General features: G+C 46.2%; 1 protein-coding gene across 2 annotated transcripts; it reads right to left on the bottom strand.

Annotated features, from left to right (window-relative positions):
• Positions 1 to 12,171: 12,171 nt before the first annotated feature.
• LOC129811282 (thyroid receptor-interacting protein 11-like) lies at positions 12,172 to 111,027 on the bottom strand. 2 transcript variants are annotated; one of them, XM_055862457.1, is made up of 32 exons: positions 110,393 to 111,027; positions 103,203 to 103,258; positions 101,885 to 101,995; positions 91,356 to 91,592; positions 91,155 to 91,223; positions 89,678 to 89,846; positions 85,691 to 86,044; positions 85,545 to 85,582; positions 85,323 to 85,421; positions 83,833 to 84,048; positions 80,840 to 81,553; positions 80,504 to 80,665; positions 79,604 to 80,239; positions 79,375 to 79,459; positions 78,903 to 79,267; positions 78,553 to 78,795; positions 78,138 to 78,340; positions 76,924 to 77,062; positions 75,161 to 75,265; positions 69,373 to 69,906; positions 63,961 to 64,071; positions 63,604 to 63,774; positions 63,070 to 63,219; positions 59,514 to 59,707; positions 58,724 to 58,887; positions 53,404 to 53,507; positions 53,105 to 53,204; positions 47,544 to 47,625; positions 45,762 to 45,876; positions 39,754 to 39,873; positions 17,984 to 18,131; positions 12,172 to 15,016 (listed from the first exon to the last, which is right to left on the bottom strand). In XM_055862457.1, the coding sequence occupies exons 1-32, from the start codon at positions 110,517 to 110,519 to the stop codon at positions 14,787 to 14,789; spliced, it is 6,351 nt and encodes a 2,116-aa protein (XP_055718432.1). In that variant the 5' UTR covers positions 110,520 to 111,027; the 3' UTR covers positions 12,172 to 14,786. The 2 variants fall into 2 exon arrangements, with proteins under 2 accessions (XP_055718432.1, XP_055718433.1); XM_055862458.1 differs by lacking the exon at positions 91,356 to 91,592.
• Between the last annotated feature and the right edge of the window lie 10,478 nt (positions 111,028 to 121,505).

The following is a 121,505-nucleotide window of genomic DNA, read 5'->3' on the forward strand; positions in this document are numbered from 1 at the left end:
CTGATTCTGTAGGAAGGTGAGAGTCAACTTCTACTACCTATAATTAACCTAGGCTTATTGCATTGTACATGTAAAGGCTTGCCTCTGTCTGGGCCTGAGCCGCTGGGCTTTCACCAGAGGCTTACATGGCAGTGGGTGTTCAGTAAACACAGGTGAGTCTCACCCATCAACACAACACCATTCACTGTTACTCAGTCACAACACCATTCAGTGTCACAACACCATTCACTGTTACTCAGTCACAACACCATTCACTGTTACTCAGTCACAACACCATTCACTGTTACTCAGTCACAACACCATTCACTGTTACTCAGTCACAACACCATTCACTGTTACACAGTCACAACACCATTCACTGTTACTCAGTCACAACACCATTCACTGTCACAACACCATTCACTGTTACTCAGTCACAACACCATTCACAGTCACAACACCATTCACTGTTACTCAGTCACAACACCATTCAATGTTACTCAGTCACAACACCATTCACTGTTACACAGTCACAACACAATTCACTGTCACAACACAATTCACTGTCACAACACCATTCACTGTTACTCAGTCACAACACCATTCACTGTCACAACACCATTCACTGTTACTCAGTCACAACACAATTCACTGTCACAACACCATTCACTGTTACTCAGTCACAACACCATTCACTGTCACAACACCATTCACTGTTACTCAGTCACAACACCATTCACAGTCACAACACCATTCACAGTCACAACACCATTCACAGTCACAACACCATTCACAGTCACAACACCATTCACTGTCACAACACCATTCACTGGTACTCAGTCACAACACCATTCACTGTTACTCAGTCACAACACCATTCACTGTCACAACACCATTCACTGTCACAACACCATTCACAACACCATTCACTGGTACTCAGTCACAACACCATTCACAGTCACAACACCATTCACAGTCACAACACCATTCACAGTCACAACACCATTCACAGTCACAACACCATTCACTGTCACAACACCATTCACTGGTACTCAGTCACAACACCATTCACTGTTACTCAGTCACAACACCATTCACTGTCACAACACCATTCACAGTCACAACACCATTCACTGTCACAACACCATTCACTGTCACAACACCATTCACAGTCACAACACCATTCACAGTCACAACACCATTCACAGTCACAACACCATTCACTGTCACAACACCATTCACTGGTACTCAGTCACAACACCATTCACTGTTACTCAGTCACAACACCATTCACTGTCACAACACCATTCACTGTCACAACACCATTCACTGTCACAACACCATTCACAGTCACAACACCATTCACTGGTACTCAGTCACAACACCATTCACAGTCACAACACCATTCACAGTCACAACACCATTCACTGTCACAACACCATTCACTGGTACTCAGTCACAACACCATTCACTGTTACTCAGTCACAACACCATTCACTGTCACAACACCATTCACAGTCACAACACCATTCACTGTCACAACACCATTCACTGTTACTCGGTCACAACACCATTCACTGTTACTCAGTCACAACACCATTCACTGTCACAACACCATTCACTGTTACTCAGTCACAACACCATTCACTGTCACAACACCATTCACTGTTACACAGTCACAACACCATTCACTGTCACAACACCATTCACTGTTACTCAGTCACAACACCAGTCACAACACCATTCACTGTTACTCAGTCACAACACCATTCACTGTTACTCAGTCACAACACCAGTCACAACACCATTCACTGTTACTCAGTCACAACACCATTCACTGTTACTCAGTCACAACACCAGTCACAACACCATTCACTGTTACTCAGTCACAACACCATTCACTGTTACTCAGTCACAACACCATTCACTGGTACTCAGTCACAACACCAGTCACAACACCATTCACTGTTACTCAGTCACAACACCAGTCACAACACCATTCACTGTTACTCAGTCACAACACCATTCACAGTCACAACACCATTCACTGGTACTCAGTCACAACACCATTCACTGTTACTCAGTCACAACACCATTCACTGTTACTCAGTCACAACACCAGTCACAACACCATTCACTGTTACTCAGTCACAACACCATTCACAGTCACAACACCATTCACTGGTACACAGTCACAACACCATTCACTGTTACTCAGTCACAACACCAGTCACAACACCATTCACTGTTACTCAGTCACAACACCATTCACTGTTACTCAGTCACAACACCAGTCACAACACCATTCACTGTTACTCAGTCACAACACCATTCACAGTCACAACACCATTCACTGTTACTCAGTCACAACACCATTCACTGGTACACAGTCACAACACCAGTCACTGTTACTCAGTCACAACACCAGTCACAACACCATTCACTGTCACAACACCATTCACTGTTACTCAGTCACAACACCATTCACTGTTACTCAGTCACAACACCATTCACTGGTACTCAGTCATTCATTCCATCACTCCACAAGGCATGTTTAAAACCTAGCTGGAGGGTGTATTGTGTTTAAGACACTAATCATTGCATAAGCAAGACTATATAAGGCTGCTAAACTGTTTGTCTCAATCATATCATACTAATTCCATTATTATATTGTCATGACTGTCCTGTAAGGATAAAAATAGGTCAGATTAGCTTTGCAATAAATCACTTCATTCAGACCACCTCTGAGAGGGAAGGTGGGAAGGTGTCTCACCCTGATCTGTTTCACCATCAAGAACAGAACATTCTGCTATCTCCCTCCAAATTCACTTAAGGAATGTGCCTTTGTTTCAACAGAACTTTTCCAGCCGAAACTCTAACGCGAACACTGGAACAATCTTTCTAACAAAGAACGTGGAGAACGGGCAGAGGCGATCTGGAGACGTTTCACTTCTTACTTTGTGACGTCATTAAAAAAATGTTATAAAGGACATACTGTAACTTGGAAACCGAACTATATGTGTGAAGTGTCCATCCGATGCGTTGTGCATGAAATATTTAAAAAATGATGAAAGTGTTTTTGTTAAGATGTGATCTTAGAACCTATAAGAGGGAATTGTAAGTCACCGCCCCCTTGAGTGAGGTCAGAGAGCGTGTCAGCCTGACGGAACTGCCCCTTTTGAACCAACGGTATAAAATGATGGGTTAAGAATTAACATATCAGACCAGAAAGACAGTGAGCTGCAGCTCACATTTAAAGTGGTTTAAACGTTGAATCTCAACACGAGGTGGAGATGATAAAGTTACCTCCCAGACAATCACTGGTACAGCTAGTATCTCGAAAAGTGAATTTAAGTGGGATCTTTCTACTTCAAACCATTGGGAACCATCGATGCGGCTGGCTAGTCTATCTTCAAAGGAGCATCTTCTAGAGCGAATGGAAGGAAAATAAACTCTGTAGTTGTGTTCAGGACGACACGACAGGTCACCGGATACCGGACAACAGTAGAGGAGAACAACAATAGGAGACGGGTGGGGTTCCCTTTGGGACAATCGGAGCCTTACAAGTGTGCTGCAAAAAGGCCCAACACCCTTTTCCAAGAAGGCCTGGTCTCGATAGAAATACATTAAGAAGCAAGACACTTACACGTAAATACATTCATGATTTCTTACTCCAAATGGGCAAAGTATATGATTACTGTGAGAGTAGTTTCTAAATGTACCAAATTATGTCTCTGTCGCTCCCTCCCATCTCTTTCGTAACAAGCCGCCATATTGTGTCAGTCCGCTAGGGACCTGTTTCTAATGTATTAAGTGTGTATGTTTATCCTGTTTTACCATTTAGTTAGCTAGTAAATAATTAATTAAACCAATTTGTGTAGTACTGAATCATAAGTAAGGCTGGGGTTTTTACGACTGGTCAGAATGATATCATACAAGGTTCTGATTAATACGTTGACTGTTAATAGACGTGATTGGTTAAGACCTTTAGAGTTTAATTAGGGAGATGATAACTCTTTAAAGAACCGCTCTCGTGGTGCCCCAAATCCTAATGAGTTAATTGTTACATGATAAATTTAAATCAGGTCACAATTAAACATAGTTAATTGATTAGATAAATAACAATCATAAGAATAATGAAAGTAAAATCACAGCGCCATTTAGCAGCTTTTATCCAAAACGACTTACATTCATGTGTGTACATTTTACGTATGGGTGGCCCTAGCGGGAATAGAACCCACAATCCTTAGCATTGCAAGCACCATACTCTACAGACAACCACACGGGCCATGAATATCATACGATCATTTGATCGTTTATTAGTTCATAATCCAGGTGGGGGGGGTCAATGACAACACTAATGACAACTTATTCACACTAGATAGTATTTTATTGAAAAAAATCTAATTAATGATGGTTTACATTCTGCACATGTTCTGTGAACAAACCTAAACCGCTAACTACTCCATTTAAAGCACAACGCACAGAATCCATTATGGTTCTATGAAGGCAGTGATCTGCTAAATCAAGTCATCATAGTTGATGACCATCCCGTTGCTAACCCAATACCAGAACAATACCAGGTCACACAAGCATTGCATCCTATTCTGCCTCCATAGGGGTGCGTTCATCAGGACACAATGTTTGGGAACATTCAGATAGAAATATGCCATGTAGAACAAACATGCCTCTGACAAGTAGAATAAGGTTATTTTGGGTAACAGACATACGCAACAAAATGTACACTGTGGAACCAGAGGATATCACTTGAAAGTATTAATTAAGACGCTTGTTTCTGAAGTGGATCTCCAAACAATAAACACATATAATGATTAAAAAGGCATTACATTTTTTTACAAAAACAACCATAAATACATTAATTTATATTGAAATCCGAAAAAGTGTCACTATTCACTGCACTTCTCGCTAACCTTAAAAATCAACCGTATTAATTTCACATTAAAACAATCTATTAATTACACATCATACCGATCCTTCGGATAAATACACCTGACCAGCAGTAGGGGGCACAAGGAGCAGTGGAGTGGTTTCTCCCACTTAGACAACCTTGTCCAAATTAAAACCTTTGCTGGCTTTTTTTAAAAGCTATTTCTACTTTTTCTTTGCTTGATCTCTAAGGGAAGGCTATTCCATAGACAAATGCCTGTTCGGAAAAAAACGTGCTCCTCGCAGTCCTGTTTACTCTTGGGATTTTACAAGACATAAAATGATCTCTGGTATTGTAACTGACTTGGTTATAGACCATATCAATGTGGTTTTTCATATAACCTGGGGCACAATCATTTAAAATGTCAAATATATGATTACATTTAAGTTGACTCCACTCTGGACTCCAAAGGCAACAAGCCCACCTCCCAGACCCACCTCCCGGACCCACCTCCCGGACAAACCTCCCGGACAAACCTCCCGGACCCACCTCCCGGACAAACCTCCCGGACCCACCTCCCGGACAAACCTCCCGGACCCACCTCCCGGACCCACCTCCCGGACCCACCTCCCGGACAAACCTCCCGGACAAACCTCCCAGACCCAACTCCCGGACAAACCTCCCAGACCCAACTCCCGGACAAACCTCCCGGACAAACCTCCCAGACCCAACTCCCGGACAAACCTCCCAGACCCAACTCCCGGACAAACCTCCCGGACAAACCTCCCAGACCCAACTCCCGGACAAACCTCCCAGACCCAACTCCCGGACAAACCTCCCGGACAAACCTCCCAGACCCAACTCCCGGACAAACCTCCCGGACAAACCTCCCGGACCCACCTCCCGGACCAACCTCCCGGACAAACCTCCCGGATTTACCTCCCAGACCCACCTCCCGGACCCACCTCCCGGACCCACCTCCCGGACCCACCTCCCGGACCCACCTTCCGGACCCACCTCCCGGACCAACCTCCCGGACCCACCTCCCGGACCCACCTCCCGGACCCACCTCCCGGACCCACCTCCCGGACCAACCTCCCGGACCAACCTCCCGGACCAACCTCCCGGACCCACCTCCCGGACCAACCTCCCGGACCAACCTCCCGGACCAACCTCCCGGACCAACCTCCCGGACCAACCTTCCGGACCAACCTCCCGGACCAACCTCCCGGAGACACCTCCCGGACCTACCTCCCGGAGACACCTCCCGGACCTACCTCCCGGACCCTACGTGGGTCCTAGAGGGATATTCAGCATATACCTGATAACATTATTTTGCATGACCTGCGTTCATTTTTTCAGCGAGCAACGCTATACCAAGCAGATCAGGCATAATCAAAATGACACTGAGTTGAGAAAAGCAGTTTTCTTAATTTTGATGTTAAAATATCAAGTGTTACGATATAAACATTTCAATTTGTTCACCATTTTACAAATAATTTTACCGGCAATTTTGGTTGTCAGTCAACCAATCTCGAACAAAATAAAATTCCTTACTCAGGGTCTCCTCTATGTAAACTGTATCCTTCCCTGATACCAGTATGTGTGAGTCATCAGCATAAAGCAGGAGTTTGCACTTTACTGTATCTGGCATATCATTAACGTATATTAGAAATTAGAAAGGCCCTAAAATGGATCCCTGTGGTACTCCACGGGATATTTATTTGGCCTCTGACATCACCAACATTACATACTTGTGTTCTATTGGTCAGATAAGATCGAAACCAATTCACTGCTACATCATTTAGAAACATGCATTTCAGTTTTATTCTGAGAATATCATTGGTCGACAGTGTCAAAATCTTTCTGGAAGTCTAACATAACCATTCCTGTTTAGTTCCCCCTTCTGACTTTCCTGCTTGATGTGGTCAAAAAGGCAGATAAGGCAAGTATTAGTGGAATGAGCTGTTCTAAAGCCACACTGGAGTACATAAAAGAAGATTGTTCTCGAAAAGGTATCCCTCATGTTGATTAAAATAAACAAATCTCTCAACAACTTTGGATAAGGTGCTGAGGATTGACAGGCCTGTAGTTTCCTACATTTGTTTTACTGCTCTTCTTGTAGAGAGGAACCGCCACGGGCTGTTTCGAGATCATTGGGAAATGTACAACTACTAAGAGTTACGACATCGGCTCAATCCATGGCATTTCTACCTGCGACTTTCCACAACGTCTGCTGGCTGAATGTGGCCCAGCAGAGCATTAGAAGATACATGAGTTACATATGTCCAAGTGCAGAATATTCAGACACTTTGTAATGGAAGTTAAGTAACTTTTATGATATGCATAGGAGTTGCAGCGTATACAGATGCTAGTGGTTCTGAGTTGTAGTCTATACAGATGCTAGTGGTTCTGAGTTGTAGTCTATACAGATGCTAGTTGTTCTGAGTTGCAGTCTATACAGATGCTAGTGGTTCTGAGTTGTAGTCTATACAGATGCTAGTGGTTCTGAGTTGTAGTCTATACAGAGGCTAGTTGTTCTGAGTTGTAGTCTATACAGAGGCTAGTTGTTCTGAGTTGCAGTCTATACAGATGCTAGTGGTTCTGAGTTGTAGCGTATACAGAGGCTAGTTGTTCTGAGTTGTAGTCTATACAGATGCTAGTGGTTCTGAGTTGTAGTCTATACAGAGGCTAGTGGTTCTGAGTTGCAGTCTATACAGATGCTAGTGGTTCTGAGTTGTAGTCTATACAGATGCTAGTGGTTCTGAGTTGTAGTCTATACAGATGCTAGTGGTTCTGAGTTGTAGCGTATACAGATGCTAGTGGTTCTGAGTTGCAGTCTATACAGATGCTAGTGGTTCTGAGTTGTAGTCTATACAGATGCTAGTGGTTCTGAGTTGTAGCGTTTACAGAGGCTAGTGGTTCTGAGTTGCAGTGTATACAGATTTTTTATTTTTATTTTTTATTTTACCGTTATTTTACCAGGTAAGTTGACTGAGAACACGTTCTCATTTACAGCAACGACCTGGGGAATAGTTACAGGGGAGAGGAGGGGGATGAATGAGCCAATTGTAAACTGGGGATTATTAGGTGACCATGATGGTTTGAGGGCCAGATTGGGAATTTAGCCAGGACACCGGGGTTAACACCCCTACTCTTACGATAAGTGCCATGGGATCTTTAATGACCTCAGAGAGTCAGGACACCCGTTTAACGTCCCATCCGAAAGACGGCACCCTACACAGGGCAGTGTCCCCAATCACTGCCCTGGGGCATTGGGATATTTTTTAGACCAGAGGAAAGAGTGCCTCCTACTGGCCCACCAACACCACTTCCAGCAGCATCTGGTCTCCCATCCAGGGACTGACCAGGACCAACCCTGCTTAGCTTCAGAAGCAAGCCAGCAGTGGTATGCAGGGTGGTATGCTGCTGGCCAGATGCTAGTGGTTCTGAGTTGCAGCGTATACAGATGCTAGTGGTTCTGAGTTGCAGCGTATACAGATGCTAGTGGTTCTGAGTTGTAGTCTATACAGATGCTAGTGGTTCTGAGTTGTAGTCTATACAGAGGTTAGTGGTTCTGAGTTGTAGCGTATACAGATGCTAGTGGTTCTGAGTTGCAGTCTATACAGATGCTAGTGGTTCTGAGTTGTAGTCTATACAGATGCTAGTGGTTCTGAGTTGTAGTCTATACAGATGCTAGTGGTTCTGAGTTGCAGTCTATACAGATGCTAGTGGTTCTGAGTTGCAGTCTATACAGATGCTAGTGGTTCTGAGTTGTAGCCTATACAGATGCTAGTGGTTCTGAGTTGTAGTCTATACAGATGCTAGTGGTTCTGAGTTGTAGTCTATACAGAGGCTAGTTGATCTTTGCTGAACATTGTAACTACTGCATTCTATTGGTCAAGGTGGAAAATGGTGCAAATTCAAAATACCTGGAGATACGTGTAGAGATCATGAAGAATATCAAAATAATAAATCACTGAGTCTCTTAGGTATACGCTCTTGGGGCGGCAGGTAGCCTAGTGGTTAGAGGTAGGTAGCCGAGTGGTTAGAGGTAGGTAGCCGAGTGGTTAGAGGAGGCAGGTAGCCTAGTGGTTAGAGGAAGCAGGTAGCCTAGTGATTAGAGGAGGCAGGTAGCCTAGTGGTTAGAGGAGGCAGGTAGCCTAGTGGTTAGAGGCGGGTAGTCTAGTGGTTAGAGGAGGCAGGTAGTCTAGTGGTTAGAGGAGGCAGGTAGCCTAGTGGTTAGAGGCAGATAGATAAGTGGTTAGAAGGTCAGGTAGCCTAGTGGTTAGAGAGGCAGGTAGTCTAGTGGTGAGAGGCAGGTAACCTAGTGGTGAGAGGCAGGTAACCTAGTGGTGAGAGGCAGGTAACCTAGTGGTGAGAGGCAGGTAGCCTAGTGGTTAGAGGCAGGTAGCCTAGTGGTTAGAGGCAGGTAGTCTAGTGGTTAGAGGCATGTAGCCTAGTGGTGAGAGGCAGGTAGCCTAGTGGTGAGAGGCAGGTAGCCTAGTGGTGAGAGAGGCAGGTAGCCTAGTGGTGAGAGGCAGGTAGTCTAGTGATTAGAGGAGGCAGGTAGCTTAGTGGTTAGAGGAAGCAGGTAGCCTAGTGGTTAGAGGAAGCAGGTAGCCTAGTGGTTAGAGCGGCAGGTAGCCTAGTGGTTAGAGGAAGCAGGTAGCCTAGTGGTTAGAGGAGGCAGGTAGCCTAGTGGTTAGAGGAAGCAGGTAGCCTAGTGGTTAGAGGAGGCAGGTAGCCTAGTGGTTAGAGGAGGCAGGTAGCCTAGTGGTTAGAGGAGGCAGGTAGCCTAGTGGTTAGAGGAGGCAGGTAGCCTAGTGGTTAGAGGAGGCAGGTAGCCTAGTGGTTAGAGGAGGCAGGTAGCCTAGTGGTTAGAGGAGGCAGGTAGCCTAGTGGTTAGAGGAGGCAGGTAGCCTAGTGGTTAGAGGAGGCAGGTAGCCTAGTGGTTAGAGGAGGCAGGTAGCCTAGTGGTTAGAGGAGGCAGGTAGCCTAGTGGTTAGAGGAGGCAGGTAGCCTAGTGGTTAGAGGAGGCAGGTAGTCTAGTGGTTAGAGGAAGCAAGTAGCCTAGTGGTTAGAGGAGGCATGTAGTCTAGTGGTTAGAGGAGGCAGGTAGCCTAGTGGTTAGAGGAGGCAGGTAGCCTAGTGGTTAGAGGAGGCAGGTAGCCTAGTGGTTAGAGGAAGCAGGTAGCCTAGTGGTTAGAGGAGGCAGGTAGCCTAGTGGTTAGAGGAGGCAGGTAGCTTAGTGGTTAGAGGAAGCAGGTAGCCTAGTGGTTAGAGGAGGCAGGTAGTCTAGTGGTTAGAGGAGGCAGGTAGTCTAGTGGTTAGAGGAGGCAGGTAGCCTAGTGGTTAGAGGCAGGTAGCCTAGTGGTTAGAGGCAGGTAGCCTAGTGGTTAGAGGAGGCAGGTAGCCTAGTGGTTAGAGGAGGCAGGTAGCCTAGTGGTTAGAGGAGGCAGGTAGCCTAGTGGTTAGAGGAGGCAGGTAGCCTAGTGGTTAGAGGAGGCAGGTAGCCTAGTGGTTAGAGGAGGCAGGTAGCCTAGTGGTTAGAGGAGGCAGGTAGCCTAGTGGTTAGAGGAGGCAGGTAGCCTAGTGGTTAGAGGAGGCAGGTAGTCTAGTGGTGAGAGGCAGGTAGCCTAGTGGTGAGAGGCAGGTAGCCTAGTGGTTAGAGCGGTAGGTAGCCTAGTGGTTAGAGCGGCAGGTAGCCTAGTGGTTAGAGCGGCAGGTAGCCTAGTGGTTAGAGGAGGCAGGTAGCCTAGTGGTTAGAGCGGCAGGTAGCTTAGTGGTTAGAGGAGGCAGGTAGCCTAGTGGTTAGAGCGGCAGGTAGCCTAGTGGTTAGAGCGGCAGGTAGCCTAGTGGTTAGAGCGGCAGGTAGCCTAGTGGTTAGAGCGGCAGGTAGCCTAGTGGTTAGAGCGGCAGGTAGCCTAGTGATTAGAGCGGCAGGTAGCCTAGTGGTTAGAGCGGCAGGTAGCCTAGTGGTTAGGGGAGGCAGGTAGCCTAGTGGTTAGAGCGGCAGGTAGCCTAGCGGTTAGAGCGGCAGGTAGCCTAGCGGTTAGAGCGGCAGGTAGCCTAGTGGTTAGAGCGGCAGGTAGCCTAGTGGTTAGAGCGGCAGGTAGCCTAGTGGTTAGAGGAGGCAGGTAGCCTAGTGGTTAGAGCGGCAGGTAGCCTAGTGGTTAGAGCGGCAGGTAGCCTAGTGGTTAGAGCGGCAGGTAGCCTAGTGGTTAGAGGAGGCAGGTAGCCTAGTGGTTAGAGCGGCAGGTAGCCTAGTGGTTAGAGCATTGGGCCAGTAACCGAAAAAACATGCTAGATCGAATCCCCGAGCTGACGAGGTAAAACAAATCTGTCGTTCTGCCCCTGAACAAGGTAGTTAACCCACTGTTCCCCGGTAGGCCGTCATTGTAAAATAAGAATTTGTTATTTTATCTGACTTGGCCTAGTTAAATAAAAAATATGCGTCCCAAAAGACTCCCGATTCCCTTTTATAGTTCACTACTTTTGACCGGAACCCTATGGGCCCTGATCAAAAGTAGGGCACTATTGTGAGGGGAAAATGTTATGTTTGTGGTTTTCTAATAACCAAATTGGATTGATTGATTGCGCCTGGGATGGAATCCTCACTATCAGCATAAGCAATTGAGCAGTACACCCCGAACATTGCTTTGAGAACTGAAAGGGGGGTATCTCAGTTTCAAGGTCTCAGCTTGGAGAGAAGAAGCCTCGTGAGGTATTGGTCAGTCACATGCAGGAACCAAATGTTAACGATGAATTCATAATAACGTAAATCGTGCGAATTTAACACTGAGAGAACTAACGGGACTTTCCCTGGCAGAGCTCCTGACCGACATGCACTATGGTGCATTAAGTTTGTTGTAACCTCTCCAGCTCCCTGGTAATAATGATTCATTCAATATTGACTTCAGGTGTCCCTGGTGGTAATATCCACGACACTATGTACAGAGAACAGGTTGTAATTTGAGACATAGCCAATAGCTTCAACTCAAAAGGAGCAGACAACCCTAGTAATAATTTTATTTTATCATAACAACCAACATAGGAAGTCACTGGTCCCGATCACGAGTCTCAGTTTTAAGAGTTTTCTAATCATCCATTAAGAATTTGAATGTTGAACTTCAGTCTGAGCATCTTTAACACACGTTAAGGAGTACATGAATATATGTTAATATATATTTTTAGTCTATTTACCTTCGAGAAGCATCTGTGACATTCATTTGGCAGTAGTCGATTGTGGAGGACATTCGTACAGAAAATGTAGAGCTAACTTTACGGAGTGGACAAAGACATCACGTAAACCTTTTTAATGTGCAGTTTATGTTTTTTACAACTTTGTAAATATATATTTCTTAATTTACAAACCAAAATCATACAGTATACCTATCTGAACAGAAACATTGGTAGGCACTTAAGGTATGTCTGAAAGTACCGTCTTATATTTCATATTTATAGACACTTATCACCCATGTACGTACACATATACAGTACCAGTCAGAAGTTTGGACACACCTACTCATTAAAGAGTTCTTCTTTATTTTTACTATTTTCTACATTGTAGAATAATAGTGAAGACATCAAAAGTATGAAATAACACTTATGGAATCATTTAGTAAACAAAAAAAAGTGTTAAACAAATCAAAATATATTTTATATTTGAGATTCTTCTAAGTAGCCACCCTTTGCCTTGATGACAGCTTTGCACACTCTTGGCATTCTCTCAACCACCTTCATGAGGTAGTCCCCTGGAATCCATTTAAATTACCATGTGTGCCTTGTTAATTTGTGGAATTTATTTTCTTCTTAATGTGTTTGAGCCAATCAGTTGGGTTTTTACAAGGTAGGTGTGGTATACAGAAGATAGCCCTATTTGGTAAAAGACCAAGTCCATATTATGGCAAGAACAGCTAAAATAAGCAAAGACAAATGACAGTCCATCATTACTTTAAGACATGACGGTCAGTCAATCTGGAAAATAACTTTGAAAGTGTCTTCAAGTGCTATGATGAAACTGGCTCTCATGAGGACCGCCACAGGAAAGGAAGACCCAGAGTTACCTCTGCTGCAGAGGATAAATTCATTAGAGTTAACCACACCTCAGATTGCAGCCCAAATAAATCCTTCACAGAGTTCAAGTAACAGACACATCTCAACATCAACTGTTCAGAGGAGACTGCGTGAATCAGGCTTTCATGGTCAAATTGCTGCCAAGGAAGCACTACTAAAGGACACCAATAAGAAGAAGAGACTTGCTTGGGCCAAGAAACATAAGCAAAGGACATTAGACCGGCGTAAATCTGTCCTTTGGTCTGATGAGTCCAAATGTTTGATTTTTGGTTCTTTGTGAGACGCAGAGTAGGTGAACGGATGATCTCTACATGTGTAGTTCCCATCGTGAAGCATGGAGGAGGTGGTGTGGGGGTGCTTTGCTGGTGACATTGTCAGTGATTTTCTTTTTTATTCAAGGCCCATTTAACCAGCATGGCTACCACAGCATTCTGCAGCGATACGCCATCCCATCTGGTTTGCGCTTAGTGGGAATATAATTTGTTTTTCAACAGGACAATGACTCAACACACCTCCAGGCTGTTTAAGAGCTATTTTACCAAGGAGAGTGATGAGTGCTGCATCAGATGGCCTCCACAATCACCCGACCTCAATCCAATCGAGATGGTTTAGGATGAGTTGGACCGCAGAGTCAAGGAAAAGCAGCCAACAATTGCTCATCATATGTGGGAACTCCTTCAAGACGGTTGGAAAAGCATTCCAGGTGAAGTTGGTTGACAGAACGCCAAGAGTGTGCCAAGCTGTCATCAAGGCAAAGGGTGGCTACTTTGAAGAATCTAAAATGTAACATATATTTTGATTTGTTTAACACTTTTTTTGGTTACTACATGATTCCATAAGTGTTATTTCATCGTTTTCATGTCTTTCACTTTCATTCTACAATGTAGAAAAAAAGTAAAAATAAAGAAGAACCCTTGAATGAGTAGGTGTTCTAAAACTTTTGACTGGCACTGTACACACTCACACATATAATTGCACTGTATGTTTATAAGCAATAAGGTTGCTATTTGGAACGGAACCATAGTCAAAGCGATCTGATCAATCCACAGCCTGTTATTACCTGTGTTTTACCACAGTAACGCCGTGTGGCTGATCACCATTTCTCTGTCTGGAAAACAGAAGATTAAGCACAAACGTCTGGATGGTTTCACCAGATGCATAGAGCCAGGTCTCACATTAGAATCTCCACAGCATTGCTGTTGCCAGGAAGCATCAGGCAAGCCTTGCATCAGATCAGACAGTCCAAATGGTACCCTGTTCCCTACATAGTCCACTACCTTTGACCAGGCACCGTAAGGCTCAGGTCAAAGGTAAGGATTAGAGTGCTAGTTTAGGCCTACGGCTAAAATTCAATTAAAATAAAAACAAAACTTCTCTTCAAATTGTCCAAACAGTGATGATGTTGTAGTACAGCCGAGATGTTCTCCATCACGTTAATATTGTACAGCTAGAAAACAGGAAGTGTACACAAACACTTCCCTCTTTGTTCAATGCATCAACTCTCTGTCTGTCTAACAATGCCCTGGCAGAACAGGTTACACACACACTGAGTGAATGGGACACTCAGGGCATTGAGTCCTGATAGTTTTCCTTAATATAGCGAACGGAATGGATCCATCTTTAGTAAAATAAAATAAAAAATACTATTTCAACCCCTTTCAAAAATAAAGGACAACAAACTGCCCGTGAATCAGAGAGGGTGACATGTCCTGCTGTGTAGAAGTTAGTGACATCACTGAGTGACAGTTGGACGAAAGGAGCACAGTAATAACGGTCTATTGTAGTGTCTACGTTCCTCCTGATTGGACGAGGAGCTCTGATTGACAGGCCGTGGCTCCAATCACTGCTTGAGTAAGTCTTTGAGCACCTGCCCTCCGCTCTCGGGAGAGACAGGCACAGGCGTGAAGGTGGGAAGGCTGTCTGAGATAGGTTTCATCAGGAGGTGGTGTCCTCCCGACCCACTGGAACTACCACTCCCATGATGCATCAGTGGCACGACCGTAGAGCGGGGAGCTAGGAAAGGGTTGGACTCCCCTGCTGCCCTCTGTCCCCTGCCGGCTGCCGCCCCTCCTAGGAGAAAACAGAGGTCAGAGGTTAGAGGTCGGATGAAGCTGGAGGTGACAGGTTGAGGTGGCAGTAGAGCTCTGCTACCCGACCCAAGCCTGACGGGCTGGCCCAGGGCCTGTTTTCTCATCAATAACTAGGGTACAGGTAGGGCTCGGGTATCACTAAATTGATCAGTAACATTTTGAAGCTGAGCCATTTGCTCATGCTCTGCAGTACAGTCATATCTGACTAAGATCATAACATGAAGTCATAAGTACTTCAACCTCGTCCAATAGAAGACAGGAGAGATTATTTCACAGAAAATAATAACGTTCCTTGAGTTGTCGGAGTTTAGAGTGACGAAAAGTAGCCAACAACTAACTGCTCTCTCATGTCTCTTCCTTGAGCAGAGCAGGCCAAACGAAGACGTTGCTATGCGTACTCACAGACTCAGAGAACCATGAGCAGAGCAGCTCAAAGAGGAGCCGTCGCTATGGATACTCCCAGATTCAGAGAACCACGAGTAGAGCAGGCCAAAGAGGAGCCGTCGCTATGGATACTCACAGACTCAGAGAACCATGAGCAGAGCAGCTCAAAGAGGAGCCGTCGCTATGGATACTCACAGACCGAGCCGCCATGAATAGAGTGCATGCAGAGTGAGCTGCACTCAGGGACCGAGTGACAGACAGAGAGGAACAGCTAATGGATTTACTAATGGTTTCAAGCAGGGTCGGGCCTTACGTTTGGCAGAAGCAATCGGGCCTGGCTAGGGTAGGGCCTGAACGTATGCCGTGTGCAGGGCTGTAGATCGCAAGACCTTATGCTCAATGTTTGCTTGTTTACTTAAGAATTAAACAAAATAAGTCTCTACGGAGGTGCTGGCTGAGGGTGAAACTGAGGGTTGGTATTCCAACAGCAGAAGATAAAGAACGATCCTTCTGGGAGGTGTCTGCCACTGGAAATCACCCCATACACGGGTGATGTTGCTCTGTCTCAACCCTAGCCAGAACCACTGCTACACAGCCCTCCAAACTACTGCCCTCAGACTCAGCCAGAACCTAAACTTCACCCCAGAACAATATAACCATGACAGCATTACCTCACCCCAGAACAATATAACCATGACAGCATTACCTCACCCCAGAACAATATAACCATGACAGCATTACCTCACCCCAGAACAATATAACCATGACAGCATTACCTCACCCCAGAACAATATAACCATGACAGCATTACCTCACCCCAGAACAATATAACCATGACAGCATTACCTCACCCCAGAACAATATAACCATGACAGCATTACCTCACCCCAGAACAATATAACCATGACATCATTACCTCGCCCCAGAACAATATAACCATGACAGCATTACCTCACTCCAGAACAATATAACCATGACAGCATTACCTCACCCCGGAACAATATAACCATGACAGCATTACCTCACCCCAGAACAATATTACCATGACAGCATTACCTCACCCCAGAACAATATAACCATGACAGCATTACCTCACCCCAGAACAATATTACCATGACAGCATTACCTCACCCCAGAACAATATAACCATGACAGCATTACCTCACCCCAGAACAATATACCCATGACAGCATTACCTCACCCCAGAACAATATTACCATGACAGCATTACCTCACCCCAGAACAATATAACCATGACAGCATTACCTCACCCCAGAACAATATACCCATGACAGCATTACCTCACCCCAGAACAATATTACCATGACAGCATTACCTCACCCCAGAACAATATTACCATGACAGCATTACCTCACCCCAGAACAATATAACCATGACAGCATTACCTCACCCCAGAACAATATAACCATGACAGCATTACCTCACCCCAGAACAATATTACCATGACAGCATTACCTCACCCCGGAACAATATTACCATGACAGCAATACTTCACCCCGGAACAATATAACCATGACAGCATTACCTCACCCCGGAACAATATTACCATGACAGCATTACCTCACCCCAGAACAATATTACCATGACAGCATTACCTCACCCCAGAACAATATTACCATGACAACATTACCTCACCCCAGAACAATATAACCATGACAACATTACCTCACCCCAGAACAATATTACCATGACAGCATTACCTCACCCCAGAACAATATTACCATGACAACATTACCTCACCCCAGAACAATATTACCATGACAGCATTACCTCACCCCAGAACAATATAACCATGACAGCATTACCTCACCCCAGAACAATATTACCATGACAACATTACCTCACCCCAGAACAATATAACCATGACATCATTACCTCACTCCAGAACAATATTACCATGACAGCATTACCTCACCCCAGAACAATATTACCATGACAGCATTACCTCACCCCAGAACAATATTACCATGACAGCATTACCTCAACCCCAGAACAATATTACCATGACAGCATTACCTCAACCCCAGAACAATATAACCATGACAGCATTACCTCACCCCGGAACAATATTACCATGACAGCAATACTTCACCCCGGAACAATATAACCATGACAGCATTACCTCACCCCGGAACAATATAACCATGACAGCATTACTTCACCCCGGAACAATATTACCATGACAACATTACTTCACCCCGGAACAATATAACCATGACAGCATTACCTCACCCCGGAACAATATTACCATGACAGCATTACCTCACCCCAGAACAATATAACCATGACAGCATTACCTCACCCCAGAACAATATAACCATGACAGCATTACCTCACCCCAGAACAATATTACCATGACAACATTACCTCACCCCAGAACAATATAACCATGACAGCATTACCTCACCCCAGAACAATATTACCATGACAACATTACCTCACCCCAGAACAATATTACCATGACAGCATTACCTCACCCCAGAACAATATTACCATGACAACATTACTTCACCCCGGAACAAATTTACCATGACAACATTACCTTCTGATTGTTGAGCCCAGGCTGAGCTGGTAGTCCTCCCAGGGGGCGGGGCACTAAGGGGGTTGATGTCATAGACAGGAAGTCTGGGGGCAGGAACCACCGGGCTAGACTCCACCTCCAGGAACTTCACAAACATCTCAGAGAAAGACTGGAGAAGAAATTAAGTCAAATTGTATTTGTCACATGCTTCGTAAACAACAGGTGTAGACTAACATGCTGACTTGAAAGGGAAAGGGGGATACCTAGTCAGTTGGAAAGGGAAAGGGGGATACCTAGTCAGTTGGAAAGGGAAAGGGGGATATCTAGTCAGTTGGAAAGGGGGATACCTAGTCAGTTGGAAAGGGTGATACCTAGTCAGTTGGAAAGGGTGATACCTAGTCAGTTGGAAAGGGAAAGGGGGATACCTAGTCAGTTGGAAAGGGAAAGGGGGATACCTAGTCAGTTGGAAAGGGGGATACCTAGTCAGTTGGAAAGGGGGATACCTAGTCAGTTGGAAAGGGAAAGGGGGATACCTAGTCAGTTGGAAAGGGTGATACCTAGTCAGTTGGAAAGGGGGATACCTAGTCAGTTGGAAAGGGAAAGGGGGATATCTAGTCAGTTGGAAAGGGGGATATCTAGTCAGTTGGAAAGGGAAAGGGGGATATCTAGTCAGTTGGAAAGGGAAAGGGGGATATCTAGTCAGTTGGAAAGGGTGATACCTAGTCAGTTGGAAAGGGAAAGGGGGATACCTAGTCAGTTGGAAAGGGTGATACCTAGTCAGTTGGAAAGGGTGATACCTAGTCAGTTGGAAAGGGAAAGGGGGATACCTAGTCAGTTGGAAAGGGAAAGGGGGATATCTAGTCAGTTGGAAAGGGGGATACCTAGTCAGTTGGAAAGGGGGATACCTAGTCAGTTGGAAAGGGAAAGGGGGATACCTAGTCAGTTGGAAAGGGAAAGGGGGATACCTAGTCAGTTGTAAAGGGGGATACCTAGTCAGTTGGAAAGGGTGATACCTAGTCAGTTGGAAAGGGTGATACCTAGTCAGTTGGAAAGGGAAAGGGGGATACCTAGTCAGTTGGAAAGGGAAAGGGGGATACCTAGTCAGTTGGAAAGGGGGATACCTAGTCAGTTGGAAAGGGGGATACCTAGTCAGTTGGAAAGGGAAAGGGGGATACCTAGTCAGTTGGAAAGGGTGATACCTAGTCAGTTGGAAAGGGGGATACCTAGTCAGTTGGAAAGGGGGATACCTAGTCAGTTGGAAAGGGGGATACCTAGTCAGTTGGAAAGGGGGATACCTAGTCAGTTGGAAAGGGGGATACCTAGTCAGTTGGAAAGGGGGATACCTAGTCAGTTGGAAAGGGGGATACCTAGTCAGTTGGAAAGGGGGATACCTAGTCAGTTGGAAAGGGGGATACCTAGTCAGTTGGAAAGGGGGATACCTAGTCAGTTGGAAAGGGGGATACCTAGTCAGTTGGAAAGGGGGGATACCTAGTCAGTTGGAAAGGGGGGATACCTAGTCAGTTGGAAAGGGGGGATACCTAGTCAGTTGGAAAGGGGGGATACCTAGTCAGTTGGAAAGGGAAAGGGGTATACCTAGTCAGTTGGAAAGGGGGGATACCTAGTCAGTTGTAAAGGGAAAGGGGGATACCTAGTCAGTTGTAAAGGGAAAGAGGGATACCTAGTCAGTTGGAAAGGGAAAGGGGGATACCTAGTCAGTTGTAAAGGGGGATATCTAGTCAGTTGGAAAGGGGGGATACCTAGTCAGTTGTAAAGGGAAAGGGGGATACCTAGTCAGTTGTAAAGGGAAAGAGGGATACCTAGTCAGTTGGAAAGGGAAAGGGGGATATCTAGTCAGTTGTAAAGGGAAAGGGGGATACCTAGTCAGTTGGAAAGGGAAAGGGGGATACCTAGTCAGTTGTATAGGGAAAGGGGGATATCTAGTCAGTTGCATAGGGAAAGGGGGATATCTAGTCAGTTGTAAAGGGAAAGGGGGATACCTAGTCAGTTGTATAGGGAAAGGGGGGATACCTAGTCAGTTGGAAAGGGAAAGGGGGATACCTAGTCAGTTGGAAAGGGTGATACCTAGTCAGTTGTAAAGGGGGATACCTAGTCAGTTGGAAAGGGGGATACCTAGTCAGTTGGAAAGGGGGATACCTAGTCAGTTGGAAAGGGGGATACCTAGTCAGTTGGAAAGGGGGATACCTAGTCAGTTGGAAAGGGAAAGGGGGATACCTAGTCAGTTGGAAAGGGTGATACCTAGTCAGTTGGAAAGGGGGATACTTAGTCAGTTGGAAAGGGGGATACCTAGTCAGTTGGAAAGGGGGATACCTAGTCAGTTGGAAAGGGGGATACCTAGTCAGTTGGAAAGGGAAAGGGGGATACCTAGTCAGTTGTATAGGGAAAGGGGGATACCTAGTCAGTTGTAAAGGGGGATACCTAGTCAGTTGGAAAGGGTGATACCTAGTCAGTTGGAAAGGGGGATACTTAGTCAGTTGGAAAGGGGGATACCTAGTCAGTTGGAAAGGGGGATACCTAGTCAGTTGGAAAGGGGGATACCTAGTCAGTTGTAAAGGGAAAGGGGGATACCTAGTCAGTTGGAAAGGGAAAGGGGGATATCTAGTCAGTTGGAAAGGGGGATACCTAGTCAGTTGTAAAGGGAAAGGGGGATACCTAGTCAGTTGTAAAGGGAAAGGGGGATACCTAGTCAGTTGAAAAGGGAAAGGGGGATACCTAGTCAGTTGGAAAGGGAAAGGGGGATATCTAGTCAGTTGTAAAGGGAAAGGGGGATACCTAGTCAGTTGGAAAGGGAAAGGGGGATACCTAGTCAGTTGGAAAGGGAAAGGGGGATACCTAGTCAGTTGGAAAGGGAAAGGGGGATACCTAGTCAGTTGGAAAGGGAAAGGGGGATACCTAGTCAGTTGGAAAGGGAAAGGGGGATACCTAGTCAGTTGGAAAGGGAAAGGGGGATATCTAGTCAGTTGTAAAGGGAAAGGGGGATACCTAGTCAGTTGGAAAGGGAAAGGGGGATACCTAGTCAGTTGGAAAGGGAAAGGGGGATACCTAGTCAGTTGGAAAGGGGGATACCTAGTCAGTTGGAAAGGGAAAGGGGGATACCTAGTCAGTTGGAAAGGGGGATACCTAGTCAGTTGGAAAGGGGGATACCTAGTCAGTTGGAAAGGGAAAGGGGGATACCTAGTCAGTTGGAAAGGGAAAGGGGGATATCTAGTCAGTTGGAAAGGGAAAGGGGGATACCTAGTCAGTTGGAAAGGGGGATACCTAGTCAGTTGGAAAGGGGGATACCTAGTCAGTTGGAAAGGGAAAGGGGGATACCTAGTCAGTTGGAAAGGGAAAGGGGGATACCTAGTCAGTTGTAAAGGGAAAGGGGGATACCTAGTCAGTTGTAAAGGGAAAGGGGGATACCTAGTCAGTTGGGAAGGGGGATACCTAGTCAGTTGTAAAGGGAAAGGGGGATATCTAGTCAGTTGTAAAGGGAAGGGGGATACCTAGTCAGTTGGGAAGGGGGATACCTAGTCAGTTGTAAAGGGAAAGGGGGATACCTAGTCAGTTGGGAAGGGGGATACCTAGTCAGTTGTAAAGGGAAAGGGGGATATCTAGTCAGTTGGAAAGGGAAAGGGTGATACCTAGTCAGTTGTAAAGGGAAAGGGGGATACCTAGTCAGTTGTAAAGGGAAAGGGGGATATCTAGTCAGTTGGAAAGGGAAAGGGTGATACCTAGTCAGTTGGAAAGGGAAGGGGGATACCTAGTCAGTTGGAAAGGGAAAGGGGTATATCTAGTCAGTTGGAAAGGGAAAGGGGGATATCTAGTCAGTTGTATAGGGAAAGGGGGATATCTAGTCAGTTGGAAAGGGAAGGGGGATACCTAGTCAGTTGGAAAGGGAAAGGGGGATACCTAGTCAGTTGTAAAGGGAAAGGGGGATACCTAGTCAGTTGGAAAGGGAAAGGGGGATATCTAGTCAGTTGTAAAGGGAAAGGGGGATACCTAGTCAGTTGTAAAGGGAAAGGGGGATACCTAGTCAGTTGGAAAGGGAAAGGGGTATATCTAGTCAGTTGGAAAGGGGGATACCTAGTCAGTTGGAAAGGGAAAGGGGGATATCTAGTCAGTTGGAAAGGGAAAGGGGGATATCTAGTCAGTTGGAAAGGGAAAGGGGGATACCTAGTCAGTTGTAAAGGGAAAGGGGGATACCTAGTCAGTTGGAAAGGGAAAGGGGGATACCTAGTCAGTTGGAAAGGGAAAGGGGGATACCTAGTCAGTTGGAAAGGGAAAGGGGGATACCTAGTCAGTTGTAAAGGGGGATACCTAGTCAGTTGGAAAGGGAAAGGGGGATACCTAGTCAGTTGGAAAGGGAAAGGGGGATACCTAGTCAGTTGGAAAGGGAAAGGGTGATACCTAGTCAGTTGTATAGGGAAAGGGTGATATCTAGTCAGTTGGAAAGGGAAAGGGGGATACCTAGTCAGTTGTAAAGGGGGATACCTAGTCAGTTGGAAAGGGAAAGGGGGATACCTAGTCAGTTGGAAAGGGAAAGGGGGATACCTAGTCAGTTGGAAAGGGAAAGGGTGATACCTAGTCAGTTGTATAGGGAAAGGGGGATACCTAGTCAGTTGGAAAGGGAAAGGGGGATACCTAGTCAGTTGGAAAGGGAAAGGGGGATATCTAGTCAGTTGGAAAGGGAAAGGGGGATACCTAGTCAGTTGGAAAGGGAAAGGGGGATATCTAGTCAGTTGGAAAGGGAAAGGGGGATACCTAGTCAGTTGGAAAGGGGGATACCTAGTCAGTTGTAAAGGGAAAGGGGGATACCTAGTCAGTTGTATAGGGAAAGGGGGATATCTAGTCAGTTGTAAAGGGGGATACCTAGTCAGTTGTATAGGGAAAGGGGGATATCTAGTCAGTTGGAAAGGGGGGATACCTAGTCAGTTGGAAAGGGAAAGGGGGATATCTAGTCAGTTGGAAAGGGAAAGGGGGATACCTAGTCAGTTGGAAAGGGAAAGGGGTATACCTAGTCAGTTGGAAAGGGGGATACCTAGTCAGTTGGAAAGGGAAAGGGGGATACCTAGTCAGTTGGAAAGGGGGATACCTAGTCAGTTGTAAAGGGAAAGGGGGATACCTAGTCAGTTGTAAAGGGAAAGGGGGATACCTAGTCAGTTGGAAAGGGAAAGGGGGATACCTAGTCAGTTGGAAAGGGAAAGGGGGATACCTAGTCAGTTGGAAAGGGGGATACCTAGTCAGTTGTAAAGGGAAAGGGGGATACCTAGTCAGTTGTAAAGGGAAAGGGGGATACCTAGTCAGTTGGAAAGGGAAAGGGGGATACCTAGTCAGTTGGAAAGGGAAAGGGGTATACCTAGTCAGTTGGAAAGGGGGATATCTAGTCAGTTGGAAAGGGGGATACCTAGTCAGTTGTAAAGGGAAAGGGGGATACCTAGTCAGTTGTAAAGGGAAAGGGGGATACCTAGTCAGTTGTAAAGGGAAAGGGGGATACCTAGTCAGTTGGAAAGGGAAAGGGGGATACCTAGTCAGTTGGAAAGGGGGATATCTAGTCAGTTGGAAAGGGAAAGGGGGATACCTAGTCAGTTGTAAAGGGAAAGGGGGATACCTAGTCAGTTGGAAAGGGAAGGGGGATATCTAGTCAGTTGGAAAGGGAAGGGGGATACCTAGTCAGTTGTAAAGGGAAAGGGGGATACCTAGTCAGTTGGAAAGGGAAAGGGGGATACCTAGTCAGTTGGAAAGGGGAAAGGGGGATACCTAGTCAGTTGTAAAGGGAAAGGGGGATACCTAGTCAGTTGTAAAGGGGGATACCTAGTCAGTTGGAAAGGGAAGGGGGATACCTAGTCAGTTGGAAAGGGAAAGGGGTATATCTAGTCAGTTGGAAAGGGAAAGGGGGATACCTAGTCAGTTGGAAAGGGAAAGGGGGATACCTAGTCAGTTGGAAAGGGAAAGGGGTATATCTAGTCAGTTGGAAAGGGAAAGGGGGATACCTAGTCAGTTGGAAAGGGTGATACCTAGTCAGTTGTATAGGGAAAGGGGGATACCTAGTCAGTTGGAAAGGGAAAGGGGGATACCTAGTCAGTTGGAAAGGGAAAGGGGTATATCTAGTCAGTTGGAAAGGGAAAGGGGGATACCTAGTCAGTTGTATAGGGAAAGGGGGATACCTAGTCAGTTGGAAAGGGAAAGGGGGATACCTAGTCAGTTGTATAGGGAAAGGGGGATACCTAGTCAGTTGGAAAGGGAAAGGGGGATACCTAGTCAGTTGTATAGGGAAAGGGGGATACCTAGTCAGTTGGAAAGGGAAAGGGGGATACCTAGTCAGTTGGAAAGGGGGATACCTAGTCAGTTGGAAAGGGAAAGGGGGATACCTAGTCAGTTGGAAAGGGAAAGGGGGATACCTAGTCAGTTGGAAAGGGAAAGGGGGATACCTAGTCAGTTGTAAAGGGGGATACCTAGTCAGTTGGAAAGGGAAAGGGGGATACCTAGTCAGTTGTAAAGGGGGATACCTAGTCAGTTGGAAAGGGAAAGGGGGATACCTAGTCAGTTGTAAAGGGGGATATCTAGTCAGTTGGAAAGGGAAAGGGGGATACCTAGTCAGTTGTAAAGGGAAAGGGGGATACCTAGTCAGTTGGAAAGGGGGGATACCTAGTCAGTTGTAAAGGGAAAGGGGGATACCTAGTCAGTTGGAAAGGGAAAGGGGGATATCTAGTCAGTTGTAAAGGGAAAGGGGGATACCTAGTCAGTTGTAAAGGGAAAGGGGGATACCTAGTCAGTTGGAAAGGGGGGATACCTAGTCAGTTGTAAAGGGAAAGGGGGATACCTAGTCAGTTGGAAAGGGAAAGGGGGATACCTAGTCAGTTGTAAAGGGAAAGGGGGATACCTAGTCAGTTGGAAAGGGGGATACCTAGTCAGTTGGAAAGGGAAAGGGGGATACCTAGTCAGTTGGAAAGGGAAAGGGGGATACCTAGTCAGTTGGAAAGGGAAAGGGGGATACCTAGTCAGTTGGAAAGGGAAAGGGGGATACCTAGTCAGTTGGAAAGGGAAAGGGGGATACCTAGTCAGTTGGAAAGGGAAGGGGGATACCTAGTCAGTTGGAAGGGGAAAGGGAGATACCTAGTCAGTTGGAAAGGGAAAGGGGGATACCTAGTCAGTTGGAAAGGGAAAGGGGGATACCTAGTCAGTTGGAAAGGGGGATACCTAGTCAGTTGGAAAGGGAAAGGGGGATACCTAGTCAGTTGGAAAGGGAAAGGGGGATACCTAGTCAGTTGGAAAGGGGTATATCTAGTCAGTTGGAAAGGGGGGATACCTAGTCAGTTGTAAAGGGAAAGGGGGATACCTAGTCAGTTGGAAAGGGAAAGGGGGATACCTAGTCAGTTGGAAAGGGAAAGGGGGATACCTAGTCAGTTGGAAAGGGAAAGGGGGATACCTAGTCAGTTGGAAAGGGAAAGGGGGATACCTAGTCAGTTGGAAAGGGGGATACCTAGTCAGTTGGAAAGGGGGATACCTAGTCAGTTGGAAAGGGGGATACCTAGTCAGTTGTATAGGGAAAGGGGGATATCTAGTCAGTTGGAAAGGGGGATACCTAGTCAGTTGGAAAGGGGGATACCTAGTCAGTTGGAAAGGGGGATACCTAGTCAGTTGGAAAGGGGGATACCTAGTCAGTTGTAAAGGGAAAGGGGGATACCTAGTCAGTTGGAAAGGGGGATACCTAGTCAGTTGGAAAGGGGGATACCTAGTCAGTTGGAAAGGGAAGGGGGATACCTAGTCAGTTGGAAAGGGAAGGGGGGATACCTAGTCAGTTGGAAAGGGGGATACCTAGTCAGTTGTAAAGGGAAAGGGGGATACCTAGTCAGTTGGAAAGGGGGATACCTAGTCAGTTGTAAAGGGAAGGGGGATACCTAGTCAGTTGTAAAGGGAAGGGGGATACCTAGTCAGTTGGAAAGGGAAAGGGGGATACCTAGTCAGTTGGAAAGGGAAGGGGGATACCTAGTCAGTTGGAAAGGGAAAGGGGGATACCTAGTCAGTTGGAAAGGGAAAGGGGGATACCTAGTCAGTTGGAAAGGGAAGGGGGATACCTAGTCAGTTGGAAAGGGAAAGGGGGATACCTAGTCAGTTGGAAAGGGAAAGGGGGATACCTAGTCAGTTGGAAAGGGAAGGGGGATACCTAGTCAGTTGGAAAGGGAAGGGGGATACCTAGTCAGTTGGAAAGGGAAAGGGGGATATCTAGTCAGTTGGAAAGGGAAAGGGGGATAGCTAGTCAGTTGGAAAGGGGGATATCTAGTCAGTTGTAAAGGGAAAGGGGGATACCTAGTCAGTTGGAAAGGGAAAGGGGGATACCTAGTCAGTTGGAAAGGGAAAGGGGGATACCTAGTCAGTTGGAAAGGGGGATACCTAGTCAGTTGTAAAGGGAAAGGGGGATACCTAGTCAGTTGTAAAGGGAAGGGGGATACCTAGTCAGTTGGAAAGGGAAAGGGGGATACCTAGTCAGTTGGAAAGGGAAAGGGGGATACCTAGTCAGTTGGAAAGGGAAGGGGGATACCTAGTCAGTTGGAAAGGGAAGGGGGATACCTAGTCAGTTGGAAAGGGAAGGGGGATACCTAGTCAGTTGGGAAGGGGGATGCCTAGTCAGTTGGAAAGGGAAAGGGGGATACCTAGTCAGTTGGAAAGGGAAGGGGGATACCTAGTCAGTTGGAAAGGGAAAGGGGGATACCTAGTCAGTTGGAAAGGGAAAGGGGGATACCTAGTCAGTTGGAAAGGGAAAGGGGGATACCTAGTCAGTTGGAAAGGGAAGGGGGATACCTAGTCAGTTGGAAAGGGAAAGGGGGATACCTAGTCAGTTGGAAAGGGAAAGGGGGATACCTAGTCAGTTGGAAAGGGAAGGGGGATACCTAGTCAGTTGGAAAGGGAAAGGGGGATACCTAGTCAGTTGTAAAGGGAAAGGGGGATACCTAGTCAGTTGTAAAGGGAAGGGGGATACCTAGTCAGTTGGAAAGGGAAAGGGGGATACCTAGTCAGTTGGAAAGGGAAGGGGGATACCTAGTCAGTTGTAAAGGGAAAGGGGGATACCTAGTCAGTTGTAAAGGGAAAGGGGGATATCTAGTCAGTTGGAAAGGGTGATACCTAGTCAGTTGGAAAGGGGAAAGGGGGATACCTAGTCAGTTGTAAAGGGAAAGGGGGATACCTAGTCAGTTGTAAAGGGAAGGGGGATACCTAGTCAGTTGTAAAGGGAAAGGGGGATATCTAGTCAGTTGGAAAGGGTGATACCTAGTCAGTTGTACGGGGAAAGGGGGATACCTAGTCAGTTGGAAAGGGAAAGGGGGATACCTAGTCAGTTGGAAAGGGAAGGGGGATACCTAGTCAGTTGGAAAGGGAAAGGGGGATACCTAGTCAGTTGGAAAGGGAAGGGGGATACCTAGTCAGTTGTACAGGGAAAGGGGGATACCTAGTCAGTTGTATAGGGAAAGGGGGATACCTAGTCAGTTGGAAAGGGAAAGGGGGATACCTAGTCAGTTGGAAAGGGAAAGGGGGATATCTAGTCAGTTGTATAGGGAAAGGGGGATACCTAGTCAGTTGTATAGGGAAAGGGGGATACCTAGTCAGTTGGAAAGGGGGATACCTAGTCAGTTGGAAAGGGAAAGGGGGATACCTAGTCAGTTGGAAAGGGAAAGGGGGATACCTAGTCAGTTGGAAAGGGGGATACCTAGTCAGTTGGAAAGGGGGATACCTAGTCAGTTGTATAGGGAAAGGGGGATACCTAGTCAGTTGGAAAGGGGGATACCTAGTCAGTTGGAAAGGGAAAGGGGGATACCTAGTCAGTTGGAAAGGGAAAGGGGGATACCTAGTCAGTTGGAAAGGGGGATACCTAGTCAGTTGGAAAGGGGGATACCTAGTCAGTTGGAAAGGGGGATACCTAGTCAGTTGGAAAGGGAAAGGGTGATACCTAGTCAGTTGGAAAGGGAAAGGGGGATACCTAGTCAGTTGGAAAGGGAAAGGGGGATACCTAGTCAGTTGGAAAGGGGGATATCTAGTCAGTTGGAAAGGGGGATACCTAGTCAGTTGGAAAGGGAAAGGGGGATACCTAGTCAGTTGGAAAGGGGGATACCTAGTCAGTTGGAAAGGGGGATACCTAGTCAGTTGGAAAGGGGGATACCTAGTCAGTTGTATAGGGAAAGGGGGATATCTAGTCAGTTGGAAAGGGGGATACCTAGTCAGTTGTATAGGGAAAGGGGGATACCTAGTCAGTTGGAAAGGGGGATACCTAGTCAGTTGTATAGGGAAAGGGGGATACCTAGTCAGTTGGAAAGGGGGATACCTAGTCATTTGTATAGGGAAAGGGGGATACCTAGTCAGTTGGAAAGGGGGATACCTAGTCAGTTGTATAGGGAAAGGGTGATACCTAGTCATTTGTATAGGGAAAGGGGGGATACCTAGTCATTTGTATAGGGAAAGGGGGATATCTAGTCAGTTGGAAAGGGGGATACCTAGTCAGTTGTATAGGGAAAGGGGGATACCTAGTCAGTTGGAAAGGGGGATACCTAGTCATTTGTATAGGGAAAGGGTGATAGCTAGTCAGTTGGAAAGGGGGATATCTAGTCAGTTGTATAGGGAAAGGGGGATACCTAGTCAGTTGGAAAGGGGGATACCTAGTCAGTTGTATAGGGAAAGGGGGATACCTAGTCAGTTGGAAAGGGGGATACCTAGTCATTTGTATAGGGAAAGGGTGATACCTAGTCATTTGTATAGGGAAAGGGGGGATACCTAGTCATTTGTATAGGGAAAGGGGGATATCTAGTCAGTTGGAAAGGGGGATACCTAGTCAGTTGTATAGGGAAAGGGGGATACCTAGTCAGTTGGAAAGGGGGATACCTAGTCATTTGTATAGGGAAAGGGTGATACCTAGTCAGTTGGAAAGGGTGATACCTAGTCAGTTGGAAAGGGGGATACCTAGTCAGTTGGAAAGGGAAAGGGGGATACCTAGTCAGTTGGAAAGGGAAAGGGTGATAGCTAGTCAGCTGGAAAGGGAAAGGGGGATACCTAGTCAGTTGGAAAGGGGGATATCTAGTCAGTTGGAAAGGGAAAGGGGGATACCTAGTCAGTTGGAAAGGGAAAGGGTGATAGCTAGTCAGCTGGAAAGGGAAAGGGGGATACCTAGTCAGTTGGAAAGGGAAAGGGGGATATCTAGTCAGTTGGAAAGGGTGATACCTAGTCAGTTGGAAAGGGAAAGGGGGATATCTAGTCAGTTGGAAAGGGTGATACCTAGTCAGTTGGAAAGGGAAAGGGGGATATCTAGTCAGTTGGAAAGGGAAAGGGGGATATCTAGTCAGTTGGAAAGGGGGATACCTAGTCAGTTGGAAAGGGAAAGGGTGATACCTAGTCAGTTGGAAAGGGAAAGGGGGATACCTAGTCAGTTGGAAAGGGTGATACCTAGTCAGTTGGAAAGGGAAAGGGTGATACCTAGTCAGTTGGAAAGGGAAAGGGGGATACCTAGTCAGTTGGAAAGGGAAAGGGGGATATCTAGTCAGTTGGAAAGGGTGATACCTAGTCAGTTGGAAAGGGAAAGGGGGATATCTAGTCAGTTGGAAAGGGGGATACCTAGTCAGTTGGAAAGGGGGATATCTAGTCAGTTGGAAAGGGAAAGGGGGATACCTAGTCAGTTGGAAAGGGAAAGGGGGATACCTAGTCAGTTGTATAGGGAAAGGGGGATACCTAGTCAGTTGTAAAGGGAAAGGGGGATACCTAGTCAGTTGGAAAGGGAAAGGGGGATACCTAGTCAGTTGGAAAGGGAAAGGGGGATACCTAGTCAGTTGTATAGGGAAAGGGGGATACCTAGTCAGTTGTATAGGGAAAGGGGGATACCTAGTCAGTTGGAAAGGGGGATATCTAGTCAGTTGGAAAGGGGGATATCTAGTCAGTTGGAAAGGGAAAGGGGGATATCTAGTCAGTTGGAAAGGGAAAGGGGGATACCTAGTCAGTTGTAAAGGGAAAGGGGGATATCTAGTCAGTTGTAAAGGGAAAGGGGGATATCTAGTCAGTTGTATAGGGAAAGGGGGATACCTAGTCAGTTGTAAAGGGAAAGGGGGATATCTAGTCAGTTGTAAAGGGGGATACCTAGTCAGTTGGAAAGGGAAAGGGGGATACCTAGTCAGTTGTAAAGGGAAAGGGGGATACCTAGTCAGTTGTAAAGGGAAAGGGGGATATCTAGTCAGTTGTATAGGGAAAGGGGGATAGCTAGTCAGTTGGAAAGGGAAAGGGGGATACCTAGTCAGTTGGAAGGGGAAAGGGGGATACCTAGTCAGTTGGAAAGGGAAAGGGGGATACCTAGTCAGTTGGAAAGGGTGATACCTAGTCAGTTGTAAAGGGAAAGGGGGATACCTAGTCAGTTGGAAAGGGAAAGGGGGATACCTAGTCAGTTGGAAAGGGAAAGGGGGATACCTAGTCAGTTGGAAAGGGAAAGGGGGATACCTAGTCAGTTGTAAAGGGGGATACCTAGTCAGTTGGAAAGGGAAAGGGGGATACCTAGTCAGTTGTAAAGGGGGATACCTAGTCAGTTGGAAAGGGAAAGGGGGATACCTAGTCAGTTGTAAAGGGGGATATCTAGTCAGTTGGAAAGGGGGATATCTAGTCAGTTGGAAAGGGGGATACCTAGTCAGTTGGAAAGGGAAAGGGTGATACCTAGTCAGTTGTAAAGGGAAAGGGTGATAGCTAGTCAGTTGTAAAGGGAAAGGGTGATATCTAGTCAGTTGGAAAGGGGGATATCTAGTCAGTTGTAAAGGGGGATACCTAGTCAGTTGGAAAGGGAAGGGGGATACCTAGTCAGTTGGAAAGGGAAGGGGGATATCTAGTCAGTTGAAAAGGGGGGATACCTAGTCAGTTGGAAAGGGAAGGGGGATACCTAGTCAGTTGGAAAGGGAAAGGGGGATACCTAGTCAGTTGTAAAGGGGGATACCTAGTCAGTTGGAAAGGGAAAGGGGGATACCTAGTCAGTTGTAAAGGGGGATACCTAGTCAGTTGGAAAGGGAAAGGGGGATACCTAGTCAGTTGGAAAGGGGGATACCTAGTCATTTGTATAGGGAAAGGGTGATAGCTAGTCAGTTGGAAAGGGGGATATCTAGTCAGTTGTATAGGGAAAGGGGGATACCTAGTCAGTTGGAAAGGGGGATACCTAGTCATTTGTATAGGGAAAGGGTGATACCTAGTCATTTGTATAGGGAAAGGGGGGATACCTAGTCATTTGTATAGGGAAAGGGGGATATCTAGTCAGTTGGAAAGGGGGATACCTAGTCAGTTGGAAAGGGGGATACCTAGTCAGTTGGAAAGGGGGATACCTAGTCAGTTGGAAAGGGAAAGGGTGATACCTAGTCAGTTGGAAAGGGGGATACCTAGTCAGTTGGAAAGGGGGATACCTAGTCAGTTGGAAAGGGGGATACCTAGTCAGTTGGAAAGGGGGATATCTAGTCAGTTGGAAAGGGGGATACCTAGTCAGTTGGAAAGGGAAAGGGTGATACCTAGTCAGTTGTAAAGGGAAAGGGGGATAGCTAGTCAGTTGGAAAGGGAAAGGGTGATATCTAGTCAGTTGTAAAGGGAAAGGGTGATACCTAGTCAGTTGTAAAGGGAAAGGGGGATAGCTAGTCAGTTGTAAAGGGAAAGGGTGATATCTAGTCAGTTGGAAAGGGGGATACCTAGTCAGTTGGAAAGGGGGATATCTAGTCAGTTGGAAAGGGTGATACCTAGTCAGTTGGAAAGGGAAAGGGTGATACCTAGTCAGTTGTAAAGGGAAAGGGTGATAGCTAGTCAGTTGTAAAGGGAAAGGGTGATATCTAGTCAGTTGGAAAGGGGGATACCTAGTCAGTTGGAAAGGGGGATATCTAGTCAGTTGGAAAGGGAAAGGGGGATACCTAGTCAGTTGGAAAGGGAAAGGGGGATACCTAGTCAGTTGGAAAGGGGGATACCTAGTCAGTTGGAAAGGGGGATATCTAGTCAGTTGTAAAGGGAAAGGGGGATACCTAGTCAGTTGGAAAGGGAAAGGGGGATACCTAGTCAGTTGTAAAGGGAAAGGGGGATATCTAGTCAGTTGTATAGGGAAAGGGGGATACCTAGTCAGTTGTATAGGGAAAGGGGGATACCTAGTCAGTTGTAAAGGGAAAGGGGGATATCTAGTCAGTTGTAAAGGGAAAGGGGGATACCTAGTCAGTTGGAAAGGGAAAGGGGGATACCTAGTCAGTTGGAAAGGGAAAGGGGGATATCTAGTCAGTTGGAAAGGGAAAGGGGGATATCTAGTCAGTTGTAAAGGGAAAGGGGGATATCTAGTCAGTTGTAAAGGGAAAGGGGGATATCTAGTCAGTTGTAAAGGGAAAGGGGGATACCTAGTCAGTTGGAAAGGGAAAGGGGGATACCTAGTCAGTTGTAAAGGGAAAGGGGGATACCTAGTCAGTTGTAAAGGGAAAGGGGGATATCTAGTCAGTTGTAAAGGGAAAGGGGGATACCTAGTCAGTTGGAAAGGGAAAGGGGGATACCTAGTCAGTTGTAAAGGGAAAGGGGGATATCTAGTCAGTTGTAAAGGGAAAGGGGGATATCTAGTCAGTTGTATAGGGAAAGGGGGATACCTAGTCAGTTGTAAAGGGAAAGGGGGATATCTAGTCAGTTGTAAAGGGAAAGGGGGATACCTAGTCAGTTGGAAAGGGAAAGGGGGATACCTAGTCAGTTGTAAAGGGAAAGGGGGATACCTAGTCAGTTGGAAAGGGAAAGGGGGATACCTAGTCAGTTGGAAAGGGGGATATCTAGTCAGTTGGAAAGGGAAAGGGGGATATCTAGTCAGTTGGAAAGGGAAAGGGGGATACCTAGTCAGTTGGAAAGGGAAAGGGGGATACCTAGTCAGTTGGAAAGGGTGATACCTAGTCAGTTGTAAAGGGGGATATCTAGTCAGTTGGAAAGGGAAAGGGGGATACCTAGTCAGTTGGAAAGGGAAAGGGGGATACCTAGTCAGTTGTAAAGGGGGATATCTAGTCAGTTGGAAAGGGGGATACCTAGTCAGTTGGAAAGGGAAAGGGGGATACCTAGTCAGTTGTAAAGGGGGATATCTAGTCAGTTGGAAAGGGAAAGGGGGATACCTAGTCAGTTGGAAAGGGAAAGGGGGATACCTAGTCAGTTGGAAAGGGAAAGGGGGATACCTAGTCAGTTGGAAAGGGGGATACCTAGTCAGTTGGAAAGGGGGATACCTAGTCAGTTGGAAAGGGAAAGGGGGATATCTAGTCAGTTGGAAAGGGAAAGGGGGATACCTAGTCAGTTGTATAGGGAAAGGGGGATACCTAGTCAGTTGGAAAGGGAAAGGGGGATACCTAGTCAGTTGGAAAGGGAAAGGGGGATACCTAGTCAGTTGGAAAGGGAAAGGGGGATACCTAGTCAGTTGGAAAGGGAAAGGGGGATACCTAGTCAGTTGTAAAGGGGGATACCTAGTCAGTTGGAAAGGGAAAGGGGGATACCTAGTCAGTTGTAAAGGGGGATATCTAGTCAGTTGGAAAGGGAAAGGGGGATACCTAGTCAGTTGGAAAGGGAAAGGGGGATACCTAGTCAGTTGTAAAGGGAAAGGGGTATACCTAGTCAGTTGGAAAGGGAAAGGGGGATACCTAGTCAGTTGTAAAGGGGGATATCTAGTCAGTTGGAAAGGGAAAGGGTGATACCTAGTCAGTTGTAAAGGGGGATACCTAGTCAGTTGGAAAGGGGGATACCTAGTCAGTTGTAAAGGGGGATACCTAGTCAGTTGGAAAGGGGGATACCTAGTCAGTTGTAAAGGGAAAGGGGGATACCTAGTCAGTTGTAAAGGGAAAGGGGGATACCTAGTCAGTTGTAAAGGGAAAGGGGGATACCTAGTCAGTTGGAAAGGGAAAGGGTGATAGCTAGTCAGTTGGAAAGGGGGATACCTAGTCAGTTGGAAAGGGGGATACCTAGTCAGTTGGAAAGGGGGATACCTAGTCAGTTGGAAAGGGGGATACCTAGTCAGTTGGAAAGGGGGATACCTAGTCAGTTGGAAAGGGGAATGGTGATAGCTAGTCAGTTGTTCAACTGAATGCCTTCAATTGAAATGTGTCTTCCACATTTAACCCAACCCCTCTGAATCAGAGAGGTGGGGGGGCTTTAACCCCTCTGAATCAGAGAGGTGGGGGGGCTTTAACCCCTCTGAATCAGAGAGGTGCGTGGGGCTGCCTTAATCGACATCCGGTCTTCAGACCGGGCGCGCGTGTTGATTTTGTCCATCCACTAGGCGCGATCAGGACACGCAGGTGTAAATATCAAAACGAACTCTGAAACTATATTATTTTGGGGACAGGTCGAAACGCATGAAACATTTATGGAAATGTAATTGAATTTGTCTTGAGATATAAACATTGGGTTGTTATTTTACTTGAAATGCACAAGGTCCTCTACTTGACAATTAATCCACAGATAAAAAGGTAAACCGAGTTAGTTTCTAGTCATCTCTCCTCCTTCAGGCTTCTTCTTCTGTGGTCTTTATATGGCGGTTGGCAACCAACTTTAAGGTGCGTTACCACCACCAACTGGACTGGAGTGTGGACCTCAGTTCATCTTTCAATCAGCCACGTGGGTATATGCTCTTAAAAACCAATGAGATGGAAGAGGCGGGACTTGCAGCGCATCAAGGGTCACAAATAGAACCGAGTTCTATATTAGCGCCTGGCTACGCAGACGCTCGTTTGACGCTCGTGAGCAGTGTGGATGAAATGGTTGAATAACAACTATGTGTACATTTATTTTGCAACGCTCACACACGTAACGCGAGCAGTGTGGTCAGCATGTAACAGTGAAATGCTTACTTTTACAGGCCCTTTCCCACAACGCAGAGAGAAAGAAAATGGAGAAATAATAGAAAAGTTAAAACACGTCATAACAAAAGTAATAATAAATACACAATGAATAACAATAACTTGGCTCTATACAGGGGGTACCAGTACTGAGTCGATGTGCAGGGGTACGAGGTCATAACTTGGCTAGATACAGGGGGTACCAGTACTGAGTCGATGTGCAGGGGTACGAGGTCATAACTTGGCTAGATACAGGGGGTACCAGTACTGAGTCGAAGTGCAGGGGTACGAGATCATAACTTGGCTCTATACAGGGGGTACCAGTACTGAGTCGATGTGCAGGGGTACCAGGTAATAACTTGGCTATATACAGGGGGTACCAGTACTGAGTCGATGTGCAGGGGTACGAGGTAGATATATAAAGTAGCTAGGCAACAATGAGGATATGTACATTGAACTAGGAATAAAATGACAGATAATAAACAGTAGCAGCAGCGTATGTGACGAGTCAAAAAAAAGTTAGTGTAAAAAGGTTCAATGCAGAGAGTTAAATAGTATATATACCAAATACTACCTGTACTAACTATGTAGTAGTCTTACGGCTTAGGTGTAGAAGCTGTTCAGGGCCCTGTTGGTTTCAGACTTGGTATATATATATATATATATAAAATCGGTACTGCTTGCCGTGGGATAGCAGACAGAAGGACACCGCCTGGTATAGAGGTCCTGGATGGCAGGGAGCTCGGGTCCCAGTGTTGTATTGAGTTGTACGTACTACCCTCTGACACCGCCTGGTATAGAGGTCCTGGATGGCAGGGAGCTCGGGTCCCAGTGTTGTATTGAGTTGTACGTACTACCCTCTGACACCGCCTGGTATAGAGGTCCTGGATGGCAGGGAGCTCGGGTCCCAGTGTTGTATTGAGTTGTACGTACTACCCTCTGACACCGCCTGGTATAGAGGTCCTGGATGGCAGGGAGCCGGGTCCCAGTGTTGTATTGAGTTGTACGTACTACCCTCTGACACCGCCTGGTATAGAGGTCCTGGATGGCAGGGAGCTCGGGTCCCAGTGTTGTATTGAGTTGTACGTACTACCCTCGGACACCGCCTGGTATAGAGGTCCTGGATGGCAGGGAGCTCGGGTCCCAGTGTTGTATTGAGTTGTACGTACTACCCTCTGACACCGCCTGGTATAGAGGTCCTGGATGGCAGGGAGCTCGGGTCCCAGTGTTGTATTGAGTTGTATGTACTACCCTCTGACACCGCCTGGTATAGAGGTCCTGGATGGCAGGGAGCTCGGGTCCCAGTGTTGTACTGAGTTGTACGTACTACCCTCTGACACCGCCTGGTATAGAGGTCCTGGATGGCAGGGAGCTCGGGTCCCAGTGTTGTACGTACTACCCTCTGACACCGCCTGGTATAGAGGTCCTGGATGGCAGGGAGCTCGGTTCCCAGTGTTGTACTGAGTTGTACGTACTACCCTCTGTTGTTGCCCCGCAGTTGGATGCCAAGAAGTTGCCATACCAGGCTGTGATGCAACCAGTCAAGATGCTCTCGATGGTGCAGCTGTAGAACTTTTTGAGGATCTTAGTGATGCGCTTGTAGGGCGCAATTGTATTGAACGCTGCGTTGTATGAACAGCATTCTCACATAGGTGTTCCTCTTGTCCAGGTGGGAAAGGGGCCGTGTGGAGCGCAAAAGAGATTGCGTCATCTGTAGATATGCGAATTGGAGTGGGTCCAGGGTTTCTGGGATAATAGCGTTTATGAGAACCATGACCAGCATTTCAAAGCATTTTAATAGCTACAGATGTAAGTGCCACAGGGCGATAGTCATTTAGACAGGTTACCTCGCCGTTCTTGGGCACAAGGGACTACGGTGGTCTGCTTGAAACATGTTGGTATTACAGACTGGGTCAGGGAGAGGTTGAAAATGCCAGTGTAGACACTTGACAGCTGGTCAGCGAATGCTCCAAGTACGTGTCCTGGTAATCTGTCTGGCCCTGCGGCCTTGTGAATGTTAACCTGTTTAAAGGTCTTACTCACATTGGCTACAGAGAGCGTGATCACACAGTTATCCGGAACATCGGGTGCTCTCATACATGGTTCAGTGTTTCTTGCCTCGAAGTGAGCATAGAGGGCCTTTAACTCGTCTGGTAGGATCGCATCACTGGGCAGCTTGTGGCTGGGTTTCCCTTTGTAATCCGTGATAGTTTGTAAACCCTGCCACATCCGACGAGCGTCAGAGCTGGTGTAGTAAGATCTTAATCCTGTATTGGTGCTTTGCCTGTTTAATGGTTTGTCGGAGGGCGTAGCGTGATTCCTTAGAAGCCTCCGCATTAGTGTCCCGCTCCTTGAGAGTGGCAGCTCTAACCTTTAGCTCAGTGCGGATGTTGCCTGTAATCCATGGCTTCTGGTTGGGATATGTACGTACGGTCACTGTTGGGACGACGTCGTCGATGCACTTATTAATGAAGCCGGTGACTGATGTGGTAAACTCCTCAATGCCATTGGATGAATCCCGGGAACATATTCCAGTCTGTGATAGTGAAACAGTCCTGTAGCTTAGCATCCCCTTCATCGGACCACTTCCGTATTGAGCGCGTCACTGGTACTTCCTGTATGAGTTTTTGCTTGTAAGCAGGAATCAGGAAGATAAAGTTAGGGGCGGCAGGTAGCCTAGTGGTTAGAGCGTTGGACTAGTAACCGAAAGGTTGCAAGATCGAATCCCCGAGCTGACGAGGTAAAAATCTGTCGTTCTGCCCCTGAACAAGGCAGTTAACCCACTGTTCCTAGGCCGTCATTGTAAATAAAAAATTGTTCTTAACTGACTTGCCTTGTTAAATAAAGGTAAAAAAAATATTATTTTAAAGTCAGATTTGCCAAATGAAGGGCGAGGGAGAGGTTCGTTTCTGTGCTTTTTTGCCTCTAGTTGTAGACATGACTGGTAGAAATGAGGTAAGACGGATTTCAGTTTTCCTGCATTAAAACCACCGGCCACTAGGAGCGCGGCCTCAGGATGAGCATTTTTTTGTTTGCTTCGGCATCTATACAGCTCGATGAGTATGGTCTTAGTACCTGCATTGGTTTGTGGTGGTAAATAGACAGCTACGAAAAATATAACATCTCTTGGTAAATAGTATGGTCTACAGCATATCATGAGGTATTCAAACGCAGACGAGTAAAACCTTAATACTCGTTGAAGTAGAAATCTTAATCCAAACCAACGTTAGTCATCGCTGTTCTGATGTCCAGAAGCTCTTTTCGCTCTTTTCGGTCGTAGGAAAAGATGGCGGAAACATTATGTACAAAAAACAGATCAGTGCAAAATAGCAGAATTGGTCAGGAGCCCGTAAAACGTCTGTAAAACGTCTGTAAAACGTCTGTAAAACAGCTGCTCTCTACGGCGTGCGTACAGTGCATTCAGAAAGAATACACAACACTTGACTATTTCCACAGCCTTTAAATTTAAAATTAATTAAATTTAGATTTTTTTGGTCACTGGCTACACACAATACCCCATAATGTCAAAGTGGAATTATATTTTACAGAATATTTTTAAAAAATTATAAAAAATTAAAAGCTGAAATGTATGCAATCAATCAAAGTATTCATCCCCTTTGTTATGGCCTAAATAAGGTCAGGAATAAAACATTTTGCTAAAACAAGTCACATAAATTGCATGGACTCTGTGTACAATAATAGTGGTCGACGTGATGGTTGAATGACTACCTCATACAACTATCTGTAAGGTCCCTCAGTCGAGCAGTGAATTTCAAACACAGATTCAACCACAAAGACCAGGGAGGTTTTCCAATGCCTCGCAAAGAAGGGCACCTATTTGGCAGATGGGTAAAAATAAAAAAGCAGACATTGAATATGCCTTTGAGCACGGTGAAGTTATTAATTACACTTAGGATGGTGAATCAATACACCCAGTCACTACAAAGATACAGGCGTCCTTCCTAACTCAGTTGCCGGAGAGGAAGGAAACCGCTCAGGGATTTCACCATGAGGCCAATGGTGACTTTAAAACAGTTACAGAGTCCCCTGTAACTATTCCCCAGGTCGTTGCTGTAAATGAGAATGTGTTCTCAGTCAATTTACCTGGTAAAATATGGGTTAAAAAACTATATTTAAAAAATATAGAATTTTGAAAAGAATAATGTGCAAATATTGCACAATCCAGGTGTGCAAAGCTCTTAGAAACGTACCCAGAAAGACTCACAGCTATAATCTCTACCAAAAGGTGCTTCTACAAAGTATTGACTCAGGGGTATGAATACTTATGGAAGAAAGTAATACGTCTGTCTGTCTGTCTGTCTGTCTGTCTGTCTGTCTGTCTGTCTGTCTGTCTGTCTGTCTGTCTGTCTGTCTGTCTGTCTGTCTGTCTGTCTGTCTGTCTGTGTCTGTGTGTGTGTATGGGTCTGTCTGTGTGTATGTGTATGGGTGCGTGTGTGTGTATGGGTCTGTCTGCGTGTATGTCTGTGTATGTGTATGTGTGCGTGTGCGTGTGCGTGTGCGTGTGTGTGTGTGTGTGTGTGTGTGTGTAGGTCTGTCTGTCTGTTTGTGTATGTGTGTGTGTAAGTCTGTGTGTGTAAGTCTGTGTGTGTGTGTGTGTGTGTGTGTGTGTGTGTGTGTGTGTGTGTGTGTGTGTGTGTGTGTGTGTGTGTGTGTGTGTGTGTGTGTGTGTGTAGGTCTGTGAGTGTGTGTAGGTCTGTGAGTGTGTGTGTAGGTCTGTGTGTGTGTGTAGGTCTGTGAGTGTGTGTGTAGGTCTGTGAGTGTGTGTGTAGGTCTGTGAGTGTGTGTGTAGGTCTGTGAGTGTGTGTGTAGGTCTGTGAGTGTGTGTGTAGGTCTGTGAGTGTGTGTGTAGGTCTGTGAGTGTGTGTGTAGGTCTGTGAGTGTATGTGTAGGTCTGTGAGTGTATGTGTGTGAGTGTGTGTGTGTGAGTGTGTGTAGGTCTGTGAGTGTACTCACGTTGTTGAATCCACCCTGTCCTGCTCCAGGTCTCTGTGGTGTGTTGGGGCCACTCTGTACGGTTCTACCCCCCAACCAGCTGGACACCCAGCCTCCACGACCCCCCTCCTCCTCCAACATCTACAGGGACACAGGTTGAAGGTCAGAGGTGACAATTAGTCAGGGCCAGAGAGAGAGATGCCAACCGCTCTACACCGAGTTAGAATTACATGTTGACACTTGTAAAGTCTTAGGGGTGCTCACTGTTGATATCTTTGTAAGGGCTCACATTGATATTTTAAATTGTATAATTCAAACCCTCACATCTGCAGGGACAGAGAGAGTTGGAGAAGAGCAGTTTGGACAGTTTGGACACGCATTGGACTCTCAGGGGACAGAAACACATTATCATTAGGCCGTGCCTAAAGGGGTCTATTTGTCTGGGAGGTGGATGGGGGGGGGGGAGGTGGGGGCTGGACTCTGACCAGGTCAAAAGGTCACTCATCAATAGGCTCAGTGGTAAATGTAAACCAGGGAAGAATATATATTTTTCTTCAGGGAATCTAAAGACACCTACACAGACATGGGTGTTGAGTCACAGACATCCTGTGTAATACTCACTGAGCGATTGGTCCAAAACACTGTTAACAAACAATGGCAAGAGGCGAGGAAACTAAGAATCCTAGGATTACTCTACACTGACGACCTGAACTACAAAACAAAACAAATGAAGAAATGCTGGGAAGCTGCAATGGAAGGAGGAGAGGGATTGTAGGAGGGAGGGGACTTCCCCACTGAGGCCCATTCTGAAAACAGGGTTGGTTTTGTGGAACATTTAAAGTTGTAAACACAACTCAAGTGGAACATTTCAATCGTATGAAGGAGACATGAGATCCAAGGCCAAAAGAGAGATGAGAGCCAATGGAAAAGGAGAGATGAGAGCCAATGGGAAAAAGGAGAGATGAGAGAGATGAGAGAAGGAGAGATGAGAGCCAATGGGAAAAAGGAGAGATGAGAGCCAAGGGTAAAAGGAGAGATGAGAGCCAATGGGAAAAAGGAGAGATGAGAGCCAATGGGAAAAAGGAGAGATGAGAGCCAATGGGAAAAAGGAGAGATGAGAGCCAATGGGAAAAAGGAGAGATGAGAGCCAATGGGAAAAAGGAGAGATGAGAGCCAATGGGAAAAAGGAGAGATGAGAGCCAATGGGAAAAAGGAGAGATGAGAGCCAATGGGAAAAAGGAGAGATGAGAGCCAATGGGAAAAAGGAGAGATGAGAGCCAATGGGAAAAGGAGAGATGAGAGCCAATGGGAAAAAGGAGAGATGAGAGCGATGAGAGCCAAGGGGAAAAAGGAGAGATGAGAGCCAAGGAGAGAAGGAGATGGAGAGATGAGAGCCAATGGGAAAAAGGAGAGATGAGAGCCAATGGGAAAGGAGAGATGAGAGAGATGAGAGCCAATGGGAAAAAGGAGAGATGAGAGCCAAGGGTAAAAGGAGAGATGAGAGCCAAGGGTAAAAGGAGAGATGAGAGCCAATGGGAAAAAGGAGAGATGAGAGCCAATGGGAAAAAGGAGAGATGAGAGCCAATGGGAAAAAGGAGAGATGAGAGCCAATGGGAAAAAGGAGAGATGAGAGCCAATGGGAAAAAGGAGAGATGAGAGCCAATGGGAAAAAGGAGAGATGAGAGCCAATGGGAAAAAGGAGAGATGAGAGCCAATGGGAAAAAGGAGAGATGAGAGCCAATGGGAAAAAGGAGAGATGAGAGCCAATGGGAAAAAGGAGAGATGAGAGCGATGAGAGCCAAGGGGAAAAAGGAGAGATGAGAGCCAAGGAGAGAAGGAGATGGAGAGATGAGAGCCAATGGGAAAAAGGAGAGATGAGAGCCAATGGGAAAGGAGAGATGAGAGAGATGAGAGCCAATGGGAAAAAGGAGAGATGAGAGCCAAGGGAAAAAGGAGAGATGAGAGCCAAGGGGAAAATGAGAGATGAGAGCCAATGGGAAAAAGGAGAGATGAGAGCCAATGGGAAAAGGAGAGATGAGAGTCAAGGGGGAAAAGGAGAGATGAGAGCCAATGGGAAAAAGGAGAGATGAGAGCCAATGGGAAAAGGAGAGATGAGAGTCAAGGGGACAAGGAGAGATGAGAGCCAAGGAGAGATGGAGAGCCAATGGGAAAAAGGAGAGATGGAGAGCCAATGGGAAAAAGGAGAGATGAGAGCCAATGGGAAAAAGGAGAGATGAGAGCCAATGGGAAAAAGGAGAGATGAGAGCCAATGGGAAAAAGGAGAGATGAGAGAGATGAGAGCCAATGGGACAAGGAGAGATGAGAGCCAAGGGGACAAGGAGAGGTGAGAGCCAATGGGAAAAGGAGAGATGAGAGCCAATGGGAAAAAGGAGAGATGAGAGCCAATGGGGAAAGGAGAGATGAGAGCCAAGGAGAGAAGGAGAGATGGAGAGATGAGAGCCAAGGAGAAAAGTGGGATTTTTTTAATTTAAATAGAGATGAAGGAATCTCAGGAGTAACTAAAGAGAGAGATGAAGGAATCTCAGGAGTTAATACGAGTCTTCAGAGAGGTAGGAATCACATTTACTCCCCATCCTCCTCCTCCTTCAATCTGGTTTCCTTTAAGGCTGCAGCTAGTATTGGGAAATAGACTGTGTCTGTCTGTCTGTCTGTCTGTGTGTGTGTGTGTGTGTATATGTGTGTATATGTGTGTGTATTGGGTAATACAGTTTAAATAGTTGGCTGTGGTCCCACGGGGTCCAGCCAGCGGCAGCTCTCTGGAGGAAGAAATACTTTCTAAGCGGTTGGTTGGACTCTGTGTGTGTGTGTGTGTGTGTGTGTGTGTGTGTGTGTGTGTGTGTGTGTGTGTGTGTGTGTGTGTGTGTGTGTGTGTGTGTGTGTGTGTGTGTGTGGTTGGGTTCAGATCGAATCAGATTAGTCGGGGGGGGGGGGGGATCATCTACTTAGGACAGTATTGTTCATTGACTTGGAAGTTGGAACAACAGAAAATATGTTCTGCTGTACAATCCTGGATAGCATTAAGAGCACAGACGAGCTGTACACCGACGTAACTAAAAAAAAGGGGACACACTTGCATCAGTAGGTGATAGTAGAGCTAAAATAGGAGCATCTTCAATTCCTGAGAGAGCATTTCAATAAATTCCTCTAGTTATTGTAGAGAGCGCTTGATGTCCCAGCAGTAACCTTTGGGATAATGTGTCATAAAACACAATCTTTAATCTCATCACCTCGGGGGAAACTAGACATTTCTCTGTTGTGAATAAGCCGAGCTATCTCTTATAAAAACAGAAATGTCACTCGCATATCTCCATAACACCACTGCCAGAGAATCTCTTTGTTTTCAATAATAAAGGAATGAATATTCTCTCCACAGCATTGGAAGGAGCTGAGTTCATAGTAATGAATATTCTCTCCACAGCATTGGAAGGAGCTGAGTTCATAGTAATGAATATTCTCTCCACAGCATTGGAAGGAGCTGAGTTCATAGTAATGAATATTCTCTCCACAGCATTGGAAGGAGCTAGGTTATAGTAATGAATATGTCTATATCATTAGAGAGAGGACAAGCCAACCAAAACATATGACTTGATAGTTGGCAATCAGAATGTACCATAATAATCAGCCTGAGTCCCAAATGGCACCCTATTCCCTATATAGTGCACTTCTATAGACCAGAGCCCTATTCCCTATATAGTGCACTACTTTAGACCAGGGCCCTATTCCCTATATAGTGCAGTACTTTTGACTTATTTCAAATTTGGACACAGCCTTCGAGAGGTCAGGGGTTAACTAGTCATTTGGACTCAGCCTTCGAGAGGTCAGGGGTTAACTAGTCATTTGGACACAGCCTTCGAGAGGTCAGGGGTTAACTAGTCATTTGGACACAGCCTTCGAGAGGTCAGGGGTTAACTAGTCATTTGGACACAGCATTCGAGAGGTCAGGGGTTAACTAGTCATTTGGACACAGCCTTCGAGAGGTCAGGGGTTAACTAGTCATTTGGACACAGGCTTCGAGAGGTCAGGGGTTAACTAGTCATTTGGACACAGCCTTCGAGAGGTCAGGGGTTAACTAGTCATTTGGACACAGCCTTCGAGAGGTCAGGGGTTAAATAGTAAACGACAACGACCACAAGAGAAAGCACAGACTGATTTGGGACCAGGCTAGAGATTCACAGCAACAGAGAATGAACAGAGAGGAAGTATAGACGAAGAGGAGAAGAAGAGCAGAGAGAGTAAAGAGGAGAAGAAGAGCAGAGAGAGTAAAGAGGAGAAGAAGAGCAGAGAGAGTAAAGAGGAGAAGAAGAACAGAGAGAGTAAAGAGGAGAAGAAGAGCAGAGAGAGTAAAGAGGATAAGAAGAACAGAGAGAGTAAAGAGGAGAAGAAGAGCAGAGAGAGTAAAGAGGAGAAGAAGAGCAGAGAGACTAAAGAGGAGAAGAAGAGCAGAGAGAGTAAAGAGGAGAAGAAGAAAAGAGAGAGTAAAGAGGAGAAGAAGAGCAGAGAGAGTAAAGAGGAGAAGAAGAACAGAGAGAGTAAAGAGGAGAAGAAGAACAGAGAGAGTAAAGAGGAGAAGAAGAACAGAGAGAGTAAAGAGGAGAAGAGCAGAGAGAGTAGAGGAGAAGAGCAGAGAGAGTAGAGGAGAAGAAGAGCAGAGAGAGTAAAGAGGAGAAGAAGAGCAGAGAGAGTAGAGGAGAAGAAGAGCAGAGAGAGTAGAGGAGAAGAAGAACAGAGAGAGTAGAGGAGAAGAAGAACAGAGAGAGTAGAGGAGAAGAAGAGCAGAGAGAGTAAAGAGGAGAAGAAGAACAGAGAGAGTAAAGAGGAGAAGAAGAGCAGAGAGAGTAAAGAGGAGAAGAAGAGCAGAGAGAGTAAAGAGGAGAAGAAGAGCAGAGAGAGTAGAGGAGAAGAAGGACAGAGAGAGTAAAGAGGAGAAGAGCAGAGAGAGTACAGAGGAGAAGAACAGAGAGAGTAAAGAGGAGAAGAAGAACAGAGAGAGTAAAGAGGAGAAGAAGAACAGAGAGACTAAAGAGGAGAAGAAGAGCAGAGAGAGTAAAGAGGAGAAGAAGAACAGAGAGACTAAAGAGGAGAAGAAGAGCAGAGAGAGTAAAGAGGAGAAGAAGAGCAGAGAGAGTAAAGAGGAGAAGAAGAGCAGAGAGAGTAAAGAGGAGAAGAAGAACATAGAGAGTAAAGAGGAGAAGAAGAACAGAGAGAGTAAAGAGGAGAAGAAGAACAGAGGGAGTAAAGAGGAGAAGAAGAACAGAGATAGTAAAGAGGAGAAGAAGAGCAGAGAGAGTAAAGAGGAGAAGAAGAGCAGAGAGAGTAGAGGAGAAGAAGAGCAGAGAGAGTAGAGGAGAAGAAGAACAGAGTAAAGAGGAGAAGAAGAACAGAGCGAGTAAAGAGGAGAAGAAGAGCAGAGAGAGTAAAGAGGAGAAGAAGAGCAGAGAGAGTAAAGAGGAGAAGAAGAACAGAGAGAGTAAAGAGGAGAAGAAGAACAGAGAGAGTAAAGAGGAGAAGAAGAACAGAGAGAGTAAAGAGGAGAAGAAGAACAGAGAGAGTAAAGAGGAGAAGAAGAACAGAGAGAGTAGAGGAGAAGAAGAACAGAGAGAGTAAAGAGGAGAAGAAGAGCAGAGAGAGTAAAGAGGAGAAGAAGAGCAGAGAGAGTAAAGAGGAGAAGAAGAACAGAGAGAGTAAAGAGGAGAAGAACAGAGAGAGTAAAGAGAGGAAGAAGAACAGAGAGAGTAAAGAGAGGAAGAAGAACAGAGAGACTAAAGAGGAGAAGAACAGAGAGAGTAAAGAGGAGAAGAAGAACAGAGAGAGTAAAGAGGAGAAGAGCAGAGAGAGTAGAGGAGAAGAGCAGAGAGAGTAGAGGAGAAGAAGAGCAGAGAGAGTAAAGAGGAGAAGAGCAGAGAGAGTAGAGGAGAAGAACAGAGAGAGTAAAGAGGAGAAGAAGAGCAGAGAGAGTAAAGAGGAGAAGAAGAGCAGAGAGAGTAAAGAGGAGAAGAAGAGTGTTTCACCTGGTTGACCTCATCCTTGTCCAGTCCCAGGACACTACCCATGAGCCTCAGCACCTCGGAGCGTTTGGGTTTCGGGGTGTGGAAGTACCCCGTGAACAGGTTCCGCATCAGAGCCCTGAGCAGACAGAATTAAAAGTAAGTAAGCCTCGTCCGAGCCAGAAACGCTCATAGGGGCAGGAGGATCTCTGTTTCTGTAGCGTGAGGCAGCATGAGGTTCAACCCCCTGGACAGGACGTCTAGGCAGACAAAATAACATAGACTACAAAGAGTCATTACACTGGCAAGATGGGAACATAATACGACCTACCCTCTAGTACATTCAGCTCTATTAATACGACCTACACTCTAGTACATACAGCTCTATTAATACGACCTACACTCTAGTACATACAGCTCTATTAATATGACCTACACTCTAGTACATACAGCTCTATTAATATGACCTACCCTCTAGTACATACAGCTCTATTAATACGACCTACCCTCTAGTACATACAGCTCTATTAATATGACCTACACGCTAGTACATACAGCTCTATTAATACGACCTACGCTCTAGTACATACAGCTCTATTAATACGACCTACACTCTAGTACATACAGCTCTATTAATACGACCTACACTCTAGTACATACAGCTCTATTAATATGACCTACCCTCTAGTACATACAGCTCTATTAATACGACCTACCCTCTAATACGACCTACACTCTAGTACATATAGCTCTATTAATACAACCTACACTCTAGTACATATAGCTCTATTAATACGACCTACCCTCTAGTACATATAGCTCTATTAATACGACCTACACTCTAGTACATACAGCTCTATACGGTGGATGATATCAAATGCCATTTTCTTCAACATGTGGTTCATTTCACATTTATTCCTGTCCAGCCTGTGGCCCTCTATCCACCTCTATGGGCTGGTCTTTCTCTATGCTCTCCTCTCCTGTCCAGCGTGTGGCCCTCTATCCACCTCTATGGGCTGGTCTTTCTCTATGCTCTCCTCTCCTGTCCAGCCTGTGGCCCTCTATCCACCTCTATGGGCTGGTCTTTCTCTATGCTCTCCTCTCCTGTCCAGCCTGTGGCCCTCTATCCACCTCTATGGGCTGGTCTTTCTCTATGCTCTCCTCTCCTGTCCAGCCTGTGGCCCTCTATCCACCTCTATGGGCTGGTCTTTCTCTATGCTCTCCTCACCTGTCCAGCCTGTGGCCCTCTATCCACCTCTATGGGCTGGTCTTTCTCTATGCTCTCCTCTCCTGTTCAACCTGTGGCCCTCTATCCACCTCTATGGGCTGGTCTTTCTCTATGCTCTCCTCTCCTGTCCAGCCTGTGGCCCTCTATCCACCTCTATGGGCTGGTCTTTCTTTCTACTCTCATCACATGCTTTATACTCGTTTTAGAACGCAATTTATGATGTCGTCGACACTAATCACCGGTATGAGTGCTTCCTAATCACGACCTCTGATCAACTTACATGAGAGAAGAAAGAGATTTTTTTTTAAAAGGTTAGTAAAACAACATTATCTGTCCGTTTTCCCTTAACAACTAAGAGCATCGAGGCGCGAGGTTAAACTTCGCCACAGTTTTGTTCCCGTAGCCTCCACGTTGTAGCATGCGTGAAGCAACGCTCTCTCTGTGTGTGTGACGGTGTGAGAAGCCACTGTTTTGCATCTCGCTCATCTCAAAATCTGCGGTGAACGCTTGTGACAACGTGATAACGCTGAATCTACCTTGTTCAAATCTTCTCGAGTCAATGTAGTGTTGGGACTTACTGGTCTACTTTACCCTCGGTGCTATTCAGCACGGTCATCAACTTGTCCTGAGCTTCTTCCAACATCTCCTGCCTCACGTCAACTGTAACACACACACACACACTTCATTTCAATGCTCTGCAGCTTCCCAGAAGTCTGAAGCATGACTAGCGTGGCTACATTAAACAGTTTTAAGTCTGACATATAATTTGTGTAACAGACAGAGCCACGCCAAAAGAAAGATTAAAGTCAGAGGTGCAGATCAGAGTATGTTGGCCTTCCGATGTTTCACAAACCAGATGGCCCCCTTTAAAACCGTTTCACAGCCTTTATCAGTTCAACTAAACGGATAACGCTCACAGCTCACACGTCTGGATTCCTGTAGTGAATGAAAAACAGACAAGAGGTGGTGTATGTGTGTGAGAATGTATTATGACGCAATAACCATGTCTGCAACTGATAGTGAAATCAGTAGACCATTGCAGCTTACTGTGTAGTGTGTAGTGTGTGTGTGTGTGTGTGTGTGTGTGTGTGTGTGTGTGTGTGTGTGTGTGTGTGTGTGTGTGTGTGTGTGTCTGAGAATGCAGACTGACGTGGGAAACTCTATTGCTGGGGGACTGATTCCTGTAGTGTTAGCACACTTACTATAATTACGTGATTGACTCTTTTTGTGTTATTTGAGCGGTTGGCTGATAACAACATGTGAAATGGGCCTGTAGAACATTCTGGGATGGAATGCCAGATGTCTACTGGGTAACGTAGTTGGACTCCAGACCAGGGGTTTTCAGACCTCTCCTCAGGGACCCACAGCCATCCCATGTATTTGAATAATTCAACAGACATGATTCTAGTTGTCAACTAATCATCAAGTCCTTTTCTTCGTTTCGTCAGGAATTGATTCCTTTTTCTCCCAATGTCGCGCTATTCGACGTTGAGGCCTTGTGTCATCGCAGCGACTCCCAGCGAGCTTGGGAGTGTTGAAGATCGAGACATGCTTCCTCTGAAACATGCCCCGCTGCTTCCTCTGAAACATGCCCCGCTGCTTCCTCCGAAACATGAAACACGCTGCTTCCTCCGAAACATGCCCCGCTGCTTCCTCTGAAACATGCCCCGCTGCTTCCTCCGAAACATGAAACACGCTGCTTCCTCCGAAACATGCCCCGCTGCTTCCTCTGAAACATGCCCCGCTGCTTCCTCCGAAACATGCCCCGCTGCTTCCTCTGAAACATGCCCCGCTGCTTCCTCCGAAACATGAAACACGCTGCTTCCTCCGAAACATGCCCCGCTGCTTCCTCTGAAACATGCCCCGCTGCTTCCTCCGAAACATGAAACACGCTGCTTCCTCCGAAACATGAAACACGCTGCTTCCTCCGAAACATGAAACACGCTGCTTCCTCCGAAACATGAAACACGCTGCTTCCTCCGAAACATGAAACACGCTGCTTCCTCCGAAACATGAAACACGCTGCTTCCTCCGAAACATGAAACACGCTGCTTCCTCCGAAACATGCCCCGCTGCTTCCTCCGAAACATGCCCCGCTGCTTCCTCCGAAACATGAAACACGCTGCTTCTTATCGCAGTGTTTGGTTAGCCAGGAAGTCAGTCGAACTGATCGAGTCTTTTGATTGGTGAATCAGGAGAGGAAGTGAGCCGAACCAGGCCAAAACCCGAACAGCGCTGGGCCAATTGTGTACCACCTTATAGGACTCCCGGTCACGGCCGGGTTGTGACACAGCCTGTGCTCAAACCAGGGTCTGTAGTGATGCCTCAAGCACTGAGATGCAGTGCCTTAGGCCGCTGTGCCACTCGGGAGGCCTGCAGGTCCTATTTCACAGACATCTGGAAACATTGGATAGTTACTTTAAGTTCCATCACTGGCTGCATCACAAATGAAATTGCACTCCATTTCCTACACAGGGCACAGTATTTGACTAAACCACACTGGCTAGGCCTTGAGCTTAGACTGGGGAACCTGGCACAAAAGACTTGGGACAGCATGCCAAATGACGCCCTATTCCCTATGGGGACTGGTCAAAAGTAGTGCACTGTATAGGGAATAGGGCCCTGGTCTAAAGTAGTGCACTATATAGGGAATAGGGCCCTGGTCTAAAGTAGTGCACTATATAGGGAATAGGGCTCTGGTCAAAAGTAGTGCACTGTATAGGGAATAGGGCCCTGGTCTAAAGTAGTGCACTATATAGGGAATAGGGCCCTGGTCTATAGTAGTGCACTATATAGGGAATAGGGCTCTGGTCCAAAGTAGTTCACTATATAGGGAATAGGGTGCCATTTGGGACTCAGGAAAGCCTAGTTAGTGTAGAGAGAATGGGAAAGCCTAGTTAGTGTAGAGAGAATGGGAAAGCCTAGTTAGTGTAGAGAGAATGGGAAAGCCTAGTTAGTGTAGAGAGAATGGGAAAGCCTAGTTAGTGTAGAGAGAATGGGAAAGCCTAGTTAGTGTAGAGAGAATGGGAAAGCCTAGTTAGTGTAGAGAGAATGGGAAAGCCTAGTTAGTGTAGAGAGAATGGGAGAGCCTAGTTAGTGTAGAGAGAATGGGAAAGCCTAGTTAGTGTAGAGAGAATGGTAAAGCCTAGTTACTGTAGAGAGAATGGGAAAGCCTAGTTAGTGTAGAGAGAAAGGGAAAGCCTAGTTAGTGTAGAGAGAATGGGAAAGCCTAGTTAGTGTAGAGAGAATGGGAAAGCCTAGTTAGTGTAGAGAGAATGGGAGAGCCTAGTTAGTGTAGAGAGAATGGGAAAGCCTAGTTAGTGTAGAGAGAATGGGAAAGCCTAGTTAGTGTAGAGAGAATGGGAAAGCCTAGTTAGTGTAGAGAGAATGGGAAAGCCTAGTTAGTGTAGAGAGAATGGGAAAGCCTAGTTAGTGTAGAGAGAATGGGAAAGCCTAGTTAGTGTAGAGAGAATGGGAAAGCCTAGTTAGTGTAGAGAGAATGGGAAAGCCTAGTTAGTGTAGAGAGAATGGTAAAGCCTAGTTACTGTAGAGAGAATGGGAAAGCCTAGTTAGTGTAGAGAGAAAGGGAAAGCCTAGTTAGTGTAGAGAGAATGGGAAAGCCTAGTTAGTGTAGAGAGAATGGTAAAGCCTAGTTAGTGTAGAGAGAATGGTAAAGCCTAGTTAGTGTAGAGAGAAAGGTAAAGCCTAGTTAGTGTAGAGAGAATGGGAAAGCCTAGTTAGTGTAGAGAGAATGGGAAAGCCTAGTTAGTGTAGAGAGAATGGGAAAGCCTAGTTAGTGTAGAGAGAATGGGAAAGCCTAGTTAGTGTAGAGAGAATGGGAAAGCCTAGTTAGTGTAGAGAGAATGGGAAAGCCTAGTTAGTGTAGAGAGAATGGGAAAGCCTAGTTAGTGTAGAGAGAATGGGAAAGCCTAGTTAGTGTAGAGAGAATGGGAAAGCCTAGTTAGTGTAGAGAGAATGGGAAAGCCTAGTTAGTGTAGAGAGAATTGGAAAGCCTAGTTAGTGTAGAGAGAAAGGGAAAGCCTAGTTAGTGTAGAGAGAAAGGTAAAGCCTAGTTAGTGTAGAGAGAATGGGAAAGCCTAGTTAGTGTAGAGAGAATGGTAAAGCCTAGTTAGTGTAGAGAGAATGGGAAAGCCTAGTTAGTGTAGAGAGAATGGGAAAGCCTAGTTAGTGTAGAGAGAATGGGAAAGCCTAGTTAGTGTAGAGAGAATGGGAAAGCCTAGTTAGTGTAGAGAGAATGGTAAAGCCTAGTTAGTGTAGAGAGAAAGGTAAAGCCTAGTTAGTGTAGAGAGAATGGGAAAGCCTAGTTAGTGTAGAGAGAATGGGAGAGCCTAGTTAGTGTAGAGAGAATGGGAAAGCCTAGTTAGTGTAGAGAGAATGGGAAAGCCTAGTTAGTGTAGAGAGAATGGGAAAGCCTAGTTAGTGTAGAGAGAATGTAAAGCCTAGTTAGTGTAGAGAGAATGGGAGAGCCTAGTTAGTGTAGAGAGAATGGGAAAGCCTAGTTAGTGTAGAGAGAATGGGAGAGCCTAGTTAGTGTAGAGAGAATGGGAAAGCCTAGTTAGTGTAGAGAGAATGGTAAAGCCTAGTTACTGTAGAGAGAATGGGAAAAAGCAGAGCGTTTTTCAAAGAGGAACTTGGCGATGAAAACAGGTCTGAAATGTACAGACAGGAGACAGCAGGGCATTGACCAGGAATGCATATCACCCAGAACAGCTCTAGGGTTAGGGCTATAGCAGCAGGTGAGGAGGACAGGTGTTTGATCCAGACAGAAATCAGCTGATTACAGACAGGAGACAGCAGGGCATTGAACAGGAATGCATATCACGGAGAACAGCTCTAGCTATAGCAGCAGGTGAGGAGGACAGGTGTTTGATCCAGACAGAAATCAGCTGATTACAGACACATGTAGGGTTGGGAGACAATGACTGTTTCATTATAACATAGTGGAGCTAATGACTGTTTCATTATAACATAGTGGAGTCAATGACTGTTTCATTATAACATAGTGGAGTCAATGACTGTTTCATTATAACATAGTGGAGTCAATGACTGTTTCATTATAACATAGTGGAGTCAATGACTGTTTCATTGTAACATAGTGGAGCCATTTGCAAGCAATGCAGGTGTAGAAGCACGGTGGCTTGGAACCTAGGAACCTAGGAAGACACCCAGAGAGGAACCTAGGAAGAAACCTAGAGAGGATCCTAAGAAGAAACCCAGAGAGGAACCTAGGAAGAAACCTAGAGAGGATCCTAAGAAGAAACCCAGAGAGGAACCTAGGAAGAAACCTAGAGAGGATCCTAAGAAGAAACCCAGAGAGGAATCTAGGAAGAAACCTAGAGAGGATCCTAAGAAGAAACCCAGAGAGGAACCTAGGAAGAAACCCAGAGAGGAACCTAGGAAGAAACCCAGAGAGGAACCTAGGAAGAAACCTAGAGAGGAACCTAGGAAGAAACCTAGAGAGGAACCTAGGAAGACACCCAGAGAGGATCCTAGGAAGAAACCCAGAGAGGAACCTAGGAAGAAACCCAGAGAGGATCCTAGGAAGAAACCCAGAGAGGATCCTAGGAAGAAACCCAGAGAGGAACCTAGGAAGAAACCCAGAGAGGAACCTAGGAAGAAACCCAGAGAGGAACCTAGGAAGAAACCCAGAGAGGAACCTAGGAAGACACCCAGAGAGGATCCTAGGAAGAAATCCAGAGAGGAACCTAGGAAGAAACCCAGAGAGGAACCTAGGAAGAAACCCAGAGAGGAACCTAGGAAGAAACCTAGAGAGGAACCTAGGAAGAAACCCAGAGAGGAACCTAGGAAGAAACCCAGAGAGGAACCTAGGAAGAAACCCAGAGAGGAACCTAGGAAGAAACCTAGAGAGGAACCTAGGAAGAAACCCAGAGAGGAACCTAGGAAGAAACCTAGAGAGGAACCTAGTCAACCTGACTTTTCTATCTAGATAAAGTCAATCTGACTTTGGTACTATTGATATTGAATACTGCATTGTTTGGGAAAGATACTTGCCAGAAAGGCATTTCACTGTACTTGTGAACATGACAATAACACTTAAAATCTCTCTCCAGGACCAGCTGAGTGGATCGGTGAGGCCTTGACCCCCCCCCCCCCTCACCTTGTTTCTTAAGCTCCTCTAACTGCTCCTCCATCAGGTCCAGCTGGTCAGTGAGTCTGGTGGCGGAGTCCAGAGCAGCGTTAGCCTCATCTAGGTTGATCTGAGAGAGATCGAGAGAGAGAGAGTGATTAGAGAGCGAGAGATAGAGCTGGATATGGATATGTGCAACAACAAAAAAATGAAGTATGAAAAATGTATGAACTCACTATAGCTGTAAATCTCTCTGGATAAGAGTGTCTGCTAAATGACTAACATGAGAAATGTAATATAAAGGAATGTGTTGCAAGGAAGTGTCCTACCTGAAGAGCAGAGGCTCTGTCCTCCAGGTTAACTGCTTTTCTTCTCCACTCGTCCTTCTCCCTCTTGTACTTATCAAGCTCTGAGGAATACATGGCTTTCTCCTCTACAAGGATGACAGAGGAGAAGATGGATACATTATTCATATTTGGCATGAAGGTCAGAACTAGCCTGGTGCCAGATCTATTTGAGATGTACAGGGATAGCTATCTCCTGACTACAACATCATAGGGATAGCTATCTCCTGACTACAACATCATAGGGATAGCTATCTCCTGACTACAACAATATAGGGATAGCTATCTCCTGACTACAACAATATAGGGATAGGTATCTCCTGACTACAACATCATAGGGATAGCTATCTCCTGACTACAACATAGGGATAGCTATCTCCTGACTACAACACCATAGGGATAGCTATCTCCTGACTACAACATCATAGGGATAGCTATCTCCTGACTACTACATCATAGGGATAGCTATCTCCTGACTACTACATCATCATAGGGATGGCCATCTCCTGACTACAACATCATAGGGATAGCTATCTCCTGACTACAACATCATAGGGATAGCCATCTCCTGACTACAACATCATAGGGATAGCTATCTCCTGACTACAACCATACAACAGACCTGAGCGGTGCCCCCGCACATTGACATCATAGGGATAGCTATCTCCTGACTACAACATCATAGGGATAGCTATCTCCTGACTACAACAACATCATAGGGATAGCTATCTCCTGACTACAACATCATAGGGATAGCTATCTCCTGACTACTAAAACATAGGGATAGCTATCTCCTGACTACAAGCATACAACAGACCTGAGCGGTGTCCCCGCACATTGACATCATAGGGATAGCTATCTCCTGACTACAACATCACAGGGATAGCTATCTCCTGACTACAACATCACAGGGATAGCTATCTCCTGACTACAACACCATAGGGATAGCTATCTCCCGACTACAACAACACAGGGATAGCTATCTCCTGACTACAACAACATAGGGATAGCTATCTCCTGACTACAACAACATAGGGATAGCTATCTCCCGACTACAACAACACAGGGATAGCTATCTCCTGACTACTACAACATAGGGATAGCTATCTCCTGACTACAACATCATAGGGATAGCTATCTCCCGACTACAACATCATAGGGATAGCTATCTCCTGACTACTACATCATAGGGATAGCTATCTCCTGACTACTACAACACAGGGATAGCTATCTCCTGACTACTACAACATAGGGATAGCTATCTCCTGACTACAACATCATAGGGATAGCTATCTCCTGACTACAACATCATAGGGATAGCTATCTCCTGACTACAACATCATAGGGATAGCTATCTCCTGACTACAACAACATCATAGGGATAGCTATCTCCTGACTACAACATCATAGGGATAGCTATCTCCTGACTACAACATCATAGGGATAGCTATCTCCTGACTACTACATCATAGGGATAGCCATCTCCTGACTACAACATCATAGGCATAGCTATCTCCTGACTACTAAAACATAGGGATAGCTATCTCCTGACTACAACCATACAACAGACCTGAGCGGTGCCCCCGCACATTGACATCATAGGCATAGCTATCTCCGGACTACAACAACATAGGGATAGCTATCTCCGGACTACAACAATTTAGGGATAGCTATCTCCTGACTACAACATCATAGGGATAGCTATCTCCTGACTACAACAACATCATAGGGATAGCTATCTCCTGACTACAACAACATAGGGATAGCTATCTCCTGACTACTACAACATAGGGATAGCTATCTCCTGACTACAACACCATAGGGATAGCTATCTCCTGACTACAACATCATAGGGATAGCTATCTCCTGACTACTACATCATAGGGATAGCTATCTCCTGACTACTACAACACAGGGATAGCTATCTCCTGACTACTACAACATAGGGATAGCTATCTCCTGACTACAACATCATAGGGATAGCTATCTCCTGACTACTACAACATCATAGGGATAGCTATCTCCTGACTACTACAACATCATAGGGATAACTATCTCCTGACTACAACATCATAGGGATAGCCATCTCCTGACTACAACATCATAGGGATAGCTATCTCCTGACTACAACATCATAGGGATAGCCATCTCCTGACTACAACATCATAGGGATAGCTATCTCCTGACTACAACATCATAGGGATAGCTATCTCCTGACTACAACATCATAGGGATAGCTATCTCCTGACTACAACAACATAGGGATAGCTATCTCCTGACTACAACAATATAGGGATAGCTATCTCCTGACTACTACAACATCATAGGGATAGCTATCTCCTGACTACAACATCATAGGGATAGCTATCTCCTGACTACAACAATATAGGGATAGCTATCTCCTGACTACAACAACATCATAGGGATAGCTATCTCCTGACTACAACAACATCATAGGGATAGCTATCTCCTGACTACAACATCATAGGGATAGCTATCTCCTGACTACAACAACATAGGGATAGCTATCTCCTGACTACAACATCATAGGGATAGCTATCTCCTGACTACTACATCATCATAGGGATAACTATCTCCTGACTACAACATCATAGGGATAGCTATCTCCTGACTTCAACACCATAGGGATAGCTATCTCCTGACTACTACAACATCATAGGGATAGCTATCTCCTGACTACAACAATACAGGGATAGGTATCTCCTGACTACAACATCATAGGGATAGCTATCTCCTGACTACTACATCATCATAGGGATAACTATCTCCTGACTACAACATCATAGGGATAGCTATCTCCTGACTTCAACACCATAGGGATAGCTATCTCCTGACTACTACATCATCATAGGGATAACTATCTCCTGACTACAACATCATAGGGATAGCTATCTCCTGACTACAACATCATAGGGATAGCTATCTCCTGACTACAACAACATAGGGATAGCTATCTCCTGACTACAACAATATAGGGATAGCTATCTCCTGACTACTACAACATCATAGGGATAACTATCTCCTGACTACAACATCATAGGGATAGCTATCTCCTGACTACAACATCATAGGGATAGCTATCTCCTGACTACAACATCATAGGGATAGCTATCTCCTGACTACAACATCATAGGGATAGCTATCTCCTGACTACTACATCATCATAGGGATAACTATCTCCTGACTACAACATCATAGGGATAGCTATCTCCTGACTACTACAACATCATAGGGATAGCTATCTCCTGACTTCAACACCATAGGGATAGCTATCTCCTGACTACAACATCCTGGGGATAGCTATCTCCTGACTACTACAACATAGGGATAGCTGTATATATATATACACTGCTCAAAAAAATAAAGGGAACACTAAAATAACACATCCTAGATCTGAATGAATGAAATATTCTTATTAAATACTTTTTTCTTTACATAGTTGAATGTGCCGACAACAAAATCACACAAAAATGATCAACGGAAATCAAATTTATCCACCCATGGAGGTCTGGATTTGGAGTCACACTCAAAATTAAAGTGGAAAACCACACTACAGGCTGATCCAACTTTGATGTAATGTCCTTAAAACAAGTTAAAATGAGGCTCAGTAGTGTGTGTGGCCTCCACGTGCCTGTATGACCTCCCTACAACGCCTGGGCATGCTCCTGATGAGGTGGCGGATGGTCTCCTGAGGGATCTCCTCCCAGACCTGGACTAAAGCATCCGCCAACTCCTGGACAGTCTGTGGTGCAACGTGGCGTTGGTGGATGGCGCGAGACATGATGTCCCAGATGTGCTCAATTGGATTCAGGTCTGGGGAACGGGCGGGCCAGTCCATAGCATCAATGCCTTCCTCTTGCAGGAACTGCTGACACACTCCAGCCACATGAGGTCTAGCATCGTCTTGCATTAGGAGGAACCCAGGGCAAACCGCACCAGCATATGGTCTCACAAGGGGTCTGAGGATCTCATCTCGTTACCTAATGGCAGTCAGGCTACCTCTGGCGAGCACATGGAGGGCTGTGCGGCCCCCCAAAGAAATGCCACCCCACACCATGACTGACCCACCGCCAAACCGGTCATTCTGGAGGATGTTGAAGGCAGCAGAACGTTCTCCACGGCGTCTCCAGACTCTGTCACGTCTGTCACATGTGCTCATGTGCTCAGTGTGAACCTGCTTTCATCTGTGAAGAGCACAGGGCGCCAGTGGCGAATTTGCCAATCTTGGTGTTCTCTGGCAAATGCCAAACGTCCTGCACGGTGTTGGGCTGTAAGCACAACCCCCACCTGTGGACGCCGGGCCCTCATACCACCCTCATGGAGTCTGTTTCTGACCGTTTGAGCAGACACATGCACATTTGTGGCCTGCTGGAGGTCATTTTGCAGGGCTCTGGCAATGCTCCTCCTGCTCCTCCTTGCACAAAGGCGGAGGTAGCGGTCCTGCTGCTGGGTTGTTGCCCTCCTACGGCCTCCTCCACGTCTCCTGATGTACTGGCCTGTCTCCTGGTAGCGCCTGCATGCTCTGGACACTACGCTGACAGACACAGCAAACCTTTTTGCCACAGTTCGCATTGATGTGTCATCCTGGATGAGCTGCACTACCTGAGCCACTTGTGTGGGTTGTAGACTCCGTCTCATGCTACCACTAGAGTGAGAGCACCGCCAGCATTCAAAAGTGACCAAAACATCAGCCAGGAAGCATAGGAACTGAGAAGTGGTCTGTGGTCACCACCTGCAGAACCACTCCTTTATTGGGGGTGTCTTGCTAATTGCCTATAATTTCCACCTTTTGTCTATTCCATTTGCACAACAGCATGTGAAATTTATTGTCAATCAGTGTTGCTTCCTAAGTGGACAGTTTGATTTCACAGAAGTGTGATTGACTTGGAGTTACATTGTGTTGTTTAAGTGTTCCCTTTATTTTTTGGAGCAGTGTATATATAGTCAATATATTTAGTTGATTCTCTACTAAAGGTCAATATATTTAGTTGATTCTCTACTAAAGGTCAATATATTTAGTTGATTCCCTATGAAGTTCAATAAAAAAAATATATATTGTTGAATTCTGTTTTAATTCTGTGATTCCGTCCGCATTCTCCTCAGCGCAGATTTCATAGGGCCCTACTTTAGGAATAATCAACGTCCATTACAGCACGAGGTTCATAAGGTGTCCGATGTAAAACGGAAAGGAGTCCCCTTGCTGTAACTGCTCTATACAAGAATAATCCACACTCATTCCAGCACATGGAGCTGGAGAGAAGGAGAGGAGGTCTTGAAGTCTTGCCTTGCTGGAACTGCTCTATCACCACCTGGAGGTTGGACAGGGACACGGCGTACTGGTTGACCTGGTCCCGTGCTGCTCTGAGCTGGGTCAGGGCCTCGTCTCTCTGCCTCACCGTTCCACTCAGCTGCTCCTGGAGAGACTCCACCTGGAGAGACGCCTGGTGGCTACACGGAGAAGAAAGAAGAAGAGAGGAGGAAGATGAAGAAGAAGAAGAATTACTCTGTTGGCCTAGTGGCTACACACGTCGGAAAGGAGGAACGGTATTAGGTAATAAATATATAATTATTGTAGGAAACCCTTACAGTTGCCCATGACTACCACTCAGAACCCTCTTTCTGACCCTGAGAAATAAGAGACAAACCTTGTGACTTCTTACAGCTAAGGTAGGTTATCAACCCCTGACATCAGCCAGTCTATTGTCCTACTGCAGAAGGCTACTAAACACCTGTGTGTTAGGAACCAGGTTGCTAGGGAACAGTCAGCTGACCCCATCACTCACTTCTCAGCCTGTCTCCACTTGCACTGCCCGAATAGCTTACGTTTCGGTGGCGTGAATAGCTTGCTTTTTTTTCAGTGGCGTGACTGCGTAAGACGCTTCAGGAGACCGGTCCTGTGTGTTTGCGAGGCAGAGGTCCTGTGTGTTTGCGAGGCAGAGGTCCTGTGTGTTTGCGAGGCAGAGGTCCTGTGTGTTTGCGAGGCAGAGGTCCTGAGTTCGAGCCTCGTTATAAAGCTGAATCAGGAGGAAGAAGAAAAATCGCTAAGCAAGTAACTCAATGTCCTTTACACCTACCTGGTGCTCTCCACCTGACTAGAGGATGTAGCCAGTCTGTCGTCCAATAGCGTGACCCTCCTACGTAGCTCCGCCTCCCTGTCCTCGGCGGCGAGGGCCTCCCGTGTGTAGGTGTCCTCTATCTCCAGCAGGTGGTTACGTAGCCGGTCCAGCTCCAACTTCAACCGCTGCTCTCTGTCCTTCACATGCTGCAGCTGAGAGAGAGCGAGAGAGACAGAGAGCAAGAGAGTGAGAGACGAAGAGTGAGAGAGACAGAGAGAGAGAGAGGGACAGAGAGAGAGAGAGAGAGACAGAGAGAGAGAGAGAGAGACAGAGAGAGAGAGAGAGACAGAGAGAGAGAGAGAGAGAGAGAGAGACAGAGAGAGAGAGAGAGACAGAGAGAGAGAGAGAGACAGAGAGAGAGAGACAGAGAGAGAGAGAGAGACAGAGACAGAGACAGAGACAGAGACAGAGACAGAGACAGAGACAGAGACAGAGACAGAGACAGAGACAGAGAGACAGAGAGACAGAGAGACAGAGAGACAGAGAGACAGAGAGACAGAGACAGAGAGACAGAGAGACAGAGAGACAGAGAGACAGAGAGACAGAGACAGAGACAGAGACAGAGAGACAGAGAGACAGAGAGACAGAGAGACAGAGAGACAGAGAGACAGAGAGACAGAGAGACAGAGAGACAGAGAGACAGAGAGACAGAGAGACAGAGAGACAGAGAGACAGAGACAGAGAGACAGAGAGACAGAGAGACAGAGAGACAGAGAGACAGAGAGACAGAGAGACAGAGAGACAGAGAGACAGAGACAGAGAGACAGAGAGACAGAGAGACAGAGAGACAGAGAGACAGAGACAGAGAGACAGAGACAGAGACAGAGACAGAGACAGAGACAGAGACAGAGACAGAGACAGAGACAGAGACAGAGAGAGAGACAGAGAGAGAGACAGAGACAGACAGGTGTTAGAGCTTTACCAATAAATCAGTGGTTGATCTGACTACTGGTTTTACTGCTGGAGCTCTAGCTCCTCTTATAAAATATAATCTCAAAAGTATTGTGGAGCTCCCGACATCAAGGTCTGGCACTTCTGGACAGGAAAATGGTACAATTCACACACTTATCAACAGAACATCCCTACTGACTGACGTGCCCAAAGTAAACTGCCTGGTACTCAGGCCCAGAAGCCAGGATAAGCATATAATTGGTACCATTGGATAGAAAACACTTTGAAGTTTGTAGAAATGTTTAAATAATGTATGATACTATAACACAATAGATATGGGAGGAGAAAATTCAAAGAAAAACCAACCTGATTTATAATGGAAAGCTATGGGGCATATGCAATTCCAGCTCCCAGATTGCAATTCCTATGGCTTCCACTAGATGTCAACAGTGTATGTTCAAGGTTTCAGGCTTGTTTCTTCCCAAACGAGAAAGAATTCAGAGTTTTAGTACTGGGAGTCAGAGTTGGAAATCAGTCTGTGTGCGTACGACGAAGAGGACGCGCACCTGCTAATTTTTGCTTTTCTATTGAACATACTTCTTTCCGTATGAAATATTACAGTTAAATACATTTTAGGGTGATGATTCAAATAGAAACGCAGTTTGACTTGTTTTAACACAGTTTAGCGGTAGTTTTTTTGGGGTTCCTTTGTGTGCACGTTGAACGAGTTTATCTGACAAAACGACCATGCATGTTGTAGCTGGGACCCTTTGGATTGCAAATCAGACAAAGATTATCAAAATGTAAGTGAATATTTCAATCGCTATTTGTGATTTTATGAAGCCTGTGCTGGTTGAAAAATATGTTGATGTGGGGCGCAAGTCCTCAAACAATCGCATGGCATGCTTTCGCTGTAATGGCTACTGTAAATCGGACAGTGCAGTTAGATGAACAAGACTTTAAGCTTTTAACCGATATAAGTATGTTCCTAAATTTTTAATATCCATAATATTTATGATTATTTGTTTGAATTGCGCGCCCTCCAATTTCACAGGAAGTTGTCAACAGGTGTCCCGCCGGTGGGACGCCTAACCCTAATTAACAAGCAACGACTAATTTTCACCGAATTCTCTCACTCTGAAAATTAACCACATACTGTAGAGGGAAAATATTAGTTCACAGATGGTAGTTAGTTCGTTAGCTAGTTAACATTTCACACAGATTGCCAGGGTCCAGTGAGCAACTAACGCGTTATAACTTGAGGAACGGCAAGGAGTCGTATACCAGTTAATACTGTAGCGAATCGGTTAGGTTACTAACGTTAGCTCATCTGATGTTGTAACGTTAGCTAGCTAGCTGTCATGTCTGACTTCATTAGCCAGCTAATTTTCAAACAATAAACTCAATTATTTGATCAGTTAAGTTGGCTAATGTTGCTAAACTTTTTTTTTCTGGCTAGCTAACAGAGAATTCGATCCAGCTAGCACTACTATAGCAAGACACTTAACAATGCTAGCAATACTTGTTCCACCACACTTTCTCCCTCACCTCAAACGCCAGTTTTCGGTTACAGCTCATGAAGTACGCTTCATCACCCCGGTCACCGTGGTCAGGCGTCTCACCTAACCTTACCGCTTCGTTATCGTTCAGGGGGACGCGCTGCTGTAACTGACAAACTGCCTTCCCACTCTCCCGCTCTTTCCAGAGCGCGCGCTGATGCTATAACTAGGAAGTTGGTCGTCTCCTCTCTCTTCAGTCGGGTGATGCATTCTGTTGTTATGTGAACGATTGGCTGAGCCTTGGATACAGACAGTATTGCTCCAAACGCGCATCACTTGTTCTCTTACAGCCAGTAGTCATCTCCCCCCCACCCCCCCCACCAAAAAAAACTTTTCTCATCGGATCAACACGAATCACATAGGTCACCTATTTTGGATTCAAAACAGCGAATTTCACCAAAAGGTAACTAGTTTGTATTCATGGTCTGTACGTGTGTGTCCAGCCAATCCTACCTCTGTCTGTGTGGCTGTGTGTCCAGCCAATCCTACCTCTGTCTGTGTGGCTGTGTGTCCAGCCAATCCTACCTCTGTCTGTACGTGTGTCCAGCCATCCTACCTCAGTCTGTGTGGCTGTGTGTCCAGCCATCCTACCTCAGTCTGTACGTGTGTCCAGCCATCCTACCTCAGTCTGTACGTGTGTCCAGCCATCCTACCTCAGTCTGTACGTGTGTCCAGCCATCCTACCTCAGTCTGTGCGTGTGTCCAGCCATCCTACCTCAGTCTGTACGTGTGTCCAGCCATCCTACCTCTGTCTGTGTGGCTGTGTGTCCAGCCATCCTACCTCAGTCTGTACGTGTGTCCAGCCATCCTACCTCAGTCTGTACGTGTGTCCAGCCATCCTACCTCAGTCTGTACGTGTGTCCAGCCATCCTACCTCTGTCTGTGTGGCTGTGTGTCCAGCCATCCTACCTCAGTCTGTACGTGTGTCCAGCCATCCTACCTCAGTCTGTACGTGTGTCCAGCCATCCTACCTCAGTCTGTACGTGTGTCCAGCCATCCTACCTCAGTCTGTACGTGTGTCCAGCCATCCTACCTCAGTCTGTACGTGTGTCCAGCCATCCTACCTCAGTCTGTACGGCTGTGGTCTCCATCTGTTTCTGTTTGAGAGCCAGCATGACCTGGTCTCTCTCCTGCTGGAAGGCCACAGCTTTCTCCTGCATGGACCTCAGCTCGTTCAGGAGCTGGTTCAGCTCCCCTGACCTCTGACTGTTGCCCTGGGAAACAGATCAATGGAAGGGGTCAGGGGAAAAACCAAATCATAATCTGTTAGTGAAAATATTTAAACCAATAATGTATTTAAACTATTTAATAGTCTATTTGACTTTGCATTTCTCTGTCATTCTTTACTAGATATGTTATCATTTACTAAAAGCTAAATATGGGGAACAGACGTCATTCATTAAAATGAAAAATTATTTAAAAAAATATATATTGTAGTTATTAGTATTCACCAAAATGATCTCCAAACATCCTAACCTGTTGTCTGTCCTTCAGCATGTCAGTTATGACATTTAAAAAAGTGACATTATCCCCTATTTTTGCAAGTGGATAAATCGATCAAAAATAGATATGTATAAGATCTGTAAATGATGAATAACCTGTTCTCTGTCCTTGAGCATCTTTTCCATGGCGGCAGCTTTCTCCGACACGGCGCTCCTCTCAAACTCCTTCTCCCTCATGAGGAGGGACACCTGCATGTTGGTCTCCTGCAGGGCTCTGAACTCTGACTCCTTCTCCCGGCTCCGCTGGGCCACAGCCTCGTTCTCATCCTTCAATACAACACAACTTTATTGTCCAGGTTTCAGCCAACAAGGGAAATGTGTCTTCTGCTCCTTCTCACCCCCCCCCCCACCCCAGACAGCACACATCACACACAGTTGATACGAGCAGATGTTAAGGGCCTTGCTCAAGGGCCCAAGGGTAGGGGAATGTCTTGAGGAAGTGAACCCACCTACCTTCAGCTTCCTGGTATCCATCTCCAGGATAAGAGCTCTCTCCTTCAGGTTGGTCACGGCCTGTTTTAACAGCTCGTTGTCGCTCTCTCGGTTCCTCAGGTTCTCACTCACCTGGAGAAGTGAAGATCAGAGTTACCTGGTTAAATTAGATTTCCAAGACGGCGTAGCAGTGTAGACGTCTTTGTCCTGTCGTGTCCCGTGTCCCTTGTACATATCTTTTTACATCTTTTTCTTCGCATATCTTTTAAAAATACTTTCTTAAACCTCAACTTCTAAATACTCTCCTGCAACCCGCCTCACCCAATGTGGCGTGGATCTGCTTTTTTTCTAAAGTATTTCTATTTACTTCTGATCTGGAATCCATCTACTGAAGATAGCTGGTAGGCAGTTAGCTGGCTATCAGTTAGCAAACCATTGCTAACGGTCATCAGCTAACCTTTAGCTCGGAAAGCTCTCGCTAGTTCGAACAACGTGACTAAAACCAGAGCATAAAGGACCTATTTCTCACCATATCCCCGGATTCCTACCGCAAACTCTGAACATTTTCATCTGGATCTTCGCAACTAGCTAACCACAATCCCGGGTGACCACTCCTGGCTAGCGTTTCCATCCCGGAGCAGGCACCGGAGCAGGCACCAATTAGCCTGAAGCTAATTGGCTAGGGCTCCTGTGCTACCACTGAAGCCCACTCCTGGGCTACAAGACCCGGACCCATTTACTGCCGGTACGGAGCACGGAAGCCCGCCTATCCTCTACGACTGGAATACCGACATAATCTGCCCGGGGACTCCAACAGGCCCCTCAGGCGTGACGCCCGCTGAAGGCCCATTCTGCTAACCTACTAGGCCTGTTAGCTACCTAGAGCTACCTGGAACCCTACTAATTCCACGACTGGTCTATCGACGTCACCGCACGAAGAGGCAAAAACAGACTTCCCCCCCATCGCGACGTCCCCCAAAGGCTAACTTGCCTGCCCCGGTCTGCTAACTGCTAGCTTATCTTGCAGCTAGCGCAGCCAGGAAGCTAGCACCAGTTAGCAAACACAATTCTACAATTCACAACCTCTCTTTCGCCATCGCTATCCGGCTTGGATTCTCTGTCGACACGACCACGTCTGGTTTGCAGACGTGCCCTCAACCGGTGCCCTCAACCGGCCTCCGTCTGAGCAGACCCCCTCCGTCTGAGCAGACCACCCCCCCGGGCTACTAACTTTAAACGCGTGCTAGCTTAGTGGAGGCCTCACTACTCCATCTACGGCTGCCCCCTGGACACTATGATCACTTGGCTACATAGCTGATGCCTGCTTGACTGTCCATTAATTCACGGTACTCCATTCTGTTTATTTGTGTTTTATCTGTCGGCTCTGTGCCTTAACTCAGGATCTGTGTGTAGTTAATCCGACCCTCTCTGCCCAGTCGTCGCCATTTTTACCTTCTGTTGCTGTGTTAGCTGACTAGCTGCTGTTATTTCACCTGCTGTTTTAGCTAGCTCTCCCAATCATGACCTGCAATCACTTTATGCCTTATTGTATGTCTCTCTCTAATATCAATATGCCTTACATACTGTTGTTCAGGCTAGTTATCATTGTTTTGGTTTGCAATGGACCCCGTAGTTCCACTCTCCGTACCTCTGATACCTCCTTTGTCCCACCCCCCACACATGCGGTGACCTCACCCATTGAGACCAGCATGTCCAGAGATACAACCTCTCTTATCATCACCCAGTGCCTGGGCTTGCCTCCGCTGTACCCGTGCCCCACCATACCCTGGTCTGCACATTATGCCCAGAATCTATTCTACCACGCCCATAAATCTGCTCCTTTTATTCCTTGTCCCCAACGCTCTAGGCGACCAGTTTTGATAGCCTTTAGCCGCACCCTCATCCTACTACTCCTCTGTTCCTCGGGTGATGTGGAGGTAAACCCAGGCCCTGCATGTCCCCAGTCACCCTCATTTGTTGACTTCTGTGATCGAAAAAGCCTTGGCCTCATGCATGTCAACATCAGAAGCCTCCTCCCCAAGTTTGCCTTACTCACCGCTTTAGCACACTCTGCCAACCCTGATGTCCTTGCCGTGTCTGAATCCTGGCTTAGGAAGGCCACCAAAAACTCTGAGATTTCCATACCCAACTATAACACTTTCCGTCAAGATAGAACTGCCAAAGGGGGAGGAGTTGCAATGTACTGCAGAGATAGCCTGCAAAGTTCTGTCATACTTTCCAAGTCTATGCCCAAACAGTTCGAACTTCTAATTTTAAAAATTAATCTCTCCAGAAATAAGTCTCTCACTGTTGCCGCCTGCTACCGACCCCCCTCAGCTCCCAGCTGTGCCCTGGACACCATCTGTGAATTGATCGCTCCCCATCTAGCTTCAGAGTTTGTTCTGTTAGGTGACCTAAACTGGGATATGCTTAACACCCCGGCAGTCCTACAATCTAAGCTTGATGCCCTCAATCTCACACAAATCATCAAGGAACCCACCAGGTACAACCCTAAATCCGTAAACATGGGCACCCTAATAGACATTATCCTGACCAACTTGCCCTCCAAATACACCTCTGCTGTCTTCAATCAAGATCTCAGCGATCACTGCCTCATTGCCTGTATCCGCCACGGGTCCACGGTCAAACGACCACCCCTCATCACTGTCAAACGCTCCCTGAAACACTTCTGCGAGCAGGCCTTTCTAATCGACCTGGCCCGGGTACCCTGGAAGGATATTGACCTCATCCCGTCAGTTGAGGATGCCTGGTCATTCTTTAAAAGTTACTTCCTCACCATATTAGACAAGCATGCTCCGTTCAAAAAATGCAGAACCAAGAACAGATATAGCCCTTGGTTCACTCCAGACCTGACTGCCCTCGACCAGCACAAAAACATCCTGTGGCGAACTGCAATAGCATCGAAGAGCCCCCGTGATATGCAACTGTTCAGGGAAGTCAGGAACCAATACACGCAGTCAGTCAGGAAAGCAAAGGCCAGCTTTTTCAAGCAGAAATTTGCATCCTGTAGCTCTAACTCCAAAAAGTTCTGGGATACTGTAAAGTCCATGGAAAACAAGAGCACCTCCTCCCAGCTGCCCACTGCACTGAGGCTAGATAACACGGTCACCACTGATAAGTCCGTGATAATCGAAAACTTCAACAAACATTTCTCAATGGCTGGCCATGCCTTCCACCTGGCGACTCCAACCTTGGCCAACAGCCCCACCCCCCCCCGCTGCTACTCGCCCAAGCCTCCCCAGCTTCTCCTTTACCCATATCCAGATAGCAGATGTTCTGAAAGAGCTGGAAAACCTGGACCCATACAAATCAGCTGGGCTTGACAATCTGGACCCCCTATTTCTGAAACTGTCCGCTGCCATTGTCGCACCCCCTATAACCAGCCTGTTCAACCTCTCCTTCGTATCATCTGAGATCCCCAAGGATTGGAAAGCTGCCGCTGTCATCCCCCTCTTCAAAGGGGGAGACACCCTGGACCCAAACTGTTACAGACCTATATCCATCCTGCCCTGCCTAGCTAAGGTCTTCGAAAGCCAAGTCAACAAACAGATCACTGACCATCTCGAATCCCACCGTACCTTCTCCGCTGTGCAATCCGGTTTCCGAGCCGGTCACGGGTGCACCTCAGCCACGCTCAAGGTACTAAACGATATCATAACCGCCATCGATAAAAGACATTACTGTGCAGCCGTCTTCATCGACCTGGCCAAGGCTTTCGACTCTGTCAATCACCATATTCTTATCGGCAGACTCAATAGCCTCGGTTTTTCTAATGACTGCCTTGCCTGGTTCACCAACTACTTTGCAGACAGAGTTCAGTGTGTCAAATCGGAGGGCATGTTGTCCGGTCCTCTGGCAGTCTCTATGGGGGTACCACAGGGTTCAATTCTCGGGCCGACTCTTTTCTCTGTATACATCAATGATGTTGCTCTTGCTGCGGGCGATTCCCTGATCCACCTCTACGCAGACGACACCATTCTGTATACTTCCGGCCCTTCCCTGGACACTGTGCTATCTAACCTCCAAACGAGCTTCAATGCCATACAACACTCCTTCCGTGGCCTCCAACTGCTCTTAAATGCTAGTAAAACCAAATGCATGCTTTTCAACCGTTCGCTGCCTGCACCCGCACGCCCGACTAGCATCACCACCATGGACGGTTCCGACCTAGAATATGTGGACATCTATAAGTACCTAGGTGTCTGGCTAGACTGCAAACTCTCCTTCCAGACTCATATCAAACATCTCCAATCCAAAATCAAATCTAGAGTCGGCTTTCTATTCCGGAACAAAGCCTCCTTCACTCACGCCGCCAAACTTACCCTAGTAAAACTGACTATCCTACCGATCCTCGACTTCGGCGATGTCATCTACAAAATAGCTTCCAATACTCTACTCAGCAAACTGGATGCAGTTTATCACAGTGCCATCCGTTTTGTTACTAAAGCACCTTATACGACCCACCACTGCGACCTGTATGCCCTAGTCGGCTGGCCCTCGCTACATGTTCGTCGTCAGACCCACTGGCTCCAGGTCATCTACAAGGCTATGGTAGGTAAAGTGCCGCCTTATCTCAGTTCACTGGTCACGATGGCTACACCCACCCGTAGCACGCGCTCCAGCAGGTGTATCTCACTGATCATCCCTAAAGCCAAAACCTCATTTGGACGCCTTTCCTTCCAGTTCTCTGCTGCCTGCGACTGGAACGAATTGCAAAAATCTCTGAAGTTGGAGACTTTTATTTCCCTCAACAACTTTAAAAATCTGCTATCCGAGCAGCTAATCGATCGCTGCAGCTGTACATAGTCCATCTGTAAACTACCCACCCAATTTACCTACCTCACCCCCATACTGCTTTTATTTATTTACTTTTCTGCTCTTTTGCACACCAGTATCTCTTCTTGCACATGATCATCTGATGATTTATCACTCCAGTGTTAATCTGCTAAATTGTAATTATTCGATTTATTGCCTACCTCATGCCTTTTGCACACATTGTATATAGATTCTCTTTTTCCTACCATGTTATTGACTTGTTTATTGTTTACTCCACGTGTAACTCTGTGTTGTTGTTTGTTCACACTGCTTTGCTGTATCTTGGCCAGGTCGCAGTTGCAAATGAGAACTTGTTCTCAACTAGTCTACCTGGTTAAATAAAGGTGAAATAAAATTTTAAAAAAATAAAGAGACGTGATCCTATGGCAACCAAGGGTTTAAATCGGACACTTGATTGAGTGTTCCTCAGTGTGTGTGTGTGTGTGTACATGCGTGCGAGTGTGTGTGTGTGTGTGTGTGTACATGCGTGTGTGTGTGTGTGTGTGTGTGTGTGTGTGTGTGTGTACATGCGTGTGTGTGTGTGTACATGCTAGTATCATATGCGTGTATGTTGGTGAATGCATGCCTCTCTCTAACCTGATTGAGCTGGTCTCCTTTAGTCTTGATGAGCAGGTCTTTCTCCCTGACAGAGAGCTGCAGGGCGTCCAGTCTCTCTCTGACCTGTCTGGCCTCGTCGACCTGGCCGCGCTGCTCGCTCTCTGACACCTGGGCTGAGTTAGACAGGCGGTGGTTGTTCTCCTGCAAGGTCCTGATTATAGTCTCCCTCTCAGACAGGAGGGCTCTCAGAGACTCCAGCTCCTGTCTCAGTCCTTCCTGGTTCCCCGGTGTTGCAGGTGCTGCCACCTGGTGTCTGGGAGGTTCCACTGCAGCAGGAGGCTGGGCAGAAGACGTCAGAGCAGCGGACAATGGGGTGACTTGGGGACTCTGCGCCACACTGTCCAGTTTCCCCAGCAGGACATCTTTAGTACTGCTCAGCTGGCTGATGGTCTGTTGGACGTGGGCTAGTTCGTGACTGAGACTGCCTAGCTTCCTCTCCTTCCGCTCATAGCTGTGGATCAGACGGCTGTAGTCCACGGAGAGATCGGAGGTGCAGTCTTTGTCAGCATCCACCTATAGGATCAGAGCCAAAACAGTCCGTTATTCATCCCAATAAGACTGCTGAATGACAATCAGTAGTAGGATCAGCGGGCTGGACGACACTCGTCATGTGGGGTTGACGTGCTGATGTGTATAGTGTTCAGTCGAATCATTATGGATCAGCCATCATATTGTGTGTGTGTTGGAGTGTCAGTGTACACTTCCGTTCAAAAGTTTGTGGTCACTTAGAAATGTCCTTGTTTTTGAAAGAAAAGCAAAAAAATTGGTCCATTAAAATAACATGAAATTGATCAGAATTACAGTGTAGATATTGTTAATGTTGTAAATGACTATTGTAGCTGGAAACGGCAGATTTTTGATGGAATATCTACATAGGCGTACAGAGGCCCATTATCAGGAACCATCACTCCTGTATTCCAATGGCACGTTGTGTTAGCTAATCCAAGTTCATCATTTTAAAAGACTAATTGATCATTAGAAAAACCCTTTTGCAATTATGTTAGCGCAGCTGAAAACTGTTGTTCTGATTAAAGAAGCAATACAACTGGCCTTCTTTAGACTAGTTGAGTATCTGGAGCATCAGCATTTGTGGGTTCGATTACAGACTCAAAATGGCCAGAAACAAAGACCTTTCTTATGAAACTCGTCAGTCTATTCTTGTTCTGAGAAATGAAGGCTATTCCATGCGAGAAATTGCCAAGAAACTGAAGATCTGGTACAACGCTGTGTACTACTCCTTTCACAGAACAGCACACACTGGCTCTAACCAGAATAGAAAGAGGAGTGGGAGGCCCCGGTGCACAACTGAGCAAGAGGACAAGTATATTAGAGTGTCTAGTTTGAGAAACAGACACCTCACAAGTCCTCAACTGGCAGCTTCATTAAATAGTACCTGCCAAAACAACAGTCTCAACGTCAACAGTGAAGAGGTGACTCCGGGATGCTGGCCTTCTAGGCAGAGTTGCAAAGAAAAAGCCATATCTCAGACTGGGCAATAAAAATAAAAGATTAAGATGGGCAAAAGAACACAGACACTGGACAGAGGAACTCTGCCTAGAAGGCCAGCATCCCAGAGTCGCCTCTTCACTGTTGACGTTGAGACTGGTGTTTTGCGGGCATTATGGCTTGGGGATAGAAGCTGTTCAGGAGCCTTTTGGTCCCAGACTTGGTGCTCCGGTACCGCTTACCGTGCGGTAGCAGAGACAACCGTAATCACCATAGTTACCTGTAGATCCTCTACCAGCTGGCTAGACTCATTATATTACATATTTATTATTATAATATATTATCATGGTTACCTGTCCCTGTAGCTTGTGGAGCTCCTCTACCAGCTGGCCAGACTCATTATATTACATATTTATTATAATATATTAGGATGGTTACCTGTCCCTGTAGCTTGTGGAGCTCCTCTACCAGCTGGCCAGACTCATTATATTACATATTTATTATAATATATTATCATGGTTACCTGTCCCTGTAGCTTGTGGAGCTCCTCTACCAGCTGGCCAGACTCATTATATTACATATTTATTATAATATATTATCATGGTTACCTGTCCCTGTAGCTTGTGGAGCTCCTCTACCAGCTGGCCAGACTCATTATGTTACATATGATTTATTATGATGGTTACCTGTCCCTGTAGCTTGTGGAGCTCCTCTACCAGCTGGCCAGACTCATTATATTACATATTTATTATAATATATTATCATGGTTACCTGTCCCTGTAGCTTGTGGAGCTCCTCTACCAGCTGGCCAGACTCATTATATTACATATTTATTATAATATATTATCATGGTTACCTGTCCCTGTAGCTTGTGGAGCTCCTCTACCAGCTGGCCAGACTCATTATATTACATATGATTTATTATGACGGTTACCTGTCCCTGTAGCTTGTGGAGCTCCTCTACCAGCTGGCCAGACTCATTATATTACATATGATTTATTATGATGGTTACCTGTCCCTGTAGCTTGTGGAGCTCCTCTACCAGCTGGCCAGACTCATTATATTACATATTTATTATAATATATTATCATGGTTACCTGTCCCTGTAGCTTGTGGAGCTCCTCTACCAGCTGGCTAGACTCATTATATTACATATTTATTATAATATATTATGACGGTTACCTGTCCCTGTAGCTTGTGGAGCTCCTCTACCAGCTGGCCAGACTCATTATATTACATATTTATTATAATATATTATCATGGTTACCTGTCCCTGTAGCTTGTGGAGCTCCTCTACCAGCTGGCCAGACTCATTATATTACATATGATTTATTATGACGGTTACCTGTCCCTGTAGCTTGTGGAGCTCCTCTACCAGCTGGCCAGACTCATTATATTACATATGATTTATTATGATGGTTACCTGTCCCTGTAGCTTGTGGAGCTCCTCTACCAGCTGGCCAGACTCATTATATTACATATGATTTATTATGACGGTTACCTGTCCCTGTAGCTTGTGGAGCTCCTCTACCAGCTGGCCAGACTCATTATATTACATATGATTTATTATGACGGTTACCTGTCCCTGTAGCTTGTGGAGCTCCTCTAACCAGCTGGCCAGACTCATTATATTACATATGATTTATTATGATGGTTACCTGTCCCTGTAGCTTGTGGAGCTCCTCTGCCAGCTGGCCAGACTCATTATGTTACATATGATTTATTATAATATATTATGACGGTTACCTGTCCCTGTAGCTTGTGGAGCTCCTCCACCAGCTGGCCAGACTCATTATATTACATATGATTTATTATGATGGTTACCTGTCCCTGTAGCTTGTGGAGCTCCTCTGCCAGCTGGCCAGACTCATTATGTTACATATGATTTATTATAATATATTATGACGGTTACCTGTCCCTGTAGCTTGTGGAGCTCCTCTAGCAGCTGGCCAGACTCATTATATTACATATGATTTATTATCATGGTTACCTGTCCCTGTAGCTTGTGGAGCTCCTCTACCAGCTGGCCAGACTCATTATATTACATATGATTTATTATAATATATTATGACGGTTACCTGTCCCTGTAGCTTGTGGAGCTCCTCTACCAGCTGGCCAGACTCATTATATTACATATGATTTATTATAATATATTATGACGGTTACCTGTCCCTGTAGCTTGTGGAGCTCCTCTACCAGCTGGCCAGACTCATTATATTACATATGATTTATTATGATGGTTACCTGTCCCTGTAGCTTGTGGAGCTCCTCTACCAGCTGGCCAGACTCATTATATTACATATGATTTATTATGATGGTTACCTGTCCCTGTAGCTTGTGGAGCTCCTCTACCAGCTGGCCAGACTCATTATATTACATATGATTTATTATAATATATTATGACGGTTACCTGTCCCTGTAGCTTGTGGAGCTCCTCTACCAGCTGGCCAGACTCATTATATTACATATGATTTATTATGATGGTTACCTGTCCCTGTAGCTTGTGGAGCTCCTCTACCAGCTGGCCAGACTCATTATATTACATATGATTTATTATGATGGTTACCTGTCCCTGTAGCTTGTGGAGCTCCTCTACCAGCTGGCCAGACTCATTATATTACATATGATTTATTATGATGGTTACCTGTCCCTGTAGCTTGTGGAGCTCCTCTGCCAGCTGGCCAGACTCATTATATTACATATGATTTATTATGATGGTTACCTGTCCCTGTAGCTTGTGGAGCTCCTCTACCAGCTGGCCAGACTCATTATATTACATATGATTTATTATGATGGTTACCTGTCCCTGTAGCTTGTGGAGCTCCTCTACCAGCTGGCCAGACTCATTATATTACATATGATTTATTATGATGGTTACCTGTCCCTGTAGCTTGTGGAGCTCCTCTACCAGCTGGCCAGACTCATTATATTACATATGATTTATTATGACGTTACCTGTCCCTGTAGCTTGTGGAGCTCCTCTACCAGCTGGCCAGACTCATTATATTACATATGATTTATTATCATGGTTACCTGTCCCTGTAGCTTGTGGAGCTCCTCTACCAGCTGGCCAGACTCATTATATTACATATGATTTATTATGACGGTTACCTGTCCCTGTAGCTTGTGGAGCTCCTCTACCAGCTGGCCAGACTCATTATATTACATATGATTTATTATGATGGTTACCTGTCCCTGTAGCTTGTGGAGCTCCTCTGCCAGCTGGCCAGACTCATTATGTTACATATGATTTATTATAATATATTATGACGGTTACCTGTCCCTGTAGCTTGTGGAGCTCCTCTACCAGCTGGCCAGACTCATTATATTACATATGATTTATTATGATGGTTACCTGTCCCTGTAGCTTGTGGAGCTCCTCCACCAGCTGGCCAGACTCATTATATTACATATGATTTATTATGATGGTTACCTGTCCCTGTAGCTTGTGGAGCTCCTCTACCAGCTGGCCAGACTCATTATATTACATATGATTTATTATGATGGTTACCTGTCCCTGTAGCTTGTGGAGCTCCTCTACCAGCTGGCCAGACTCATTATATTACATATGATTTATTATGATGGTTACCTGTCCCTGTAGCTTGTGGAGCTCCTCTACCAGCTGGCCAGACTCATTATATTACATATGATTTATTATGATGGTTACCTGTCCCTGTAGCTTGTGGAGCTCCTCTACCAGCTGGCCAGACTCATTATATTACATATGATTTATTATGACGGTTACCTGTCCCTGTAGCTTGTGGAGCTCCTCTACCAGCTGGCCAGACTCATTATATTACATATGATTTATTATGATGGTTACCTGTCCCTGTAGCTTGTGGAGCTCCTCTGCCAGCTGGCCAGACTCATTATGTTACATATGATTTATTATAATATATTATGACGGTTACCTGTCCCTGTAGCTTGTGGAGCTCCTCTACCAGCTGGCCAGACTCATTATATTACATATGATTTATTATGATGGTTACCTGTCCCTGTAGCTTGTGGAGCTCCTCTACCAGCTGGCCAGACTCATTATATTACATATGATTTATTATGACGGTTACCTGTCCCTGTAGCTTGTGGAGCTCCTCCACCAGCTGGCCAGACTCATTATATTACATATGATTTATTATGATGGTTACCTGTCCCTGTAGCTTGTGGAGCTCCTCTGCCAGCTGGCCAGACTCATTATATTACATATGATTTATTATAATATATTATGACGGTTACCTGTCCCTGTAGCTTGTGGAGCTCCTCTACCAGCTGGCCAGACTCATTATATTACATATGATTTATTATAATATATTATGACGGTTACCTGTCCCTGTAGCTTGTGGAGCTCCTCTACCAGCTGGCCAGACTCATGCTGCATGTTCTTTACTGTGGTGATCACCTGCATCTTCCACTCCTCCATCTTCTTCACCTGGATGCATTACAATACACACACAGTCACACCTCACAATTACAATACCTACACACACACACACACACCTTGGTTCACACACTGTTCACCTGGATGCATTACAATACACACACAGTCACACACCTCAAAATTAAAATACCTACACACACACACACCTCGGTTCACACACTGTTCACCTGGATGCATTACAATACACACACAGTCACACACCTCAAAATTAAAATACCTACACACACACACACCTCGGTTCACACACTGTTCACCTGGATGCATTACAATACACACACAGTCACACACACCTCAAAATTAAAATACCTACACACACACACACCTCGGTTCACACACTGTTCACCTGGATGCATTACAATACACACACAGTCACACACCTCAAAATTAAAATACCTACACACACACACACCTCGGTTCACACACTGTTCACCTGGATGCATTACAATACACACACAGTCACACACCTCAAAATTAAAATACCTACACACACACACACCTCGGTTCACACACTGTTCACCTGGATGCATTACAATACACACACAGTCACACACCTCGCAATTACAATACCTACACACACACACACCTCGGTTCACCTGGATACATTACAATACACACACAGTCACACACCTCGCAATTACAATACCTACACACACACACACCTCGGTTCACACACTGTTCACCTGGACAATGGCAATACATACAGTACAATACCACACTACACATTCTACACTATATATTCTACACTGCACATTCTACACTACACATTCTACACTGCACATTCTACACTGCACATTCTACACTGCACATTCTACACTGCACATTCTACACTGCACATTCTACACTGCACATTCTACACTACACATTCTACACTACACATTCTACACTACACATTCTACACTGCACATTCTACACTGCACATTCTACACTGCACATTCTACACTGCACATTCTACACTGCACATTCTACACTACATATTCTACACTACACATTCTACACTGCACATTCTACACTACACATTCTACACTACACATTCTACACTACACATTCTACACTACATATTCTACACTACACATTACAGTGGTCATCTGTAAAAGAGACCTTGTGTCTTAGCATGACTCGAAAGGTTAAATACAATACACACACACTACAATACACACACACTACAATACACACACACACACTACAATACACACACACACTACAATACACACACACACTACAATACACACACACACTACAATACACACACACACTACAATACACACACACACTACAATACACACACACACTACAATACACACACACACTACAATACACACACACACTACAATACACACACACACTACAATACACACACACACTACAATACACACACACACTACAATACACACACACACTACAATACACACACACACTACAATACACACACTACAATACACACACTACAATACACACACACTACAATACACACACTACAATACATACTGTGTGATTCCTGATCTGTGATGTGAATAATGTTTTGACTCATGTCATGCTTTTCTGTATTGTCTGTTGTTGTGTTTATGTCCTGTAAGGAGTTTGTCTAGTTTTGTGAAACAAGGCAAATTTCTATAAAAACAGACAATAAAATGCTAAAAATCTTATCTTGCCTGTTGTTTCAGTGTGTCCCTCTCCTGTAGCAGCTCTTCAAACTGGTTGGAGCTGACGCCTCCAGAGTCTCCTGCCTGCAGCACCGACACCAATGTCTGGCACTTCTGGGTCAGCGCGTCGATCTCAATGTCCTTCTCTCTGATAATAATAATAACAACAAAATACAATAATATTTTAATTATATTTGCACCTATCAAGATACCCAAAGACACTGACAGAATAAACAGCAAATAGAACATGACAATTACTAATTGTGTCCAAGTCCGCAATAAAAATGAATCCCGAGCAAAAAAAATACACCCTGACAATACCTGGTCACCGTGGCAGCAAAATACACCCTGACAATACCTGGTCACCGTGGCAGCAAAATACACCCTGACAATACCTGGTCACCACGGCAGCAAAATACACCCTGACAATACCTGGTCGCCATGGCAGCAAAATACACCCTGACAATACCTGGTCGCCACGGCAGCAAAATACACCCTGACAATACCTGGTCGCCATGGCAGCAAAATACACCCTGACAATACCTGGTCGCCACGGCAGCAAAATACACCCTGACAATACCTGGTCGCCACGGCAGCAAAATACACCCTGACAATACCTGGTCGCCGTGGCAGCAAAATACACCCTGACAATACCTGGTCACCATGGCAGCAAAATACACCCTGACAATACCTGGTCGCCACGGCAGCAAAATACACCCTGACAATACCTGGTCACCACGGCAGCAAAATACACCCTGACAATACCTGGTCACCATGGCAGCAAAATATACCCTGACAATACCTGGTCACCATGGCAGCAAAATACAACCTGACAATACCTGGTCACCATGGCAGCAAAATACACCCTGACAATACATGATCACCATGGCAGCAGAAGCATGTTTATTTGAGCTGTTCTTGCCATAATACAGACTTGGTCTTTCACCAAATAGGGCTATCTTCTCTATTCCAGGTAACTACCTCATGAAGCTGGTTGAGAGAATGTCAAGAGTGTGCAAAGCTCTCATCAAGGCAAAGGGAGACTACTTAATAGAATCTAAAATATATTGAAATTTTCAGTTACTACATGATTCCATATATGTTATTTCATAGTTCTGATGTCTTCACTATTATTAAGTAGAAAATAGTCAAAATAAAGAAAAATCCTTGAGTAAGTGTGTCCAAACTGTTGACTGGGTGCCGTATATATTACAAAACAATACCTGATGATCCGAGACAGGTTCTGAATGGTCTCTCTGAACATCTCTCGACTCCCTGAGGGGTCAGACATGGTAGACAGCCTCATGTTCTCCTGCTGGACCTTGAGGAGCACAGCCTCCTTCCCTGCTACGATGTCCATGATGTGCTGGTAGTCCCCCCTCAGCTGGCTGTTCTCCCTCGTCTTCTCATTCAGCACGGCCAGGACCTACAGTAAATAGGTCAAGTACATTAATTTTATTGGGGTTGTAAAATTACAATAACTTTAACAAAATTCCTGGTTGGAAGATTCCTGGAATCAAGAGGGAATAGGCGGGAGATCCTTCAACTTGGATTTCTAGAAAAATCTGGGCATTTTAGGAAAATTACCCCGGATTTTGCAACTCTAATAAGTTGAGTCAAGTTGATTGTGATTTTGACCTGCTCTCTCTCCACGGCGTAGGCCTGCAGCTGCTGCTGGAGGGACAACACGTCTTGGCTGTGGCCTCCTCCCCCCAGGGAGACGTGGGAGTGCAGCGCCTGGATCTCTACGTCTTTCTCCTGGACCATCTGGCTGAGCTTCCCCATTTCCTCTCTGGAGACCACCAGCTGATCCAGCCGTCTGGTCAGGTTCTGGTTCTTCTCATTCAGCTGGTTGATCTCCGTCTCCTTCTCCTTAATGCCCTTCAAATTGAGAGATCAGATATGCTTTATTATCCTGAATGGCAATTCATCCCGAATCATCAGCTGCTGCTGAGTACAACGTACAGGAAGTGGTATTCAGGAAATACCTTCACGAGACTCTCTACCTCCACCTTGGACAGGTCGTGTTTCTCATTGCCGTTCTCCCTGTTATTCAGGGACGACTTGGTCTCGTCTTCCCGTTGGAGAATGACCACTTCCTGTTCCTGGGAGTATTGGGTAGGGCCGAGGTGATCTACTTCCTGCTGCAGGCGTCTAATCTCCTCGTCCTTGGCGCGGATCAGCCTATCGTAGTTCTCTCTGCTCTGCTCGTGGCGTTGGTGGGCCTGCTCCAACTCGTTCTGCTGCGCCAGGAGAGACTGCTGGGAGGAGAGGAGATGTCCCTGCTGCTCCTCTACGGTCCTCCTCGAGGCATCTCCTGAGGTCTTCAGCTGGGTGATCTCATTCTCCAGTTCTGTGGTTCATGTTAATGTCCTCAATAAGACTGTCCATTTAGCAGCAAATACAATACATAGATTTTTTTTTTTTTTTAACAACAAGAGATATGACAGGATGTGTTACCGGTGATGATGTCCGGGGCGCGTAGCTCGGCCAGGCCGGGAGGCTGGGGTCTACTTAGCTGGTCCGTCAGACGCTCCATCTCCTCCTTTTTAGGATAGGATTAATGTTAATGTCCCAAGGGACAAATTGTCTCCCAACACACAGTACCCCACTGTATACAAAATAGACACTGTACATTACACATACAGTACATTGCATATTACCCATGTCATACATGTTGTGGACGTACCTTCAGGTGGCTGTTGTCTTCCTTCATGCATCCCAGCTGCGTGTCCTTCTCCTCCAGAGCTCCTCTCAGGGTCTCAGCCTCCTGGGTGGCTGCCTGGACCACGGACTCCAGCTCCCTCTGGGTGGCGGCCATGTTGGCTCTCAGGCTCTCCGTGAAGGAGTCCTTCTCCTCCAAAGCTCCTCTCAGGGTCTCAGCCTCCTGGGTGGCTGCCTGGACCACGGACTCCAGCTCCCTCTGGGTGGCGGCCATGTTGGCTCTCAGGCTCTCCGTGAAGGAGTCCTTCTCCTCCAAAGCTCCTCTCAGGGTCTCAGCCTCCTGGGTGGCTGCCTGGACCACGGCCTCCAGCTCCCTCTGGGTGGCGGCCATGTTGGCTCTCAGGCTCTCCGTGAAGGAGTCCTTCTCCTCCAAAGCTCCTCTCAGGGTCTCAGCCTCCTGGGTGGCTGCCTGGACCACGGCCTCCAGCTCCCTCTGGGTGGCGGCCATGTTGGCTCTCAGGCTCTCCGTGAAGGAGTCCTTCTCCTCCAGAGCTCCTCTCAGGGTCTCAGCCTCCTGGGTGGCTGCCTGGACCACGGACTCCAGCTCCCTCTGGGTGGCGGCCATGTTGGCTCTCAGGCTCTCCGTGAAGGAGTCCTTCTCCTGGAGATTCACGTTCAGAACATTTTTAAAAGTCCTCAATGAGGCAATTCATTTAGCAGCAAACACAATTCATAAAAAAAAAACGAAATCCCAATTTTAAAAAACAACAAAAATAGAAAAAGGATATTTCCAAGCAGAGTGGACAGGATAAAATAAGGATGTTCGAGAGGTCCGTCACATAGAGTTAGATAGAGGACTCTAGATGGATATGACCCTGTTCCAACATACGAGTCCTCCATCTAGCTCTATGGTCTGTGAGCTGACCTGGAGGAGGTCTATCAGCTGTTTTTTCTCCTCGGCCACGGTGACGGATAGCATCTCATCGGTGTCTCTGTGTTCGGAGGCCATCTGTTCCACGTCTCTCCTCAGCTGGGAAATCTTCAGGTCCTTCTCCTGGTTCAGCTTCACCGTCCTCTCATGCGCCGTCTGAAAAAAAATCAAGCTATTGGCACAACACATTCCTTACAAAAAATTCAGTTCATTGGTCAAAGTGCTAATGAAATAAGACAAAAGTGAAAAGATAAAACAATACATTCTGAGACATACGAAATGATTGTAGATACATGAAGATATTGAAACAGTAGAGAAACAACAGTGGACCTGCAGTGCCGAGGCGTCCATGGAGCGGGCAGCGGTCAGCTCCTCGATGGTCTGCTGGTACTGCCTGGCCTGCTCCTGTAGGCCTCTCTCTGCCTGGACCAGCTCCCCTTCCAGCTGGCTCTTCTCCAGCTTCAGAGCCTCGATGCGGGTGTCCTTCTCCAGGACGGTCCTGTTGAGAGCGGCCTGGACCTCCCTGACCTGCCTGGCCAGCTCCTCTATCCTCCCCTGAGCATGCTCAGCCTCTGTCTTTAGCCTCTGCTTCTCCATCTTCATCTCGTAGTCTTCTGACATCACCTTCTCCTGGGAGCTCCTCATCTCAGCCAGTTCTCTCCTGAGATCCTCCAGCTCCTCACTGGACCCCCCGGATTCTCTCCCTCTCTCCCCAGCCTCACACAACTCTGCCCGGGCAGCAGACAGCTGCTCCTCCCTCTCCTGTACGGTTCTCTGGAGCATCTGGGTCTCTTTGCCCATCGTTGTTGCCCGTCCAAGTTTCTCCCTCAACTCTTTGACGGTGGCCTCCAGCTGCTGCTTGCCCATGTGGAGATCGTTCAGGATGTAAGCACTCTGGCTCAGTTTCTCCTGCTGGGCTTGTAGTTCTTCCTGTAGCGCCACCCTCTGGTCGGTGGTGGTACTGAGCTCTGACTGCAACCTGGACACCTCTGTCTCAGACTCCTTCAGCTGAACAGAGAGCTTCTCCTTCACTGAGATCACATGCTGCATGGAGACACAAGAACAGAATAATAGCATCTCAATAACCATTTTATAGGTAGTCTTACTTTGCTAAGTTTAAATTCTGTAAAGGGGGTTAAATCATTTTTTAAAAATTAGGTTATCCTTGGACTTTCTTTTTCAACATGGTCTAAGACGTGGTGTATATCCCAATATCAACACATTCCGTCCTATACACGGCCAATATATTAATATCCACACATTCCTTCCTATACACGGCCAATATATTAATATCCACACATTCCTTCCTATACACGGCCAATATATTATTATCCACACATTCCTTCCTATACACGACCAATATATCAGTGCACGGTGCACTACTTCAGGCATTGGGCGGGACACTGTTCCAGATCCAGGAAGTGTTACATTGCTGTGTGTCTAAATAATATAAATGTTTCATAGACTTTAGTTTGATATCGTCAGACTAAAAGTGAGTGTCACAACCACCTATCAACCTTTAAATATATTCTAGATGAACACCCATTTCCTGTCTAGGGGACCATCCATTTTCTTTCTAGGTGATCGTCCATTTTCTCTCTAGGTGATCGTCCATTTCCTCTCTAGGTGATCATCCATTTCCTCTCTAGGTGATCATCCATTTCCTCTCTAGGTGATCATCCATTTCCTATCTAGTGGATCATCCATTTCCTATCTAGTGGATCATCCATTTCCTCTCTAGGGGATCATCCATTTCCTCTCTAGGGGATCATCCATTTCCTTTCTAGGTGACCATCCATTTCCTTTCTAGGTGACCATCCATTTCCTTTCTAGGTGACCATCCATTTCCTATCTAGTGGATCATCCATTTCCTATCTAGTGGATCATCCATTTCCTCTCTAGGGGATCATCCATTTCCTCTCTAGGGGATCATCCATTTCCTCTCTAGGGGATCATCCATTTCCTCTCTAGTGGATCATCCATTTCCTATCTAGGGGATCATCCATTTCCTATCTAGGGGATCATCCATATCCTTTCTAGGGGATCATCCATTTCCTCTCTAGTGGATCATCCATTTCCTATCTAGGGGATCATCCATTTCCTCTCTAGGGGATCATCCATTTCCTCTCTAGGGGATCATCTATTTCCTATCTAGTGGATCATCCATTTCCTCTCTAGGGGATCATCCATATCCTATCTATCCATTTCCTATCTAGGGGATCATCCATATCCTATCTATCCATTTCCTATCTAGGGGATCATCCATATCCTATCTATCCATTTCCTATCTAGGGGATCATCCATTTCCTCTCTAGGGGATCATCCATTTCCTCTCTAGGGGATCATCCATTTCCTCTCTAGGGGATCATCCATTTCCTCTCTAGGGGATCATCCATATCCTATCTAGGGGATCATCCATTTCCTCTCTAGGGGATCATCCATTTCCTCTCTAGGGGATCATCCATTTCCTATCTAGGGGATCATCCATTTCCTCTCTAGGGGATCATCCATTTCCTATCTAGGGGATCATCCATTTCCTCTCTAGGGGATCATCCATTTCCTATCTAGGGGATCATCCATTTCCTCTCTAGTGGATCATTCATTTCCTATCTAGTGGATCATCCATTTCCTATCTAGGGGATCATCCATTTCCTATCTAGGGGATCATCCATTTCCTATCTAGTGGATCATCCATTTCCTATCTAGGGGATCATCCATTTCCTCTCTAGGGGATCATCCATTTCCTCTCTAGGGGATCATCCATTTCCTCTCTAGGGGATCATCCATTTCCTATCTAGGGGATCATCCATTTCCTATCTAGGGGATCATCCATTTCCTATCTAGGGGATCATCCATTTCCTATCTAGGGGATCATCCATTTCCTATCTAGGGGATCATCCATTTCCTATCTAGGTGATCATCCATTTCCTATCTAGGTGACCATCCATTTCCTCTCTAGGGGATCATCCATTTCCTCTCTAGGGGATCATCCATTTCCTATCTAGGGGATCATCCATTTCCTATCTAGGGGATCATCCATTTCCTATCTAGGGGATCATCCATTTCCTATCTAGGGGATCATCCATTTCCTATCTAGGGGATCATCCATTTCCTCTCTAGGGGATCATCCATTTCCTATCTAGGGGATCATCCATTTCCTATCTAGGGGATCATCCATTTCCTATCTACTTTGAAATGTTCTGAACCCCGTTCTAAACCCAATAGTGGTTGGGACTACTGCTGCTGTGAAAAAAAAGAACTTTAGAAATAGATTTGATTTGTTGATTAAAACACAGTGCGGACCGCACAAGTTCAACCCAGACCTGTGTAGCTTCCGTGTTGTGTCGGTCCAGTTCTTCCAGCGTGATGACGAGTGTGTCTTGTTCCTCTCGGTTGTCTTTCAGGGCCTGCTCTCTCTTCTCCAGCTCGGCCCTCAGCTCTGCTATCTGCTCTGAGGCGGCTGGGGAGAACTCTCGTCTGTCTAGGACGTCTGACTCCACTCTGTCCTCGGCACACGCAAGTCTCTCCAGTAGATTCATCTGGAAAAAAAATCAAAATGTTTAAAAAAAAATGTATTAAAAAATGTAAAATTCTAAATTTGAACACACAATCATTATCCATGGACTCAGGATGAGTTGCTGCTGCACGAGCAACAGCTAATGGGATCCTAATCAACTAAACTAACTAAATAATCAACTTTTGAATAAATCAAATGATCCATCTGACACTCATCAACAACAGAACGACATTATAGTTCAAGACATCTAGATTCTCAAAGTTACGATGTTAAGTCAACACAGTGTAATGTACACTCAACTAAAATATAAACGCAACATGAAAAGTGTTGGTCTCATGATTCATGAGCTGAAATAAAAGATCCCAGAAATGTTCCATACGCACAAAAAAACTTATTTCTCTCAAATTTTGTGCACAACTGGTGGTTTACATCCCTGTTAGTGAGTATTTATCCTTTGCCAAGATAATCCATCCACCTGACAGGTGTGGCATATCAAGATGTCGATTAAACAGCATGATCATTACACAGGTGCACCTTGTGCTGGGGGACAATAAAGGGCCACTAAAATTTGCAGTTTTTTCACACAACACAATGCCACAGATGTCTCAAGTTTTTAGGGAGTGTGCAATTGGCATGCTGACTGAAGGAATGTCCACCAGAGCTGTTGTCAGAGAATCGAATGTTCATTTTTCTATCATAAGCCACCTCCAACGTTGTTTTAGAGAATTTGGCAGTATGTCCAACCGGCGTCAAAACCGCAGACCACGCCGGCCCAGGACTTCCACATCCGGCTTCTTCACCTGCAGGATCGTCTGAGACCAGACACCCGGACAGCTGATGAAACTGAGGAGTATTTCTGTCTGTAATAAAGCCTTTTTGTGGGGAAAAACGAATTCTGACTGGCTGGGCCTGGCTCCACAGTGGGTGGGCCTATGCCCTCCCAGACCCACCCATGGCTGCGCCCCTGCCCATTCATGTGAAATCCATAGATTGGGTCCTAATGAATTTATTTAAATTGACTGATTTCATTATATAAACTGTAACTGTAAAATTGTTGCATATTTCATTTATATTTTTGTTCAGTGTAAGTGGAGTGTACATATTGAGGGAAAATCTTACTGTTAGTTCAATGTGTCAAGAGTTTATATAAAGTCATATATACCGTATGGGAGTTTGTTTAAGAATTAGCATTGTGACGTGCAAAAACACTGACAACGTTGAGGCCCATTATTAGCAAGCAGAAATCACCTCAGACTAACTCTTAACTGAAGTTTCCATTTGAGAACAGAAACCCACCTTTTCCTGTTCCGTCATAACCTTCTCTTTCCTCAGGGTTCCAATGATGGCGTTGAGTTCTAGAACGTCTGCACGTTCCACCTGGCTCTTCGGTTCCCTCTGGTTCGTGGAGAACAATCATTATCGTAAAGGACGATTGTAGAAAGACTACTACCACAACTACTACTACTACTACACACTGCAACACTATTTCAAGAGATACTATGTGATCAGGATAAATACCTCAAGAGTCTTCATTCTCAACATCTCCCGCTCCGCCCCTTGAAAATATGACAATAGTTTGAGTCGGCATATCAAAATCGGACGAATAACTGACACCCTCAGTATGTCCCAGATGATATCTGAATGTGTATGTTGTGAGTGAGTACCTGCGAGAGCATTCGTCAGCCCCTGTATCTCCTGGACTAGCTGGGCCTTATTCCAGGCCTTCTCTTCCTGGACGCGTGTCTGGAGCGCTGTGACGGACGACTGCAGCTGTGTGTTGTTCTGCAGCAGCTCAGCGTTCTCAGCCTGCGCCTCCATCTTTTCCCGCTGCAGTGTAGCCTGCCTCCTCCCTGCCTCCTCCAGGCTGGCTGTGAGCTCCTTCAGTCTCTCCTCTGCTGCCTCCTCCAGGCTGGCTGTGAGCTCCTTCAGTCTCTCCTCTGCTGCCTCCTGCAAGGAGGTGCTGTGGAGGGATGAGGCCTTAGAGGAGGAGTCGTGAGTAACGCTGGCTGGACTGTTACCTGGAAGGGTTAGGATACATAGAGGAACATGTAAGGGGAAGGTGAGAGACAGTAACCTGAGGTAAGGATGGATTATGTAAGGGGAATGTGAGAGACTGTAACCTGAGGTAATGATGGATTATGTAAGGGGAATGTGAGAGACAGTAACCGGAGGTAATGACGGATTATTTAAGGGGAATGTGAGACAGTAACCTGAGGTAATGACGGATTATGTAAGGGGAATGTGAGAGACTGTAACCTGAGGTAATGATGGATTATGTAAGGGGAAGGTGAGAGACAGTAACATGAGGTAAGGATGGATTATGTAAGGGGAATGTGAGACAGTAACCTGAGGTAATGATGGATTATGTAAGGGGAACGTGAGAGACAGTAACCGGAGGAAAAGATGGATTATGTAAGGGGATTTGTGAGACAGTAACCTAAAGTAAGGATGGATTATGTAAGGGGAATGTGAGAGACAGTAACCTGAGGTAAAGATGGATTATGTAAGGGGAATGTGAGAGACAGTAACCTGAGGTAAGGATGGATTATGTAAGGGGAATGTGAGAGACAGTAACCTGAGGTAATGATGGATTATGCAAGGGGAATATGAGAGACAGTAACCTGAGGTAAGGATGGATTATGTAAGGGGAATGTGAGAGACAGTAACCGGAGGTAAAGATGGATTATGTAAGGGGAATGTGAGAGACAGTAACCGGAGGTAAAGATGGATTATGTAAGGGGAACGTGAGAGACAGTAACCTGAGGTAATGACGGATTATGTAAGGGGAACGTGAGAGACAGTAACCGGAGGTAAAGACGGATTATGTAAGGGGAACGTGAGAGACAGTAACCTGAGGTAATGACGGATTATGTAAGGGGAACGTGAGAGACAGTAACCTGAGGTAATGACGGATTATTTAAGGGGAACGTGAGAGACAGTAACCTGAGGTAATGACGGATTATGTAAGGGGAATGTGAGAGACTGTAACCTGAGGTAATGATGGATTATGTAAGGGGAATGGAGAGAGTAACCTGAGGTAATGATGGATTATGTAAGGGGAATGTGAGAGAGAGTAACCTGAGGTAAAGATGGATTATGTAAGGGGAATGTGAGAGACAGTAACCTGAGGTAATGATGGATTATGTAAGGGGAATGTGAGACAGTAACCTGAGGTAAGGATGGATTATGTAAGGGGAATGTGAGAGACAGTAACCTGAGGTAAGGATGGATTATGTAAGGGGAATGTGAGAGACAGTAACCTGAGGTAAGGATGGATTATGTAAGGGGAATGTGAGAGACAGTAACCTGAGGTAAGGATGGATTATGTAAGGGGAATGTGAGACAGTAACCTGAGGTAAGGATGGATTATGTAAGGGGAATGTGAGAGACAGTAACCTGAGGTAATGATGGATTATGTAAGGGGAATGTGAGAGACAGTAACCTGAGGTAAAGATGGATTATGTAAGGGGAATGTGAGAGACAGTAACCTGAGGTAATGATGGATTATGTAAGGGGAATGTGAGAGACAGTAACCTGAGGTAATGATGGATTATGTAAGGGGAATGTGAGAGAGAGTAACCTGAGGTAATGATGGATAATGTAAGGGGAATGTGAGAGACAGTAACCTGAGGTAATGATGGATTATGTAAGGGGAATGTGAGACAGTAACCTGAGGTAAGGATGGATTATGTAAGGGGAATGTGAGACAGTAACCTGAGGTAAGGATGGATTATGTAAGGGGAATGTGAGAGACAGTAACCTGAGGTAATGATGGATTATGTAAGGGGAATGTGAGAGACAGTAACCTGAGGTAAAGATGGATTATGTAAGGGGAATGTGAGAGACAGTAACCTGTGGTCTAAAGGTGTGCACTAGTCCATATGGGCCCTTGTCTAAAGTAGTGCACTAGACCCTATGGGCCCTGGTCTAAAGTAGTGCACTAGACCCTATGGGCCCTTGTCTAAAGTAGTGCACTAGACCCTATGGGCCCTGGTCTAAAGTAGTGCACTAGAGCCCTGAGGAATAGGGAACCATTTCGGGTGCAAACGATAGCAAATCCAAACTCCTCCTGCTCCTCTCCTCCCCTCCAGTCTGTTTCTGTTCCTCCAGCTCCTCTCCCCCCCTCCAGTCTGTTTCTGTTCCTCCAGCTCCTCTCCTCCCCTCCAGTCTATTTCTGTTCCTCCAGCTCCTCTCCTCCCCTCCAGTCTGTTTCTGTTCCTCCAGCTCCTCTCCCCCCCTCCAGTCTGTTTCTGTTCCTCCAGCTCCTCTCCTCCCCCCAGTCTGTTTCTGTTCCTCCAGCTCCTCTCCTCCCTCCAGTCTGTTTCTGTTCCTCCAGCTCCTCTCCCCCCCCCCCCCAGTCTGTTTCTGTTCCTCTAGCTCCTCTCCTCCCCTCCAGTCTGTTTCTGTTCCTCCAGCTCCTCTCCTCCCCTCCAGTCTGTTTCTGTTCCTCCAGCTCCTCTCCTCCCTCCAGTCTGTTTCTGTTCCTCCAGCTCCTCTCCTCCCCCCAGTCTGTTTCTGTTCCTCCAGCTCCTCTCCTCCCCCCAGTCTGTTTCTGTTCCTCCAGCTCCTCCCCCCCAGTCTGTTTCTATTCCTCCAGCTCCTCTCCTCCCTCCAGTCTGTTTCTGTTCCTCCAGCTCCTCTCCCCCCCCCCCTCCAGTCTGTTTCTGTTCCTCCATCTCCTCTCCTCCCCCCCAGTCTTTTTCTGTTCCTCCAGCTCCTCTCCTCCCTCCAGTCTGTTTCTGTTCCTCCAGCTCCTCTCCTCCCCCCAGTCTGTTTCTGTTCCTCCAGCCCCCCCCCCCCCCCCAGTCTGTTTCTGTTCCTCCAGCTCCTCCCCCCCCCCCCCCCCCAGTCTGTTTCTGTTCCTCCAGCTCCTCTCCTCACCTCCAGTCTGTTTCTGTTCCTCCGGCTCCTCCCCCCCCCCCCAGTCTGTTTCTGTTCCTCCAGCTCCTCTCCTCACCTCCAGTCTGTTTCTGTTCCTCCGGCTCCTCTCCTCCCCCCCAGTCTGTTTCTGTTCCTCCAGCTCCTCCCCTCCAGTCTGTTTCTGTTCCTCCTCTCCTCCCCTCCAGTCTGTTTCTGTTCCTCCTCTCCTCCCCTCCAGTCTGTTTCTGTTCCTCCTCTCCTCCCCTCCAGTCTGTTTCTGTTCCTCCAGCTCCTCCCCCCCCCCCCAGTCTGTTTCTGTTCCTCCAGCTCCTCTCCTCACCTCCAGTCTGTTTCTGTTCCTCCGGCTCCTCTCCTCCCCCCAGTCTGTTTCTGTTCCTCCAGCTCCTCTCCCCCAGTCTGTTTCTGTTCCTCCAGCTCCTCTCCCCCAGTCTGTTTCTGTTCCTCCAGCTCCTCTCCTCCCCCCAGTCTGTTTCTGTTCCTCCAGCTCCTCTCCCCCCCCCCAGTCTGTTTCTGTTCCTCCAGCTCCTCTATCCTCCCCCCAGTCTGTTTCTGTTCCTCCAGCTCCTCTATCCTCCCCCCAGTCTGTTTCTGTTCCTCCAGCTCCTCCCCCCCCCCCCAGTCTGTTTCTGTTCCTCCAGCTCCTCTCCCCCCCCCCAGTCTGTTTCTGTTCCTCCAGCTCCTCTATCCTCCCCCCAGTCTGTTTCTGTTCCTCCAGCTCCTCTATCCTCCCCCCAGTCTGTTTCTGTTCCTCCATCTCCTCTCCTCCTCACCTCCAGTCTGTTTCTGTTCCTCCAGCTCCTCTATCCTCTCCTCGTACTCTGCCAGCTCGTCCCGGTGGCGCCGGATGACGTCGGCCATCTTCTGTCTCTGAGCGTCCTGCAGCGCTGCTAACTCATGTTGGTGGTCTTCTACCTCACGCCCCATCTCCTCACGCAGCTCCTGTTCCGCAGACAGAGGAATAGAGAGTCACTGTCTGAGTCTCTCTTACACCAAGCTGGGTTTCTGTTAAATCAATCAAATTTAAAAGCCCTTTTTACAGAAACAGTCATCACAAGGTGCTTTACAGTAGCTGGACTAGACACCCAGAGAGCGGACACCCAGAGAGCGGACACCCAGAGAGCGGACACCCAGAGAGCGGACACCCAGAGAGCGGACACCCAGAGAGCGGACACCCAGAGAGCGGACACCCAGAGAGCGGACACCCAGACAGCGGACACCCAGAGAGCGGGCACCCAGAGAGCGGGCACCCAGGGAGCGGACACCCAGAGAGCGGACACCCAGAGAGCGGGCACCCAGAGAGCGGGCACCAGAGAGCGGGCACCAGAGAGCGGGCACCAGAGAGCGGGCACCAGAGAGCGGACACCAGAGAGCGGACACCCAGAGAGCGGGCACCCAGAGAGCGGACACCAGAGAGCGGACACCCAGAGAGCGGACACCCAGACAGCGGACACCCAGACAGCGGACACCCAGAGACACCCAGAGAGCGGACACCCAGAGAGCGGACACCCAGAGAGCGGACACCCAGGGAGCGGACACCCAGGGAGCGGACACCCAGAGAGCGGACACCCAGAGAGCGGACACCCAGAGAGCGGACACCCAGAGAGCGGACACCCAGAGAGCGGACACCCAGAGAGCGGACACCCAGAGAGCGGACACCCAGAGAGCGGGCACCAGACAGCGGGCACCCAGAGAGCGGGCACCCAGACAGCGGGCACCCAGAGAGCGGGTACCCAGAGAGCGGGCACCCAGAGAGCGGGCACCCAAAGAGCAGGCACCCAAAGAGCGGGCACCCAAAGAGCGGGCACCCAGAGAGCGGGCACCCAGAGAGCGGGCACCCAGAGAGCGGGCACCCAGAGAGCGGGCACCCAGAGAGCGGACACCCAGAGAGCGGGCACCAGAGAGCGGGCACCAGAGAGCGGGCACCAGAGAGCGGGCACCAGAGAGCGGACACCCAGAGAGCGGACACCCAGAGAGCGGACACCCAGAGAGCGGACACCCAGAGATCGGGCACCAAGAGAGCGGACACCCAGAGAGCGGACACCCAGAGAGCGGCACCCAGAGAGCGGACACCCAGAGAGCGGACACCCAGAGAGCGGACACCCAGAGAGCGGACACCCAGAGAGCGGACACCCAGAGAGCGGACACCCAGAGAGCGGGCACCAAGAGAGCGGACACCCAGAGAGCGGCACCCAGAGAGCGGACACCCAGAGAGCGGGCACCCAGAGAGCGGGCCGTAACATTTCTGACCTTAATGATCCTCTGCAGCTTCAGAACCTCTCCCTGGTCACCGTTTCCTGCTCCTGGGGCTTCGGATGCCTGAAACAAATAAACATTTAGAGACCTTTCCAACCTTCACATGACCCCTTATCGACCTTACAGTAATAGAATGATCTAGTAATCGATGTCGTGAAGGGACCGATCTGAGACACGCGCCTCCAGCCTCATCACCTCCGTAGACAGACGGTTCATCTCCTGCTGGGACCAGATCACGTCACTGAAGTCCATCTCGTCGCTGCCATGGAAACCTTGATGGACGGCGCTCCCCCGGGGACGGGTAGTGGTGGTGGAGTCGGAGGTGACAGGAAGTACAGCTGAGCCGGAGGAAACTGATTGGGCAGAGTGTTGTAACTTCTGGACCTCTTCCTGTAGTCCAGTTTGACGGGTCTTCAGGTGACTGATCTCTACCTGGACAGGTCAGAGCACGTCATCGTGTTATTGTTTAATATAAAAAAGGAGAGCTGTGATACGGAGGAAGACAGGTGAGAAGAGATTAAAATGGCTGACGGGCCTTCAGTTGACTGATCTCTACCTGGACAGGTAACAAAAAGAATGACATCAAATACGTTTTTTTAGATGTGTTATTGTTTTATATAGAGATGGAGACAGGTGAGAAGGAACAGACCTGAGCAGGTGAGATGTTATTGTTTTATATAGAGATGGAGACAGGTGAGAAGGAACAGACCTGAGCAGGTTAGATGTTATTGTTTTATATAGAGGTGGAGACAGGTGAGAAGGAACAGACCTGAGCAGGTAGATGTTATTGTTTTATATAGAGATGGAGACAGGTGAGAAGGAACAGACCTGAGCAGGTAGATGTTATTGTTTTATATAGAGATGGAGACAGGTGAGAAGGAACAGACCTGAGCAGGTTAGATGTGTTATTGTTTTATATAGAGATGGAGACAGGTGAGAAGGAACAGACCTGAGCAGGTAGATGTTATTGTTTTATATAGAGATGGAGACAGGTGAGAAGGAACAGACCTGAGCAGGTTAGATGTTATTGTTTTATATAGAGATGGAGACAGGTGAGAAGGAACAGACCTGAGCAGGTTAGATGTTATTGTTTTATATAGAGATGGAGACAGGTGAGAAGGAACAGACCTGAGCAGGTTAGATGTTATTGTTTTATATAGAGATGGAGACAGGTGAGAAGGAACAGACCTGAGCAGGTAGATGTGTTATTGTTTTATATAGAGATGGAGACAGGTGAGAAGGAACAGACCTGAGCAGGTAGATGTGTTATTGTTTTATATAGAGATGGAGACAGGTGAGAAGGAACAGACCTGAGAAGGTTAGATGTTATTGTTTTATATAGAGGTGGAGACAGGTGAGAAGGAACAGACCTGAGCAGGTTAGATGTTATTGTTTTATATAGAGATAGAGACAGGTGAGAAGGAACAGACCTGAGCAGGTTAGATGTTATTGTTTTATAGAGATAGAGACAGGTGAGAAGGAACAGACCTGAGCAGGTTAGATGTTATTGTTTTATATAGAGGTGGAGACAGGTGAGAAGGAACAGACCTGAGCAGGTTAGATGTTATTGTTTTATATAGAGATAGAGACAGGTGAGAAGGAACAGACCTGAGAAGGTTAGATGTGTTATTGTTTTATATAGAGATGGAGACAGGTGAGAAGGAACAGACCTGAGCAGGTTAGATGTGTTATTGTTTTATATAGAGATGGAGACAGGTGAGAAGGAACAGACCTGAGCAGGTTAGATGTTATTGTTTTATATAGAGATGGAGACAGGTGAGAAGGAACAGACCTGAGCAGGTTAGATGTTATTGTTTTATATAGAGATGGAGACAGGTGAGAAGGAACAGACCTGAGCAGGTAGATGTTATTGTTTTATATAGAGATGGAGACAGGTGAGAAGGAACAGACCTGAGCAGGTTAGATGTTATTGTTTTATATAGAGATGGAGACAGGTGAGAAGGAACAGACCTGAGCAGGTGAGATGTTATTGTTTTATATAGAGATGGAGACAGGTGAGAAGGAACAGACCTGAGCAGGTAGATGTGTTATTGTTTTATATAGAGATGGAGACAGGTGAGAAGGAACAGACCTGAGCAGGTTAGATGTTATTGTTTTATATAGAGGTGGAGACAGGTGAGAAGGAACAGACCTGAGCAGGTAGATGTGTTATTGTTTTATATAGAGATGGAGACAGGTGAGAAGGAACAGACCTGAGCAGGTTAGATGTTATTGTTTTATATAGAGGTGGAGACAGGTGAGAAGGAACAGACCTGAGAAGGAAGATGTTATTGTTTTATATAGAGGTGGAGACAGGTGAGAAGGAACAGACCTGAGCAGGTTAGATGTTATTGTTTTATATAGAGATGGAGACAGGTGAGAAGGAACAGACCTGAGCAGGTAGATGTTATTGTTTTATATAGAGGTGGAGACAGGTGAGAAGGAACAGACCTGAGCAGGTAGATGTTATTGTTTTATATAGAGGTGGAGACAGGTGAGAAGGAACAGACCTGAGCAGGTTAGATGTGTTATTGTTTTATATAGAGATGGAGACAGGTGAGAAGGAACAGACCTGAGCAGGTAGATGTGTTATTGTTTTATATAGAGATGGAGACAGGTGAGAAGGAACAGACTTGAGCAGGTTAGATGTTATTGTTTTATATAGAGATAGAGACAGGTGAGAAGGAACAGACCTGAGCAGGTTAGATGTTATTGTTTTATATAGAGGTGGAGACAGGTGAGAAGGAACAGACCTGAGCAGGTTAGATGTTATTGCTTTATATAGAGATGGAGACAGGTGAGAAGGAACAGACCTGAGCAGGTTAGATGTTATTGTTTTATATAGAGATGGAGACAGGTGAGAAGGAACAGACCTGAGCAGGTTAGATGTTATTGTTTTATATAGAGATGGAGACAGGTGAGAAGGAACAGACCTGAGCAGGTTAGATGTTATTGTTTTATATAGAGATGGAGACAGGTGAGAAGGAACAGACCTGAGCAGGTAGATGTTATTGTTTTATATAGAGATAGAGACAGGTGAGAAGGAACAGACCTGAGCAGGTTAGATGTTATTGTTTTATATAGAGGTGGAGACAGGTGAGAAGGAACAGACCTGAGCAGGTTAGATGTGTTATTGTTTTATATAGAGATGGAGACAGGTGAGAAGGAACAGACCTGAGCAGGTAGATGTGTTATTGTTTTATATAGAGATGGAGACAGGTGAGAAGGAACAGACTTGAGCAGGTTAGATGTTATTGTTTTATATAGAGATAGAGACAGGTGAGAAGGAACAGACCTGAGCAGGTTAGATGTTATTGTTTTATATAGAGGTGGAGACAGGTGAGAAGGAACAGACCTGAGCAGGTTAGATGTTATTGCTTTATATAGAGATGGAGACAGGTGAGAAGGAACAGACCTGAGCAGGTTAGATGTTATTGTTTTATATAGAGATGGAGACAGGTGAGAAGGAACAGACCTGAGCAGGTTAGATGTTATTGTTTTATATAGAGATGGAGACAGGTGAGAAGGAACAGACCTGAGCAGGTAGATGTGTTATTGTTTTATATAGAGATGGAGACAGGTGAGAAGGAACAGACCTGAGCAGGTTAGATGTTATTGTTTTATATAGAGATAGAGACAGGTGAGAAGGAACAGACCTGAGCAGGTTAGATGTTATTGTTTTATATAGAGATGGAGACAGGTGAGAAGGAACAGACCTGAGCAGGTTAGATGTTATTGTTTTATATAGAGATGGAGACAGGTGAGAAGGAACAGACCTGAGCAGGTAGATGTGTTATTGTTTTATATAGAGATGGAGACAGGTGAGAAGGAACAGACCTGAGCAGGTTAGATGTTATTGTTTTATATAGAGATAGAGACAGGTGAGAAGGAACAGACCTGAGCAGGTTAGATGTTATTGTTTTATATAGAGATGGAGACAGGTGAGAAGGAACAGACCTGAGCAGGTTAGATGTTATTGTTTTATATAGAGATGGAGACAGGTGAGAAGGAACAGACCTGAGCAGGTAGATGTTATTGTTTTATATAGAGATGGAGACAGGTGAGAAGGAACAGACCTGAGCAGGTTAGATGTTATTGTTTTATATAGAGATGGAGACAGGTGAGAAGGAACAGACCTGAGCAGGTTAGATGTTATTGTTTTATATAGAGATGGAGACAGGTGAGAAGGAACAGACCTGAGCAGGTTAGATGTTATTGTTTTATATAGAGATGGAGACAGGTGAGAAGGAACAGACCTGAGCAGGTAGATGTGTTATTGTTTTATATAGAGATGGAGACAGGTGAGAAGGAACAGACCTGAGCAGGTTAGATGTTATTGTTTTATATAGAGATAGAGACAGGTGAGAAGGAACAGACCTGAGCAGGTTAGATGTTATTGTTTTATATAGAGATAGAGACAGGTGAGAAGGAACAGACCTGAGCAGGTTAGATGTTATTGTTTTATATAGAGATGGAGACAGGTGAGAAGGAACAGACCTGAGCAGGTTAGATGTTATTGTTTTATATAGAGATGGAGACAGGTGAGAAGGAACAGACCTGAGCAGGTTAGATGTTATTGTTTTATATAGAGATGGAGACAGGTGAGAAGGAACAGACCTGAGCAGGTTAGATGTTATTGTTTTATATAGAGATGGAGACAGGTGAGAAGGAACAGACCTGAGCAGGTTAGATGTTATTGTTTTATATAGAGATGGAGACAGGTGAGAAGGAACAGACCTGAGCAGGTTAGATGTTATTGTTTTATATAGAGATGGAGACAGGTGAGAAGGAACAGACCTGAGCAGGTAGATGTTATTGTTTTATATAGAGATGGAGACAGGTGAGAAGGAACAGACCTGAGCAGGTTAGATGTTATTGTTTTATATAGAGATGGAGACAGGTGAGAAGGAACAGACCTGAGCAGGTGAGATGTGTTATTGTTTTATATAGAGATGGAGACAGGTGAGAAGGAACAGACCTGAGCAGGTAGATGTTATTGTTTTATATAGAGATGGAGACAGGTGAGAAGGAACAGACCTGAGCAGGTTAGATGTTATTGTTTTATATAGAGATGGAGACAGGTGAGAAGGAACAGACCTGAGCAGGTTAGATGTTATTGTTTTATATAGAGATGGAGACAGGTGAGAAGGAACAGACCTGAGCAGGTTAGATGTTATTGTTTTATATAGAGGTGGAGACAGGTGAGAAGGAACAGACCTGAGCAGGTGAGATGTTATTGTTTTATATAGAGATGGAGACAGGTGAGAAGGAACAGACCTGAGCAGGTAGATGTGTTATTGTTTCATATAGAGGTGGAGACAGGTGAGAAGGAACAGACCTGAGCAGGTAGATGTGTTATTGTTTTATATAGAGATGGAGACAGGTGAGAAGGAACAGACCTGAGCAGGTTAGATGTTATTGTTTTATATAGAGATGGAGACAGGTGAGAAGGAACAGACCTGAGCAGGTAGATGTGTTATTGTTTTATATAGAGATGGAGACAGGTGAGAAGGAACAGACCTGAGCAGGTAGATGTGTTATTGTTTTATATAGAGATGGAGACAGGTGAGAAGGAACAGACCTGAGCAGGTTAGATGTTATTGTTTTATATAGAGATGGAGACAGGTGAGAAGGAACAGACCTGAGCAGGTTAGATGTTATTGTTTTATATAGAGATGGAGACAGGTGAGAAGGAACAGACCTGAGCAGGTTAGATGTTATTGTTTTATATAGAGATGGAGACAGGTGAGAAGGAACAGACCTGAACAGGTTAGATGTTATTGTTTTATATAGAGATGGAGACAGGTGAGAAGGAACAGACCTGAGCAGGTTAGATGTTATTGTTTTATATAGAGATGGAGACAGGTGAGAAGGAACAGACCTGAGCAGGTTAGATGTTATTGTTTTATATAGAGATGGAGACAGGTGAGAAGGAACAGACCTGAGCAGGTAGATGTTATTGTTTTATATAGAGATGGAGACAGGTGAGAAGGAACAGACCTGAGCAGGTTAGATGTTATTGTTTTATATAGAGATGGAGACAGGTGAGAAGGAACAGACCTGAGCAGGTGAGATGTGTTATTGTTTTATATAGAGATGGAGACAGGTGAGAAGGAACAGACCTGAGCAGGTAGATGTTATTGTTTTATATAGAGATGGAGACAGGTGAGAAGGAACAGACCTGAGCAGGTTAGATGTTATTGTTTTATATAGAGATGGAGACAGGTGAGAAGGAACAGACCTGAGCAGGTTAGATGTTATTGTTTTATATAGAGATGGAGACAGGTGAGAAGGAACAGACCTGAGCAGGTTAGATGTTATTGTTTTATATAGAGGTGGAGACAGGTGAGAAGGAACAGACCTGAGCAGGTGAGATGTTATTGTTTTATATAGAGATGGAGACAGGTGAGAAGGAACAGACCTGAGCAGGTAGATGTGTTATTGTTTTATATAGAGGTGGAGACAGGTGAGAAGGAACAGACCTGAGCAGGTAGATGTGTTATTGTTTTATATAGAGATGGAGACAGGTGAGAAGGAACAGACCTGAGCAGGTTAGATGTTATTGTTTTATATAGAGATGGAGACAGGTGAGAAGGAACAGACCTGAGCAGGTAGATGTGTTATTGTTTTATATAGAGATGGAGACAGGTGAGAAGGAACAGACCTGAGCAGGTAGATGTGTTATTGTTTTATATAGAGATGGAGACAGGTGAGAAGGAACAGACCTGAGCAGGTTAGATGTGTTATTGTTTTATATAGAGGTGGAGACAGGTGAGAAGGAACAGACCTGAGCAGGTAGATGTGTTATTGTTTTATATAGAGATGGAGACAGGTGAGAAGGAACAGACCTGAGCAGGTAGATGTGTTATTGTTTTATTTAGAGGTGGAGACAGGTGAGAAGGAACAGACCTGAGCAGGTTAGATGTTATTGTTTTATATAGAGATGGAGACAGGTGAGAAGGAACAGACCTGAGCAGGTAGATGTTATTGTTTTATATAGAGATGGAGACAGGTGAGAAGGAACAGACCTGAGCAGGTTAGATGTTATTGTTTTATATAGAGGTGGAGACAGGTGAGAAGGAACAGACCTGAGCAGGTAGATGTGTTATTGTTTTATATAGAGATGGAGACAGGTGAGAAGGAACAGACCTGAGCAGGTTAGATGTTATTGTTTTATATAGAGATGGAGACAGGTGAGAAGGAACAGACCTGAGCAGGTTAGATGTTATTGTTTTATATAGAGGTTGAGACAGGTGAGAAGGAACAGACCTGAGCAGGTTAGATGTTATTGTTTTATATAGAGATGGAGACAGGTGAGAAGGAACAGACCTGAGCAGGTTAGATGTTATTGTTTTATATAGAGGTGGAGACAGGTGAGAAGGAACAGACCTGAGCAGGTGAGATGTTATTGTTTTATATAGAGATGGAGACAGGTGAGAAGGAACAGACCTGAGCAGGTTAGATGTTATTGTTTTATTTAGAGGTGGAGACAGGTGAGAAGGAACAGACCTGAGCAGGTTAGATGTTATTGTTTTATATAGAGATGGAGACAGGTGAGAAGGAACAGACCTGAGCAGGTAGATGTTATTGTTTTATATAGAGATGGAGACAGGTGAGAAGGAACAGACCTGAGCAGGTTAGATGTTATTGTTTTATATAGAGATGGAGACAGGTGAGAAGGAACAGACCTGAGCAGGTAGATGTTATTGTTTTATATAGAGATGGAGACAGGTGAGAAGGAACAGACCTGAGCAGGCAGATGTTATTGTTTTATATAGAGATGGAGACAGGTGAGAAGGAACAGACCTGAGCAGGTAGATGTTATTGTTTTATATAGAGATGGAGACAGGTGAGAAGGAACAGACCTGAGCAGGTTAGATGTTATTGTTTTATATAGAGATGGAGACAGGTGAGAAGGAACAGACCTGAGCAGGTGAGATGTTATTGTTTTATATAGAGATGGAGACAGGTGAGAAGGAACAGACCTGAGCAGGTTAGATGTTATTGTTTTATATAGAGATGGAGACAGGTGAGAAGGAAGAGACCTGAGCAGGTTAGATGTTATTGTTTTATATAGAGATGGAGACAGGTGAGAAGGAACAGACCTGAGCAGGTTAGATGTTATTGTTTTATATAGAGATGGAGACAGGTGAGAAGGAACAGACCTGAGCAGGTGAGATGTGTTATTGTTTTATATAGAGATGGAGACAGGTGAGAAGGAACAGACCTGAGCAGGTTAGATGTTATTGTTTTATATAGAGATGGAGACAGGTGAGAAGGAACACACCTGAGCAGGTAGATGTGTTATTGTTTTATATAGAGATGGAGAAAGGTGAGAAGGAACAGACCTGAGCAGGTTAGATGTGTTATTGTTTTATATAGAGATGGAGACAGGTGAGAAGGAACAGACCTGAGCAGGTTAGATGTTATTGTTTTATATAGAGGTGGAGACAGGTGAGAAGGAACAGACCTGAGCAGGTGAGATGTTATTGTTTTATATAGAGATGGAGACAGGTGAGAAGGAACAGACCTGAGCAGGTTAAATGTTATTGTTTTATATAGAGGTGGAGACAGGTGAGAAGGAACAGACCTGAGCAGGTGAGATGTTATTGTTTTATATAGAGATGGAGACAGGTGAGAAGGAACAGACCTGAGCAGGTTAGATGTGTTATTGTTTTATATAGAGATGGAGACAGGTGAGAAGGAACAGACCTGAGCAGGTTAGATGTTATTGTTTTATATAGAGGTGGAGACAGGTGAGAAGGAACAGACCTGAGCAGGTTAGATGTTATTGTTTTATATAGAGATGGAGACAGGTGAGAAGGAACAGACCTGAGCAGGTTAGATGTTATTGTTTTAAATAGAGATGGAGACAGGTGAGAAGGAACAGACCTGAGCAGGTGAGATGTTATTGTTTTATATAGAGATGGAGACAGGTGAGAAGGAACAGACCTGAGCAGGTTAGATGTTATTGTTTTATATAGAGATGGAGACAGGTGAGAAGGAACAGACCTGAGCAGGTTAGATGTTATTGTTTTACATAGAGATGGAGACAGGTGAGAAGGAACAGACCTGAGCAGGTGAGATGTTATTGTTTTACATAGAGATGGACAGATGGGGTATAGAGAGGGAGGGAGACAGATGAGAGGGGATATAAGTGGTTAGGAGTCATAGAACAATACCCTGGTCTCCAGAGGCTTTATGATAGAAGTGGCTTTAGGAGTCATAGAACGATACGCTGGTCTCCAGAGGCTTTATGATAGAAGTGATTTGGAGTCATAGAACGATACCCTGGTCTCCAGAGGCTTTATGATAGAAGTGATTAGGAGTCATAGAACGATACCCTGGTCTCCAGAGGCTTTATGATAGAAGTGGTTAGGAGTCATACATAGTGGTTAGGAGTCATAGAACGATACCCTGGTCTCCAGAGGCTTTATGATAGAAGTGGTTAGGAGTCATACATAGTGGTGAGGAGTCATAGAACGATACCCTGGTCTCCAGAGGCTTTATGATAGAAGTGGTTAGGAGTCATAGAACGATACCCTGGTCTCCAGAGGCTTTATGATAGAAGTGGTTAGGAGTCATAGAACGATACCCTGGTCTCCAGAGGCTTTATGATAGAAGTGGTTAGGAGTCATACATAGTGGTTAGGAGTCATAGAACGATACCCTGGTCTCCAGAGGCTTTATGATAGAAGTAGTTAGGAGTCATAGAACGATTCCCTGGTCTCCAGAGGCTTTATGATAGAAGTAGTTAGGAGTCATAGAACAAAACCCTGGTCTCCAGAGGCTTTATGATAGTAGTGGTTAGGAGTCATAGAACGATACCCTGGTCTCCAGAGGCTTTATGATAGAAGTGGTTAGGAGTCATACATAGTGGTTAGGAGTCATAGAACGATACCCTGGTCTCCAGAGGCTTTATGATAGAAGTGGTTAGGAGTCATAGAACGATACCCTGGTCTCCAGAGGCTTTATGATAGAAGTGGTTAGGAGTCATAGAACGATACCCTGGTCTCCAGAGGCTTTATGATAGAAGTGGTTAGGAGTCATACATAGTGGTTAGGAGTCATAGAACGATACCCTGGTCTCCAGAGGCTTTATGATAGAAGTGGTTAGGAGTCATAGAACGATACCCTGGTCTCCAGAGGCTTTATGATAGAAGTAGTTAGGAGTCATAGAACAAAACCCTGGTCTCCAGAGGCTTTATGATAGAAGTGGTTAGGAGTCATAGAACAAAACCCTGGTCTCCAGAGGCTTTATGATAGAAGTGGTTAGGAGTCATAGAACGATACCCTGGTCTCCAGAGGCGGTATGTGGTCCAGAGGAAGGCTGTACTACCATTAGACTAGACCCCTCATATACATCTAGCTAGGCCTATAATATTCTAGATTACATATTATTTCAATTCAAATCTGGACCTGGAAGCCAGATCCACTGCTTTTTTACCCCATTCTTCCCCTTTAATCAGGGTCTGATTTAGACCTGGGACACCGAGTGGGTCAGTTCTGTCATTTTACATTCTTCCCCTTTAAATCAGGGTCTGATTTACACCTGGGACACCAAGTGGGTACAATAAATGATCAGGTAGGAAAGAATAGCAGCAGTACTCTAGACCTCCAGGGTAGGATTTGAATACCCCTGGACTAGGCCAACCTCTGTCACTGATATGATGATTTATAAGACTACGTTCTTCATTGTCATATAGTTCCATGTATCAGACCGTACATCTCTCTGTTGCATCAGGATCCTGTACTCAGCAGACTGCTGTTTATTCTGGATCTCTGAGGCCTCCAGCTTCTCCTCCAGCTCTGCATGGATCCTCTTTAAACGCTCATTCTGAAACAAGAGGAAATATAGAGAGAAACGCTCGTACTGCAACATAGACAGAAGAAGAAACAGTGAATCTCCATTAAAAACAGCCTTTAAGTCCAGGACGAGGCTTAATGTGTGTCTGGGAAACCAGCTCCGTTACCCTGAGAACCAGCTCCGTTACCGTGAGAACCCCTCTGTTACGGTTCTATTACCGTGAGAACCCCTCTGTTACCGTGAGAACCCCTCTGTTACCGTGAGAACCCCTCTGTTACCGTGAGAACCCCTCTGTTACCGTGAGAACCCCTCTGTTACCGTGAGAACCCCTCTGTTACCGTGAGAACCCCTCTGTTACCGTGAGAACCCCTCTGTTACCGTGAGAACCCCTCTGTTACCGTGAGAACCCCTCTGTTACCGTGAGAACCCCTCTGTTACCGTGAGAACCCCTCTGTTACCGTGAGAACCCCTCTGTTACCGTGAGTACCCCTCTGTTACCGTGAGAACCCCTCTGTCTGTTACGGTTCTATTACGGTGAGAACCCCTCTTACGGTGAGAACCCCTCTGTTACGGTGAGAACCCTCTGTTACCGTGAGAACCCTCTGTTACCGTGAGAACCCTCTGTTACCGTGAGAACCCTCTGTTACCGTGAGAACCAGCTCCGTTACCGTGAGAACCAGCTCCGTTACCGTGAGAACCAGCTCCGTTACCGTGAGAACCAGCTCCGTTACCGTGAGAACCAGCTCCGTTACCGTGAGAACCAGCTCCGTTACCGTGAGAACCAGCTCCGTTACCGTGAGAACCAGCTCCGTTACCGTGAGAACCAGCTCCGTTACCGTGAGAACCCCTCTGTTACCGTGAGAACCCCTCTGTTACCGTGAGAACCCCTCTGTCTGTTACGGTTCTATTACGGTGAGAACCCCTCTGTTACGGTTCTATTACGGTGAGAACCCCTCTGTTACGGTTCTATTACGGTGAGAACCCTCTGTTACCGTGAGAACCCTCTGTTACCGTGAGAACCCTCTGTTACCGTGAGAACCCTCTGTTACCGTGAGAACCCTCTGTTACCGTGAGAACCCTCTGTTACCGTGAGAACCCTCTGTTACCGTGAGAACCCTCTGTTACCGTGAGAACCCTCTGTTACCGTGAGAACCCTCTGTTACCGTGAGAACCCTCTGTTACCGTGAGAACCCTCTGTTACCGTGAGAACCCTCTGTTACCGTGAGAACCCTCGTACCTCAGCCTCCACTTGCTCCATCTTAGAACTGGACACCTGCAGCTCAGTGGAAACACCTGAAAGAAAAGTATGAAAAACTGTGTGATAACAAGTAGACTACCATTCACAGCCATGCTACCTCCACATAATCACGTCTCATATTGGAGTAGACTACCATTCACAGCCATGCTACATCCACATAATCACGTCTCATATTGGAATAGACTACCATTCACAGCCATGCTACCTCCACATAATCACGTCTCATATTGGAATAGACTACCATTCACAGCCATGCTACCTCCACATAATCACGTCTCATATTGGAATAGACTACATATAAAAGGTTTGCTAATAACCAATCAGGTTTTACTTTACCATGTCTAATGGGTGTGTGCTGTAGCTACACTACGGATGACCCAATTTAGTCCCCTGTTCCACTGTTTGGTCAATAGGCGGTTGGTCGACACAGACATTTTTGGGTTGAGTCCCCATGGAAATTATATACAAATAAATTATGGCACACGAGACACCTGTCTGATTAACACCTGTCTCAGTGGACTAATCCATTGTGGAGGTCTGTCTCAGTGGACTAATCCATTGTGGAGGTCTGTCTCAGTGGACTAATCCATTGTGGAAGCCTGTCTCAGTGGACTAATCCATTGTGGAAGCCTGTCTCAGTGGACTAATCCCTTGTAGAGGCCTGTCTCAGTGGACTAATCCATTGTGGAAGCCTGTCTCAGTGGACTAATCCATTGTAGAGGCCTGTCTCAATGGACTAATCCATTGTGGAAGCCTGTCTCAGTGGACTAATCCATTGTAGAGGCCTCTCTCAGTGGACGAATCCATTGTGGAGGCCTGTCTCAGTGGACTAATCCATTGTGGAAGCCTGTCTCAGTGGACTAATCCATTGTAGAGGCCTGTCTCAGTGGACTAACCCATTATGGAGGTCTGTCTCAGTGGACTAATCCATTGTAGAGGCCTGTCTCAGTGGACTAATCCATTGTGGAAGCCTGTCTCAGTGGACTAATCCATTGTGGAGGTCTGTCTCAGTGGACTAATCCATTGTAGAGGCCTGTCTCAGTGGACTAATCCATTGTGGAAGCCTGTCTCAGTGGACTAATCCATTGTAGAGGTCTGTCTCAGTGGACTAATCCATTGTAAAGGTCTGTCTCAGTGGACTAATCCATTGTAGAGGTCTGTCTCAGTGGACTAATCCATTGTAGAGGTCTGTCTCAGTGGACTAATCCATTGTAGAGGTCTGTCTCAGTGGACTAACCCATTGTGGAGGCCTGTCTCAGTGGACTAATCCATTGTGGAGTCCTGTCTCAGTGGACTAATCCATTGTGGAGGCCTCTCTCAGTGGACGAATCCATTGTGGAGGCCTGTCTCAGTGGACTAATCCATTGTGGAGTCCTGTCTCAGTGGACTAATCCATTGTGGAGTCCTGTCTCAGTGGACTAATCCATTGTGGAGGCCTCTCTCAGTGGACGAATCCATTGTGGAGGCCTGTCTCAGTGGACTAATCCATTGTGGAGTCCTGTCTCAGTGGACTAATCCATTGTGGAGGCCTCTCTCAGTGGACGAATCCATTGTGGAGGCCTGTCTCAGCGGACTAATCCATTGCAGAGGCCGTGGGGATGACAACAGTATCACCAGTAGTACATTTACTGTTAATTACAGTTGAATAATACCAGCGTATTATTCAACTGTATGTACAATAGGTGAAGTCCTTTGTCTCTTCTCCCGCTCTTTCTTACATGTCCCTCCCTTTTCATTTTGTAACAAGCCATCATATCGAGTTAGTCCACTAGGGACTTTTCATTGCATTATGTAGTAATCAACGTGTAATCTATCCTGTTTGTGTGTTTATGTAATTCTGTGTGATTATTTAGTTAGTTCATAAGTAAAGAATTAAACCAATTTGTATATTGCCGATTCATCATTTATGCTAGGGTTCGTGCAGATATCCAAGAATTTTGTGACATTCAGAATGAGACTGATAAGGTAAATAAGAATGAATGAATTGACTGATGTAAGAGATATTTATATCTTTAGAGAGTTTAGTCGGGAGATAGTAACTCGTTAACTTTTCCCGTGGTGCCCCCAGATTACTACCTAATGAGTTGTTATATGATTACGTTAATTGCGTAATAATTGAACGTGGTATGTAATTATCTTATAAAATAACAGTCAAACACATTAATGATAGTCAAGACACGAAAAACACACACCTGATTACGTATATAGAAGTAGGACTAGTCTACCTGGCCTGTGTGCAAACGGAGACCTATAAATGTTCCCATTTGGGGATCTGATAGTCTTTCTGATTGTCTTAACTCATCACTGTGGAACTTCTCAAAGTAATTTTTTCATCGCCTCAAACAGCAAGTAAACAAAGTGTGTTTTTTTTTTTTACATCCATTGAGAATGACAATAGTTCCTCCAACGTAGCCAATTTGAAAAATATTTCCATCTCTCTCCCTTTCGATAACCACTCAGCATGAAAGGGGAAACAAAGTCATGCTCTGATCCGGTGGAAATGTCATGAAATGGGCTTCATGATTACTTCTTATTCTGTGGGCAAATAGCCTACCCAGAATGCACTGGTCCAAATAGCCTACAGCCGTGTCTGTCTGCCCAGAACTCACTGGCCCAAATAGCCTACAGCCGTGTCTGTCTGCCCAGAACTCACTGGTCCAAATAGCCTACAGCCGTGTCTGTCTGTCCAGAACTCACTGGTCCAAATAGCCTACAGCCGTGTCTGTCTGTCCAGAACTCACTGGTCCAAATAGCCTACAGCCGTGTCTGTCTGCCCAGAACTCACTGGCCCAAATAGCCTACAGCCGTGTCTGTCTGCCCAGAACTCACTGGTCCAAATAGCCTACAGCCGTGTCTGTCTGCCCAGAACTCACTGGTCCAAATAGCCTACAGCCGTGTCTGTCTGCCCAGAACTCACTGGTCCAAATAGCCTACAGCTGTATCTGTCTGCCCAGAACTCACTGGTCCAAATAGCCTACAGCCGTGTCTGTCTGCGCAGAACTCACTGGTCCAAATAGCCTACAGCCGTGTCTGTCTGCGCAGAACTCACTGGTCCAAATAGCCTACAGCCGTGTCTGTCTGTCCAGAACTCACTGGCCCAGGAAACTCTGAGGGCCCAGAACATTTGATACAATGTTACCAGTTTGCTAGCATGAGCTTTGGCTGGACTAAGTTGATACTATGTTTCCAGTTTGCTAGCATGAGCTTTGGCTGGACTAAGTTGATAGTGGTTACAATGTTTCCAGTTTGCTAGCATGAGCTTTGGCTGGACTAAGTTGATACAATGTTTCCAGTTTGCTAGCATGAGCTTTGGCTGGACTAAGTTGATACAATGTTACCAGTTTGCTAGCATGAGCTTTGGCTGGACTAAGTTGATAGTGGATACAATGTTTCCAGTTCCTTGCAGACAGGCCATGCATTGCCAATGTAATTTATAAGATAATTATTTTCAGCAGGAGATTTTCTACCTGCAGGCTGCAAATGTTTTTATTTGTTGGCTTTTATGTCGACTATTTTTACATAGTTGTTAACGGAAGTTACTTTTAGATTTGTATCATTTTGATTTAATATTGACTAACCACATGACATTGATTTTGAGATATGAAGACTAGAGATATGAAGACTTTATTGTAAATGAAATGAAACTGTTCCATGAAAATGTGCAGATGAAAATCCTAACTGACAGGCAGATCAGTAGAAATGGTAGGATGACTTGGCGCTCCAAATGGAAAAGGTTGCTGACTGCTGGTGGAGCCTCTTACTGGCAATTTCAGGAACAAAATGGAAGAATCTGCAAAAGGCCAGCAGCAGCAGGAGGAGGAGGAGGGAACAGGTTTTTTTCTTCTGGTCAGGCTATATTGATCTCTGGCTCCCTCTTTTATATCTGTGCTTAAAGCATCAGACAAGCTCAGTAGCCCTACATATAGTTGATTTTATTCAAACATAGGGTGTGTCTATACATGTTAACAACTCGCGGTCGACCGGGGACAGCCTTAAGATACATATATTAGTTTGGTTGTCTTTACATCTGATAGTTAGTCATTTAGCAGACGCTCTTATCCAGAGAGACTTACATGTTAGTCATTTAGCAGACACTCTTATCCAGAGAGACTTACATGTTAGTACTTTAGCAGACACTCTTATCCAGAGAGACTTACATGTTAGTAATTTAGCAGACGCTCGTATCCAGAGAGACTTACATGATTTCAAGGTTTTACTGTTAACCTATAAAGCGTTACATGGGCTTGCTCCTACCTATCTTTCCGAGTTGGTCCTGCCGTACATACCAATACGTACGCTACGGTCACAAGACGCAGGCCTCCTAATTGTCCCTAGAATTTCTAAGCAAACAGCGGGAGGCAGGGCTTTCTCCTATAGATCTCCATTTTTATGGAACAGTCTGCCTACCCATGTGAGAGACGCAGACTCGGTCTCAACCTTTAAGTCTTTACTGAAGACTTATCTCTTCAGTAGGTCATATGATTGAGTGTAGTCTGGCCCAGGAGTGTGAAGGTGAACGGAAAGGCTCTGGAGCAACGAACCGCCCTTGCTGTCTCTGCCTGGCCGGTTCCCCTCTCTCCACTGGGATTCTCTGCCTCTAACCCTGTTACAGGGGCTGAGTCACTGGCTTACTGGTGCTCTTTCATGCCGTCCCTGGGAGGGGTGCGTCACTTGAGTGGGTTGAGTTCTGACGTGATCTTCCTGTCTGGGTTGGCGCCCCCCCTTGGTTTGTGCTGTGGTGGAGATCTTTGTTGGCTATACTCGGCCTTGTCTCAGGATTATAAGTTGGTGGTTGAAGATATCCCTCCAGTGGTGCGGGGGCTGTGCTTTGGCAAAGTGGGTGGGGTTATATCCTTCCTATTTGGCCCTGTCCGGGGGTATCTTCGGATGGGGCCACAGTGTCTCCTGACCGCTCCTGTCTCAGCCTCCAGTATTTATGCTGCAGTAGTTTGTGTCGGGGGGCTAGGGTCAGTTGGTTATACCTGGAGTACTTCTCCTGTCTTATCCAGTGTCCTGTGTGAATTTAAGTATGCTTTCTCTAATTCTCTCGTTCTCTCTTTCTTTCTTTCTCTGAGAACCTGAGCCCTAGGACCATACGTCAGGACTACCGGGCATGACGACTCCCTGCTGCCCCCAGTCCGCCTGGCCTTGCTGCTATTCCAGTTTCAACGGTTCTGCCTGCGGTTACGGAACCCCTACCTGTCCCAGACCTGCTGTTTTCAACTCTTAATGATCGGCTATGAAAAGCCAACAGATTTATTCCTGATTATTATTTGACCATGCTTGTCATTTATGAACATTTTGAAAATCTTGGCTGTCTCTAATTTTCTCCTTCTCTCTTTCTTTCTCTCGGAGGACCTGAGCCCTGGGACCATACGTCGGGACTGCCGGGCGTGGTGGCTCCTTGCTGTCCCCAGTCCGCCTGGCCTTGCTGCTGTTCTGCCTGCGGTTATGAAACCCCACCTGTCCCAGACCTTTTGTTTTTCAACTCTTAATGATGAATTGAAAAGCCAACTGAATATTATTCATGATTATTATTTGACCATGCTTGTCACTTATGAACATTGTTGAACATCTTGGCATAGTTCTGTTATAATCTCCACCAGGCACAGCCAGAAGAGGACTGGCCACCCCTCATAGCCTGGTTCCTCTCTAGGTTTCTTCCTAGGTTTTGGCCTTTCTAGGGAGTTTTTCCTAGCCACCGTGCTTCTACACCTGCATTCTAGCTGTTTGGGGTTTTAGGCTGGGTTTCTGTACAGCACTTCGAGATATTAGCTGATGTACGAAGGGCTATATAAAATAAACTTGATTGATTGATTGATATTAGTAATTTAGCAGACGCTCTTATCCAGAGAGACTTACATGTTAGTCATTTAGCAGACGCTCTTATCCAGAGCCACTTAAATGAAATACATTCATCAGCTAGGTGAGCTGACAGCTAGGTGAGACTGAGGAGCTAGGTGAGACAACCACATCTCGGTCGTCGTAAGTACGGGGGGAGGTCGGTATTTTATCTCATTCCGGCTATGAAGCACTTCCTGAGTTGGCCACTAGTGACACATACTGTATACAGTGAGACATCTGCTTAAACGTGTTTCACATGACAAACCAACATGCCAAGGCAAACAGACCTTCACCAGCTCTCTCTACATATAATAGCAAACCTCACGGGGCTAACATGATCGCAGAAAATAAAATATAAGGTCGTTTCAGAACTCTTGCTAAATTCAATAAATATTTCTGACCCAATTACTGTAACTGCATCCAGAATATCATGCCTGGCCTCTCTACTAGCCTATTATGTTCTGAAACAATGTCAGAATGTTAATAAAGTTATGAATGGGCATGTCATGTTATGAAATTAGCTGATTTAATTGAAAAATAATGATGCGCTCATTTCAGCATTGAACCAGCAGCCATCGCTGAATAAGTGATATAAATCGCTTATTAAAAATAAAAACACGACATGTAAAAGTGTTGGTCCCATGTTTCATGAGCTGAAAAAACATCCCAGAAATGTTCCATACGCACCAAAAAAAATATTTCTCTCAAGTTTTGAGCACAAATTTGATGGATGTTTGTCGATGTTGGAAGGGCAGTGATACCAAAGTCCACTTGTGGTTTCTGTCAATGAATGAGTTAAATGCTTGTTTACATATGACATCAGTAACAGGAGTCTTGCTGGTCGAAGTGGATCTCTGAATATCCACACTACAAGTTCAGTGTTACGCCACTTATAAACGCTGTAGCAACTATCTATGATCATTATTATTTTGGTTAGTCCTAACTTCACCAAACAAAATAAAGTACAACTCTCACGGAACGTATTTTATTCAGCACTAGACACACAAATACATCCTAGAAATGTAATGCTATTCGCCTCGGGAATATGTAAGACGAATGGGTATCATTTGTTCCATTGCTTGTTGTTTTGGTTGGTGCTGATGACCCGTCTGATCAAATCTCTCTCAAAAAGAAAACTATTTGGATCGGGAATACTCTAGTCCAGTTATAGAGTCACCAGCTAGCAACCGGTGATGTAGAGAATTGGTTTAACAGCTCAGTTACATAGCATGTAGCGATGACTTTCTTACAGACTTAAACCCTGCTGAGTGCTGGCTGTTGTTGTGGTAGCTGGCTAATGTCTTTTCTGACATATGTTCACTCACCTTCAACTTCTTCAACTCCTTCCAGCAGCATATCTTTTGTGAAGGTGGATATTTGTCCGGTGAATGAGGACAGGCTTCCCCCGACCTGGCCCAAGCCGGAGCCCAGTCCACCCAGCCACGATGACATCTTGGAGACTAGATAGCTAGTTAGTCCTCAGCGGTTTATCTAGCTACGTTAGGTAAACATAAACAACAACAAACAGGCCGAACACTGGCTAGCTGGAGCTAGGCGAGCGACACTACCTTAATACAAGTCAGCTTTCTGTCAAAATCATAGAAACGTTCTACGTGAATCGTTTCAGTTTGTTCAAACGTTGAATTTTTCACATTTGTTAAGTTGTCAATTTGTAATTGACGAGCTACAGCTAGTTGGTCAGCTACTATAGCTAGCTAATATGCTAACGTTAAGTCATTCACTGCAGTCAGACTGGTCCCTTGGCTGTGGTTTACGAACCCGAGACAAGCTCGATAACGGATGAGCCGCATAACATTAACGAAACTATTGTCTGGTATATCGGTCGTCTTTATCCTATATGATTTCACCGGTTCAGACAACTGAGTGAGGCTGCCATCTCAGCTTGGTGCTGAGCTGTCACATAGTTTGACGTGGCCAGCCCAGCCGCACCATGGAATCATGGGACGTTGGAGGAACAATATACTTGGGCTGTATTCAAGAAAGCAATACTTTCCAGATGTTATAAAATAAATTAAATGGGATTTATAATGCACTTTTCTCCATAATGTGGATTTCATATCACACATATAGTTTTCAGTCAAAAGTAAACACCGACAATACATTCATATGACCTGTTTTGTATAGCAATGTTAATTGGACAACATGTTTTAATGTTTATTGCCAGGGAGTTTTATAGGACACCAGACATTTGCATTCAAAGAAAGGTGCACTACCCACACCTGTTTCATGGGGAATTAAGAATCTCCCAACTTAGTGGTGGGTCAGCATATTTTATTTAGAAGAAGCAGGAGTCAAAGGGGAGGGTAGGTACAGCAGGCACAGTGGTAGGTTTTCTCTGACATAAATCAGCAGATAGGGTCAGGTAGGTTATGTAGTGGGCCAGACCAGTGCTAGCAGAGGTTCCTCTCTAGTTGTTCAACAGCGTCTAGTAGGCATACAATCGTTTCTAAAGTGGTTGTCTTGCGTATGAGGAGGAATCTGTTATTCATATTCAGCATTAGCACTTTCCTGTAAAGCAAGTATGCACTGCTAAGCAAAGCTATGGTGTACTACTGTCTGACATGGAAAATAGGTGTCGCCCCATTGACAAATATAACCAGAAATCACAGGAAGGGTTTAAATCTTCATAGTTTATGTTTATTAAAATAATTTATTTAACATAAGTATGTGTTTAAATACAAATCTCTGTAATAGCTTACCTGAACTGCTCGATGGTGCTAACAGCCTTGCAGAACCTGGGCATACATTTCTGGACGGTCATGGTCATTGAAGAGGATTGGTGCGTTACTCTATCGTGTCCCTGTGTGAGGTCAACATAAAGGCCTTCAGTCCTGCCATCCAAGGGATTATAGTGAAATCATAAACAACTCTCACATCTTTTACTAATAACATTTCAGCTTCCCAAATCTGCTCAATCTCATTTAAAAAAATGTTGCACGCAAATGCATTCTCTTGAACTGAATAAGAGTCCAGCCACCAACCATAAATCAGTGGCATTGTGAGATCTTTAAGGTGTTGCCACGAGAAAAACGAGTGCCATATTTAGGAACAAGAGAGTGGACTTTGATACAATATGGGACCCCTTTTTTGCTATGACTTCTCAATAAAAATACATTTTAAATTAAAATCCCTTCCTAAATTGACGACCTTCAATTCAAAATTCAAATTTGCAGGGGTTTGTATTGATGGGTTTTAATGAGAGATCAGCTATATAAATGTGATTTGATCAGCTGGCGATAATCTAGTGGCCTTCAGTGGTTGCACTAAGCCCAATAGAACCATTGATTCTTGTTTTGTATTGCAGAAACAGTACATGTACATATTTACAATTTGTTTATGATGTTGACCTGAAACAAGGAAAACATTTTATAATAGAAATATATATATATATATATATATATATATATATATATATATATATATATATATATATATATATATATATACAGTGGGGAGAACAAGTATTTGATACACTGCCGATTTTGCAGGTTTTCCTACTTACAAAGCATGTAGAGGTCTGTAATTTTTATCATAGGTACACTTCAACTGTGAGACGGAATCTAAAACAAACAAATCCAGAAAATCACATTGTATGATTTTTAAGTAATTAATTTGCACAAATCTGAACATCTAAATGAAACAGGGACTGAGGTCCTGTTGTTAAGTGAGAAGGATGTGAGTGTCACACACTAAAAGTACAAATGTCACCCCAATGACAGATAGAGGAAGATCCTAAATGCACAGAAGATCTGAGCAAAACATAAACATGTTCCCTAAACGCATGGAGGTGATCTAAACAAGAGAACATCGCTGCACTGAATGTGGGCGTAAGACTTGAAAATCTTTAAACAAGCGCCAGCGGATTTACAGTAGAAAGACCCGTCTCCTGTACAGCGTGGAAAGAGTTTGTCAGCCACGCTCCACACCGGAGAGAAACCCTACCTCTGCTCTCAATGTGGGAAAAGCTTTTCCAAATGGGCATAGTTTGAGAAGCCATCAGAACCCACAAAAAAATAATCAAGGAAAGAGCTTGAGCTGAACAACAAAAATAACAACTTTAAACTGATAATTCGCCTGGACCCAGAGCAATGCCTGTAGGAGTTGGCTACACATCGTTGATTATTATGTTGTATGCCATACAAGGAAGACTTTAAACTGATAATTCGCCTGGACCCAGAGCAATGCCTGTAGGAGTTGGCTACACACCGTTGATTATTATGTTGTATGCCATACAAGGAAGACTTAAAACTATCGACCAAACATTGAGGTACATGTGTCTAGACATGATCAGTTTAGTACAGGTGTCAGCACCTTGACTTTCTTTGGCAGAGCCATCCTCTGACCCTCCTGTTTTAACACCGAGTGCTGGTGGAGAGAGAGCTATAGCTGGAGGTACAAGACATAACCCGTAGGGAGGGTGGCATGGAGGGGTAGGAGGGGACCGTCAAGAGGGTAGCAGCAAGTGGAAGTGGTGGCTGGGGGGAGCCTGACCTTTCAGGAGACACTCAGAGGGTCTCTGGGTCTGACCTCCCTTCTCTCACTGGCTGGTCTGAGCTGTTCAGGAAGTCAAACAACAGGTCATCGTCCACATCCTGTTCACTCAGTCTTCTTACTGGGCCTCATGATGCCGGAGGAGGGCTTGATGGAGCTGCTGCTGGAAGAGCACAGTGGAAGGGTGGTGGTGGTTGAGACATTGGCTGAGTCAAACAATAGGTCTTTGGATTTCTTGATGATGCAAGGAGCTGCAGTGATGAAACCAGTTCCTGATGTTGTATCTGGTGGTGGTGGTGTATCTGGTGGTGGTGGTGGTGGTGGTGTATCTGGTGGTGGTGGTGGTGGTGGTGTATCTGGTGGTGGTGGTGGTGGTGGTGTATCTGGTGGTGGTGGTGGTGGTGGTGTATCTGGTGGTGGTGGTGGTGGTGTATCTGGTGGTGGTGGTGGTGGTGGTGTATCTGGTGGTGGTGGTGGTGGTGTATCTGGTGGTGGTGGTGGTGGTGTATCTGGTGGTGGTGGTGGTGGTGGTGTATCTGGTGGTGGTGGTGGTGGTGTATCTGGTGGTGGTGGTGGTGGTGGTGTATCTGGTGGTGGTGGTGGTGGTGGTGTATCTGGTGGTGGTGGTGGTGGTGGTGTATCTGGTGGTGGTGGTGGTGGTGTATCTGGTGGTGGTGGTGGTGGTGGTGTATCTGGTGGTGGTGGTGGTGGTGGTGTATCTGGTGGTGGTGGTGGTGGTGGTGTATCTGGTGGTGGTGGTGGTGGTGGTGTATCTGGTGGTGGTGGTGGTGTATCTGGTGGTGGTGGTGGTGGTGGTGTATCTGGTGGTGGTGGTGGTGGTGGTGTATCTGGTGGTGGTGGTGGTGGTGGTGTATCTGGTGGTGGTGGTGGTGGTGGTGTATCTGGTGGTGGTGGTGGTGGTGGTGTATCTGGTGGTGGTGGTGGTGAATCTGGTGGTGGTGAATCTGGTGGTGGTGGTGGTGAATCTGGTGGTGGTGGTGGTGGTGGTGGTGAATCTGGTGGTGGTGAATCTGGTGGTGGTGGTGGTGAATCTGGTGGTGGTGGTGGTGGTGGTGGTGAATCTGGTGGTGGTGAATCTGGTGGTGGTGGTGGTGAATCTGGTGGTGAATCTGGTGGTGGTGGTGAATCTGGTGGTGAATCTGGTGGTGGTGGTGAATCTGGTGGTGAATCTGGTGGTGGTGGTGGTGAATCTGGTGGTGAATCTGGTGGTGGTGGTGGTGAATCTGGTGGTGGTGGTGGTGGTGAATCTGGTGGTGGTGGTGGTGGTGAATCTGGTGGTGGTGGTGGTGGTGAATCTGGTGGTGGTGGTGGTGGTGAATCTGGTGGTGGTGGTGGTGGTGAATCTGGTGGTGGTGGTGGTGGTGAATCTGGTGGTGGTGGTGGTGGTGAATCTGGTGGTGGTGGTGGTGGTGAATCTGGTGGTGGTGGTGGTGGTGAATCTGGTGGTGGTGGTGGTGGTGAATCTGGTGGTGGTGGTGGTGGTGAATCTGGTGGTGGTGGTGGTGGTGAATCTGGTGGTGGTGGTGAATCTGGTGGTGGTGGTGGTGGTGAATCTGGTGGTGGTGGTGAATCTGGTGGTGGTGGTGAATCTGGTGGTGGTGGTGGTGGTGGTGAATCTGGTGGTGGTGGTGGTGGTGGTGAATCTGGTGGTGGTGGTGGTGGTGGTGGTGGTGAATCTGGTGGTGGTGGTTGTGGTGAATCTGGTGGTGGTGGTGGTGGTGAATCTGGTGGTGGTGGTGAATCTGGTGGTGGTGGTGGTGGTGGTGAATCTGGTGGTGGTGGTGAATCTGGTGGTGGTGGTGGTGGTGGTGGTGAATCTGGTGGTGGTGGTGAATCTGGTGGTGGTGGTGAATCTGGTGGTGGTGGTGAATCTGGTGGTGGTGGTGGTGAATCTGGTGGTGGTGGTGGATCTGGTGGTGGTGGTGAATCTGGTGGTGGTGGTGAATCTGGTGGTGGTGGTGGTGAATCTGGTGGTGGTGGTGGTGGTAAATCTGGTGGTGGTGGTGGTAAATCTGGTGGTGGTGGTGGTGGTGGTGAATCTGGTGGTGGTGGTGGTGGTGGCGAATCTGGTGGTGGTGGTGGTGGTGGCGAATCTGGTGGTGGTGGTGGTGGTGAATCTGGTGGTGGTGGTGGTGGTGAATCTGGTGGTGGTGGTGGTGGTGAATCTGGTGGTGGTGGTGGTGGTGAATCTGGTGGTGGTGGTGGTGGTGAATCTGGTGGTGGTGGTGGTGGTGGTGAATCTGGTGGTGGTGGTGGTGAATCTGGTGGTGGTGGTGGTGGTGAATCTGGTGGTGGTGGTGGTGAATCTGGTGGTGGTGGTGGTGAATCTGGTGGTGGTGGTGGTGAATCTGGTGGTGGTGGTGGTGGTGAATCTGGTGGTGGTGGTGGTGGTGGTGAATCTGGTGGTGGTGGTGGTGGTGGTGAATCTGGTGGTGGTGGTGGTGGTGAATCTGGTGGTGGTGGTGGTGGTGGTGAATCTGGTGGTGGTGGTGGTGAATCTGGTGGTGGTGGTGGTGAATCTGGTGGTGGTGGTGGTGGTGGTGGTGAATCTGGTGGTGGTGGTGAATCTGGTGGTGGTGAATCTGGTGGTGGTGAATCTGGTGGTGGTGGATCTGGTGGTGGTGGATCTGGTGGTGGTGAATCTGGTGGTGGTGGTGGTGAATCTGGTGGTGGTGGTGGTGGTGGTGAATCTGGTGGTGGTGGTGGTGGTGGTGAATCTGGTGGTGGTGGTGGTGAATCTGGTGGTGGTGGTGGTGAATCTGGTGGTGGTGGTGAATCTGGTGGTGGTGGTGAATCTGGTGGTGGTGGTGGTGGTGGTGTATCTGGTGGTGGTGGTGGTGAATCTGGTGGTGGTGGTGGTGGTGGTGAATCTGGTGGTGGTGGTGGTGAATCTGGTGGTGGTGGTGGTGGTGGTGAATCTGGTGGTGGTGGTGGTGGTGGTGAATCTGGTGGTGGTGGTGAATCTGGTGGTGGTGGTGAATCTGGTGGTGGTGGTAGTGGTGGTGTATCTGGTGGTGGTGGTGAATCTGGTGGTGGTGGTGAATCTGGTGGTGGTGGTGGTGGTGGTGAATCTGGTGGTGGTGGTGGTGAATCTGGTGGTGGTGGTGGTGGTGGTGAATCTGGTGGTGGTGGTGGTGGTGGTGAATCTGGTGGTGGTGGTGAATCTGGTGGTGGTGGTGAATCTGGTGGTGGTGGTGAATCTGGTGGTGGTGGTGGTGGTGGTGGTGAATCTGGTGGTGGTGGTGGTGAATCTGGTGGTGGTGGTGGTGAATCTGGTGGTGGTGGTGGTGGTGGTGAATCTGGTGGTGGTGGTGGTGAATCTGGTGGTGGTGGTGAATCTGGTGGTGGTGGTGAATCTGGTGGTGGTGGTGAATCTGGTGGTGGTGGTGAATCTGGTGGTGGTGGTGAATCTGGTGGTGGTGGTGTATCTGGTGGTGGTAGTGGTGGTGTATCTGGTGGTGGTGGTGGTGGTGGTGAATCTGGTGGTGGTGTATCTGGTGGTGGTGGTGGTGTATCTGGTGGTGGTGTATCTGGTGGTGGTGGTGGTGTATCTGGTGGTGGTGGTGAATCTGGTGGTGGTGGTGGTGGTGGTGAATCTGGTGGTGGTGGTGGTGAATCTGGTGGTGGTGGTGGTGGTGGTGAATCTGGTGGTGGTGGTGGTGGTGGTGAATCTGGTGGTGGTGGTGAATCTGGTGGTGGTGGTGAATCTGGTGGTGGTGGTGAATCTGGTGGTGGTGGTGGTGGTGGTGGTGAATCTGGTGGTGGTGGTGGTGAATCTGGTGGTGGTGGTGGTGAATCTGGTGGTGGTGGTGGTGGTGGTGAATCTGGTGGTGGTGGTGGTGAATCTGGTGGTGGTGGTGGTGGTGGTGAATCTGGTGGTGGTGGTGGTGAATCTGGTGGTGGTGGTGAATCTGGTGGTGGTGGTGAATCTGGTGGTGGTGGTGAATCTGGTGGTGGTGGTGAATCTGGTGGTGGTGGTGAATCTGGTGGTGGTGGTGTATCTGGTGGTGGTAGTGGTGGTGTATCTGGTGGTGGTGGTGGTGGTGGTGAATCTGGTGGTGGTGTATCTGGTGGTGGTGGTGGTGTATCTGGTGGTGGTGTATCTGGTGGTGGTGGTGGTGTATCTGGTGGTGGTGTATCTGGTGGTGGTGGTGGTGTATCTGGTGGTGGTGGTGGTGTATCTGGTGGTGGTGTATCTGGTGGTGGTGGTGGTGTATCTGGTGGTGGTGGTGTATCTGGTGATGGTGGTGTATCTGGTGGTGGTGGTAGTGGATCTGGTGTATCTGGTGATGTATCTGGTGATGGTGGTGTATCTGGTGGTGGTAGTGGATCTGGTGGTGGTAGTGGATCTGGTGGTGGTAGTGGATTTGGTGGTGGTGGTGGTGGTGTATCTGGTGGTGGTGGTAGTGGATCTGGTGTATCTGGTGGTGGTAGTGGATCTGGTGGTGGTGGTAGTGGATCTGGCGTATCTGGTGGTGGTAGTGGATCTGGTGGTGGTGTATCTGGTGTATCTGGTGGATCTGGTGGATCTGGTGGTGGTAGTGGATCTGGTGGTGGTGGTGGTAGTGGATCTGGTGGTGGCGGTGTATCTGGTGGTGGTGGCGGTGTATCTGGTGGTGGTGGTGGTGTATCTGGTGGTGGTGGTGGTGTATCTGGTGGTGGTGGTGGTGTATCTGGTGGTGGTGGTGGTGTATCTGGTGGTGGTGGTGGTGTATCTGGTGGTGGTGGTGGTGTATCTGGTGGTGGTGGTGGTGTATCTGGTGGTGGTGGTGGTGTATCTGGTGGTGGTGGTGGTGTATCTGGTGGTGGTGGTGGTGTATCTAGTGGTGGTGGTGGTGTATCTAGTGGTGGTGGTGGTGATGGTGGTGTATCTGGTGGTGGTGGTGGTGTATCTAGTGGTGGTGGTGGTGATGGTGGTGTATCTGGTGGTGGTGGTGGTGGTGTATCTGGTGGTGGTGGTGGTGTATCTAGTGGTGGTGGTGGTGGTGGTGGTGTATCTAGTGGTGGTGGTGGTGATGGTGGTGTATCTAGTGGTGGTGGTGGTGATGGTGGTGTATCTGGTGGTGGTGGTGGTGTATCTAGTGGTGGTGGTGGTGATGGTGGTGTATCTGGTGGTGGTGGTGGTGTATCTAGTGGTGGTGGTGGTGGTGGTGGTGTATCTGGTGGTGGTGGTGGTGGTGGTGGTGATGGTGGTGTATCTGGTGGTGGTGGTGGTGTATCTAGTGGTGGTGGTGGTGATGGTGGTGTATCTAGTGGTGGTGGTGGTGTATCTGGTGGTGGTGGTGTGAACATGTTTATGTTTTGCTCAGATCTTCTGTGCGTTTAGGGATCTTCCTCTTATCTGTTGGGCCGTATACAGCGTTCCTCACCGAATTCCTATCGGACCTTGTAGTCATGGCAGATAATATTAAAGTCACCAAAAATTAGAATATTAACATGGAAAAGTCCACAGACCATCATCGACTCAGTGGGTTTTGTTCAACATGTCTCTGGACCTACTCACTGCCACAGTCATACTCTGGACCTAGTTTTGTCCCATGGAATAATTGTTGTGGATCTTAAACTTTTTCCTCATAATCCTGGACTATCGGACCACCATTTAATTATGTTTGTAATCGCAACAAATAATCTGCTCAGACCCCAGACCCCAACCAAGGATCATCAAAAGCCGTGCTATAAATTCTCAGACAACCCAAAGATTCCTTGATTCCCTTCCAGACTCCCTCCACCTGCCCAAGGACGTCAGAGTACAGAAATCAGTTAACAACCTAACTGAGGAACTAAATTTAACCTTGCGTAATACCCTAGATGCAGTCGCACCCCTAAAAACAAAAAACATTTTTCATAAGAAACTAGCTCCCTGGTATACAGAAAATACCCGAGCTCTGAAGCAAGCTTCCAGAAAATTGGAATGGAAATGGCGCTACATCAAACTGTAAGTCTTCCGATTAGCTCGGAAAGACAGTACCGTGCAGTACCGAAGAGCCCTCACTGCTGCTCGATCATCCTATTTTTCCAACTTAATTGAGGAGAATAAGAACAATTCCAAATGTATTTTTGATATTGTCGCAAAGCTAACTAAAAAGCAGTATTCCCCAAGAGAGGATGGCTTTCACTTCAGCATGAACTTCTTTGACAAAAAGATCATGATCATTAGAAAGCAAATTACGGACTCCTCTTTGAATCTGCGTATTCCTCCAAAGCTCAGTTGTCCTGAGTCTGCACAACTCTGCCAGGACCTAGGATCAAGAGAGACACTTAAGTGTTTTAGTACTATATCTCTTGACACATTGATGGAAATAGTCTTGGCCTCTAAACCTTCAAGCTGCATACTGGACCCTATTTCAACTAAACTACTGAAAGAGCTGCTTCCTGTGCTTGGCCCTCCTATGTTGAACATAATAAACAGCTCTCTATCCACCGGATGTTTACCTAACTCACTAAAAGTCGCAGTAACAAAGCCTCTCTTGAAAAAGCCAAACCTTGACCGAGAAAAACTACAAATCGGCCTATATTGAATCTCCCATTCCTCTCAATTTTTTTTTAGAAAAAGCTGTTGCGCAGCAACTCACTGCCTTCCTGAAGACAAACAATGTATATGAAATGCTTCAGTCTGGTTTTAGACCCCATCATAGCACTGAGACTGCACTTGTGAAGGTGGTAAATGACCTTTTAATGGCGTCAGACCAAGGCTCTGCATCTGTCCTCGTGCTCCTAGACCTTAGTGCTGCTTTTGATACCATCGATCACCACATTCTATTGGAGAGACTGGAAACCCAAATTGGTCTATACGGACAAGTTCTGGCCTGGTTTAGATCTTATCTGTCGGACAGATATTAGTTTGTCTCTGTGGATGGTTTGTCCTCTGACAAATCAACTGTAAATTTCGGTGTTCCTCAAGGTTCCGTATTAGGACCACTATTGTTTTCCCTATATATTTTACCCCTTGGTGATGTCATTCGGAAACCTAATGTTAACTTCACTGCTATGCGGACGATACACAGCTGTACATTTCAATGAAACATGGTGAAGCCCCAAAATTGCCCTCGCTAGAAGCCTGTGTTTCAGACATAAGGAAGTGGATGGCTGAAAACTTTCTACTTTTAAACTCGGACAAAACAGAGATGCTTGTTCTAGGTCCCAAGAAACAGAGATCTTCTGTTGAATCTGACAATTAATCTTGATGATTGTACAGTAGTCTCAAATAAAACTGAAGGACATCGGCGTTACTCTGGACCCTGATCTCTCTTTTGACGAACATATCAAGACCGTTTCAAGGACAGCTTTTTTCCATCTACGTAACATTGCAAAAATCTGAAACTTTCTGTCCAAAAATTATGCAAAGAAATGAATCCATGCTTTTGTCCCTTCTAGATTAGACTACTGCAATGCTTAACTTTCCGGCTACCCGGATAAAGAACTAGATAAACTTCAGTGAGTGCTAAACACGGCTGCTAGAATCCTGACTAGAACCAACAAATTTTATCATATTACTCCAGTGCTAGCCTCCCTACACTGGCTTCCTGTTAAGGCAAGGTTTGATTTCAAGGTTTTACTGCTAAACTTCAAAGCATTACATGGGCTTGCTCCTACCTATCTTTCCGAGTTGGTCCTGCCGTACATACCGACACGTACACTACGATCACAAGACGCAGGCCTCCTAATTGTCCCTAGAATTTCTAAGCAAACAGCTGGAGGCAGGGCTTTCTCCTACAGAGCTCCATTTTTATGGAATGGTCTGCCTATCCATTTGAGACGCAGACTCGGCCTCAACCTTTAAGTAGGTCCTATGATTGAGTTGGCGCCCCCTCGGGTTCGTGCCGTGGGGGAGATCTTTGTGGGCTATACTCGGCCTTGTCTCAGGGTAGTAGGTTGGTGGTTGAAGATATCCCTCTAGTGGTGTGG

This window comes from Salvelinus fontinalis, chromosome 15 (genome assembly GCF_029448725.1).
Source record: "Salvelinus fontinalis isolate EN_2023a chromosome 15, ASM2944872v1, whole genome shotgun sequence".
Taxonomy (NCBI): Eukaryota; Metazoa; Chordata; class Actinopteri; order Salmoniformes; family Salmonidae; genus Salvelinus; species Salvelinus fontinalis.

What these genes read in the sequence shown, in the direction of transcription:
- LOC129811282 (XM_055862457.1), bottom strand. Translation starts at nt 110,519, where the DNA reads ATGTCATCGTGGCTGGGTGGACTGGGCTCCGGCTTGGGCCAGGTCGGG. An exon ending in AGCTGATAGACCTCCTCCAG is followed by an intron (nt 80,240 to 80,503) that starts GTCAGCTCACAG and finishes GTGAATCTCCAG; the next exon opens with GAGAAGGACTCCTTCACGGA. An exon ending in ACGCCGTGGAGAGAGAGCAG is followed by an intron (nt 78,341 to 78,552) that starts GTCAAAATCACA and finishes TATTTACTGTAG; the next exon opens with GTCCTGGCCGTGCTGAATGA.